Source organism: Myxine glutinosa, chromosome 1 (assembly GCF_964187855.1).
Source record: "Myxine glutinosa chromosome 1, kmMyxGlut1.1, whole genome shotgun sequence".
NCBI lineage: Eukaryota > Metazoa > Chordata > Myxini > Myxiniformes > Myxinidae > Myxine > Myxine glutinosa.
Window position 1 is genome coordinate 351,696,425 of NC_136261.1, and position 144,179 is coordinate 351,840,603.

Here is a 144,179-nt window from a genome sequence, read left to right on the forward strand (position 1 = left end):
GCCGTCCCCCTACCGGCCAAGGTGGAGGTGGTGAAGGGGTTTCCGCGCCCCCGCACGATCAAGGGGCTCCAGGAGTTCCTGGGCATGGTAAACTTTTACCACCGTTTCCTGCCCCGCATCGCCCAGCTCCTGCGCCCCCTGCACGAGGCCCTCCGGGGGAACCCGGGCAAAGGTGACGTCACCTGGACCGAGCAGATGGACGCGGCATTCGTGGGCGCGAAGCTCGCCTTGGCTAACGCCACCATGCTAGCGCACCCGGCGCCTGATGCAACGATCGCCCTCACCACCGACGCCTCGGACTACGCGGTGGGCGTGGTGCACGAGCAATGGGTGCGTGGAGCTTGGCAACCGCTGGCGTTCTTCAGCCGGTAGCTTCGCGCGCCCGAACGCCGGTACAGTACCTTCGACCGCGAGTTGCTCGGGCTCCACCTGGCGGTCAGGCACTTCCGCCATCTGCTCGAGGGCCATGCGTTCACGGCCTTCGTCGACCACAAGCCACTGGTGTTCACGATGGGCAAGGTCGCCGAGCCGTCGTCGGCCCGGCAGCAGCGTCACCTCTCGGCCGTGTCCGAATATAATACGGACATCCGGCACGTCGCGGGGAAGGACAACCCGGTGGTGGATTGCCTTTCCCGGTCCGTTGCCCATGCGGTCCACCTCGGCATCGACTATGCCCGGATGGCGGCGGACCAGACCACCGACCCCGACGTCCAGGCCTTGCGAACCGCCGTTACGGGCCTCCGCGTCACCGAGGTGCCGTTCAACGGTGCGGGCACGGCCCTCTGGTGCGACGTCTCCCTCGGGCGGCCTCGCCCCATCGTGCCTGTGGGCTGGCAGCGCCGGATTTTCGACTCCATCCACGGCCTGTCCCACCCGGGCACGAGGGCCTCCCAGAGGTTGATCGCCGAAAAGTTTGTCTGGCATGGCCTCCGGAAGGCCGTCCGCGGCTGGGCCAGGACGTGCCTCGCGTGCCAGCCCGCGAAGGTGCACCGACACACCCAGGCCCCATTGGCCCCGTTTGCGGTGCCGGAACGTCGGTTTGACCACGTTCACGTGGACCTGGTGGGAGCTCTGCCCCCCTCGCGGGGTTCCACCCATGTCCTGACCATGATGGACCGCACCACCCGGTGGCCGGAGGCCATGCCTTTGGCGTCAACGACGGCGGCAGACGTCGCGCAGGCGTTCATCGCCACCTGGGTCGCCCGGTTCGGCGCCCCCTCGGACATCTCGGCCGACCGCGGCCCCCAGTTCACCTCGGAGCTCTGGGGGGCGGTCGCGCGGGGGCTCGGGTCCAGCTGCACCGCACCACGGCCTACCACCCCCAGGCTAACGGCCTGTGCGAGCGGTTCCACCGCTCGTTGAAGGCCACGCTACGGGCCACCCTCCGCGACGGCGGCTGGGTCGACAGGCTCCCCTGGGTCCTGCTGGGCCCAAGGAGGACCTGCGCGCATCCGCGGCGGAGTTGGTCTTTGGACAACCGCTGCGGGTGCCGGGCGAGTTCCTCCCCGACCCCACGGCACCTTGGTCCGCCACGCAGGAGCGCTCCGCGCTGCAGGAGACCGCCCGGAGGTTCGCCCCGGTGCCGATGGCGCACCACGGGCACCCACCCACGCACGTCGCCCCGGAGCTTCGCACTGCGGAGTATGTCTTCGTCCGGCACGACGCCCACCGGACACCACTGCGGCCCCCGTAAGACGGGCCTTTCCGCGTGCTGGAGACCGGGGTGAAATTCTTCACCTTGGACATCGGCGGTACTCCCGACTGCGTCTCGGTGGATCGACTCAAGCCGGCCCACCTCGACGTGGACCACCCACCGCTGGTGGCTCGGCCCCCGCATCGGGGCCGCCCCCCGGCGGGCGGACCCCCAGCACCGCCGGCACGCCGCCGCCCGGTCCGGCACCCATCCCGGGTACAGCCGGGGGCATCCCAGCTGGCATCCCTGCACCCCGGACGCCGCCGATCGCCAGAGGGCGCTTCGGCCGGGTCATCCGTTTGCCCCGCAAACTTGCCCTCCAGGTGCGCGGGAATTCTGGGGGGGTGCGTGTGGCGGACACGAAAGCCCACTGGCGTGGTGACATCATTCCATGCACCAAGTGGGCGGCGGCCACGCCCGAGGGGTAGGCGTGGCCTCAGGATATACACTGGGCGCGCAGCCCGGAGCGTGTCAGTGCTACAATGACCTCTTGAGAATAAAGACTCTTTTGTTTAACCGCGTTGTCCGCTTCCTCCTTGGTAGCAAGTAAGCGCGCGTAGCACCGCGCTTTAATATCACCAATATTACAAATAAATTTGTACAAAAGAAATGTTTGTATTATGATTGGTGTAAATCAGGACAACACAGTAAGTAACTCGCGTACAGTCATTATCCTCAGTTAATACAAGCCTTTGCCTCTAGCGACGTGTGGCGAGGCGAGCGCAGTGAGGCAATCCATGCTAATAATATAATAAGAAGAATCGACAAACAATTAAAAACTGGACTTTTAATATGGACTCAAACAAGGATACTATTTAACATTCCATGTCAAACTCCTGCAATGTATTCTTGAGGTTTATGTGTTGTGCAAGTTTTAAAATAGGTTGTACACATGAAGCAAATGTAGATGTGGGTATGGCACAGTTATGGTGGGCCAAAGGGCCAATTTATCAGTCTGGCTTTACTTATATTGTCCGACCTGTTTTGACCGATACACGGACGAGTGGTTCTTTGTCAGTCGCACTGCCTGGGCCGAGGACCTGGGACAATATTAGCCAGGCTTGCCTGTAAAAGGCTCTGGGCAGATGGTTTTAAAAATAGAAGACATTTCATGCAAGCATGCAGACCAAAAACAAACCTTCAGTATAATTACAACTTACAAGTGTTTTACGATATGAAACTGACAGATTACAAAGGAACTATTGAAAGTTTTCCTTTTTGAGCTGCTTGACATTTACCCATGCACCTGTAACAGGACCAAAATGGCCACTTTCATTTGGAATAAGGTAAAGCCACATAGGGCATGTTTTTTCATTGCATAACTTTTCCAGAAAGCACTCTGCATTCTTACTGCATTGGACAAGTTGTATCAGAGTGAAGGGCCACCACTAGACCTCCTTGCGTAAAGCGACCCGAATGCCTCCGCACAACTTCCCCACAGCCTCAAAAAGTGGATCACAGAAAGTACGAATGCAAAGCGAGTACGACTGGCTCAGGCACTGGATCTCAATGAGGTATGCTTTGAGGCACGGGACGACTGCCCAGATGTGGAAACAGGACACGCAAGCGAAGCAGAATCCCCAAAGGAAGGCACACGGAATTCCGCATATGGTGGATAGGATGCGGTAACACCAGTACTTGGTGATGGTGAAAGTGGTAAAGCTGCCTTTCCACACACTGTCCAGTGTGTGCGTGCCATCTGGTTCGGCAATCACGTCTTCAAAGTCCACCTGGGCACAGAGACAACGCAAAGTAGTTCCAGCAAAGCATGACAGACGATTGGGGGCAACAGGCAGACCTCAATATTTTACCAGAATTTGATGTATACATAGTATGGAGCCAGCTATAAACTGTGCATTCATCAATGTGGGTGCCGCCCCCTGGATGGACGTCAAACTGGACGTCCCGTCTGCCGGCATTAGTTGGCGAATGTTGAAGACCCACACCATCCTTTGCGAAAAGAAGCTATCACGCGCACCCCGGCAAATTCAAAATTCCTGCCCTAACTTCTCCTGGGGAGGCAACATCAAACCACCCAGCATAACTCCTGCCAAGAAACTGCTTCAGGAGTACTGAACCTGCCTTCGGGAAGAACACCAGACTACATTGCATGTACATGCTAAATGGAGATGAGGAAGGAAGGAGAAATGGAATGTGAGAGCAAAAGGAGTGTTTGAGGAAGGCGTTCTCCTACCCCCAAAAAACACCAACAGGTGGTTGCGTAAAGCAGCTCGTACCTCCTTTTCACAATGCTTCACCTTGTATACGGACATTACTCACTTATAGGATGGTCTCAGAAGTCAGAACATTTATCGGTCCTCAAGGGAAGTATCAGTTAGGCTGACAACTGCATATTATGGCCTGGCATGGTCAGTGAGTGCTATTTCCATAACGACATCATTGCTAGTGCTATTTTACTACTGACCTCACCCCACATAAAACAACTGCGTAGCTCGACTGCTCAGCATACAGGCCTGGATGGGTTGTTGGCTGCGCGGTCGCCATACGAATCCGCAATTGGATGCGTGAGCAGACGAGGTCTTGATTCACTTTCTGACCGAAAGTAACATCTGGTTCCTTATCATATGACGGGGCTTGGTGTCTGCTGACGATGTTGATATTGAATCCTGTTGCGCTGAGGATTTTATTAATTTGGTGTTTTTCTAACAGAGATACTATACCATCACCAAAGTGGTCCATAACACGGATTTAAGTTTAGATATGACAGGTACTGTATTGCATCTTAGAACATGTGAGTCCCTACATGCCTACGTACTTCCTGCACAAATAGACCATATTTGTGTTTTGTGTAGCTTTTAGCACTTTTACACCCTTTATTAAAGAGCTGTGGATAGTGATAGGTCGTCTCATGTTTGTGCACCGCTGGGAGATGGTGTTGTAACTTTTAGTGTCTAGGAGTGTCTCGTCCTTTTCTCTCCCAGTATTTAACTGGGTATGAGCTGGGCGAGAGGGAAGCACTATGTCCACGCAGTGGTGCGCTTGCCCATTTCAACCTCCCCTCACTCTGGGGAATAGTAAGATCAGCTCCGCCCTCCCATGACTGCCCATGATTGGTGGCGAGCAAGATGATGTGCAATTGGACCATGGTGCTTAGTGTCCCGAGTACCAATTGGTTCAGGGTTGGCACCATCTGATTGGGTTGTGATGCTGTCGCTAGGTGTGGGGACGCCCTGTGATTGGTGAGGAGGGCTGACATCTACACCTCAGTGACAGGGGAAGTGGAAGGGTCGGATAGTGGGTGGGTGTAGAAGGGGCAGATGGGTGGGAGGTGGAGAAGGGGCAGATGGGTGGGAGGTGGAAAGGGGCAGATGAGTGGAAGGTGGAAAATGGGTGTGAGGTGGAAAGGGGCAGATGAATGGAAGGTGGAAAATGGGCGGATGGGTCTGAGGTGGAGAAGGGGTGGATGAATGGAAGGTGGAAAATGGGTGGAAGGGTGTGAGGTGGAGAAGGAGCGGATGAATGGAAGGTGGAAAATGGACGGATGGGTGTGAGGTGGAGAAGGGGCAGATGAGTGGAAGGTGGAAAATGAGCGGATGGGTCGGAGGTGGAGAAGGGGCGGATGGGTGTGAGGTGGAGAAGGGGCAGATGAATGGACGGTGGAAAATGGATGGATGGGTGTGAGGTGGAGAAGGGGCAGATGAGTGGAAGGTGGAAAATGAGCAGATGGGTCTGAGGTGCAGAAGGGGTGGATGGATGTGAGGTGGAGAAGGGGCAGATGGTTGGGGGGGGGAGGAGGGCGGTGGATAAGAGATGGATGGAGAGGAGGGGGTGCTCGTGGCTTTGAGAGAGAAGGGAGAAGCAGGGGTAGCCATTCAGAGAGAGAAGTAGGATCAGACAGTCAGAGAAAGACATTAGAGAGGAACACTCTCCTGTTGGCTGCCTGGCTGGAGGAGCTCCCATAAAGTTCTCCTGGAAGAACCACTGCTGCTCATACGACCTAGGACATTCTTTCCTGCCTGTGCATTCTCAATCTTACCCGCTTTTTATGTGAATGCTCGTTTTGCCTGTGGAGCCATAGTTTTGGTTTACTTTTCCTGTACTGTTAAGTGTTTTTTATCCCCATCCTTTTTGAAAAAAAAAAAACGGAAGGATATTGTAATCGGCTCCATGTGTCCGTCCGTCTGTCTGCCTGTCTGTCTGTTCGTCCGTTACGCTATCTCCTCCTAAACGGTTGGGTAGAAATTCACCAAACTTGGTCGTTATGATCACCATTTGGCACTAAGGTGTAAGAGCTGTCTCGTTTTTGGCGTCGCCCCTTGGGGCGGGGTCAAAAGGGCAAGTTCCACAAAATGCAATTCCGAGCACATTTTAAAACATTTTAAATGAAACTTTGTATATGCAATCAACATTTGGGGATGCATGAAATATATAACAATATGTTGGGATTTGACCTCTGGATCATGCCCCAGGGGGTGGGAATTTGGGGTCACAGGGATTGAAATGTAAATTTAAACTCGATCAATTGGTGGGTCATTCCTGGTGGAACTTTTTGCCATCTTTCAACTTTGTTTTTGGTGGAAATCATGGGGGATTTACGATGGTGTGCCATGGACTACGCTTGTCGTCATCCGCGATTGCCTTTATTGTTTTTTCTTGTGCTTTTATTAAATTTTGTATTTATTTCCCGAAGGCCCACATGCAGGTATGCCTGCCATGCTTCCTGAACACAAACCTTTTTGGCTTGTTTTATTAGCCCTAGTGGTTTGAATTTGGCTAATTACCATAATGAATATCTGGCATATTGTCAGATGACAATCTACAAGGTTGTACAATCCGCTCAGCACCACTTCATTAAATTTCACATGTGGATAGGGTCTCACATAAATCTCTGGTTCTGGGTCTGAGCTTACTGAAAACATTGGCTTTTACCTCCTTCATTGAAGCTCATCAAAGTTAAGAATTCCACACCAGATCTGTCTTGTTTTTCTCTTGTCATTTCATCCCTGTGTTGATTGTATTAGCCCGTCCCCTGCACAGCAGGAGACGGACAGGGTTTTGTAATCACTTCTGTGTGTGTATCTGTCTGTCTCTCTGTTTGGGTGTGTGTGTGTCTGTATGTGTGTGTGTCTGTCCTGGCCGTAACTTTTTACCATTTGAGTTTTGTCATCACATTTTCACCAAAGCTTTACAATTACGTATATACAATTACGATTTTGAATTCGTAATTGTGTTCACCCAACTGTACGAAACTTCACATCAGGATTTAAATATTTGTTTTCGTCACGAATGTTGTTAAAAGTTTATTTTTTATATTAATGTTATTTAATTTGTGATTGGAGTTATGCTGTTTGGAATGAAAAAAGAGATATTGAGTTCAAGTGAATGACGAAATGCGGTGACGGTTTCTACTTTCTAAACGTGAATTCACGGATCACCATATCCAGATTCGCCATTAACTGTGTATGGAACAAACGTACCTGTTTGTTTGCGAACAGGTACGTTTTTCATGGAAGTCCTTCACGAACTTGATGTCCATGTCTGGCGTGCGACTGAAGGTGCTGCAGGAATGTGGAATTTATTGGTTTCCCGCTTTAGCATTCGCCTTTCTGCGTTGTCTGTTTGCTTCTGGCCTCCCGCCCATGCTTAGCACGGATACCTCACTAGTTATGATAATACGGAGAAGGCAAATTCATAATTTGGCCAAAAGGTCAAAGGTCAGCATCACATGAAATCGTCAATTTTCATCCGATTGATGTGAAATTTTATGAATTTGCGTATTGTGTCACTGAATTGTTCACTAATCAAAAGGTAGGAGTAGATTGTTTTTTTAAATTTTATTAAAAGGTCAAATTCATTTTTTTCTTGATATCGATGAAACCATTTATTACATCTGAAATGTATTTGTTGAGACAGCATTATCTTCGAAATTTATATAATGAGTGTTCCTTATAATATGGGTACACTAACTCACTGAGCAGCTGAAGTAATGCTGATCAAAGGAAGTTTGTTGAAGCACAGAGATGTCTGTTACGAAGTTGAATACTGCCAAAATACTTGGTTCCAATGTAATGCACTGGCCATTCAGCAAGGTTGTTCAAAGTGCGGAGGGAAGATAGCTAGCACTCCAACCTACATCAGTACTCCCACGTACGTTTAGCAATGCTAATTGGTGAACCAACCCAAACATGGATTTTATCCATGCTACCAACGCATATACTTGGGAAGGCAATGGCAAACCACCCAGTATAACCCTTGACAAGAAACTGCTTCGGCAGCACCAATGCTCTTTAACAGTGTATGGTACATCAGAATCAGAACGAACACATAACTTGGTGTATTATTTATGATATATTTCTTGGCATCATTCATGTCCACAAGCAAAATGCAAATGTGATAGCCAGCCCTCCCACCCACTCCCAATCTCCAAATTCTGGTCAGAAACAGGTGGTAGTTGAGTAATTGTTTTTTTTTTTTTTAAGTTCAGACAACCATTTCTATCCTGCTTTCTTTGCCTCATTTGGGAATTGTTTATGCAGTCATTGCTTTTAAAGTTAATATTCTTAAGAGGAAGAAAAGGGATTTCTCAGTTTGTTGAGGACCATTGTTCCCTGACCTGGAAAAAACTGAGTTGATCCTATTTTTGAACTTACTAGGTTTTGCCTCTTCATTTAGTCCAATAAAAGAGAACAAAACTTTTCTGACTTAGTAGATTTCATTCTTTTTGGCATCTGACAAAAACTTTTAGCAAGTTGGCCAACAGTAAGTATCTGATCAGGAAAAGCCGAGTAAGTCATTATGCAACCATATACAAACAAAGGAAAAAAAAATTGTCCCATATGCACTGGAAACATTGTCCCATATGTTCAGCTAACAAACCTAAACGAATTATCTTGTTCCCATCACCCTAATCCCAAAGGTCCATTGACTTTTCTGAATATTTCAAATTCCAGTGGAGAGCACTTACTAGGTTTTTCCAGCTCAGGGGAGCATTGTAGCCAATTATCCTTTTTGTTAAGACTAGGGCATGCCCGTACTATATATATATCTAAAATTATATCCCCCCCCCCTCTATTTACATGAAATGGTTTGGTCCATTCGCAAAGCCAAAGCGAACGGCTTGCGAGTACGGTGACAATCCCCCCCTCTATTTACATGAAATGGTTTGGTCCAAAGCGAACGGCTTGCGAGTACGGTGACAATCCCCCCCCTCTATTTACATGAAATGGTTTGGTCCAAAGCGAACGGCTTGCGAGTACGGTGACAATCCCCCCCCTCTATTTACATGAAATGGTTTGGTCCAAAGCGAACGGCTTGCGGAGTTTGGTAAAGAAATCGCCATAGCGTGCACAAACGCGCAGGAAAGCGAAAGAATCGCAAATTAGTTTTAATTAGTTTTAAAACATAGTTTAACGCCAACATAGCGGCAACATAGTTTGCCAACGTGAAATAAATGAATACGCTCTCAAATGTGCCGTCCGAGGCAGAGTCTGTTCGCCACGTTCGGCACACGTGATAGCTCGCTGCTCTCTGATTGGTTGAATCGTTTTTTGGACATAGCTCGGTAACTACTTCTCCGATTAATATGAAACCTTGAAAAGGCACATCCTCGGGTCCCCAGCAATATACCTGGCAAGTTTCAAGTATATCGGACCCGTGGTTGTCGAGAAACAGCGGTCACAGACAAACATACAGACATACACACAGAGATTACTGGAATTATAGATAGATGGATTATACTGACGTTCCTCAGGTACATGATTCATGATGTCTCCAAGTAGGACAAGATCGAGCTGCAACCAGTAAATAACTACAAGCCAAGAAAATTCATTACACTGTCTATTATGTATTTGGTGTAATTCACAAATTTCCTGCTTTGGCATAAATGCGGCTCATTCTCAAAGCAACCCCAGTTTATTTGGGGTTGTTGCCATTTCAGCAAAAATTTTAAACATTTTCCACCAGTAGGGGGTGGCTTGAGGTTTTATCTCGGTTCAGCCTTGGTCATGGTACACAGTGGTAAGTGAGCATCAGTCAGAAACATGACATATGATGCTAACACACGAGTGGAGATAAATAATTTGATAATGCTTCAAACATACCTTTACCAAGTCATCATTGATCTGTCGAGGATCACGATTGGTCAGATCAATCTCTTTAATCTGCAGCTGCTTCTTGCTTGGTTTCAGCTTGTCCGTTGCCATGGGAATAACTCGAACTTTGTGAGGTTGATCTGACTCGCTGTCCGAGTCTATACTCACCTTGTGAACACAACAAGCACAGTTACTTAATAGGCATGGAATAAAAAATGGGAAACTGGGAAAAGGGACAATAGTTACTCTCGTTAGGCAGGGCTGCGTACATCCGTTGAGCTGTTTGACCTCCACATTCCTGCTTATATGTTTAGTATGCTGAATGTCTCAACAATAAGGTTCCCTGCTGATGGTATAGCGAGTAATTTCAAAATAAAACTGTCTGGTATGCTTTCCAAAAGGACCAAGGTTAAATTGAGGTATGGCATGTGATAGTCATGGTGATGGGCCACATATGTGTTATATCTGCAAACATGAATGAACTTAAGGTTTTTGTGTGAACAGGATCTGATCCTCAAATCCAAATCCAGATTTAGATTATCTTACTATAATTCACCAAATGTCCGTCCGTCTGTCTGTCTGTCTGTCTGTCCGTCTGTCCGTTCGAAGGTACCGTAAAAACTGCTGAACCGATCGCAACGATATTTTGGGTGGGTAATCCTGGGATCTCCAGGAGTAAAATAGGCTATTTAGTTTTTCCAATTTCAGCATTGGTCTCCAGCATTCTCAGGTTTGGACTCCCGCATAACATTCGCGTTCGCATGACGTTCATTGTTCTCTTTGTGACGATGTTGTTTTCACGGGTGCACGCACAAACGGCTGCACCGATCGCTGCACAGCTGCACCTGCTGCAATCAGGGCACGGGTTGAATCCCTGCTTGAGAGAATTCTAACCCATTTCAACTGAAGGAAACACGTATCGGGAGTACATACGACATAGCGATTGTGAACACGATTATCGATCACGATTCACGATCACGATCATCACGATCATAGTGTATCGATCACTGTGGGACATTTGGTGAATTATAGTAATAAAGCGCGGCATTACGCGCGCTGCTTGTGAGCAAGGACGAAGCGGACAAGCGGTAACATATAAACGTCTTTATTGTAAGACTACACTGTAACACTGTACCGCTCCGGGCTGGGCGCCCAGTGTATATCATGAGGCCACGCCTACCCCTCGGACGTGGCCACCGCCCACTTGGTGCGTGGAATGATGTCACCACGCCAGTGGGCTTTTGTGTCCGCCACACGCGCCCCCCCAGAATTCCCGCGCACCTGGAGGGCCAGTTTGCGGGGCAGACGAATGACCCGGCCGAAGCGCCCCCTGGCGATCGGCGGCGTCCGGGGTGCAGGGATGCCAGGTGGGATGCCCCTGGCTGCTCCTGGGATGGGTGCAGGACCGGGGGGCGGCGTGGCGGCGGGGCTGGGCGGTGCCGGGGGTCCGCCCGCAGGAGGGCGGCCCCGACATGGGGGTCGGGCTACTGGCGGTGGATGGTCCACATCGAGGTGGGCCGGCTTGAGGCGGTCTACCGAAACGCGGTCAGGAGTACCGCCGATGTCCAGGGTGAAGTGCTTCGCCCCGGTCTCCAGCACGCGGAAAGGCCCGTCGTACGGGGGCCGCAGTGGTGTCCGATGGGCATCGTGGCGGACGAAGACGTACTCCGCCGTGTGAAGCTCCGGGGCGACGTGCGTCGGTGGGTGCCCGTGGCATGCCGTTGGCACCGGGGCGAACCTCTGGGCGGTCTCTTGCAGAGCGGAGCGCTGCTGTGCCGCGGACCATGGTGCCGTGGAGTCGGGGAGGAACTCGCCCGGCACCCGCAGCGGTTGCCCGAAGACCAACTCCGCCGCGGATGCGCGCAGGTCCTCCTTGGGCGCCGTCCGGAGGCCCAGCAGGACCCAGGGGAGCCTGTCGACCCAGCCGCCATCGCGGAGGGTGGCCCGGAGCGCGGCCTTCAATGAGCGGTGAAATCGCTCACACAGGCCGTTAGCCTGGGGGTGGTAGGCCGTGGTTCGGTGCAGCCGGACCCCGAGCCCCTGCGCAACCGCCCCCCAGAGCTCCGAGGTGAACTGGGGGCCGCGGTCGGATGAGATGTCTGAGGGGGCGCCGAACCGGGCGACCCAGGTGGCGATGAAAGCCTGCGCGACATCGGCCGCCGTTGTCGACGCCAAGGGCACGGCCTCCGGCCACCGGGTGGTGCGGTCCACCATGGTGAGGACGTGGGTGAAACCCCGCGAGGGGGGCAGAGGTCCCACCAGGTCCACGTGGACGTGGTCAAACCGGCGTTCCGGCACCGTGAACGGGGCCAACGGGGCCTGGGTGTGCCGGTGCACCTTGGCGCGCTGGCACGCGAGGCATGTCCTGGCCCAGCCGCGGACGGCCTTCCGGAGGCCATGCCAGACGAACTTGTCGGCGATCAGCCTTCGGGAGGCCCTCGCGCCCGGGTGGGACAGGCCGTGGATGGCGTCAAACACCTGGCGCTGCCAGCCCGCGGGCACAATGGGGCGAGGACGCCCGAGGGAGACGTCGCACAAGAGGGCCGCGCCCGCGCCGTCGAACGGCACCTCGGTGACGCGGAGGCCCGTGACGGCGGTCCGCAAGGCCTGGACGTCGGGGTCAGCGGCCTGGTCCGCTGCCATCCGGGCATAGTCGATGCCGAGGTGGACTGCGTGGGCGACGGCCCGGGAAAGGCAATCCGCCACCGGGTTGTCCTTCCCCGCGACGTGCTGGATGTCCGTCGTGTACTCGGACACGGCCGAGAGGTGACGCTGCTGCCGGGCCGACCACGGCTCGGTGACCTTGCCCATCGCGAAGATCAGCGGCTTGTGGTCGACGAAGGCAGTGAACGCCCGGCCCTCGAGCAGATGGCGGAAGTGCCTGACCGCCAAGTGAAGTCCGAGCAACTCGCGGTCGAAGGTACTGTCACGGCGTTCGGGCGGGCGAAGCTGCCGGCTAAAGAACGCCAGCGGTTGCCAAGCTCCACGCACCCATTGCTCGTGCACCGCGCCCACCGCGTAGTCCGAGGCATCGGTGGTGAGGGCGATCGGTGCATCGGGCGCCGGGTGCGCGAGCATGGTGGCGTTAGCCAAGGCGAGCTTCGCGCCCGTGAACGCCGTGTCCATCTGCTCGGTCCAGGTAACGTCGCCTTTGCCCGGCTTACCTCGGAGAGCTTCGTGCAGGGGGCGCAGGAGCTGGGCGATACGGGGCAGGAACCGATGGTAAAAGTTCACCATGCCCAGGAACTCCTGCAGCCCTCTGATCGTGCGGGGGCGCGGAAACCCCTTCACCGCCTCCACCTTGGCCGGCAGGGGGACGGCTCCGTGCCTGGTGACACGGTGCCCCAGAAAATCGATTGTGGCGGCGCCGAACCGGCACTTTGCGGGGTTCACAATCAGGCCATGCTGGCCCAGGCGTTCGAAGAGCGTGCGGAGGTGGCGTAGGTGCTCTTCGCGGGACGCGCTGGCGACGAGGATATCGTCCAGGTAGACGTAGACAAAATCCAAGTCGCGCAGGACGCTGTCCATCAGTCGCTGGAACGCCTGAGCCGCATTCTTCAGACCGAAGGGCATGCGCAGGAACTCGAAGAGTCCGAATGGCATGATGACCGCCGTCTTCGGGACGTCCTCCGGCCTGACGGGGACCTGATGGTAGCCGCGTATGAGGTCCACCTTCGAGAAGAAGGACCTGCCCGCCAAACGGGCGGAAAAGTCCTGAATGTGGGGGATGGGGTAGCGGTCGGGAGTCGTGGCGTCATTGAGACGGCGATAGTCCCCGCACGGTCGCCATCCCCCGCCGGGCTTCGGCACGATGTGCAGCGGCGACGCCCAAGCGCTCTCTGAGCGCCGAACGATGCCGAGTCGCTCCAGGGTAGCGAACTCCGCTTTTGCCACCGCCAGCTTCGTCGGCTCGAGGCGGAGTGACCGGGCGTAGACCGGTGGCCCGACGGTGGGGATGTGATGGGCCACCCCGTGCTTGACGGCCCCCGCCGAGAAGGTGGGCCGCGTGAGGGCCGGGAAGCCGGCGAGGAGGCGGGTGAATGCGTCCGCTGCCGGAAGCGTACAGACCAACGTGGCCGGAACCGAATCGTTCGGCAAGCCGCTTGGCAAGCCGCTCGTTGAGCTGGGCAACGCACATGCGAGCGAGCTGAACGTCTCGGCCTGGACAAGCCGTCTGCGCTTGACGTCGACCAGGAGCCCATTAGCGCACAGGAAGTCCGCGCCAAGCAGTGCCATGGGCACGTCGGCGGTGACGAACGTCCATCGGAAAACCTGCCCTCCAAACCGCAGAGAGAGGCAGCGTTTTCCGTACGTACGGATGGGCGTCCCGTTCACGGCAAGCAGCGCGGGGCCCCCACCCGCGGCGTGCTTGTCTGACGTGCCGGCGGGAATGACACTCACCTGTGCTCCCGTGTCGCACAGGTAACGGCGCCCGGAGAAGGTGTCCGTTATGAACAGCAGGCTGCTCGAACGGCCGGCGCTCATCGCCACCATTGAGCACCGGCCCGGGCATTTCCCGACCCGTTGAAGGAGCACGGCGGATGACACCGCCGAGCTTCGTGGCCGAACTTGGCGTGGAACCAGCACCAGGTGGTGGAGCTGGAGGAGCGCGGCTGGCTCCGCCAGGCCGGTGGAGTCGACGGGTTTCCCCGCGGTGGCGGTTTTCGCCGCGGCGGTGGGCGGGGCGTGGCGGCGTTCACGAGGTGCGTATCAGCATGCTGCTGAAACTCAGCGTGCTGTAGAAGATGATGCTGTGGAACAGCAGCGTCGAAGGCCGTGACGGCCACGCCAACGCTCGCCCGCGTGTCTGAAACGGCGAAGTACTTGTCCGCCTCGGCCGCCAATGCTCGGGGTTCCGTTAGCCCGGTCCCGGCCAACGCGAGGCGAACCTGCGCTGGAAGTTGGCGACGGAAAAGCGCCCGGAATAGCGAACCGGGGGCTTCGTCGCCCAACAGTGACAGCATATGGTCCATTCGGACCGACGGGCACGTCTCACCGAGCTCGGGGAGATCCAGGAGGCGGTCGGCCCGTGCGTCGTCCGTGAGGCTGAACGTGGCTAGGAGTAGCCGCTTGAGTGCCTCGTACTTGTGGCCATCTGGTGGGTGGCGAAGGACGGACACAACTCGAGCGGCCGTGCCGGGCCCGAGGGAGGCGACGACATGGCAGTAGCGCAGGTCGTCGTTGGTGAGGCGCCGAAGCTGAAATTGGGCTTCGGCTTGAACGAACCAGACCTCGGCCTGGGCCTCCCAAAATTCGGGAAGTTTAATCGCCATTGACTTGTCGTTGGCCATTGCAATGGCGTCGTGTTCGGAAGGATCGCTACGGCAGATCCAACGTCGAGGGTCACCAGTAAAGCGCGGCGTTACGCGCGCTGCTTGTGAGCAAGGAGGAAGCGGACAAGCGGTAACATATAAACGTCTTAATTGTAAGACTACACTGTAACACTGTACCGCTCCGGGCTGGGCGCCCGGTGTATATCATGAGGCCACGCCTACCCCTCGGACGTGGCCACCGCCCACTTGGTGCGTGGAATGATGTCACCACGCCAGTGGGCTTTTGTGTCCGCCACAGTAAGATACTGTTTAGATTTTGATGATTTGCGTGTGATATGATTTAACGGATGTTTATATGAATCGTTTAAAATAAAAAAAAGCTATAAGGCAGCCAAGAAGGTTATAAGGAAAGGTTATAAGTGAAATATATATATATGAAATAATATATATGAAAAATAATACGTATATAATATATATGAAAATATATGAAATCTATATATATAAAACACAGTTTGTGTGTGTGTGTGTGTGCGTGTGTGTGTGTGTGTGTGTGTGTGTGTGTGTGTGTGTGTGTGTGTGTGTGTGTGTGTACATGTTACCGATAGACTCCGAAACGGAGTGGCTCACGTGCTTGATATTTGGCATAGACATCGCCATTGAGCCTGGGACGAACCTGGCTGAGACCATATTTGACGAGATCCATATTTTTTATTCATATTTACCTCAGCGCATTTCAGCGAAGTACCCACTAATCTCAGCCAGTGCGAGCAGCTCGCTGATTCGCTCAGAGCGATCACGTGATGTTCCATCCTGTCACACGTCACACGTCACACGTTTGCACGTGATTCAGGGCGAAAAGCCATTGCGTTTTTCACCTTTATGCGATCGTGTTTTGTGTCGATTTTGTGCGATATGAATTAAATTTTAATTCATATTTCGTGTTTACGAATTCGAATACGAAGGATTTCCCCTTTCCCCTTTTGAATACGAATCGAATACGAGCTTGAGTCGAGAGGGCGAATGTACGGGTTGGGAATGTACGGGTCTCCCCTCCCCCACCCGGCAATGCCGGGTACTTCTGCTAGGATCACGTGATGTTCCAACTTTGCCGCCATAATCTCACAGTTATGCGTTCGCACGTAATTCAGTTTTTCCACATTTCAGCGACGAACATTGCCATTCACACCACATAGGTTTTTTTTCACTTTCATCTGATATTTGTGATTTATTTCAAACAAACTGTATTTCCCATCTACACGGCCATGTATTCCTATTAACGTTATGTAAAGTACATAAATTGTGTGGATTACATCGTTTCTGGATGTGATCAATTGCCAGTAACCATCTATATCCCCCCCCTCCCCTTCCCTCCTCCCCTCCTTTTCCCCCCTCCCCCTCCCCTCCCCCTCCCTCCCGCTCCCCCTCCCTTTCCCCCCTCCCCCTACCCTCCCCCTCCATTCTCCCTCCACCCTACTCTCTCCCCTTCCCCCACCCTCCCACTCCTCCCTCCCCCCACCCTCCCACTCCTCCCTCCCCCCACCCTCCCACTCCTCCCTCCCCCCACCCTCCCACGCCTCCCTCCCCCCACCCTCCCACTCCCCCTCCCCCCACCCTCCCACTCCCCCTCCCCTCCCATCCCTTCCCCTCCCCCCCTCCTCCCTCCCCCCTCCCCTCCCCCCTCCCCCCGTTCCCCTCCCTCCGTTCCCCTCCCCCCCGTTCCCCTCCCCTCTCCTCCCCCTCCTCTCCCCCTCCCCTCCCCTCCCCCTCCCCCTCCCCCCTCCCTCTCCCCTCCCCCCCTCTCCTCCCCTCCCCCCCCTCTCCTCCCCTCCCCCCTGTTCCCCTCCCCTTCCCCCTTCCCTCCCCTCCCCCGCCCGGCAATGCCGGGTACTTCTGCTAGTATAGTATAAGGTTAAAAGTGAAAGTTATAAGGCAGCCAAGAAGGCTGCAAAGAAAGAGATAGCAAAGGCGCAGGAGGAATGTAGGAAAATGTTCGGAGAACGCTTGGATTCGGAAGAGGGTCAGAGAGGGGTATTCAGGATTGCAAAGCAGATAGCGAAAGAGAGGTGTGATGTGATTGGGGTGAGTTGCTTGAAGGATGAAGTGGGACAAATCGTTGTAGACCCAGATGGAATTAAAGGAAGATGGAAAAGATATATGGAAATGCTGTTGAATACAGAGAATGAATGGGATGGCAACATAGAGAGTAACCCAGTTTTAGGACCGGCAGAGAAGATAACTGAGAAGGAAGTTGAGGAAGCGATAAAAGCAATGAAGAGTGGAAAAGCGGGAGGGCCGACGGGAGTTGTGGGAGATATGTTGAAGGCAGCAGGAAGTTGGGGTGTGAAGAGAATGACAGAGATCTGTAATCTGGTGGCGAAAGAAGGCCGCATTCCAGTGGTTTGGGAACTGAGTACCCTCGTCCCTCTATACAAGGGGAAAGGTGACCCTCTGGTGTGTGGCTCATACCGAGCGATAAAGTTATTGGAGCATGGAATGAAGGTATTGGAAAGGGTGTTGGAGAGGAGGATAAGGAAGAAGGTGAAGATCGACGAAATGCAGTTTGGATTTATGCCAGGAAGAGGAACGACAGATGCGCGCTTTATTGTGAGGCAGTTGCAGGAGAAGTACACGGAGAAGAGGAAGAAGTTGTTTCTTGGGTTTGTTGATCTGGAGAAAGCATTCGATAGGGTTCCACGTGATGTATTGACATGGGCATTGAGGAAGTTAGGAGTGGAGGAATGGTTGATCAGAGTAGTGATGGCAATGTACAAAAGAGCGCGCACAGCTGTAAGGACGAAGGACGGGAACAGTGGTGAGTTTGAGGTGAAGGTGGGAGTGCATCAGGGGTCGGTACTAAGTCCACTAGTATTTGTAGCTGTGATGGAGGTGCTGGTTCAGAACGTAAAGGAGGCTTTACCGTGGGAGTTGTTGTATGCAGATGATCTGGTGTTGATTGCGGAAAGTATGGATGGACTGAAGGAAAAGATGAACAAGTGGAAGGAATGTATGGAGACAAAAGGTCTGAAGGTGAATATAGGAAAGACGAAGGTGATGGCCAGTGGTAAAACATGTGGTGAGGTGGAAAGAACTAGGAAGTGGCCATGTGCTGTGCGCAGGAAGGGTGTCGGAGTGAACTCCATTCAATGTACAATGTGTGCTGAGTGGGTTCATCAAAAATGTAGTGGTCTGAGAGAGTCATTAACCAGTGTGGCAGCTACATTCAAATGTAAGGTGTGCACAGAGGGAGCTGCAGATGGAGGAAATGTTGAGTTGGATCTTGGAGACGGTATGAAGCTGGAAGGTGTGAAAACATTTTGCTACCTCGGAGACATGCTGAATGGAGAAGGTGGATCAGACTCGGCAACGGTTGCAAGAGTGAGATGTGCATGGAAGAAGTTTTGGGAACTGAGTGGCGTGCTGATGAGGAGGGGAGTGTCGTTGAACCTGAAGGGAAAGGCGTATGCTGCATGTGTGAGAAATGTTATTATTTATGGGAGCGAGACATGGGTAATGAATGTAGAGCAGCAACGAAGGCTGGAAAGGGTGGAAATGCGAATGGTTCGGTGGATGTGCGGAGTATCGTTGAGAGAGAGGAAGACAAATGATGAATTGCGAAAGATGATGGGAATAGAGCCTGTGATTGATGCTGTGAAAAGGAACAGGTTGAGATGGTTTGGTCATGTGTTGAGGAAGGATGAAAGTGACTGGTTGAGAAGAGTGATGGAAATGAATGCAGAAGGAAGTAGAGGACGGGAAAGACCGAGAAAGATTTGGCTAAAGATGGTGGAAGAAGAAATGCGGGCAAGGGGGTTAACAGGGAGAGATGCAGAAAATAGGGCAAAATGGAGAAGATTGTCATGGAGACCGCAAGGCTAACCCCTGCTCTCGCAGGGAAAATGGCCTTAAAATGCATGTTTTGTTGTTGTTGTTTAAAATAAAAAAGCCTTCAATTTATGATATTTTACCTTTTCATTTGGGCTTCCCAATTGAAGCCCCGCCCTTAGGGCGGGTACCGTTGCTAGTGCAAAAAATTTCGAAGTCATACGTCACATGGTTCGGCCGCCATATTGTTTTTCGTAAAAAAGACAAAAAACCCTTTTTCTCCGCAACGGCTGAACGGATCTAGCCCAAATTTGGCATGCATAATCGCATACCCATGACAAACAAAAAAGTCAGCGAGCATGATGTCATGCATCACATGGTTTCAGAGTTATGACGTTTTTAAGCATAAACTAAAAATGCTATCTTCTCCATAATTTGTGAAGATATCGAATGGAAACTTTACACAAATGTTCCCCATGAGGGGTAGTTTCAATCATACTTGAGACGTTTTTATATGTCACATGGTTTGGCCGCAATAAATAATTGAAGGAAAATCCTAAAAAGCTTCTAACTCTTGAATCACTGCATTGATCGACTTGAATTTTTAATGCAATGTAGCTCCCATCAAGCGGTACATGTGTGTAAAATTTAAAATGATTGGTTGTGCGGTCTCGAAGTTAGAAGTCTTTATTGTTGAAAGAAGAAGAAACGCAATAATTTTCCTCCCCAGGCAGTGCGACTGCCATTTTAATGTCATTTCCTTTAAAAACAATTTTCTCTGCAATAATTGGACCGTTTGAGAGCAAATTTTCACCATAGGAGGAACTCTGTCTGCAGAATATTTTAATGGTAATTATGACGTCACAGGTCACGCGGTTCGGCCGCCATATTGTTTTTCATGAAAACACGAAAACCCCTTTTTCTCCGCAACGGCTGAACAGGTCGAGGCCAAATTTTTCAGGCACAATCGCATACCCATGACGAACCAAAAAGTCAATGAGCATTACGTCATGCATCACATGGTTTCAGAGTTATGACATTTTAAAGCCTAAACTAAAAATGCTATCTTCTCCATAATTTGTGAAGATATCGAGTGGAAACTTTACAGAAATGTTCCTTGATGAGGGGTAGTTTCAATCATACTTGAGACGTTTTGATATGTCACATGGTTTGGCCACAATAAATAATTGAAGAAAAATCCTAAAAAGCTTCTAACTCTTGAACCACTGCATTGATCGACTTGAATTTTTAATGCAATGTAGATCTCATCAAGTGGAACATGTGTGTAAAATTTCAACATGATTGCTTGTACGGTCTCGAAGGTAGAAGTCTTTATTGTTGAAAAGAAGAAACGCAATAATTTTCCTCCCCCGTCAGTGCTACTGCCATTTTAATGAGTAATTTCATTTAAAAACCATTTTCTCTGCAATAATTGGACCGATTGAGAGCAAATTTTCACCATAGGAGGAACTCAGTCTGCAGAATATTTTAATGGTAATTATGATGTCACAGGTCACGTGGTTCGGCCGCCATATTGTTTTTCGTGAAAACACAAAAACCCCTTTTTCTCCGCAACGGCTGAACAGATCGAGGCCAAACTTTGCAGGCACAATCACATACCCATGACGAACAAAGAAGTCAGCGAGCATTACGTCATGCGTCACATGGTTTCAGATTTATGACGTTTTTAAGCATAAACCTTTAAAACCAAGCTCCTCCCTCATTTTTGATCCAATCGAGGGGAAACTTCACAGATGTGTTCAGCATATCAGTCTACTAAAATGTCCTTTTGGAATTTGCTTTAGGGCACGTGGTTTGGCAGATATCGTTAATTAAACGAAAATATTTTAAAATGGATATCTCTTGAATCCCTTCATTGATCGACGTGAAACTTCATACTATAGTCAGGTTCACTATGTTAACAAATATAATTTCATTCAAAATTTTGGTAGATTAGCAAAACTATACATTTTTGGAATATTCAGAGCATGAGGAATCCAAAAATTAATGTTTACATCTGCGTAGACACCTTTGCGAAAATGACACTCAGGACAGTGATGAAGATAGTCAGGTTCAGTATGTCAACAAATATAATTTCTTTCAAAATTTTGGGATTAGCAAACCTGTACATTTTTGGAATCTTCAGAGCATGGAGAATCTGAAAATCAATGTTGGCATTTGCACAGACACCTGCATGGCCGCCATTTTGGATTTTGAAAATGGCCACCATAAAATACATATTTTGCACGATCTCGGCTTCTCGTCAACCTAGAGACTTAATTAAATATGCTAATCCTATGTTTTCTGGGTCAAGGAATCCAATAAAGGCCTCAAAATAGTGCTCAGGATTAAAGAAAAGCAACAAACAAAGGTAATTGAAAACCATTGTCTTTATATTTGTGATATAACTGTATTACATAATACATGATATTGCAAGTCCTTTGAAGTTATAGGTTGTTATAGGAAGTTATAGGTAGTATCAGATTGAACTATAAGTCCTATACACAGGATCTATGAGGTCTATACCGTTCAGGAATATGCTTTTACAGATCTTCATCACTGTCCTGAGTGTCATTTTCGCAAAGGTGTCTACGCAAATGTAAACATTAATTTTTGGATTCCTCATGCTCTGAATATTCCAAAAATGTATAGTGTTGCTAATCTACCAAAATTTTGAACGAAAAAACATAGTGAATCTGACGACTACAGTGCATATCAAAAAAAAGGTAATCCGAATTCAAGGGGTTAATATGCAAAGGTTATTTAGTTTGACAATTTACATGTGGTTTACCAATTATGAGGAGATACTCAGCTTTCCATTGATGCCTTTCATGCATCATTGCTGTCACACATGACCGAGTACATGTTCATTGAAAATGACAAGTTCAAATCGCATTTTTACAAGTTTGGCTAATCGGTGCAAGATAGTTTTAAATTGACGCATTACTTGTCGACTACCAAGTTGATTATGTAAAATTGTTAAGCTGGTCTGGTAATCGTCGGTTGCGTCATCCTTTCTTTAAGATGGGTATTTAAGATGGGCCTACAGTGTATGGGTTTAGAGACAGTCTGAGTCATTGAAAAGGTGGTTTAACTTACGACTGAACAGCGGACCTTCGTGGTTACAACCTTTCACCAAACTGGAAGTTTACAGCGAACTCGTGATGCGTTCAGGGAACGTTTCCCAGAACAGGAGCCTCCAGCAGCCAAAACCATCTGGGCGAAAGTTAAGAAATACCAAGCGCATGGCACTAGCCTCAACCGCAACAAGGGGAATTCTGGTAGGAGGCGCACTGGGCGATCGGAAATGAACATTGCAGCAGTAAGGCAGCAAGTTTTGGAGCATCCTAGGGATACCAGCGCAAGATGAAATGGGACGGGATTGCCTTCGGCAACATTCAACCGAATTACAAGACTGGACCTCCACCAACATCCATATCGGATTCACATCCGGCATCAACTTACGCCAGGGCGTTTTGCCAGGAGGCTGGTGCTTGCTGGATGGTTGATAGCACGTTGCGAAGCAGATGTCAATTTCCTGCGGTATCTCGTTATCGGCAACGAAGCTGCTTTCGCCATGTACGGCAAGGTCAATACCCATAATGTTCTTGAATATGCACCGACAGGACAACCCCCGGAATTTAATTTTGACACCAACATGAATCGACAAAAGTGGACTGTTTGGTTGGGACTTTGTGGAAGTGGTCAGGTGATCGGACTATTTTTCTTTCAAAGGAATGTCAATGGTAACAGGTATCTGCAGATGATCAATGATGAAGTTTTGATCAGCTGGAGGAGAACTTTGAGCGACAGGTTCGTGGTGTCTTCAGATATCTCTGGTGGGCCCAAGACGGCGCCCCAGCACATCATCTTATCGCTGTCCGAGATCGACTGAGGGAACTCTTTGGAGACTGAGTTATCGCCCTCAACCATGCAGTGGAATGGCCGCCAAGATCACCTGACCTCACACCATGTGATCATTTCCTTTGGGGACATTTAAAGAACAAGGTGTTCGTAACTCCTCCCCGTGATCTTGACGAATTGCAGGGCCGTATTCGACGTGAAGTGGATGCTTTGCGCAATGACCCGGCTATGGTGAGACGAGCAGTTCAGAGCATGCTCCGCCACTGTGAGCTTTGTGTTGAAAGGGGAGGTGGACATGTTGAATGTGTGGGTGCATAAAGGTCAATCATTCCTGAGAAAAGTTCACATCTGACGTTAATTTTGCACCAATTATCCTGACTTGCATCGATTAGCCAAACTTGTAAAAATGCGATTTGAACTTGTCATTTTCAATGAACATGTACTCGGTCATGTGTGACAGCAATGATGCATGAAAGGCATCAATGGAAAGCTGAGGATCTCCTCATTATTGGTAAACCACATGTAAATTGTCAAACTAAATAACCTTTGCATATTAACCCCTTGAATTCGGATTACCTTCTTTTTGATACACACTGTATAGTAGAAGTCAAGAGGATTAACAAGTGTGCACAATCTCAAGATGATTGGACGTACGGTCTGGAAGCTAGAAGTTGTTATTGCGTGAAGAAGAAGAACCGCAACACTTTTTCTTACCAGGCCATGTGACATAACCACCTCACGAGCTCAGGGTAGCTCGGAATTTAATTCTGTCTTCGGATTTGGCAGTCACTAGAGGGTGTTAACATTCCACTGCAACAAATCTGGGCAAATTCTGATGAATTTTCGTAAAACTACGCTATATTGTCATTTACATTGGAAAATAACATTGTAAAACTCTCCGCTGCCGAGGCTAAATTCTATCTCTGAAGTTCATCCTGTCTTCACTTTTAGAGAGAAAGAGAGGTATCTGCAAGCAATGGTAACCTTTATTTGGTGGAAATCCGATGAAATATGACGAAGTTATTCAAAATCTGACATCAGATTTGGAAATCAGACAAAATCTGAAACAGTCAGTCATGGCTGTTGTCTACCGCCCTCCCAAACCACACCCATCATTCCTGTCTGACTTCTCCTACATTCTGACCCAGCTATGTTCCCTCTCCCCCTCAATCCTCCTCCTTGGTGATTTCAATATCCACATGGACTCCACTGACTCCATGATAACCACTGACTTCACTGATTTACTCACCTGATTTAACCTCACTCAACATGTCAACTTTCCTACCCATAACCGTGGTCACATTTTGGACCTTGTCTGCTCTACTGGACTAATTTTGCACCATCTCTCTGGCTCCGACCTCACTCTCTCTGACCACCTAGCCATCACTCTGACCATCAACATCCCCACCCCAGCACCAAGGCATTATCGCACTATCAACTTCCGTAAGCTAAACGCTCTTTCACCTACCTCATTCTCATCCACCCTCTCTGAAAAAATGTCCACTTCTCCCTTCGTTGACCTCCACACCCCTTCTGACCTCACTGACTACTACAACCACACTCTCTCCTCCTGCCTTGACCAACTTGCGCCTATAAAAACCAAAACAGTTTCTTTCACCCATTCTGCTCCCTGGTTTACCCCTGACCTCCGCCTGATGAAAACTTGTGCTCGCCAACTTGAAAGACTCCGCAATAAAACAGGTCTCACAGTTCACTCCCAGGCCTACAAGGACCACCTACAACACTATAAAGATGCCCTCTCCTGCGCCCGCTCCGCCTACTACTCTCAAATTATCCACTCTGGCTCCGGAAACCCAAAAGCACTCTTCTCTACAATAAACAAACTCCTCAGCCCCCTGAACACCACCACCCAGTCATTCACAATAGACAACTGCATCTCCTTCCTTTCATTCTTCCAACGCAAAATTGAAAACATCTACAACAGCTTGACCACCGCCGCACCCGCTCCCCCTCAAACCACCTGCCCCCCCTTATCCTGCCATCCCCTGTCTCAATTCTCCCCAGTCTCCCCTACTGACCTCTCTGAACTCCTCATAGGAATGAAAACTGCCACCTGCACTCTTGACCCCATCCCCTCCGGCTTTGTCAAGGCCTCCCTTCCTGCTCTCTCCACTTATCATTGCAACAATAAACTCCTCCCTGTCTACAGGCATCATCCCACCGTCCCTCAAAATTGCTGCTGTTACCCCCATTCTGAAAAAACCTGGACTAAACCCTGACACCCTAAATAACTTCAGACCCGTCTCCAACCTACCCTTTCTGTCAAAAGTTTAGGAACGCGCTGTAGCCACTCAACTCAAACATCACCTCTCTGCCAATAACCTGTATGAAACATTCCAATCCGGATTCCGCTCCAACCACAGTACTGAAACTGCTCTCCTCAAAATCACCAACGACCTTCTCCTCTCCTCTGACGCTGGCAACCTCAACATTCTCATCCTCCTCGACCTCAGCGCCGCCTTTGACATCATCGATCACACCATCCTCCTCACCCGACTTGAAACCACCTTTAACATTACCGGCACTGCCCTCTCTTGGATTAAATCATACCTCTCTGACAGACACCAGTTCATCTCCATCAATAACCGCAAATCCCCCACTGCTCCACTCCCCCAAGGTGTCCCCCAAGGTTCAGTTCTTGGCCCCCTCCTCTTCATCCTTTACCTGTCCCCCCTCGGTCACTTAATCCGCCGTCATGGTCTCCAATTCCACTGCTTCGCCGATGACATCCAGCTTTTCATCTCCACCAAGTCCATCTCCACCGCCACCCACTCTATCCTGACAAACTGCATCACTGAAATAAAATCCTGGCTTCAAATCAACTTCCTCAAACTTAACTGTGATAAATCTGAAATAATCATCATTGGCCCAAAAACGCTCATAAAATCCAACCATAACTTTGCCCTCAACATCGATGGTATCCCAGTATCCACCTCCCCTCACATCCGGAATCTTGGCATCATCTTTGACCAAACCCTCTCCTTCGACAAATACACTAAACAGATCACAAAGACAGCCTTCTTTCACCTGAAAAACATCGCCCGTCTCCGCTCATCCCTCTCCTCCGTGGCTGCAGAAACCCTCATCCACGCCTTCATCACTTCCCGTCTGGACTACTGCAATAGCCTCCTTTATGGTTCACCCTCAACAATCACCAATAAACTCCAATACATTCAGAACTCCGCTGCCCGTCTACTCACCCATTCCCGGACCCGTGACCACATCACCCCCGTCCTTTACAAGCTTCACTGGCTCCCCATCCCCCAGAGAATCCAGTACAAAATCCTCCTCTTGACCTACAAAGCCCTCCATAACCTGGCCCCATCCTACCTGGCTGACCTCCTCTCCAGACACACTCCCACCCGCAACCTCCGCTCTGCTGGTACCAACCTCCTGACCCCCCCCATCCGGACCAAATTTAGATCCTGGGGGGACAGGGACTTCTCCATCGCTGCTCCCACCCTCTGGAACTCACTACCTCACACCATCAGAGACTCCTCCTCACTCACCACGTTCAAAATATCACTCAAGACCCACCTGTTCAACACTGCATTCAACATTTAACCCACAGCATCTAACCCCTGACTATCTCCTCTCCTTCTCCCTCCTTTGTGCTTTGAATATTTCCCTATTGATTCTTCTTTTTTGCAATTGTTTTCATGTTTTGCTATGCATTATGTTTTGCACTCTGTCAAAGCGTCTTTGGGCTCCCTGAAAAGTGCTATATAAAATAAATGCATTATTATTATTATTATTATTATTTTAAATGGATCGCATTTCCAAAGTGAATTCTTCCTCAGGTAAAATATCCATGCGTGCAGGCAGACCTTGCGGCGTCAATTTTGCTCCGATTTCAAATCGGATTTCGATTTTAGTCTTCCCTCGGATGAGTTAACAAAATACCACAACAAATTTGGTGACAATGGGGAAAAATTTGACCATGTTCGATCGAAGCGAACCTTCATTCTCACGATGACATACGCTCCACAGTAGACGTCATGCCCACGGCACGACGTTCTTCCACGGGTGGCAGATATCGTTAATTAAACGAAAATATTTAAAAAATGGATATCTCTTGATCGGTGTGTGTGTGTGTTTGTGTTGTGCGTGTGTGTGGATATGTGTGCGTGTGTGTGTGTGTGGGGGGGGGGGTGGTGTGTGTTTGGGGGTGTCTATGTATGTGTGTGTGTGGGGGGGGGGTGGGGGGTCGAGGGGATGTGTGTTTGTGTGTGTGTGGGGATGTGTGTGTGCGTGTGTATTTGGGGATGTGTGTGTGCATGGATATGTGTGTATGTGTGTGGAGGGGGGGGGGGGGTGTTTGTGTGTGTGTGTGTGTGTGGGGATGTGGGGATGTGTGTGTGTATGGGGATGTGTGTGTGGGGGGATGTGTGTGTGGGGATGTGTATTTGGCAGGGGGGTGCGTTTGTGTGGATATGTGTGTGCGTGTGGGGGGGGGGGTGGGGGTGTTTGTGTGTGGGTGTGTGTGTGGGTGGGGGTAGGGGGGATGTGTGTGTGTGTGTGTGTGTGTGTGTGTGTGTGTGTGTGTGTGTATCGGGGTTGTATCCAAGGGGGTTGTGTCAAAGCATGTCCAATGAAAGTGGGGTTGTATCAAAAGTGGGAAGGCGGGGTAAACCGTTCATCACTGCCAGCAGTTATAAAGTGGCAGTTCTAGTTTTTTTTTATTTAGTTTTTTTTTTTGAGTTGATTTCTTTTTTTTAATAATTGATTTGATTTTTATAATTTATTTTTATGTTATTAATTTATTATTTTATTGTTAATAATGTTTATTACAAACGTCTGAATACAAACGGATGTGGCTCGATTTTGCAATTTCAGATGCTTTCTATTTTCACCTGCACCCATACCATGAAGAGCTTTTTAGGAATGTTGCTCTCTCAGAAAGTCATTCGTGCAATGTGGAATTGAAAAGCATATCGTTTATCAAATAATTTGGTGTGAAATTTATTATTATTGATATTGATTTGTAATTCTAAATAAGAAACTGAAGTGGAAGTTTGGTTTTCCTTTTTATTCGTCCCCGGAGGCATTATGTTTTCAGGTTGTCCGTCCTGCTGTCAGTCCGTCCGTCCGTGATAGGTTTTCGTTCCAGAGATAACTTGAGAACGGCTGAATAGATCTTAGACAAACTTGTTGCAGGTATGTATAATGTGGTAAAGATGAACTGATTAGATTTTGGGGGTCACGAGGGCAAAGGCCGAAGGTCAGAAGTCATGTTAGGTAAAAATCCTGTTACTGCGATAACTTTTTAACCAGTGACGGGATTCTGACCAAATTTGGTACACTTATGTAGAATAATGTAAAGACGAACTGATTAAATTTTGAGGTCAATTGGTCAAAGGTCAAAGTTTGTAATAGGTCTATAACTTGAGAACGGCTGAAGTGATCTAATTCAAACTTGGTACAGGTATGTATAATGATGTAAAGCTAAACAGATTAGATTATGGGGTCAATAGGTCAAAGGTCAGAGTTCCCATTAGCTAACAAGTACAAAAGGTTTTAATTAAAACAAAAGCCGCGTCGATGTTACACAATGCCTAGATGCAGCTGTGCCTATAACGTCGATGTTATAGGCACAGGACATTCCTATTGATTCGATTACTTGATGTTATTTTTGTGCAAAGTGAAAATATATCTCGGCAATTTCCCGTGTGTGTGGCAACGAATTTTTAATATATCTCGGCATTTTCCTGTCTGTTATTTCAGGCGGTGTATGACTGACCATGCCGCGATTTAAAAAATATATATCTCGGCAATTTCCCGTGTGTGGCGACACGTGAACGAAGCTATGCTCCTCTCTCCACATTATTGTGACGACGTATAAATTAAATATTTCATCGTGACGATTGTCATCAAATGGACGAATTTTTAATATATCTCGGCATTTTCCCGTCTGTTATTTTGGGCGGTGTATGACTGACCATGCCGCGATTTAAACAAAATATATATATCTCGGCATTTTCCCGTCTGTTATTTCGGGCGGTGTATGACTGACCATGCCGCGATTTTAAAAATATATATCTCAATGGACTTGAAGTTACAGGCCTTTGAGAATTCATTTCGTTCTATAAAGGGCAACTTTCATCGGATTTTCTTCCCGTTTTTTTTCAACCGAGTCTAAAACTATGTTAGCGACTGTGAAAAATGAAATGATATATCGAATTTGATTTGAAATAAAACTGTGTGAGAGAGGAAGACACCACGGGCCTACAAAACAGGCCTCAAAGCTATGCGAGTTAATAAAATGGTGGATATTTGTTTATATGAAGCCTCTCCCAGAATGGGTGGAGCTATGGTTCCCAGAATGGGTGGAGCTTTGAGGTTTTGTCTTCTCTGCAAGAACAAGAAGAAGAAGAACAAGAAGAACAACAACAACAGCAGAGGGCATTCTATGACCAGCGTCTGCGACGTGGCTAAAAATGCCATAGTTGAGAACAGGTGAAGGGATTTAAATCAAACTTGGTACACTCAAACTTGGTACAAGTGGGTATAATGATGTAATAATGTGGGCGTAGGCATATTGGTTGACATGGCCACGTCGAAGAGTTTCGTTCTAGCCGAAGAGTGCGGTCTTTTTGTAATCATTGGGGCTGTTTTCGCTGCTGTTTCGGTTTCATGTGTGACATCTTCTACCTGCACCTGTCTTTGTAATTTTTTTGCTAGGTAGGTTCGGGATACCTTTTCTGGCTTAATGTATTCGTGTTTGCATACAAATTGGATTCCGTAGTCACTTGAACTTTTCAGGTACTCAGCCAATCCTACAGTTGTCATTCTGTGCCCTTGGTTGAGCTCCATCAGTCCACTGAGTCCTCATCTCAGCAGGTACATTCTTGGGATGCATTGATTTTTGGAGAACATTTTGTGGAAAGTGAAGTTTCCTTGTTTTGATATGTACTGTAGTTTATTGATTTCCATTTGTGGCCAGGTGTGGCCAATTATGATTGGTCATACAAGGAGGAGACGGCCCATGGTACACTTCATAAGTAGGGGAGGGAGCGACCGACTTGTGAGATTATGGGCTGTGAACCAACTGACTTGACTTATTCAGTTGGTGAAGAACGGATCAGGTAACCAGGAAAGGGAAGTCTCAACCTCCTGGTTAACCATGAGCGAAAATGAACCATGATGATGACGAAATGATACAACACCAGGGTTAGAGCCCCTGATTGTACAAACCTGCTATCTCATCCGATGGGCCAACAGCGCATTCGAGCAACTGACGCTCCAGCTCCAAACACAAATGGAGAACTCAACAAGGAAACCCAAATTGAAGGTGTTAAGCTGATATACCCAAGGATAGAAGAGTGCTACTAATGACCAAATCCAAGATAGGAATTGGCACATGGAATGTTGGGACATTGCATCATCAAGGAAACCTTGAAATACTACTAAACCAGAAGCAGAAATTAAAATGGGGAATACTTGGAATTGCTGAAACCCACTGGACAGATGATGGTGAATTCGTCATAGAAGCCCATAATGTTCTGTGTTCAGGAATAGTTTCATTACATAGAGCTGGAGTTGCACTGATCCTTAACAAACACGTGCAGAAAACACTCCTGGGATACAACCCTGTTTCTCCAAGATTGATATAAGGAAGATTACAAACGCAAAATGGAGAAATTACCATCATCCAGGTGTATGCTCCCAACTCTACAGACCTGGAATAAAGTGTAGATGAATTTTATGACAAGTGAAATGAACAAAGTCTCGAAAAAGGACATTCATCATTATGGGAGATCTAAATGCCAAGGTTGGCAGTGACAACTCAAATTGGAAAGACGTTATAGGGAAATATAACTTCTGTTTATCAATATACCTGTGCTTTTTCTGGTCTTCATCAATGATCTCTCCGACTCTTTGGAAAATCTTCTCCATCTCTTTACTGATGACTCCACTCTCTGCCGCTCCATATCTTAACCCTCAGATCGGCAGTCTGCAGCCTCTTCACTCTCTGCAGACCTGGACAATATCACAAACTGGTCAAACAAGTGGAACATGTCTTTCAATCCTGACAAATCTCACACTCTCACTTTGTCTCTCCGAATAGACCGTCTGGACAACCCTCCAATCTACTTTCTGAACAATCCTCTCGAAGAAGTTCTCTCACTCAAGCTTTTGGGTCTCACTTTCTGCCATGATCTTTCCTGAGAAAACCACATTTCCAAGCTGGCCTCCAAAGCGAGTCGCCGACTGAACATCCTCTGTCATGCGAAGTCCTTCCTTGGCACACCTGAGCTTCTCACCACATACAAGGCTTTCATCCGCAACTCGATGGAATACTATTCTCCCCTCTGGGCTGGTGCACCTGCGTCACACTGAGCTCGGGTTCACGCGGTTGAAACCAAAGGTAGGTGGTCTTTCTGTCTTCTACTGACTCCTCTCCGGCCTTTCTCCCCCTGCTCTGTCTGTGCTCTTTCCCCTTAATATTCCTGTAGGACGCACAAGATATGCCAGCAACCCTCTTATGGTGAAACTGCCAAAATCAAGACTCTCTGCTCACCTTCACTCTTTCATTCCTCTTTTCTCCCACCTCTGGAACAAACTCCCTCACTCTCTTCAATCCCACTCCTCCCTCAAGGTCTTTAAAACAGCTGTTCACCACAATCTCTTATCTTCCCCCATCCAAAACCTTGATCTTTTCTATCCCCGTTAAAACACCCCAAATCTACCTCTTTCAATCCTCAACTTCTTTCCTGAAATTCCTAGTAGTGTTCATTTGCTTCATACCGGGTACCCCTCCCTCCACCCCCAGCCCTCTCCCTTCCACAGATCTACCGACGTCCCTGTTCTCTTCTGTTGTGCTTCCCTCTCTCTCCCTCTTGTCTCCCGCTCCCTTTATTGTATGTTTTATGTGTCTGTGCATGTTTTCATGTTCAATGTGTTAGTTTACAGGAGCCTCGATTCTGTATAGATCAAAGCCTGATCGCCTGATCAAAGAACTCATAATAAGATTGACCACATTATTATAGGCTATGAGCCAGACCCCCCAAATTGACCGGTCGGTACCATACAGATGGAGTAAGGCTCATTGTGATTTTTAGCAAGATATATGTCCCTAGATATGAAAAGAAAGTGATAGCAGTGTATAACTCTCGGCCATCTCTGTGTTATCACCCGAAATATTATTATACGCCCGCTTCGCTTCGCCAAAAAATGTGATATTTGCTAAAATTGGAATAAATATGTTTTTAAGGACCACAGAGTGCCGAGATCGAGATCGAGATCGTATTTGTTCGAGAGATCATGATAAACCTAGAGTGTGGAGCAAGTTTGCATGCATTGTGCAATATAATGTAGCTGATGTTACAAACCTACTTTAGGATACTAGCTAATACCAAAAATTACACTGAGATACCAAAAGTAGTAGACGAATAAACCTAAAATGTTCAAAAGCTATGTTTCGTTCCAAAATATCAAAATTAGGGGGTATGGTTGAACATATTTTGAACTTTGCCAAAATATGTGCCCCAAACAACCACCATATTACAAAGTAATGATATATTCCAATGCAGTGGTTCCTTGCGAAGATTTTGAGGGGTCAAATGTTACTCTGGGAGTTTTCATTTTTGAAATATTGACAAAAATGTACAATGTGAATTCTGAACTCGAAGCGATTTCGACCACTTTTTCACTAAATTTAACATATTTTTTGTCATTATATCAATATTTTGATAAATAACCCCCACAAATGTTCTATATTTCTATTACTATATTAGTTGGCATCCAGTATGCAAATTATTGGCACTCTGTGGTCCTTAAAAACATATTTATTCCAATTTTAGCAAATATCACATTTTTTGGCGAAGCGAAGCGGGCGTATAATAATATTTCGGGTGATAACCCAGAGATGGCCGAGAGTTATACACTGCTATCACTTTTTTTATCATATCTAGGGATATATATCTTGCTAAAAATCACAATGAGCCTTACTCCATCTGTATGGTACCGACCAAGCCCCTTGGCTCATAGCCTATATGGCTTCCAGTGAGGTTCCCACTGGAAGCCCATTGTTGTAGGGTTATTATTCTCACACATTTTATGGAGACGAACCTGAGAAAACCCTTATAGCTCGCTCTACAAAACTTCAACTCATTATAGAAACCAATGTAACTAATTGCGTCATGAATTTTGTTTTTGCAATTTTGATTTACATTGGCTTCCATTGCCTATGACGTCATAAACTTTAAACATCGTCTTCTCAAGAACCGCTGAACGGATCAACACGATCAATTTGATCAATTTTACAAATATGATCGCCAAGCCATGTGGATAAAAGTTTGAGAGAAAAAAACATCATCGGTCACATGGTTTGGCGGCCATATTGGATTTAAAAATAAAACTTGGTAAAAATCTACTTCTCCAAAACCGCTTCTACGATCGATATTAAACTTGAAATATATGTTTACATACCAATGGGGGAAAATATTTGTAAACTATGACATCAGCCCTGTGGTTTGGCCGACATCTTGAATTTAAGCAAAAAATTAAATAAACTTTTCCGGAGCACCGCTTAACAGATCAATGTGAAGTGTCATGCATATGATCAACTACTGATGTGGGAAAAATATTTGTAAACTATGATGTCATCAGTCATGTGATATGGTGGCCATCTTCGATATAAGGAAAACCTTTAAACATCTTTCTCCAGAACTGCTGAACAGATAAATACAAAATTTCATATTTATGATCAACTCACCATGAAGAAAAATGTTTCGGAACTACGACATTATCAGTCACGTGGTATGGTGACCATCTTGGACTTAAGGAAAAAATATTTGAAAATCCATATCTCCAGAACCACTCAACGGATCAATCTGAAACGTCATACGTATGATTGACTAAACATGAGGACTTTGTTTTGGAAATGATGACATAATCAGTCACATGGTATGGTGGCCATCTTGGAATTAAGGAAAAAATTGAAAATCTATATCTCCAGAACAGCTTAACTGTTCCAAACCAAAACTTACAGATATGATAGACTACCAATGAGAAAAATTTATTGAAAATGATGACGTCATCAGTCACATGGTATGGCGACTTTTTTTGCCTGGAAGCCTATCATCACTGCTCACAGTTCTAGTTTTTTAAAATGTTTTTTTTTCTTTTCCAAGTGTTGGATCCATTCCGCCTCCTTATTGTGTTATTTTGGGTCTTCATAAAATCCTGTTTAGAAATGTTCAATTGTATCTTTTCAGGGGATTTGATACATTTTTCTTTTGTTTCCCTAGTTCATGGAAGAATCTTTGCAGGTTAGATTCAAACATCTGGTTTTGCTTTCTCTCATTGTTGACTTCTTCGTAGTTTTTTAAAATCTTCCTTCTATCATAATGTTCTATCATTGCTATCCTTTATTGTTGTACACTGCTCCTTTCCTATTACATCTCCAGGTGCTGCATGACGTCATTGCCGGGCCCCTTCGGTGCTTGGCGATGATGCGTACCGAAAGGGAGTGCTCAGTTTTCACTCCATTTGTTCCTTGCAAAATCGAAGATTTTAAAAGTATATTGGTTGGTCTTGTGCGTTATTATTTGCCGGAAAAGATTCCAGCAAGTATGTTGATCGGTTGGTTTGTCTGTCTGTCTGCTTGTCTGTTTGTCTGTCTGTCTGTGCGCAGCACTACGTCTACACCGTTGCACGTAGAATCACCAAGCTTTACACACATATTTGACTTGCCCTGGAATAGTTTGTGCCCAATTGACGACGTCATCGGTCACGTGGTTCGGCCGCCATCTTGGAAAAACCGAAAAGATTTGCACCTCCATATCTCCGAAAGTGCTGAACAGAAAAAATTGAGACATGGCTCATTGTAAAGAACTCTCCATGGGGAATAAAATATGTTAATGATGATGTCATAGGTGCCTCCATTATGACGTCATAATTCGACAAGTCAAAAACTTAATCCGATCAATCTGAAATTTCTTGAGCATCATCAAGGAATAAATTAGTTTAGAAAACAAATAATGATGTCATCGGTCACGTGGTTCGGCCGCCATATTTGTCCAAAATGGCCGTGTGCCATATTTGTCCAAAATACAAATACAAACAATACAAAAATTGTGCCTACAGGTCACAATTTTAAACCGATCTTCTCGCAACTTCACCAGATGGCAGAGTTGGTCATAAGGAAGCCTTTTGATTTTTAGGTCAAAGGTCATCGTGAGGTCAAATTTTTAAAATTGCCATTTTTCATCCGATTGACTTGAAAATTGAACAACATTTGCATATTGAGTCACTAAATTGGGAAAACTATTTTAAGGTCAAAGGTTTAAAGGTCAAACTACCAAAATCATCCATTTTCATATGAAAAATTGCCACTTTTTATCCCATTAACTTGGAGATTAAACAGCAATTAAAAAGTGCATCACTGAATTTGGAAATCAACTATTTTTGAGGTCAAAGGTAAACTCAAGGTCAAACTTCCAATCTCAATTGTCTTCTGAAAAATGATCAATTTTAATCCGATTGACCTGAACTTTGATTAAGATCGTCAATTATAATCTTAATGAAATGGACAATTTGATGTATCCATGGAAACCTTTTATTTTGGGGAGGGGTGGATTTTGCAAGTATTGTGCTCGACATGACATCTTCTTGGTCGTTTGTTTGTTTGTCCTGGCGATACTTCAGCCGTTCTTTGCGCTCGTAAGCTGAAATTTGGGCACAATCGTGAGTGAGGACGTACTTTGGAAAAAACAGTATTTTTTATTTTTTATTCAGAAATTAATTGATTAATTACTTAATTATTACCGATTTATTACATACTTATTTCTTTTCTCTCTCATCTGGGCAATATCTCAGGCACCTTTTGAGCTAGGAAGCTGATAATTATTTAATTAATTGATTTTCAAAAAGTTACAGATTCAGATGAAACCATGGTGGTTTAGGTATGCTTTAGCCAATTCATTAATAAATTAATTATGACGGTGACCAAATGATTTGGCTATAAATGATATTTTTGATTTATTGATTAATCAATTAGTGAATTAATTATTTAACTTTTCGATTAATTAATTATTTCATTTTTTTTCACATAGTTACAGTTTCAGTTGAAACACTGGTGGCTTAGGTATGCTATTAGCCAATTGATTATGAAATTAATTATTTTACGATTATTATTTATTTATTTTAATTACGCAATTAATCAATCAATTAATTGTACACCTCTCTCTCCCAATTCCGTCTCCATGTGCTGCATGAGTCTTATTGGTCTACTTATTGAGTCTGTCGGCAATGCCAGGTGCTGAAGGATATGTTATTTATTTATTTGGTATGGGGGTGGTCTACTTGGAATGTATCTGTACTTGTTATATTTTTATTTTTCAGCAACCATAACCTCGAGGTCTTTGTCCTCAATTTTGATTTGTTTTTTATTTTTGCATTATCTTGGTTGCATTAATTTTACCATCCATTGATGAAGTAAAAAAAACAAAAAAAAAACGAGAATAAGCACTAAACTTTAAAAGCCTTGGCCTGTATGGAATTCCAAAGCTTTGGGCTTTGGTTTCCTCTTCTGAATTGCTGCATTTGTCCCGTTTCCTTTCTCAGTCGTACCTCTGTCACCAAAGGTGGACAGAGGTAGTGTTTTCACCCATGTCTGTTTGTGAGCAGGATATCTCAAAGATTACGACCGGAGTCAGACAAATTTGGTGGACAGGTTGGGTGTGCGACAACGACGAATTCCTTAGATTTTGGTGAACATCTGGATCTGGATCAGATATTTTTTACGTGATTATTCACCATTGAGAGATCGGGCGAAAAGCGAGATATAACATGATATTTTAAAAAGTTTTGGACGAGTGATAACTAAACTAGGTGGATGAGCTGGGTAGATGACAAGAACAAGCAGATTACATTTTGGTTAAGGTCCTAATCCAGATCCGGCCTAACAGTGGGATACAAAACATAAACTGTTCAGCCTGGCACAGGTTTGCTCGCTACTGAGTCCCACTGAGTTCCAGTATTTGGTCTTTCATTTGACAAAAATGAAATGGTATTGTACTAACAAATCCAATTTATGTATCAGCTGACTGGCAATAATTTTCCATGTTGGCAGGAAGCCCTATGTCCAAGTGTTATGGATTCGTCACTTCCGATGTGGTGGTTTTCATCCACTGTAAACATTTTGGATTCTATGTACTATTATTCTTTTCAAAAGGTTTATTGTTCATGAACTGTTTTCAAAAGGTGAAAAAGTTAGTGTTAAAAAGAAACAGGAAACCGGATCGGGAACCGGACGACGAAGAGGAAGAGGAGAAAGAAAGAGGGTGGAGCGAGTGAGTCGGACAAGAGGAGCCGCGCTACTTGCAGTCTGGAGCGAATGTTGGTGAGCAAGAGTCACGAGGGAACTTTTGGGTTCCTGGGAAAGGGATTCCTGCGACAGAGTTGTCATCACTGTGACCGATCAACCTGCGTGTCAGGTTTTTTGACGGTGGATTCCAAGGAGAATTATTGCCAGGCCGTTACGTCTCAAGAACGGGTCATCGGCCATTTTGACTCATGCGCTTCGAGCAAGGTTTCTTTGCTTCGTCAGCCATTTTCACCGCTTTCAGACGTATCTGGTGTGTGTGTGTGTGCACCGTGGCTTTTGAAGATTAATTTGCGGTTCGCCGACTGTGAGCCGTGAAAGTCCATACCCGAGGGTGTGATTTCCCAGTCGCCTTGAGGGCGCCTTTGTGCAGCTGTGGGCTGTGTGACTGTACTTGCCATCCGCACGGGATTCTGGTCTCGATTGGACATCGTTCTGGCGATCGCTGGAGCGAATCGACTTCGGCTTGAACCCGGAATCAACTTGGGTTTGAGGCCGGGAAAGAGACATTGGGAATGTTCTGGTTTCACTCACTTGGAGCACAGTGAGCTATATATTATGAAACTGATGGTACCATCATAGGATATATTGATTGTTCTTGTGATTACTATTATTGTTGTACTGTTATTCTTGTGTGATCTTAATACAATATTTGTTTGTGAGTAACAATTGGTGTGGCTTCACCATTGATCTTTGACATACGGAATAACACATTTTTCTGCCGTGACTCCTCTCGGAGCTCGGAGGTACACCGTGACCAGGGGGTCGGGGAGGAGCACGTAACACAAGCCACTAACATGAGTTGAACCCCTGAGAAGTAAGCTGGTTCCAGGTCCAACTGGAGTTCAGTTCACCAATTTAATCACTCAAAGTCAGTGCAGCCTTGGTGTTAATGGCAGTTTGTCACAATACGTTTCAGGCCAATTGATCCTTGTTCAATGGGATTTTAATGGAATTCCATTTGGGAACCTGGACTTCCAAACCCTTTTTCTTACGACTTTTATCATGTTGGACAGCTTCTGTGTCGGAATAGCGACCTGTCCAGGATTGTAACTGGAGCCAAGAAACTGTTTTGGCAGCACCGGTGCTCTGTATAAGAGCATGGTACACAATGAAGGATAGCCGATTTTATTTCTCGGAAGTGTTTTTTATCATCTGTTTATCTGTTTTTATGCCCCCGCTACCGAAGACGCCAGAGGTATTATGTTTTCGGGTTGTCCGTCCTTCCGTGACGATTTTGTTGCCGCGATAAATTGTGAACCTCTTTTTTTTTTTAAATCAAAGGTGTATTATGATGCAAAGATTAACTGGATGGACTTTGGGGTCAAAGGTCATTTGACCTTGACCTGAGCTAGTAGTAGCAGAGTTTTACCCTTGCCAGAGGAGGGTATTGCATTTGGGCCCGTTTGTCTGTCTGTCTGTCTGTTTGTTCGCACAGAACGTAAGTATGCTTTTCTCTGCAACTGTTGGTCCGATTGTACCATAACACATTTTCACCATAAAAGCACCTCCTCCTGCAGAAGTTGTAATGATAATTATGACGTCATATGTCACGTGGTATGGGCACCATCTTGGGAAAACCGAAAAAAACGTTACACCTATATATCTCTGAAACCGCTCTATGAAAAAATTGAAGCATGGCTCATTGTCAAGTACTCCCCATGGGGAACAACATATATTCATGATGATGTCATCGGTGTATTCATTATGACGTCATAATTAGACAAGTAGAACGCTTGATCCAATCAGTTTTAAATTTATTGAGCATGATCGACACAAAAATTGTATGCGAGAACTAAATTGAGGACGTCATCGGTCACGTGGTTCGGCAGCCATTTTGGATTTAACATAAATCTATGTTATCAAATTCAGATCTCGTGAGATCTTGGAGACGGTGGCAGGGGTTTTCGACGGTCCACACGGTCCACGTTTTTCAAAGTTAAGTCTGTTCACAATTGTATTTTGTCGAAACTGTATTTATCGTTCGGTGTGTGAACTTATAGTGTCCCCCTTGGAAGTTTCTCGGTGTTTATCTTTCATAAATTAATCGTTTGTTTGCCGCGTCGCGAGCAAGGCCTTGCAGCCTCAGGCTTCCCCCGTCGAAGGTTGTTCCTTCCTTCGCTGTTTTGCTAGCTTTTTTGATTTCCCCTTCTCCACCAAGCTTCACCAAACATCTACAATTTGTCTAACGTTGTAACCCCCACACCCCTCCCCCCCAAAATCAACCAAAAAAACAAACAAAAAAAACTTTTATTTTCCCTTTCTCCTCGTGTGCTTTTGCCTCTGCCCAGTGCGCTGTCTCGCCCCGCCCCCATTTTCCCCTTGCCTTCCACCTTTTGCCCTGTTCAAGTGACTCGTGGTCGTCGCTCTAGGCTTCCTCTACCCATTGGTATTTTTGTGAATATAAGATTGTTCTTCACAGTTCTGTTTAAATATGTTTCAAATATCCCCTTCAGTGTTTTATTCAGTGGTTTTATTACAACACGCTGTTTTTCTTCTTATTTAAAAGGCTCCTTTCAATTTCCACAACTCATTCCATTTCAAAAAAATATTCAATCTCTTATGATTCCAAATCACTCCATGCTCTAAATTCTCATTCATTCCATCCCTCCTCCATCGTTCTTAAACGAATCGCTAACTTGAAAATCACAACAAACCCAATTTGTTATATACTAGGGCATGCCCGTACGTGGGTGCCCGTTCCTTGCCAAAAAAAAAAAAAAACGCTACCCGTACGCTCTACCCCGCCCGTACGCCCGTACGCCCGTAAACAAAAAAAACAACGCTCTTCGCTTCCGCCCTTCGCTCTGGGAGAAATAATGCGCATAAGAAATCGAGAAATTATTATTTTCTCCGGAAGAAATCGAATTACGAACCGTAATGGCGCACGCGCTCGGCTCGGCTCGCAACAACGCGTTCTGTGATTGGCTGCCGGAAGTGAAGTCTTCACTGTCCGGAAGGTCGCAAATCGCAGTTACGATGAATCGCAAATTAGTTTTAATTAGTTTTAAAACATAGTTTAACGCCAACATAGTTTGCCAACGTGAAATAAATGAATACGCTCTCAAATGTGCCGTCCGAGGCAGAGTCTGTTCGGCACGTTCGGCACACGTGATAGCTCGCTGCTCTCTGATTGGTTGAATCGTTTTTTGGACATAGCTCGGTAACTACTTGTCTGATTAATATGAAACCTTGAAAAGGCACATCCTCGGGTCCCCAGCAATATACCTGGCAAGTTTAAAGTATATCGGACCCGTGGTTGTCAAGAAACAGCGGTCACAGACAAACAAACAAACACACACACAGACACACACACACACACAGAGATTGCTGGAATTATAGATAGATGTTCATCTTTCATTAATCATCCACTTTCTAACTCCCCCCTTGCCCCTCCCCTTCAAATCTCCCCCCCAACCATCCCTCCCAAATTCTCCCTCCTCCCACTCAAAGCTGCCTCCTCCCCTCTTCGTCTCCCTTCTATGTCATACCTCCACCTCCCCCAACCTTCTACTTTCCTCTGCCCCACCTCAAACAAACTCTCACTGTGCCTCATTCCATCACCATCAAACCTTTCGTCCTCCTCATCCTTCCCTTTCTTGTAACTCTTCTGTAATCTCTGACACACTATCAATTCTGACACACACACTATTTGTTTTATGTGTCTGTTTGTCTTTCTGTGTGATTAATTTTCGCTCTTTCACGAGCCTCGATCTTGTATACAAAAAAAAAAAAAAAAAACTGCTCTTCCTACATCCCCCTCTCACCCTTCATCTGACCCTACCCCTCCCCTCCCCTGTCCTGCACCCGATGCTCCCCCTCTCTCCTCACTAACGGTATGGACCTCAAACATCCGGGGCCTTCGCTCAAACCTGATTGATCTCTCCATTCAGGTTGCTTCTGAAAATCCAGACTTGATCTGCTTAACAGAAACTTTCCTCCTTCAAGATGTCTCTGATTCCTTAATATCTCTTCCTGGTTACTCCCTCCTCCGGTACGATAGACCTGAGCCTCGTCCTGGTGGTGGGGTGGCTATCTTGATCAAAAACTCTCTTCCTCACTCTCCCTGCACTGCCCTCTCTCCACCCCACCCACAGGAGTACCTCTGGCTGCGGCTTCCTCTCCGCTCCCACCTTTTGTTCATATGTGTTCTGTACCGTCCTCCAAACAGTGATGACTCCATTTACTTTTCTCTGTCGGACAACATGGACCAACTTCTATCAACTCATCCAAACTCTCTCTTCCTCATATGTGGCGACTTCAACTGTCATCATGCCAGCTGGCTGGGTGTGGGATCATCTCTCACCAGCCATGGCACCTCAGCAAAGGACTTCTGCGACTCATTGGGACTGACACAATCTGTCAATTTCCCGACCCGGATCTCAGTCAATGGAGTATCTTCTCTTCTGGACTTGGTTATGACTAACTTCCCTGCAAATGTCTGCTGCTCTTCTTCTGCTCCAATCGGTTCTTCTGATCATGTGCTTGTTAAAGTGGACATCTCACTGGCCATTCTCAGAGAGCCTCCTCAGCGCCGACGAGTCTGGAATTTCACTCAGGCCGACTGGCACGGTCTGCAAGCAGCCATCAATCAACTGGACTGGTCTCCCATCTCTAATGCCTCCGACATCAATTCCTCCTGGGAATTCTTCCAAAGCAAACTGCTCTCTCTCATGCACAGATTTATCCCATCTCGTCTTCAGTTGTCTTACCCTTCCTCCCGTCCATGGCACACTGAATCTTGTGGTGAGGCAGTTGCCCTGAAACAACTTGCCTTTGCGTCTTGGAAGGCAAATCCAACTGAAGGCAATTTCCGTTCCTTCCACCAAGCTCGAAACAAGTGTGTTTCTACCCTCAGGAGTGCCAGGAAGCACTATCTCTCCACACTCAAGATTGAACTCTCAAACCTGTCTCCTTCCTCCAAATCCTGGTGGCGTCTGGTCAAATCTGTTTCTGGTGTTTGTTCCCCCTCCATCCCCTCCCTTACCTCAAATGGCTACACAGTTGACACCGCACGTGACAAAGCCGAATGCCTCAACTCTGTGTTTGCCTCAAAATCTTGTGTCCCAAACCCATCTCTCTCTGTTCCCACCTTTCCCAGTCGAACCCAACTGCTCCTGGACTCTGTGTCCTTCTCTCCTGACAAGGTGGAGAAGTTTTTATCAAACCTCGACTCTGATTCTGCAACTGGACCAGATGGCATCAGCCCTCGGGTCCTAAAATCCTGCTCTGCCGCTCTATCTCACCCTCTCTCTGTTCTTTTCACCCTCTGTTTTGCTCAAGGTCATCTGCCAGCATCTTGGAAATCAGCAAACATTACCGCTTTACACAAAAAAGGTGCAAAAACAGATCCTTGAAACTACAGACCAATCAGCCTGCTCCCAATTATCAGCAAAGTCATGGAATTCTATCATTGCTTCGGATATCAAATCCTTCCTCTTCTCCAATGGCTTGATCTCTGATCATCAATTTGGATTCAGACCAGGTCATTCTACTCTGGACATGTTGCTTCTGCTGTCTCAACAATGGATGGAGGTCCTCAATGCCAAACAGGAAATCAGAGCTGTCTCACTTGACATATCACGTGCCTTCGATACGGTCTGGCACCCAGCTCTGCTCACCAAACTCACCTCCTATGGTATTCAGGGAAATCTCCACTCATGGCTTGCGGATTTCCTCTCTGGTCGTAGGCAACGTGTGGCCCTGAATGGATTTCTCTCATCTCCCCCTGCCTGTTCTGGCTGGAGTTCCCCAAGGTAGTGTTCTGGGCTCTGTGCTATTTCTGGTCTTCATCAATGATCTCTCCGACTCTCTGGACAATCCTCTCTATCTCTTTGCTGATGACTCCACTATCTGCCGCTCCATTCCTCATCCCTCAGATCGGCAATCTGCAGCCTCCTCACTCTCTGCAGACCTGGACAAAATCACAGACTGGTCAAACAAGTGGAACATGTCTTTCAATCCTGACAAATCTCACACTCTTACAATGTCTCTCCGAAAGGACCGACTGGACAACCCTCCCATCTACTTTCTCAACAATCCTCTCCAAGAAGTTGTCGCTCAAGCTTTTGGGTCTCACTATCTGCCATGATCTTTCTTGGGAAAACCACATTTCCAAGCTGGCCTCCAAAGCCAGTCGCCGACTGGGCATCCTCCGTCGTGCGAAGTCCTTCCTTGGCACACCTGAGCTCCTCACCACATACAAGGCTTTCATCCGCAGCTCAATGGAATACTGTTCCCCCCTCTGGGCTGGTGCTCCTGCCTCACACCTTGCTCGGCTTCACGCTGTTGAGGCGAAAGCTTTCAGAATCATTGGAATCTCCTGCGATGTAGTCAACTCCGAGGGCCTTTCACTCACTCACCGCAGGCAGGTTGGTGGTCTTTCTGTCTTCTACCGACTCATCTCCGGCCTTGCTCCCCCAGCTCTCTCTGTGCTCCGTCCCCCCAATATTCCTTCAGGTCGCACAAGATCTGCCTGCATCCCTCTTATGGTTAAACTGCCAAAGTCTAGGCTCTCTGCTCACCTTCACTCTTTCATTCCCCTTTTCTCCCACCTCTGGAACAAACTCCCCCACTCCCTTCAATCCCACTCCTCCCTCCAGGTCTTTAAAACAGCTGTTCACCACCATCTCTTATCTTCCCCCATCGAAAACCTTGATCTTTTCTACCCCCGGTAATTCACCCCAGAGTCCTTGCAGTGTTCATATGTTTTATTCCTCTCCCACCTCCCCCCAAGTCCTCCCGATGTCCCTGCTCTCAAATGTTGTGTTTGTGTCCTTCCCCCTCTCTCCCCATCTTGTCTGCCGCTCCCCTTGTTTTTTGTGTTTTGTGTGTCGGTTTGTCTTTTTGTGTGATTAATGTTAGCTCTTTCACGAGCCTCGATCTTGTATACAAAAAAAAAAAAAAAAAAAAAAAAAACCATACAGAGCAGCTAACAAACAACCCACAAAATACACCACACAAACACGTCCCAGCGCTGGTCTGCAGTCTCTGATTGCTCTTTCCTCTTGTTACTGTGATAACATGTGAACCTCTGAAAGGAATCTGACCAAACTTGGCATAACACGAAGATGCTCGAATTACATTTTGGGTTCAAAAGGTTCAAGGCCATAGGTCGTGTCCTTTAATTGAAAATCAGTGTTACTGCAATAACAGTCAAGACATTTCAAGCATACTTGGCACATTTATGGACTGGAACTCAATTTTTAGATTGAAGAGGTCAAAGGTCATGCACCCTTTCAAAATAATTTTGCAGACCATAAGTCGAGTTAGAAGTAATAAATATGATGTTGTCTCTCTTCTATTTATCTGTTTTTTTTCTCTTTCTCTTTCTCAAGGGACCTTTAATTTTTCATGTGACCTTTAATAGAGATCAAACTTAATAGTGGATTGACATCTAATGCAAGTGGAGGTATATATATATATATATATCCATTGACAAATGAGTGCCAAATTTTACTTTCTAGTTTATTATTATCAACTCTACTGGGACCTTTGCCTTTTGTACAAAAACGATGGGATGCAAGTATAAAGTAGATTCCTTTATCCACTGCTTAACTTCCCGTCAACTGTTTGTGCAAGTGGGGAATTTCAATTTGTGGAGGAATTTTCCAAATGTGTAGCTCATATGATGACTGAGAGGAGGGTGGGCAATCTAATTCGGGGAAATGGAGTAACTATTTGAGATTATGTCCCCCCCCCCCCCCCCCCACTCTCTACCCACGTTTCTATTCTTTGTTCCATCCCCGCTTTTCCCTTCCTCTTCTTTCAACCCCCTTATTGGTCTGTGAGCATGTATCCAGCTTGTTCACTCCCTGTGTTCTCCTTCCCCCTTGCTCTCACATTTTCCTCCTCCAAGTGTCCCTCCACCCTGCTGTTTACTCACTTCTTCATTGTTCTATCTCTTCCATGAGCCTCGACTTTGTAAACACAATAATAAAATCCAGAGCCTCGTCGGGTTATTTGGCTCTGCAAACAATTTTACCCGGTGCTATATTAAAGCCGATCAGGCGGGCGGGCGCACGCACACCACAATAGTCTCTGGTCTGTCCCTTTGGTGAGGCTATTCGTAGGTTAACAGATTTGCATCCCTTTTATCCTTGCACTCCTTAAAATTAACCTGTTTCCAGTAGAGAGAAGTAGTTTGCAAAAAAGGATGTGGCTGGAGCAAATCCCACGACTTGCAGTTCCTTGCAAGTGAATCTTGATGTGAATTACACAACATCTTGATGTGATGATGTTGTTGTTGTTGTTGTTGTTGTTGTTGTTGTTGTATAGCCCCGGACAGTTCTCTCGCAACAATCCCGTGACACGGAGACAGCCAACCGATCTCCCAGGAGCAACCCTAAAGTTCTTCCACATCCAGGATGGTGTACCCCCGCCTTCACAAAGTCAGGGCCACAAGAGAGTTAGAGAGAAATAGAGAAAGAGAGGGCCGGTCCATGGGGAAGGATCGGCACTGTGACCGACTGCTCTGCCCTGACGAATCCAGGCAGCAGGGAAGAATTGGCTCCTGACGCTGGGCTTTGGGGAGGGTGGGGGGGGAGGTACAACCACCTCGGAGAGGCATCCCCGATTGCTGTCGCAATCTGTTTTTGTCTCTTCTGTCTATTACCAGACAAATGGAGCCCCCACAAAACATTTTTTGAACAAGTCATTTATAAAGCATCACTTATCAGCATTGCATTTTATATTTTGAACAATCACACGTGTCATTGTGCGATTGGTTGATTCACACCAATGGCGCATAGGGGAATTTATTTTTAATCTCTGGATCGGCCATGTTTTTCACAAGAATATTTTAAGAATCTGAATCATAGTGTTACGTTTGTGGGGGGTAGGCAATATCTTTGTCCAGGCAGAATTACATAGTCAAGGTGAAGAAGAAACCCCATGTAATAAGTAGGAAATTTGGGTAGACCGCATGTCGTGGAAGAGCGTGTCTTCATTCCCATCATGAAGGGTGGGGTATGTTAATTAGCGAGGGATTATGGGTAATTAATCCCCTGTACGGAATGGCCTCTGTTATTTTTCCTCTGTTCCTTATGACACCAGCAGCGCACACATTGTAAGAAATCGCCTATATATACAGTCATGTGAAAAAGTAAGTACACCCCATGTAAAGTTTTGACATTTTCAACATATTTCAACATACAGCTATTTGATCTTCATTTCAACAATATTGATAGATAAAGGTGATATAATATAACAAGTATCATGAAACATTTACATTTTGTAGTCCATTGTATAATTTAAATAAACATAAATGCAAATTTCGCATGTGGAAAAAGTAAGCACACCCCTACATTTATCACAACTTCAAATACCTAAAATTAGAATCAGGTGCACCAGCTCAGGTGCAAATGATTAGAACATCGTTAGAGAGGATTTTGGAGGAACCTGTCTTATTTAAACCTCAGACATTTAGTTTGGTTTGCTCTTTGTTGTTGAAGTGTGCGGCATCACCATGCCTAGATCAAAATAGCTCTCGAAGGCCTTTCTATAGATGCCTATGAGTCTGGGAAGGGATTTAAAAAGATCTCCAAACAATTTGAAATCAATCATTCAACTGTACGGAAGATCATCTACAAGTGGAGAAGATTCCAAACAACTGCCAACTTGTTCAGGCCAGACCGCCTCAGCAAGGTCAGCCCGAGAGCAGACCGCAAAATGCTGAAAGAAGTCTCCAAGAACCCCAGAATGTCATCACGTGACCCACAGGTAGCTCTTGCCACTGTTGATGTCAAAGTGCACGAGTGTACCATTAGAAAGAGGCTGCACAAATTTGATCTACATGGGAGGTGTGCCAGGAGGAAACCTTTGCTGTCCAGAAAGAACATCAGGGCAAGACTAAAGTTTGCCAATGAACACCTCGGCAAAGACCAGCACTTCTGTAACAATGTGCTCTGGACAGATGAGTCAAAGGTAGAGCTATTTGGCCACAGTACCAGAAGACATGTTTGGCGAAAACCAAAGACAGCATTAGACCACAAGAACCTGATACCAACTGTAAAGCATGGTGGTGGAAATATTATGGTTTGGGGCAGCTTTGATGCATTTTGGCCTGGGCAACTCACCATCATAGAATCCACTATGAATTCTTCATTGTACCAGAGGGTGCTTGAGGATAATGTGAGGCCATCTGTCGGAGTGTTGAAGCTCAACCGAAGGTGGACCTTGCAACATGACAATGACCCGAAACATACCAGTAAATCCACCAAGGAATGGCTGAAAAGAAAGAAATGGAGGGTTCTGGAATGGCCAAGTCAAAGCCCGGATCTAAATCCCATCGAGATGTTGTGGGGGCATTTGAAATGAGCTGTGCAGGCAAGAAACCTCTCAAATATCGCACAGCTGAAATAATTCTGCATGGAGGAGTGGGCAAAAATTCCTCCCAGTCGATGTCAGAGACTGGTAGACAGTTATAAGAAACGCCTACTTGAGGTTGTTTCTGCCAAAGCGGGCAATACCACCTATTAGAGCTGAGGGTGTACTTACCTTTTCCACATGCGAAATTTGCATTCATGTTTATTTAAGTTATACAATGGACTACAAAATGTAAATGTTCCATGATATTTGTTATATTATATCACCTTTATCTGTCAATATTGTTGAAATGAAGATCAAATAGCTGTATGTTGAAATATGTTGAAAAAGTCAAAACTTTACATGGGGTGTACTTACTTTTTCAAGTGACTGTATAGGACATTAAATAAAAACCAACTGGAAACAGGTCATTGAGCACGACCGCAGATAACATCGACATGGTGAGCACACAGGCACAAAATGTCCATGAGACCACGCCTCGAAGAGCAGTGATTGGTCCGGGATTGATTGGCGCAAAAGACTGGTAAGAAGGGACTATGTGATTTGTGGAGACGTCGTAGGATGACGTCAGAGCCTTGACTATAGAGGAGCGCTCTGGCCGACATTTTCTCTTGAGTGAAGGGCATTCCTTGAGACACCACAATTTTATCTTTCCCTTGATTTCCTCGCATGTTCTGGATTTGGTGGCGAGCGGTCATCTCCCCGACATTTTGCGCTCTTGGCTTCATTCTCTCCTCTTGATTTCCACTCCCCTCTTGTTCGTCCTCTCGAGTCCTGGCTTTGACGACGAACGGTCGTGTCCCAACATCACTCCTCTTTGTCTTCTCGTGGCTGGCTCGCATCGTCTGGCTTTGGTGAATGAAATCGTGAGGACAAGCGGCTGGAAGAGCGCTCTGCGTGTCAAGGCCTGTTCACTTCGTGCACAAAGCCAGGAATGAGCGGACCACGCGGGGAGGCCTCGTTTGCGTCCACCCGGAGTGCAGCCTGCGGTTTTCACGCGCAAGGATGCAGGGCCCGGGATGATTCCTGACGAGGTTCAATTGCCGATTAGAGCTAAGTGCCACAAATCACACATTTATTTTTCAGTTATTTTCCCCATTGTCTGTATTTGAGTCTGTTTGGGGGCGCTCCAATTAGGAATTTAGTTTTATTGTGCATTCTTTGTGACCGGCGTTTTCTTTAATAAAGCCGGTATTTTTGTACATTGTAATTCGGTGTCGGGTTTGAGTCAATTATTGCAGGGTCGAAGACATCGGGTGGACCCGTGGAGGTAAGCGCTCACGTCTTCTCCCCCACTTGCTACCCAGGCGTATAACGAAGGTCCGCCATTGAATTAAACGCCTCAGAGTTAAAGCTCGTTTGGTCATCCGTGTCGCCTTGCGGTGTTCACCGGAGGGCAGGCACATGACAATAGTTATTTTGCAATGGATTACATAACACATTGACAAACCTCTCTCCCACCCTTGAAAGTGAAAACGCCAAGGCCTTGGTCGAAGTAATCGATCACACTTGTGAGAACGTACTCACTAAATTATTGGTCATGCCGTTACATTAGGAGGGTCAAGTTCTTGGCTCCAAAGCTGATTGCTTGATGCAAGTAGAGACAGCATTTTCACAAGTATCAACTAGAATTCTCGTATGTAAATATACGTAAAATTCCAGCTAACTCGTATGTAAATATTGCCTTTGGTGATGACATTAGCTTACAGTTCTGAATATTCTAACATCCATAGTGAATGTAAGCAAGCTATGTCCTCGACTTGCAACACAAGCCCACATCAAATATAACCAAATGTTTTCGGGAGAAAAAGTGCGACTGGTCCCCCAATTTTAAGCGCGTCGCAACTACAGGTAAATGTCATTTCAGATGCAGCCTGGGACTGCCGAGTGCATCATTTTCTGGAAGTGCGGCCGTTTCCAGTAACCTGGCACTCATTTTGCCGACCTTGGAAGGATGACAGCCTGAGAACCCATCTGGTGTTGTTTCAACGACACGGCAGGGGCTCAAACTCCAACATCTTAAACGAACACCAGTCTTTTAACAACAGGTAATCTTTCAGACTCACCTCGGTTCCTATGAGCCGCTCGTTCGACATGTTGAAGTGGAGTTTCTGATTCTAGCTGTGACGTTGCTCCACCAAGTCGCTACTGTTCGCGGAGTGGGTGAGTCGAGCACGGTAAGAGCTTGCAATACGGTGAAATAAATGTGTCCCTATAGTAACAGCTCCTTCACACGACTCGGTGCTGCGAGACTAGTCTTGAGAACTTTTCCGAACACAGTGCACGTTGGCACAAGGGGAGAGCAGCACGTGCAACACGATCAGCCAGCACTCTCCTGGTCCTGCTATTTATAAATTGGGAATTCGGCTTTGATGCTCATTCGGAATGCATATTATTTAAAAAATGCCAATTGCAAGCGGGGAAGGCAAGGGAACAGTGTCGGAAAAGGCAACATATGAACTACCCCAAGACATGCGTGAAAAGTTTTCTAACTTTTGCCAAACTTTCATTATTGTCTCAAAAATTCATTTATAAATCATTTCACTACAAGATTTTAAAATACCTTTTGGCTCTCTTCAACTTCAGGATATGTCTATTCATAGGTACATGTTATTGCCTGCTGACACAGCTGTTCTTTTCCCGGATAGTGTAGCGTCGTGCTCGCAGACCTTTGGTTCTTTTGCACTTCATAGCAGTGGGCCATCTATTTATTACCTATGCGTGACGGTTGAGGGGAGGAGGGGATTCTGTAGTCACAAAATTATCTTAAGAAAATGGAACAGAAGGATGGCAGAAGGTAGGAAGGAGAGTAAGATAGAATGGTTGATACATGGAAAGGGTTGGAGGAGTTGGGAATCCAGACAGACATTTGGAAGGAGATAGGAGTAAGGGGAGACACGTTGAAGGGCATGTATGAGTGACTTCAAAAATGTTTTGTAATCCAGGTGTATATTGAAACAAGGTAACCTTTCAAAAAATTTTTTATCCATTTAATCACCCTTTATCTCAAGTTTTTTTTTTTTTTTTTTTTTTTTTGTATACAAGATCGAGGCTTGTGAAAGAGCTAACATTAATCACACAGAAAGACAAACCGACACATAAAACATATAACATGGGGAGCGGTAGACAAGATGGGGCGAGAGGGGGAGGAACACAAACACAACATCTGAGAGCAGGGACATCGAGAGATCTGTGGGAGGGAGAGGGCTTTGGAGGGGGGGGGGGGGGGAGGTATAAAACATATGGACACTGCCAGGACTTCCAGGAAAGAAGTTGGAATTTCAAACAAGGTGGAACTGGGGTGAATTAGTGGGGGTAGAAAAGATCAAAGTTTTGGATGGGGAAAGATAAGAGATGGTGGTGAACAGCTGTTTTAAAGACCGGGGAGGCCTAGTTAGCCACAACTACCAGGGATGCCTCTTCGTGGTGGTTCTACCCCCCAATGTAAGTCGGCAGCCAAATATTCCCCAATCTTCCCTGCTGCTCAGATTCGTCAGCGCAGCGGTCACGGTCAGAGTGCCGATTGGTTTCCATGGACTGGCCCTTTCCCTCTTGACTCTTTCTCTCTTTCTCTCTTTCTCTCTTTTTCTCTTTTTCTCTTTCTCTTTCTCTTTCTCTTTCTCTTTCTCTTTCTCTTTCTCTCTCTCTCTCTCTCTCTCTCTCTCTCTCTCTCTCTCTCTCTCTCTCTCTCTCTCTCTCTCTCTCTCTCTCTCTCTCTCTCTCTCTCTCTCTCTCTCTCTCTCTCTGGTGAAGGCAGGGGTACACCATCCTGGATGAGGGGATATCTGAGTCTCTCTCCTGGGAGATTGATCGGCTGTCTCTGTGCCGAGGGCTTGTTCGAGAGAACTGTCCGGGGCTAAACAACAACAACAACAACAACGCAGTTGGCCCATTTGTTCTTCAAACTAGCAATGCCCTGAGGGTAAAAAATCTTCCAACTGCTCCTTTCATCACTTGTCAACTGTGGACTTCAAGGCATCATTGGCTTACCACAGTTGACATTTCAGCTCGGAATTTAGATTGTGAAACAAATAATAGTCACCGGGAGCAAAGTCCAGGCTGCGGGGTGGTCGATTCAACTGTTCGAACCCACTCTGGCAAATCACAGCTTGTGTAACTCTGGCCTTGTGAACTGGCACATTGTTGTGCAGCAGTAAAAGTGCAAAAATTCAGAATTAATATATTTCAAATTTTTTTTATTTTTGATCAAAAGTTACTACAGTATGTGACTCAATATGCATCTTAACCTACTTTGGCAGAAAATGGCGAGCTATAATGCCAATGGGTGAGTAGAAAATTCACGATAAAAGGAAGTGAGCAAACTATAGTCATCAAAGCCATGGATAACATTTTGATGGCATCAGTACAAGCTCCACATCGGCCTCTTTAGGACACTAAAAGTTTCTTACAAGCGACAGAGCAGAAGAGCATGTCCTGGTGAGGCAAGAAACGTTCTCCGCACAACGAGCGTCGACAACCGGAGCAGCGGAAGCATGAAGGAGATGCGTGCCAGCTGAAGTTGCCAAAAGAGACGTGCTGGCCATCGGGTGCGATAGCATTTTTGCAAGCTTGACAGCACTGAAAAGATGTGCAAAGAGGATGAGGTGTTTTTGATATTACCTTGCAAACAAGAATGTACAGATGCTGATATCACATGTGTTAAACGTGATTGGATATCGTGTCACAGAGTTTACAAAGCATTGGATCGTACACCCACTAACAAGGAGAGTGAGTTGGGTTTGGACTGGCATGAGACAGGTTAGTTTTACCCTACAGATGCATTGATGTCCTGACAGCATCTCAAATAAGTACAAGAGGAACACGTGAGGTAGAAAATTAGCAAAGTACCTGTCTGAAAAGCCAAGGTGCAAAGCTACCTCTGAGGGCTAACGGCTGGTCGCATCTAAACCCGAAACCCTGCAGGACAAGGATGATAACCTGTGCGGAACGAGCGCCATTAAGGTGGTACCCTCGGGTTTTTGTCAGGCCACATAACCAAAGGCTTGTGAAATGTCTGGCACATTCAAAAAATGGGGTTACCATCCAAAAAAAGTGCTAACACATTTGTGTAGCCTTACTCGGAATAACTTGGATATGTTGTGCCAAATGCATTTTTCAATAGTCACGAAATAAATTTGCCTGGAAGTATGAAAAATCATTCATTTAATTATTAGCTCACCTGGAACGAAGTTCAGGGGAGCTTATGCGATGGCGCGTCGTCCGTCCGTCAGACCATAAATCACTTGAAACTTCTTCTCCGAAACCGCTGATGGGATTGCGACCAAATTTGGCAGAAATGATATTTGTTGTGTTGTGACTAATTTTTTTTTACGGCATTACAAAAAAAATCCGGGTCTAAGGGGGTCTACCGGGGTCAAAGTGGATCCAGGTTTGACCCCCCCAAAATAGGAATTTGCTTTTTCCTCTGAAACTACACACACTATTTCGATGAAACGACCACAACCTTCATCACCCGTGATGTACCGAAGTTTGTTCACGGCATTAAAATAATCGGCCCCTTTGGGGATTCACGGGGGAGGGGGGAGGGGGGGTCAAAGTGGATCCAGGTTTGACCCCCCAAAATAGGTATTTGCTTTCTTCCCAGAAACTACGCATGCAATTCTGATGAAACTTGACCACAACCGTAATCACCCACGTTGTACCAAAGTTTGTTCCTGGCATTTACAAAATCGGGGTCTAAGGTGGTCTATGGGGGGGGGGGGGGGGGGGGCTTGCCACCCAAAATAGGTATTTGCCTTTGTCTCTAAACCTACACATACAATTTTGATGAAACTTCACCACAATCTTCATCAACCGTGATGTACCAATGTTTGTTCAAGGCATTGGAAAAATTGGGGTCTGAGGAGGTATACGAGGTGGGCAGGGGGGGGGGGGGGTTGCCCCCCCCAAAATAAGTGTTTTTTTGTTTAAAGTCCTATCATGATGTTAGTATGATTCTACATGCTGCCCTGTCTTCGAGCAAGCATTGAAATTGGTTTAAAATACCTCGAGTCAGTGCAGTGTACTGTTTATTCTACCAGGTGAGCGCCAGGGGTATTATCCCTATGTTTATTCCAATGGGATGAGTTAGAGTGGTCCATTTTTGCATATAATTGTGTGAAGGGTTCTACAAAATTACGAGTTGGGATTTTTGGAGAATTGGACAGATCATAAATCAAGATCAAGATCAAGAATAGCGTCGTTCTTCAAGTGCAATTAAGCCCAGTAATAAATACTGACTTCATCGATTATATAAAAATGTTTTATCCAAACACGCACAAAATATTTTACGCAATGTGCCGAGTAAAACAGGAATTTCGACGAAAAGTCCAATTTCTGAGAGATGCTGCATAACGCCATTATGAGGTGGAAGTAATTGTGGAAATGATGTCACAGCGCCTGTAGTTACTGAGCCGCCACATTGGAATACGCCTCGCTGGAGCAATGGATTGTTTTGCTGGAATATAACCATATTTTTTGTTCCTGGAATACAGTGAACCAGAGCGAAATAATGTTCAAACTGCATCTACTTTGGAAGAACAAAAAGTGACAGTGTGGTGGACAACGTGGGCAGTGAAGGCTTAGACTGGTGCGGGTGCGGACATTGTGAAGAAATGCCGTCAGCATGGGAACGCGTATGTTGCCAGGACTTGGATTTACGAAACAATAACTTAAACAAAAACGACTGTACCTGTGTAACTCTGCTTTCTGGAGTCAAGAATATGGTGAATCTGGACGTTTTAGTTGCTCTTTTCATTAATTTCTTGATGTGGAAGGGGTCGGGTGAGTTTGCTCTGGATACTTTGCAGAATTGTTCAATTTATTTTCGGACATTTAAGTTGAAAAATGGTTGGATACGCATTGGATACCAAAGTTTTATTTGACACATCCTATCCTAATACAATATATCGCGTCTTTGTTGCTCCACTAAAAAACACTAAGGCTCAACGTGGTCTACCTCGGAAACTATTTTGTGACTTCCGCAAGAAAAAATGTCAATGGTATGACCAGTTCCTACATTGTGAAGTCACTTCATTGCTAACTCTCTCTTCCCTGGATATTTAGCCACATTTGGTATGTGGAAAAAACAAGTACGTCAGCTTTCTCTCTCATTGACACAGCCGTACGCCTGACACTGCGGCAGTTGGGCACCGTGCTGTGCTTTCTGTACTGGACCATAAAGAAGAGACTAGCAATAATGTCTTGTAGATTGATGGTGGTTTAAAAAATAAATTGAGTTAAAGAATGTAACCCAGCATCACTTCCCAAAAGTTAAACAAATGTTCCAAATTTGAACAGAAAGAAAATAAATTGTTGCAAATAAATGCAGACTAAGCCGTCACTTTATTGTAGTTAGACGTGAGTGCCAAATGGCGTCTTTGATATGCTTGAGAATACCGGACAAGCAAGTGGAAGTCAATATTCCATAAACGACTACGAGGTAAAATGGTAGGATCCACATTGTCTGACCACTTTTTGCATGCAACTCCTTGCCCTGGCCAGTGCATTATGGTTGGGGGGTGGGGGGGGGGGGGTGAGGGGGCATCCCTTGCAGCATAATGCTGGTGTTCTGGCCCTCACTTCAAGTGACACACTAGCCTGATCTTCTATTAGAAAGAAAAGGTAATTGAGACTTTTGCCTTTGTCGAAAATCATGTTCCTGCCACTATTAAAGCAACAATCCCACTCGTTGGAATCCTTGAGTCCACTTCGGCAAAATCTGTTGCACATTCCCAGCCAAAAAAAACCAAAACGACTACTTTGTCTTACCTGTGCATACTTCTTTGTGTAGCAAGGGACACATACTGGTTTGGAATTCTCCATGACGTACGTTGAGTCTGCCAGCACGCAGTCGCACTCAAAGCAGCAGAAATGCTTGAGGTGCCAGAACTGATCTTCAGCCTTTGTGTATTTCTTCGAGAATATCAGCTGCATGGTGGTTGGGTGAAATTGAACATGTGAGCTTGGTATTGTGAACTCATTTGTATAATGCATCTCAAAATGAGTATTAAAGTGAAGCAAAATTAATTGCACAAGATGACAATTGACAGATCAAGTCAATATTTTAATTTTGACTTCACGTCCTTGAGTAAGGACTTCTTTTTCCCTTAATCAAAAGGTATTAGGGTCATTTATTTATTTCTTATTTCTGCAAATATAGCAGAGTTTTTAACCCCTCTACCTCTTCATTGTCCCATATAGCTCCTTACATTATCCTTCTTTTCCCTCTACTTATTCCTATCCCATCTCAAACATGACCTTCTCACCCTACTCCCACATACCCCCTTTCTCTTCTTGTATTGCTCTCCCTCTCTTTTCCCAATATGTGACTTTTGATATGACGTAATCTTCCCAAGAATTATTGGTGTGCATGCGCAGAAACATCAGAAAACATGCATGTTTGGGGCGAAATAAAGTATATCATATGTCTGGGATAAGGATTGTTTCCGAAAATGGCTCATAAAGCTCTAAATCAAGTCGAAAATACCTGGAAAAGTACCTAAGAGAAAGCATAGTGAGCCAGCATAATTAAAGAGTTGGAGAACTTTCTCAGCTCACCGCAAGGGCACCTGCTCGCATTGCAACCTCCCGACCATGTGGGTCAGTGCAAGGCCCGAGTGGATGGGCATGTGCTGCACAACCCCCCCCCCCCCCTACAGATCGCTACCAGTCAATGGACTGTGTATCTGGTTTAGGTTCTTCTGAACACCAACGGGAAGGACATATCTGGGGCTTTTGAATGAACAGGGTAAGTTTAAAATGATCATATTTACTATTAATCATGTTGGGAGGTGGGAGCTACATGAGCTGTGAGCGTTGTTATAAATACAGTGAAACCCCGACATTCGCGGATTCGACAGATTGCGGACCCCGCATAATCGCGGTTCATAAAATGTGACTTGCTTCTACATTTGCAGCCCTGTGATTCATGTATTCACGGCTTTTGCGGGAATAAACCATCCCCTCACACCAAAAACTCTCCACATGTTTGGTATTTTCTGTTTAAGGGAAAAGCCTGGCTCACAGAGATGATCAGAAACCCTCAGCATGGGAAGGAGATGGAGGGGGAAGAAGATTGTAGATGGGATATGAAGTGGGGAGTGGAGTTGCTTGGTTTCTTGCACAATTATTTTATTAATATATTTTAAATCAGGAACAATTTCATTTAAATTTAATTATATATCTGTTGTTTAGTTTTAAGTCTCATGATTCCTTTTGTCCGCACACGATTAGAGTGAAATATATAGTGTAAATCTTACTCCGACCAGCGAGGCTGGTTCACGGTAAGTAAAAATGAACTTTTATTTTGGATCTAGAATGAAATGAAAATTCTAACACAAAGACTGATGCCAGGATGTTGAAAATTATACAACTTAAACTCGACCTCTTTCTTTGTAAGATAATACAAAATACCATATCTTCCTTCAAACTTAAACTCTGAGCAGTTAAAATGGCGTCTATTTCCTGGATAAACACGCACTTTGTGGATCACGCAAGACTGAAGCAAAGCAAACGGTTTGTTTTCGATAAAATAACAAGACACTCGTGGCAAAAGAGTGAGCTAACAATGTGGAATGGTTTACAGTATTGTCATTTGTAAGCATTTTGAATGAAGCTGTAATTATGTGCATTCATGTTATTAAACTTTAAAATTTTCCCTTATGAATGACAAACCGCCAGGAACCTATCCTCCTTTTTCCTATTGAAACAATGCCCCGACATTCGCGAATTCGACATTCGCAGCATTTTCTAGGTCTTTGAATGTGGGGGTCTCACTGTATATTGTTTGTTTGGTTTCAGGGTCACAAGAGAGATTGTACTAGATTTTTGCATCTATTGCAAAAAGGAGAAGCGTCCTTCCGTGTGTGTGTGTGTGTGTGTGTGTGTGTGTGTGTGTTTGTGTGTGTGCATGTGTTATATATAGGAAAGCCGATGTTAGCTTGCACTAACGGGAAATGGTATAAACCTGACACCTCTCATCCACTGATATTTCTCATATTCCTATATTTCTACAAGTCCGATTTGCATTTAGGAACAGAACGGTTATGGTTAACCGTTTCAAAATTTTCACTCTTTTGTCTTAATGCTGAAAATTCTGTTTAAAAGACTATTTGAATTACCAATTTCGTGTTAACCATGGCAAGTTAGAAACACCTGGCAAGTCGAACCGAGTGACTGTTAACGCAAACAAACACACAAACACCATATGCGCAAAAGGCCTTGTCTAGAATTCATTCGTCATTTTGAAAGTCGTGTATTCATTGACTGTCCTCTGTTGCGTACATAATAAATAGATGCCCTCTGGAATGTTCAACACCAGACAAGACAATGCACCTTAATTACAAGATACCTAATGTGTTAAACGACTTTGTTTTCAAACATTGTGCATAACCTGATGTGGGAAATAATTAAAACTAGAGCAATGCCACTGCGTCACCAATATGCCTCCGTGTAGTCCCTGCCCGTGACAACGGGTAGATGCCCTCGGTCACTGTCCTAAAAATAAACAAGTTTGGTTTGAATCCCTTCAGCTGTTTTGAAGTATCACATTTTACCACAGGACAGGTTTCACATCGATCGGCGAAGAGGTTTCGGAGAAGGGATTTTAAAAAAATATCGGATTTCAAGCTAACATGGCTGCCAAACCACATGACATATGACATAAAAATGTAAACTGCCCCGACATTTTTTTCTGCCCCGACAATGTAAACTGCCCCGACATTATGACATAAAAATGTAAACTCTGCATATGTATGGGTAGGGGATCACATTTGTGAAGTTTTGTGTTGATCGGATTAGGTTCGTTTTTCTATCCAAGATGGCTGACAAACCACATGACCTACGAATTCATCATTTTCAAACTTTCTGCAACAATGGTGTTAGATGACATTTGCAAAATTTCACATCGATAGGTTAAGCGTTTCAGAGATCTTAATATTTAATATTTTCCTTCAATTCAATATGGCTGCCAAACCATGTGACATATGATGACATAAATTTTATATTTCAATACAAATGGCTCATTGATCATGTGCATGCAATTTCAGATTTTTAGGATAAGGCATTCAATTAAAACATTTGAGGCTGGAATACCACTTCACTGATGATGTCATCATTATCAGGCTTTTGTTCCACATTGGGAGTACTTAACAATTCCCCAAGTGTAAAATTTTTCCAATAAGCGGTTTCCGAGAAATATTTTTTTAAATTATTTGAGTTTAATCAAAGATGGCTGCCATACCACGTGACCTATGGCATCACAATTATCATAGAAACATTCTACATGGGTGTCGATCCTACCCTCAAAGTTTCGTCTCAATTGGACATGTGGTTGTTGAGAAAAATGAGGTTTAGCACATACGGACGGACAACCAGAAAACATAATGCCTCCGGTCACCTTCGGGGGCGGAGGCATAAAATATACAAAATGCAGGTACTGGAAGCAACTCTTTTTACCTTAAGCACTATGTACAGCTTATTACTCCAAGTTGATGGACATCAGGCAAATTCTAACATTAACAAACAGGAAAAATGAGATGTAATTGCAATTGTATGTGTTAGTGTGCAAAGGATGATGTGAGCTGCCCCCTGCTGGTAATCGAACCTCATCACAACCAGCACAGCGGGAGAGCTCACTCTCCCCGTAATGTCGGCCGCAGTAAAGGTTTCCACCCTTCCAGAAATAAATGAGGTCGACGAGTAGTTCAGTACAATGGCTGCAGACAAAACATGCCGGATGCCAGAGGCAATCTGGCCCTGCACGTTCAGCAAAGACTGCCGGTTCTCCAGGCTGCAGTTGTCCCTTGCACTTCTCACACGACTGACAGTGGACGAAAATCAGAAATGGTGTTAAGCAATGATCCTTTGCATCCTAGTGCTGTTGTAGCAACATTTTGGCCATTTAGATTCACCAATCAAAAGGCTTGCTTTTGCTGACTTTCTCAGTTCCGAACACTCACGGACTGCCTCAGCATTATTTACGCTGCTACCTATTGCCGTTCAATTTTTCTTTTTTAAAAACATATCCTTTAATATTATGTATCAGATCATTTAGATTTGGCATAATTCCTGCTTTTTAGAAAATATCATTTCTATGATGGAATAAAATGGATTTTTGGAGTGCAGCATCACTCAAAGGTGTCGATGAAAAAAGGTTAACGTAATAGATTTTGAATGTTGAACAAGAGCACAGACATTTGGTACACACTCACATGTTCCTGGTGGGGAGCTTCAGGAGCTTTGCTAGAAGGCTGCTTGATCTCATCGATGCTCTCAAACGCGTTGCCTTTACCGACTCCAACCAAAGCCTCGGCCCTCTTACCAATTCCATCATCCCTGATATGTGTACCTACAGCTGTTTTTCCGCCATGGTCTGATCCACTGTGGACAGTTTGTGAAATTTCTGTTTGTGGCCTCTTCCCCCAGTCACCAGCAGCCACTGTGGCGTGTGTATCTTGGTTTCTTCCAGTGCTCTGGCCTTGCTCAGCTACAAAACATTCTCCAGGCATAACTGCCGATCCTGCTACTTTTCCTTGGATTTTGTCTGCACCCGGAGCCTTCATCGGGCTTTGACCAGACATTTGTCCTTTCTCTGCGTCTGTTCCCAGCAGTGACCCAGCTTCATGTTTTTTCGTATCAAAACCGTAGCTTGTTCCTGCTAGATGTCCTTTTTCTTCCTTCAAGCTCGCATTATTGTCATCTTTATATGTCCTTGAATCCTCCTCCCTTTGTAAAGTGTCTCCACTGCCCTGAGATGGAATATTGATGCCTAACGTGCCTTGACCCAATCCATCCTTGATGTTCCCAGCAAGTTTAGAACTAGTTTCAGGAACTTCCTTTGTCCCTACACCAACTGCTGCTCTTTTCACCTTCTCAGGTGTTTTTATCACATTGGGCCCCACTTCATCTCCTCTCTGTTTCTTTCCCAGCTGTACAAAGAGTGACGTTGACACCCTCTGCCCATGATTCTGATCTGCATGACCCCCAACTCCAATCTCTTGTCCCTCAGTTCCTGGAACTTTCACTTTTCCAGAGTCTGCAACTCCTCCAGTCCCAACACCAACTGAAACCTCACTCTGAGGTTCCCCTTTTGATCCATCAAGTGGCTCTCCAGCCCATTCTGGTGCCCCTACCTGCCACACACTTGCTATTCCAAGAGCTTTTGCTTTGTACTCTGTCACGAAGGACTCCATACGCTTCACTTCGGCTGGGCTCAATTCGTGGCAGTGTGAAGGGTCCTCATCGTGTGCTGGAAGTTGCCTGGCCAGCTGTCGACGGCGGTAGTGGGCACCATCAGTTCCAGGAGTTGGACGTTTGTTACTAGGTAGTAACTCCATGTAGCGTGCTGCCTGCAGAAGAAGTGCAACAGGTTAGTATTAAATAATATTTTATATTTATCTTTACCTCCACCACTGAAGGTGGATGGAGATTATGTTTTCACCCCTGTCTGTCTGTCTGTCTGTCTGTCTGTCTGTCTGTCTGTGAACAAAATATCTCAAAAAGTTGTGGATGGATTCGAACGAAATTTGGCAGAGAGGTAGTGCATGTGACAAGGACGAAATGATTAGATTTTGGTGAAGATCCGGATTTGCATGATCTTCACCATGTCAGGATTTGGGCTACTAGAATTTTTAAAGTGATTCTTCACCATTGGGAGATAGGGCCAAAAACGATAAATACCAGGATATCTCAAAAAGTTGTGGACGGATTTGGATGAAATTTGGTGGACCGGTTGGGTATGTGACAAGGACTAATCGATTCGATTTTGGTGAAGATATGAATATGCATTTGGATACGATAACTATTTAATTTACAAGTGATTCTTCACCATGGAGCGATCGGGCTAAAGCTGATACATAGCACGAAGTTGTAGACGGGTTTGGATGAACATTGGTGGACCGGTTGGGTGTGTGACAGGAACGAATCGATTTGATTTTAGTGAAGATCTGAATATGGATTCGGATACGAGAATTATTTATTACCCTGCGCTCGCTAAACCGAAAAGCGGGGTTAAGTAATCGGTTGCGTACGTGTGCAGTATGCAATCCGTGTGCCGTGTCTGCATTTAACAAAAACATTTTCTCGGCAACCGTTGGTCCGATTGACATGAAATTTTACCGGAGGAGGGCCTCTGCATGTATATTTTTTTGCTGATAATTATGACATCATATGTCACGTGGTACGGACGCCATCTTGGAAAAACGTGACACTTCTATATCTCCCAAACCGCTTAATGGAAAAAAATGAAACATGGCTCATTGTCATGTACATGCCATGGGGAATAAGATATGCTAATGATGATGTCATAGGTGCCTCCATGATGGTCATTATTCGACAAGTACAATGCTTGATCTGATCAGTATGAAAAAAAAAATTCTCTGCAACTGTTAGTCCAATGAACACGAAATTTTCAGAATATGAGCGGCTCCTCCTGTATAATTGTTCTCATGATAATTATGACGTCATAGGTCATGTGGTACAGGCGCCATCTTGGAAAAATCGAAAAAGGTTGCACCTCTACATCTCCGAAACCGCTCCATGGAAAAAATTTAAACATGGCTCATTGTCAAGTACTCCCCTTGGGGAATAAGACATTTTACTGATGATGGCATTGGTGCTGTAATTATGACGTCATAATTCGACAGGGACAACGCTTATCCTGATCAGTTTGAAATTTATGGAGCGTAATCTATGCAACAATTATATTAGAGAATATAAATTTATGATGTAATTGCTCATGTGGTCTGGTGGCCATATTGGATCAAAAAAAAAAAAAAAACGTTCAAAAACAGAAGAGTTGGCTCGCACCAAGTTCACTGCGCAGGGTAAGTATTCGATGAATACCATCTAGTTTTTCAAAGCGATTCTACACCATTGAGAGATCGGGCAAAAAGCGATAAACACCATGATATTTGAAAAAGTTGTGGACGAGTTATGACTCAACTTGGGGGATGAGTTGGTTCGGTGATAAGAACAAGCCGGGAAGATTTTGGTTCAGGTCTGAATCCAGATCCGGTCTATCAGTGGGATACAAAACATAAACGCTCTACTCTACAGAGCTCTACCGGGCGCTCTACTGAGTGCCGTTCTGGTTATCTATGAAACATCACAAACTTTACAATTTACATCCTCCATCCAAATATCAGGAACTCTTATCTTGATTCAAAATGTGCACCAGCGACGACAGCTGCAAGCGGCAATTTGTACAAACATCTGTCCCTCATGCTAGCTTGGCCTTAGCCTTTTCCTGATGGACAGCAGGAGGAAATTTACACATCATACATCATATTTTACCAAAAAATCAAAGTAAAGTGGTATTTCTACTTAACTTCACTGAAGTATGCTTATATCACCACAGATATGACCCATTGACCATGCATTTGGCATGATGTAATGCCTTTGTTTAAAAACCTGCCACCAGGTGTCACCCTACACAAATGGTGAGAGCAGTAGAACAGCACATAATAATCGAGAATATGGTTAAAGAAAGTCAACATCCAGAAATCCAATGAATTTCAAGATGACATATTTAACATTTCACAAGAACAAGGGTTCATGACAAACTTTAAACCATGACATGCCCACACTAATTTTAAAGGCTTACTGAAATTTGACAAACCATAACTACTTTGAGAAACCATAAACTTGCACCAAACCCACACAATGTCAGCTAAACTTGCACCAAACCTACACAATGTCAGTTAAACTTGCTCCAAACCTACACAATGTCAGCTAAACTTGCTCCAAACCAACACCATGTCAGTTAAACTTGATCCAAACCTACACAATGTCAGTTAAACTTGCACCAATCCTCCACCATGTCAGATAAACTTGCACCAATCCTCCATCATGTCAGATAAACTTGCACGAAACCTCCACCATGTCAGATAAACTTGCACCAATCCTCCACCATGTCAGATAAACTTGCACGAAACCTCCACCATGTCAGTTAAACTTGCTGCAAACCTACACATTGTCAGTTAAACTTGCACCAATCCTCCACCCTGTCAGTTAAACTTGCACCAATCCTCCACCCTGTCAGATAAACTTGCACCAATCCTCCACCATGTCAGTTAAACTTGCTGCAAACCTACACATTGTCAGTTAAACTTGCACCAATCCTCCACCATGTCAGATAAACTTGCACCAATCCTCCACCATGTCAGATAAACTTGCACGAAACCTCCACCATGTCAGTTAAACTTGCTGCAAAACTACACATTGTCAGTTAAACTTGCACCAATCCTCCACCATGTCAGATAAACTTGCACCAATCCTCCACCATGTCAGATAAACTTGCACGAAACCTGCACCATGTCAGTTAAACTTGCTGCAAAACTACACTTTTTTTTTTTTTTTTTCTTTTTTTTTTTCTTTTTTTTTTTATTTTTTTTTTTATTTTTTTTTTTTTTTTTTGTTTTGTTTTGTTTTGTTTTGTTTTGTTTTGTTTTGTATACAAGATCGAGGCTCGTGAAAGAGCGAACATTAATCACACAGAAAGACAAACCGACACATAAAACATAACATAGGGAGCGGTAGACAAGATGGGGAGAGAGGGGGAAGGACACAAACACAACATTTGAGAGCAGGGACCGAGAGACATGGAGACATCGAGAGATCTGAGAGAGGGTGAGGGCTTTGGGGGGGGGGGGGGGGCGTGGGAAGGGGGCAGTGGGAGAGGTATAAAACATATGGACACTGCCAGGACTTCCAGGAAAGAAGTTGGAATTTCAAACAAGGTGGATCTGGGGTGAATTAGCGGGGGTAGAAAAGATCAAGGTTTTGGATGGGGGAAGATAAGAGATGGTGGTGAACAGCTGTTTTAAAGACCTGGAGGGAGGAGTGGGATTGAAGGGAGTGAGGGAGTTTGTTCCAGAGGCGGGAGAAAAGAGGAATGAAAGAGTGAAGGTGAGCGGAGAGCCGAGATTTCGGCAGTTTAACCATCAGAGGGTTGCTGGCAGATCTTGTGCGACCTGTAGGAATATTTGGGGGACAGAGCACAGAGAGAGCTGGGGGTGCAAGGCCGGAGAGGAGTCGGTAGAAGACAGAAAGACCACCTACCTGCCTGCGGTGAGTGAGTGAAAGGCCCTCAGAGATAGCTTCATCGCGGGAGATTCCAATAATTCTGAAAGCTTTGGTTTCAACAGCGTGAAGCCGAGCTAGGTGTGAGGCAGGAGCACCGGCCCATAGGGGAGAACAGTATTCCATTGAGCTGCGGATGAAAGCCTTGTATGTGGTGAGGAGCTCAGGTGTGCCGAGGAAGGACTTCGCACGACGGAGGATGCCCAGTCGGCGACTGGCTTTGGAGGCCAGCTTGGAAATGTGGTTTTCCCAAGAAAGATCATGGCAGATAGTGAGACCCAAAATCTTGAGCGACAGAACTTCTTGGAGAGGATTGTTGAGAAAGTAGATGGGAGGGTTGTCCAGTCGATCTTTTCGGAGAGACATAGTAAGAGTGTGAGATTTGTCAGGATTGAAAGACATGTTCCACTTGTTTGACCAGTCTGTGATTTTGTCCAGGTCTTCAGAGAGCGAGGAGGCAGCAGACTGCCGATCTGAGGGAAGAGGAATGGAGCGGCAGAGAGTGGAGTCATCAGCAAAGAGATAGAGAGGATTTTAGAGAGAGTCAGAGAGATCATTGATGAAGACCAGAAAAAGCACGGGGCCCAGAACACTGCCTTGGGGAACTCCAGCCTGAACAGGAAGAGGAGATGAGAGAAACCCATTCAGGGCCACACGTTGACGACGACTAGAGAGGAAGTCCGCCAGCCATGCGTGGAGATTTCCATGGATACCAAAGGAGGAGAGTTTGGTGAGCAGAGCGGGGTGCCAGACCGTGTCGAAGGCACGTGATATGTCGAGGGAGACAGCTCTAATTTCCTGTTTGGCATTGAGGACCTCCATCCATTGTTGAGACAGCAGAAGCAGCATGTCCAGAGTAGAGTGACCTGGTCTGAAACCAAATTGATGATCAGAGATCAAGCCATTGGAGAAGAGGAAAGATTTCATATCAGAAGCAATGATGGATTCCATGACTTTGCTGATAATTGGGAGAAGGCTGATTGGTCTGTAGTTGCTGGGATCTGTTTTTGCACCTTTTTTGTGCAAAGCGGTGATGTTGGCTGATTTCCAAGCAGATGGCAGTTGACCTTGAGCAAAAGAGAGGGTGAAGAGAACAGAGAGAGGGTGAGATAGAGCAGCAGAGCAGGATTTTAGGACCCGTGGGCTGATGCCGTCGGGTCCAGTTGCAGAATCAGAGTCGAGGGTTGACAGAAACTTTTCCACCTTGTCAGGAGGAAAGGCCACGGAGTCCAGAAGCAGCAGGGTACGACTGGGTATGGTGGGTACAGAGAGGGATGGGTTTGGGACACAAGATTTAGAGGCAAACACAGAGTTGAGGCATTCAGCTTTTTCACGTGCGGAGTCAGCTGTGTAGCCGTTTGAGGTAAGGGAGGGGATGGAGGGGGAACAAACACCAGAAACGGATTTGACCAGACGCCACCAGGATTTGGAAGAGGGAGACAGATAAGAGAGTTCGGTCTTGAGAACGGAGAGATATTGTTTCCTGGCTCTCCTGAGGGTGGACACACACTTGTTTCGGGCTTTCTGAAAGGAAATGAGATTTCCTTCCGTTGGATTTGCTTTCCAGGAGACGAAGGCAAGTTGTTTCTGGGCAACAGCCTCACCACAAGATTCCGTGTACCATGGACGGGAGGAAGGGTATGACAACTGAAGACGAGATGGGATAAATCTGTGCATGAGAGAGAGCAATTTACTTTGGAAGAATTCCCAGGATGAGTTGATGTCAGAGGTGGTAGAGATGGGAGACCAGTCCAGATGATTGATGGCTGCTTGAAGACCGTGCCAGTTGGCCTGAGTGAAATGCCAGACTCGTCGACGCTGAGCAGGCTCCCTGAGGATGGTCAGAGAGATGTCCACTTTAACAAGGACATGATCAGATGATCCGATCGGAGCAGAAGAAGAGCAGCAGACATTTTCAGGGAAGTTAGTCATAACCAAGTCCAGAAGAGAAGATGTTCCGTTGACTGAGATCCGGGTCGGGAAATTGACAGATTGTGTCAGTCCCAGTGAGTCGCAGAAGTCCTTTGCTGAGGAGCCATGGCTGGTGAGAGAGGTACCCACACCCAGCCAACTGGCATGATGACAGTTGAAATCACCACATATGAGGAAGAGAGAGTTGGGATGAGTAGATAGAAGTTGGTCCATATCATCAGACAGCGAGATGTAGATGGAGTCATCACTGTTTGGTGGACGGTACAACACACATATGAACAAGAGGTGGGAGCGAAGGGGAAGCCGTAGCCAGAGGTATTCCTGGGGGTGAGGTGGAGAGAGTGCAGTGCAGGGCGAGTGAGGACGAGAGTTTTTGATAAAGATAGCAACCCCGCCTCCAGGACGAGGCTCAGGTCTATCATACCGGAGGAGGGAGTAGCCCGGGAGAGATACTATGGAATCAGAGACATCATAAAGGAGGAAAGTTTCTGTTAAGCAGATCACGTCTGGTTTGACAGAAGCAACCTGTATGGAGAGATCAGTTAAGTTTGAACGAAGGCCCCGGATGTTTGAGGTCCATACCGTTAATGAAGAGGAAGGGGGAGCATCAGATACAGAACAGGGGGGAGGAGGGGTAGGGTAAGATGTGGAAGAGGTGGAAGAGGTAGGGAGAGCTGTTGAAGGTGTGTCAGAGATTTCAGAATAGCTCGGAGAAAGGGAAGGATGGGGCGGACAAAAGGTTTGATGGTGATTGGGTGAGCCACAATGAGGTGTTATTTGAGGAGGGGGAAGAGCGAGGCAGAAGGTTGGGGGAGATGGAGGTGAGAGTTTGAAGGGGAAAGAAGCGGGGAGGACGCTTTGAGGAGGGGGAGTGAGAGGAGGGAAATTGAGAAGCAATGAGGGTGGGGAGATTTGAAGGGGAGGGGTGAGGGGGGAGTTTGGGAGGGAAGGGACAAGGGGAGGGATTTGAAAGGGATGGGATATGGGGGAGATTTGGAGGGGAGGGGTGAGGCAGGAGTCTAGGAGGGGAGGGGCGAGGGGGCGTCTTGGCGGGGAGGGGTGAGGGGGTAGTTTAGGAGGGAGGGGGCAAGGGGGGAGATTTGAAAGGGATGGGTGATGGGGAAGATTTTGAGGGGAGGGGTGATGGGGAAGATTTGGAGGGGAGGGGTTATGGGGAAGATTTGGAGGGGAGGGGTGAGATTGGATTTTTGAAAGTGTACGATTTATGGGAAACGAACATTTATTGCAAAATGAGTTTCTTGTGACCTTCGAGTTAAAAATACGTTTAAGGACGCTGGATGGAGGATGGAGTGCAGGAGAGTTTAGGGAATGTAGAAAAAAGGCACTATAGGAGATGGATATTTTTTTTGGGATGAATTGATTTGGTGAGCAAGTCGAAAGCAGCCTTTTAAAGAAGAAGAAGAAAAAGGTGTTATAAAATATGACGGAATACATAACTTCAGGGGAAAGTGTAAACATTGAAGGTTAATGAGTGAAAACTATCTGGGGAAATGGGGGAGAAACACGTGGTCGAAGAACGAACGAACGAATAAGAATGAATAAACGAATGAGAACAGAGAAGGAAATGTGTTTTTTTTTTTGTTTTTTTTTGAGTTGAGATTTACACAAGGAAGTAGGCTATGGGTGAAAAGACTGGGAATACAGAGAACGAAAGTTATTGGATCACAAACGACGGACCACTGAGAGAAAAACAAAGCCTCAAGGTTGTACAGTGCACACTGTACAAGGCCTTGCTCGCGACACGGCAAACAGACGATCAATTTATGAAAGATAAACACCGAGAAACAACCAAAGTTGCACACAATAACTTCACACACCGAAGGATAAATACAGTTTCGACAAAATACAATTGTGAACAGACTTAACTTCGAAAAACGTGGAGACCGTGTGGAGCTTCGAAAATCCCTGCCGCCGTCTCCAAGATCTCGCGAGATCTCCTAACATTGTCAGTTAAACTTGCACCAATCCTCCACCCTGTCAGTTAAACTTGCACCAATCCTCCACCATGTCAGATAAACTTGCACCAATCCTCCACCATGTCAGTTAAACTTGCACCAATCCTCCACCCTGTCAGATAAACTTGCACCAATCCTCCACCCTGTCAGTTAAACTTGCACCAATCCTCCACCCTGTCAGTTAAACTTGCACCAATCCTCCACCCTGTCAGTTAAACTTGCACCAATCCTCCACCCTGTCAGATAAACTTGCACCAATCCTCCACCCTGTCAGTTAAACTTGCACCAATCCTCCACCCTGTCAGTTAAACTTGCTCCAAACCGACACAATGTCAGTTAAACTTGCTCCAAACCTTCATATCACCACGTCAGTTTAACTTGCTTCAAATCTACAACATGTCAGTTAAACTTCAACCAATCCTCCACCATGTCAGATAAACTTGCACCAATCCTCCATCATGTCAGTTAAAGTTTCACCAATCCTCCATCATGTCAGTTAAAGTTGCAACAAACCGACACCATGTCAGTTAAACTTGCATCAATCCTCCACCATGTCAGTTAAACTTGCACCAATCCTCCACCATGTCAGATAAACTTGCACGAAACCTGCACCATGTCAGTTAAACTTGCACCAATCATCCATCATGTCAGTTAAACTTGCACGAAACCTGCACCATGTCAGTTAAACTTGCACCAATCCTCCACCATGTCAGATAAACTTGCACGAAACCTGCACCATGTCAGTTAAACTTGCACAAATCCTCCACCATGTCAGATAAACTTGCACGAAACCTGCACCATGTCAGTTAAAGTTGCACCAAACCTACACCATGTCAGATAAACTTGCACCAATCCTCCACCATGTCAGATAAACTTGCACCAATCCTCCACCATGTCAGATAAACTTGCACCAATCCTCCACCATGTCAGATAAACCTGCACCAAACCTCCACCATGTCAGATAAACTTGCACCAATCCTCCACCATGTCAGATAAACTTGCACCAATCCTCCACCATGTCAGATAAACTTGCACCAATCCTCCACCATGTCAGATAAACTTGCACCAATCCTCCACCATGTCAGATAAACTTGCACCAATCCTCCACCATGTCAGATAAACTTGCACCAATCCTCCACCATGTCAGATAAACTTGCACCAATCCTCCACCATGTCAGATAAACTTGCACCAATCCTCCACCATGTCAGATAAACTTGCACCAATCCTCCACCATGTCAGATAAACTTGCACCAATCCTCCACCATGTCAGATAAACTTGCACCAATCCTCCACCATGTCAGATAAACTTGCACCAATCCTCCACCATGTCAGATAAACTTGCACCAATCCTCCACCATGTCAGATAAACCTGCACCAAACCTACACCATGTCAGATAAACTTGCACCAATCCTCCACCATGTCAGATAAACTTGCACCAATCCTCCACCATGTCAGATAAACTTGCACCAATCCTCCACCATGTCAGATAAACTTGCACCAATCCTCCACGATGTCAGATAAACTTGCACCAATCCTCCACCATGTCAGACAAACTTGCACCAATCCTCCACCATGTCAGATAAACTTGCACCAATCCTCTATCATGTCAGATAAACTTGCACCAATCCTCCACCATGTCAGATAAACTTGCACCAATCCTCTATCATGTCAGATAAACTTGCACCAATCCTACACCATGTCAGATAAACTTGCACCAATCCTCCACCATGTCAGATAAACTTGCACCAATCCTCTATCATGTCAGATAAACTTGCACCAATCCTCCATCATGTCAGATAAACTTGCACGAAACCTCCACCATGTCAGATAAACTTGCACCAATCCTCCACCATGTCAGATAAACTTGCACGAAACCTCCACCATGTCAGTTAAACTTGCTGCAAACCTACACATTGTCAGTTAAACTTGCACCAATCCTCCACCCTGTCAGATAAACTTGCACCAATCCTCCACCATGTCTGTTAAACTTGCTGCAAACCTACACATTGTCAGTTAAACTTGCACCAATCCTCCACCATGTCAGATAAACTTGCACCAATCCTCCACCATGTCAGATAAACTTGCACGAAACCTCCACCATGTCAGTTAAACTTGCTGCAAACCTACACATTGTCAGTTAAACTTGCACCAATCCTCCACCCTGTCAGTTAAACTTGCACCAATCCTCCACCCTGTCAGATAAACTTGCACCAATCCTCCACCATGTCAGATAAACTTGCACCAATCCTCCACCATGTCAGATAAACTTGCACCAATCCTCCACCCTGTCAGTTAAACTTGCACCAATCCTCCACCCTGTCAGATAAACTTGCACCAATCCTCCACCCTGTCAGTTAAACTTGCACCAATCCTCCACCCTGTCAGTTAAACTTGCTCCAAACCGACACAATGTCAGTTAAACTTGCTCCAAACCTTCATATCACCACGTCAGTTTAACTTGCTTCAAATCTACAACATGTCAGTTAAACTTCAACCAATCCTCCACCATGTCAGATAAACTTGCACCAATCCTCCATCATGTCAGTTAAAGTTTCACCAATCCTCCATCATGTCAGTTAAAGTTGCAACAAACTGACACCATGTCAGTTAAACTTGCATCAATCCTCCACCATGTCAGTTAAAGTTGCACCAAACCTACACCTTGTCAGATAAACTTGCACGAAACCTGCACCATGTCAGTTAAACTTGCACCAATCCTCCACCATGTCAGATAAACTTGCACGAAACCTGCACCATGTCAGTTAAACTTGCACCAATCCTCCATCATGTCAGTTAAACTTGCACGAAACCTGCACCATGTCAGTTAAACTTGCACCAATCCTCCACCATGTCAGATAAACTTGCACGAAACCTGCACCATGTCAGTTAAACTTGCACAAATCCTCCACCATGTCAGATAAACTTGCACGAAACCTGCACCATGTCAGTTAAAGTTGCACCAAACCTACACCATGTCAGATAAACTTGCACCAATCCTCCACCATGTCAGATAAACTTGCACCAATCCTCCACCATGTCAGATAAACTTGCACCAATCCTCCACCATGTCAGATAAACCTGCACCAAACCTCCACCATGTCAGATAAACTTGCACCAATCCTCCACCATGTCAGATAAACTTGCACCAATCCTCAACCATGTCAGATAAACTTGCACCAATCCTCCACCATGTCACATAAACTTGCACCAATCCTCCACCATGTCAGATAAACTTGCACCAATCCTCCACCATGTCAGATAAACTTGCACCAATCCTCCACCATGTCAGATAAACTTGCACCAATCCTCCACCATGTCAGATAAACTTGCACCAATCCTCCACCATGTCAGATAAACTTGCACCAATCCTCCACCATGTCAGATAAACTTGCACCAATCCTCCACCATGTCAGATAAACTTGCACCAATCCTCCACCATGTCAGATAAACTTGCACCAATCCTCCACCATGTCAGATAAACTTGCACCAATCCTCCACCATGTCAGATAAACTTGCACCAATCCTCCACCATGTCAGATAAACTTGCACCAATCCTCCACCATGTCAGACAAACTTTTACCAATCCTCCACCATGTCAGATAAACTTGCACCAATCCTACACCATGTCAGATAAACTTGCACCAATCCTCCACCATGTCAGATAAACTTGCACCAATCCTACACCATGTCAGATAAACTTGCACCAATCCTACACCATGTCAGATAAACTTGCACCAATCCTCCACCATGTCAGATAAAGTTGCACCAAACCTGCACCATGTCAGATAAAGTTGCACCAAACCTGCACCATGTCAGATAAAGTTGCACCAATCCTCCACCATGTCAGATAAAGTTGCACCAATCCTCCACCATGTCAGATAAACTTGCACCAATCCTCCACCATGTCAGATAAAGTTGCACCAATCCTCCACCATGTCAGATAAACTTGCACCAATCCTCCACCATGTCAGATAAAGTTGCACCAAACCTGCACCATGTCAGATAAAGTTGCACCAAACCTACACCATGTCAGTTAAACTTGCACCAATCCTCCACCATGTCAGATAAAGTTGCACCAATCCTCCACCATGTCAGATAAAGTTGCACCAAACCTACACCATGTCAGTTAAACTTGCACCAATCCTACACCATGTCAGATAAACTTGCACCAATCCTCCACCATGTCAGATAAACTTGCACCAATCCTCCACCATGTCAGATAAAGTTGCACCAAACCTACACCATGTCAGTTAAACTTGCACCAATCCTCCACCATGTCAGATAAAGTTGCACCAAACCTGCACCATGTCAGATAAACTTGCACCAATCCTCCACCATGTCAGATAAACTTGCACCAATCCTCCACCATGTCAGATAAACTTGCACCAATCCTCCACCATGTCAGATAAAGTTGCACCAATCCTCCACCATGTCAGATAAACTTGCACCAATCCTCCACCATGTCAGATAAAGTTGCACCAAACCTGCACCATGTCAGATAAAGTTGCACCAAACCTACACCATGTCAGTTAAACTTGCACCAATCCTCCACCATGTCAGATAAAGTTGCACCAATCCTCCACCATGTCAGATAAAGTTGCACCAAACCTACACCATGTCAGTTAAACTTGCACCAATCCTACACCATGTCAGATAAACTTGCACCAATCCTCCACCATGTCAGATAAACTTGCACCAATCCTCCACCATGTCAGATAAAGTTGCACCAAACCTACACCATGTCAGTTAAACTTGCACCAATCCTCCACCATGTCAGATAAAGTTGCACCAAACCTGCACCATGTCAGATAAACTTGCACCAATCCTCCACCATGTCAGATAAACTTGCTGCAAACCTACACCATGTCAGATAAACTTGCACCAATCCTCCACCATGTCAGTTAAACATGTTCCAAACCTACACCATGTCAGTAATTACATGATGTCTTTTGTCATTCTCATGTCCTTGAATATGTTACAAAATCAGATTCTGAGTTGAACCTACCTCTTTGTCATTAAGATATGTCAGTTTAACCAAGTTTTATTTTGGAACAACCGTTTATTCCCATGCAGAAAACTATGAGAACGTTGAGGTAAAGCATTCTTCTCGTCTTTCCTTATTCTCATTTATAAGAACCGGTCAACAAATTAAGCCACCTACAATTATTTTGTAAAAAGAATCCTAAAAAAAAACAAAATTCTACTTTGACATTATGGGGTCAGTGACAAAAAATCTCAATTTAATTCATTTTTAATTCAGGCTGAAACAACAAAATATGAAAAAAGTCAAGGGGTGTGAATACTTTCTGAAGGCACTGATACTTTGGAACAAGTAAAGATTTGTTTCAATACCGATAAAATAAAATTAAACTTTTATTTTGTCAGCAATTAAACTTTTGTGTATGTATATATGAATGTATGTATGTGTGTATGTATGTATGTATGTATGTATGTATGTGTGGAGATGGCACCCTTGTACTTTTTTCAAATAATGCACCATTTCTTCCAGAAAACTGTTGAAATTAAAAAATATTTTGGTATCCACATATGTATTTCTTTTGTTTTCAGTGGAACAAAACGAAAAAAGCTGAAAAAAATTCACAAACCCTGTCCTTATTCCACACAGATATCCTAAAATAGCCCACAATATTATTGGCACCTTTTAGAAGTTGTTATAAATAATTCGATTTCAAGCAGGTGATTCTCCTTTACTTTGGAATTGAACTCCCTTATGGTGAGTTGCAGCTACCTGCAATATAAAAAAAAATCACTCATTCAACCAGTTTGAATAGAGAAAAGGAATCATTCTGCTGTTTTATGTCACTGTGTCAATGAGCAGGAGAAAAGAAAGAAAACCAGAGAATTGTCTGAGGAGGTCAGACACAAGATTGTAGCCAAGCATGGACAATCTCAAGGCTACAAGTCCATCTCCAGAATCCTTGATGTTCTTGTATCCACTGTACACAATGTTATCAAGAAGTTTAAAGCCCATGGCACTGTAGCCAACCTCCCTGGATGTGACCGCAAGGGAAAACTTGATCAAAGATTGCAGCGAAGGATTGTGCGAATGGTGGAGAAAGCACCTCAATCAGCTGCCAAGCAGATTCAAGCTGACCTTCAGACACAAGGTATGACAGTTTCAACTCACACCATCAGTCACAAATTCAATGAAAGGGTGTTCTATGGTAGGAGACCCAGGAGGACCCCACTGCTGAGCGAGAGACAGAAGAAAGCCTGACTGGAGTTTGCCAAAACACACCTGAACAAGCCAAAATCCTCTGGGGGAATGTCCTGTGGACAGAGGAGACCAAATTAGAGCTTTTTGGGAAAGCACATCATCTCTATGTTTATAGAAAACAAAATGAAGCCTTCAAAGAAAAGAACACCTTCTCTACAGTCAAACATGGAGGAGGTTCAGTGATGTTTTGTGGTTGCTGTGCTGCCTCTGGCACTGGGTGTCTTGAACGTGTGCATGGCATCATGAAATCAGGAGATTACCAAGGCATTTTGGAGTGCAATGTTCAACCCAGTGTCAGATAGCTGGGTCTCCGTCGAGGGTCATGGGTCTTGCAGCAGGACAACGACCGCAAACACACTTCAAAAAGCACCCAGGAATGGTTCAAGACAAAATGCTGGACTGTTCTGAAGTGGCTGCAATGAGTCCAGATCTAAATCCCATTGAACACCTGTGGGGAGATCTGAAAACAGCAGTTGGGAGAAGGCACCCTTCATATCTGGGAGAACTGGAGCAGTTTGCACAAGAAGAGTGGGACAACCTGCCAGTAGAGGTGGAGGAAGCTCATTCATGGCTATAGGAAGCGGTTGACTGCAGTTATTTTGTCCAAAAGCCGTGCTCCCAAATATTTAGTCTTGGGTGTTAATAATTTTGTCAATGCCATTTATTTTTATTTTCTGATTTAAAAGGATATATTAAGTTCTGAATAAAAAACAAAGGTTCTTTAATATTAACAGTGAAATAAAAAATTGTGGAGACCAAATCCTTTGTCAATTTCAACTTATTTTTTAGAGAAAATTGCGAATTATTTGAAAAAAGTACAAGGGTGCCAATATTTTTGGCCACGACTGCATGTAATATTAGATGTTGTTGTTGTGGCTCGAGTAGTGTAATGTTTCTTTTGAGAATGTTGACATTCTCACTTTTTCTGTGATATCTCTTTCAAATAAGACAAAAGGTTGAAAGTCCATTTGCATTTACTTTGCATTTCCTGGTTTAAAGCATGTGCAGTCATATTTGTAAGTACGACAGAAACATCCATTCCCTTCAAGAGCAGCCGAATGGAGGTTGTGGAGCACATGTGGCAAATGAACTTTGCCAGGGCTAGTAATCCCCACCTCCCTCCAGCAGAGGTCAGTAAACATCTACAGGTGTGCCACGTGTACAGGCGAAAATCCCCAGCACGTATACAAAATGTGATGGAGCTGGCCCAGTCGTTTTCAATTATATAATTATCAGATGGACAAGCAAACACACACACAGAAGATTGCCTTATTTTATGAAGCAGGATGTCGAGCTATTTCAAACTTCATCAGTTACTCCACATTGCGTATGTCTCAAAATATAGTTTTAGCTTTAGTTTTACATTAATCTCCAATGCTTCAGTTTTACATTCTCGACATCCTCCCTGAAACATTACACAATATGGATGCACACTCAACACCAGGTTTACGTTACTGGTTTTTAATACCTTTTATAAAGCGAGATAATTCTGCATTGTGTGATGTTCTTTTGCTCTGGTCTTTTCTTCACGACAAAATAAAACAACTAATCCTGCATCATGGACATTTGACGAACATTGAGTTTAGTTTACCCGTTTGGAAGAGTAAACCCAATCTAGGTTCGAATCCCATTCCCAGTGTTGGATTGTCTGTTTACCCATTCCAGGTTCGAATCCCATTTCAGGTTCGAATCCCATTTCAGGTTCGAATCCCATTACCAGTGTTGGATTGTCTGTTTGCCCATTCCAGGTTCGAATCCCATTCCCAGTGTTGTTTTGTCTGTTTACCCATTCCAGGTTCGAATCCCATTCCCAGTGTTGTTTTGTCTGTTTACCCATTCCAGGTTCGAATCCCATTTCAGGTTCGAATCCCATTACCAGTGTTGGATTGTCTGTTTACCCATTCCAGGTTCGAATCCCATTCCCAGTGTTGTTTTGTCTGTTTACCCATTCCAGGTTTGAATCCCATTCCCAGTGTTGGATTGTCTCTTTACCCATTCCAGGTTCGAATCCCATTTCAGGTTCGAATCCCATTTCAGGTTCGAATCCCATTACCAGTGTTGGATTGTCTGTTTACCCATTCCAGGTTCGAATCCCATTCCCAGTGTTGGATTGTCTGTTTACCCATTCCAGGTTCGAATCCCATTTCAGGTTCGAATCCCATTTCAGGTTCGAATCCCATTACCAGTGTTGGATTGTCTGTTTGCCCATTCCAGGTTCGAATCCCATTCCCAGTGTTGTTTTGTCTGTTTACCCATTCCAGGTTCGAATCCCATTCCCAGTGTTGTTTTGTCTGTTTACCCATTCCAGGTTCGAATCCCATTTCAGGTTCGAATCCCATTACCAGTGTTGGATTGTCTGTTTACCCATTCCAGGTTCGAATCCCATTCCCAGTGTTGTTTTGTCTGTTTACCCATTCCAGGTTTGAATCCCATTCCCAGTGTTGGATTGTCTCTTTACCCATTCCAGGTTCGAATCCCATTTCAGGTTCGAATCCCATTTCAGGTTCGAATCCCATTACCAGTGTTGGATTGTCTGTTTACCCATTCCAGGTTCGAATCCCATTCCCAGTGTTGGATTGTCTGTTTACCCATTCCAGGTTCGAATCCCATTTCAGGTTCGAATCCCATTTCAGGTTCGAATCCCATTACCAGTGTTGGATTGTCTGTTTGCCCATTCCAGGTTCGAATCCCATTCCCAGTGTTGTTTTGTCTGTTTACCCATTCCAGGTTCGAATCCCATTCCCAGTGTTGGATTGTCTGTTTACCCATTCCAGGTTCGAATCCCATTCCCAGTGTTATTTTGTCTGTTTACCCATTCCAGGTTCGAATCCCATTCCCAGTGTTGTTTTGTCTGTTTACCCATTCCAGGTTCGAATCCCATTTCAGGTTCGAATCCCATTTCAGGTTCGAATCCCATTACCAGTGTTGGATTGTCTGTTTACCCATTCCAGGTTCGAATCCCATTCCCAGTGTTGTTTTGTCTGTTTACCCATTCCAGGTTTGAATCCCATTCCCAGTGTTGGATTGTCTGTTTACCCATTCCAGGTTCGAATCCCATTTCAGGTTCGAATCCCATTTCAGGTTCGAATCCCATTACCAGTGTTGGATTGTCTGTTTACCCATTCCAGGTTCGAATCCCATTCCCAGTGTTGTTTTGTCTGTTTACCCATTCCAGGTTCGAATCCCATTCCCAGTGTTGTTTTGTCTGTTTACCCATTCCAGGTTCGAATCCCATTTCAGGTTCGAATCCCATTTCAGGTTCGAATCCCATTACCAGTGTTGGATTGTCTGTTTACCCATTCCAGGTTCGAATCCCATTCCCAGTGTTGTTTTGTCTGTTTACCCATTCCAGGTTTGAATCCCATTCCCAGTGTTGGATTGTCTGTTTACCCATTCCAGGTTCGAATCCCATTTCAGGTTCGAATCCCATTTCAGGTTCGAATCCCATTACCAGTGTTGGATTGTCTGTTTACCCATTCCAGGTTCGAATCCCATTCCCAGTGTTGGATTGTCTGTTTACCCATTCCAGGTTCGAATCCCATTCCCAGTGTTATTTTGTCTGTTTACCCATTCCAGGTTCGAATCCCATTCCCAGTGTTGTTTTGTCTGTTTACCCATTCCAGGTTCGAATCCCATTTCAGGTTCGAATCCCATTTCAGGTTCGAATCCCATTACCAGTGTTGGATTGTCTGTTTACCCATTCCAGGTTCGAATCCCATTTCCAATGTTGTTTTGTCTGTTTACCCATTCCAGGTTCGAATCCCATTACCAGTGTTGTTTTGTCTGTTTACCCATTCCAGGTTCGAATCCCATTCCCAGTGTTGGATTGTCTGTTTACCCATTCCAGGTTCGAATCCCATTCCCAGTGTTGGATTGTCTGTTTACCCATTCCAGGTTCGAATCCCATTCCCAGTGTTATTTTGTCTGTTTACCCATTCCAGGTTCGAATCCCATTCCCAGTGTTGGATTGTCTGTTTACCCATTCCAGGTTCGAATCCCATTTCAGGTTCGAATCCCATTCCCAGTGTTGGATTGTCTGTTTACCCATTCCAGGTTCGAATCCCATTTCAGGTTCGAATCCCATTTCAGGTTCGAATCCCATTACCAGTGTTGGATTGTCTGTTTACCCATTCCAGGTTCGAATCCCATTCCCAGTGTTGTTTTGTCTGTTTACCCATTCCAGGTTCGAATCCCATTCCCAGTGTTGGATTGTCTGTTTACCCATTCCAGGTTCGAATCCCATTCCCAGTGTTGGATTGTCTGTTTACCCATTCCAGGTTCGAATCCCATTCCCAGTGTTATTTTGTCTGTTTACCCATTCCAGGTTCGAATCCCATTCCCAGTGTTGTTTTGTCTGTTTACCCATTCCAGGTTCGAATCCCATTCCCAGTGTTGGATTGTCTGTTTACCCATTCCAGGTTCGAATCCCATTTCAGGTTCGAATCCCATTTCAGGTTCGAATCCCATTACCAGTGTTGGATTGTCTGTTTACCCATTCCAGGTTCGAATCCCATTACCAGTGTTATTTTGTCTGTTTACCCATTCCAGGTTCGAATCCCATTCCCAGTGTTGTTTTGTCTGTTTACCCATTCCAGGTTCGAATCCCATTACCCGTGTTGGATTGTCTGTTTACCCATTCCAGGTTCGAATCCCATTCCCAGTGTTGTTTTGTCTGTTTACCCATTCCAGGTTCGAATCCCATTCCCAGTGTTGTTTTGTCTGTTTACCCATTCCAGGTTCGAATCCCATTCCCAGTGTTGGTTTGTCTGTTTACCCATTCCAGGTTCGAATCCCATTCCCAGTGTTGGATTGTCTGTTTACCCATTCCAGGTTCGAATCCCATTCCCAGTGTTGTTTTGTCTGTTTACCCATTCCAGGTTCGAATCCCATTCCCAGTGTTGTTTTGTCTGTTTACCCATTCCAGGTTCGAATCCCATTCCCAGTGTTGGATTGTCTGTTTACCCATTCCAGGTTCGAATCCCATTTCCAGTGTTATTTTGTCTGTTTACCCATTCCAGGTTCGAATCCCATTCCCAGTGTTGGATTGTCTGTTTACCCATTCCAGGTTCGAATCCCATTCCCAGTGTTGTTTTGTCTGTTTACCCATTCCAGGTTCGAATCCCATTCCCAGTGTTGTTTTGTCTGTTTACCCATTCCAGGTTCGAATCCCATTCCCAGTGTTGGATTGTCTCTTTACCCATTCCAGGTTCGAATCCCATTTCAGGTTCGAATCCCATTTCAGGTTCGAATCCCATTACCAGTGTTGGATTGTCTGTTTACCCATTCCAGGTTCGAATCCCATTCCCAGTGTTGTTTTGTCTGTTTACCCATTCCGGGTTCGAATCCCATTACCCGTGTTGGATTGTCTGTTTACCCATTCCGGGTTCGAATCCCATTACCAGTGTTGGATTGTCTGTTTACCCATTCCAGGTTCGAATCCCATTCCCAGTGTTGTTTTGTCTGTTTACCCATTCCAGGTTCGAATCCCATTACCCGTGTTGGATTGTCTGTTTACCCATTCCACGTTCGAATCCCATTCCCAGTGTTGTTTTGTCTGTTTACCCATTCCAGGTTCGAATCCCATTCCCAGTGTTGGATTGTCTGTTTACTCATTCCAGGTTCGAATCCCATTCCCAGTGTTGGATTGTCTGTTTACCCATTCCAGGTTCGAATCCCATTCCCAGTGTTGGATTGTGTGTTTACCCATTCCAGGTTCGAATCCCATTCCCAGTGTTGGTTTGTCTGTTTACCCATTTCAGGTTCGAATCCCATTTCCAGTGTTATTTTGTCTGTTTACCCATTCCAGGTTCGAATCCCATTCCCAGTGTTGGATTGTCTGTTTACCCATTCCAGGTTCGAATCCCATTCCCAGTGTTGGATTGTCTGTTTACCCATTCCAGGTTCGAATCCCATTCCCAGTGTTGTTTTGTCTGTTTACCCATTCCAGGTTCGAATCCCATTCCCAGTGTTGGTTTGTCTGTTTACCCATTTCAGGTTCGAATCCCATTCCCAGTGTTGTTTTGTCTGTTTACCCATTCCAGGTTCGAATCCCATTCCCAGTGTTGGATTGTCTGTTTACCCATTCCAGGTTCGAATCCCATTTCCAGTGTTGTTTTGTCTGTTTACCCATTCCAGGTTCGAATCCCATTCCCAGTGTTGTTTTGTCTGTTTACCCATTCCAGGTTCGAATCCCATTTCCAGTGTTATTTTGTCTGTTTACCCATTCCAGGTTCGAATCCCATTCCCAGTGTTGGATTGTCTGTTTACCCATTCCAGGTTCGAATCCCATTCCCAGTGTTGTTTTGTCTGTTTACCCATTCCAGGTTCGAATCCCATTCCCAGTGTTGTTTTGTCTGTTTTCCCATTCCAGGTTCGAATCCCATTCCCAGTGTTGGATTGTCTGTTTACCCATTCCAGGTTTGAATCCCATTACCAGTGTTGTTTTGTCTGTTTACCCATTCCAGGTTCGAATCCCATTCCCAGTGTTGTTTTGTCTGTTTACCCATTCCAGGTTCGAATCCCATTACCAGTGTTGGATTGTCTGTTTACCCATTCAATGTTCGAATCCCATTCCCAGTGTTGTTTTGTCTGTTTACCCATTCAATGTTCGAATCCCATTCCCAGTGTTGTTTTGTCTGTTTACCCATTCCAGGTTTGAATCCCATTCCCAGTGTTGTTTTGTCTGTTTACCCATTCCAGGTTCGAATCCCATTCCCAGTGTTTGTTTTGTCTGTTTACCCATTCCAGGTTCGAATCCCATTCCCAGTGTTTGTTTTGTCTGTTTACCCATTCCAGGTTCGAATCCCATTTCCAATGTTGGTTTGTCTGTTTACCCATTCCAGGTTCGAATCCCATTCCCAGTGTTGTTTTGTCTGTTTACCCATTCCAGGTTCGAATCCCATTTCCAATGTTGGTTTGTCTGTTTACCCATTCCAGGTTCGAATCCCATTTCCAGTGTTGGTTTGTCTGTTTACCCATTCCAGGTTCGAATCCCATTCCCAGTGTTGTTTTGTCTGTTTACCCATTCCAGGTTCGAATCCCATTCCCAGTGTTGGTTTGTCTGTTTACCCATTCCAAGTTCGAATCCCATTCCCAGTGTTGTTTTGTCTGTTTACCCATTCCAGGTTCGAATCCCATTACCAGTGTTGGATTGTCTGTTTACCCATTCCAGGTTCGAATCCCATTCCCAGTGTTGGATTGTCTGTTTACCCATTCCAGGTTCGAATCCCATTTCAGGTTCGAATCCCATTTCAGGTTCGAATCCCATTACCAGTGTTGGATTGTCTGTTTGCCCATTCCAGGTTCGAATCCCATTCCCAGTGTTGTTTTGTCTGTTTACCCATTCCAGGTTCGAATCCCATTCCCAGTGTTGGATTGTCTGTTTACCCATTCCAGGTTCGAATCCCATTCCCAGTGTTATTTTGTCTGTTTACCCATTCCAGGTTCGAATCCCATTCCCAGTGTTGTTTTGTCTGTTTACCCATTCCAGGTTCGAATCCCATTTCAGGTTCGAATCCCATTTCAGGTTCGAATCCCATTACCAGTGTTGGATTGTCTGTTTACCCATTCCAGGTTCGAATCCCATTCCCAGTGTTGTTTTGTCTGTTTACCCATTCCAGGTTTGAATCCCATTCCCAGTGTTGGATTGTCTGTTTACCCATTCCAGGTTCGAATCCCATTTCAGGTTCGAATCCCATTTCAGGTTCGAATCCCATTACCAGTGTTGGATTGTCTGTTTACCCATTCCAGGTTCGAATCCCATTCCCAGTGTTGTTTTGTCTGTTTACCCATTCCAGGTTCGAATCCCATTCCCAGTGTTGTTTTGTCTGTTTACCCATTCCAGGTTCGAATCCCATTTCAGGTTCGAATCCCATTTCAGGTTCGAATCCCATTACCAGTGTTGGATTGTCTGTTTACCCATTCCAGGTTCGAATCCCATTCCCAGTGTTGTTTTGTCTGTTTACCCATTCCAGGTTTGAATCCCATTCCCAGTGTTGGATTGTCTGTTTACCCATTCCAGGTTCGAATCCCATTTCAGGTTCGAATCCCATTTCAGGTTCGAATCCCATTACCAGTGTTGGATTGTCTGTTTACCCATTCCAGGTTCGAATCCCATTCCCAGTGTTGGATTGTCTGTTTACCCATTCCAGGTTCGAATCCCATTCCCAGTGTTATTTTGTCTGTTTACCCATTCCAGGTTCGAATCCCATTCCCAGTGTTGTTTTGTCTGTTTACCCATTCCAGGTTCGAATCCCATTTCAGGTTCGAATCCCATTTCAGGTTCGAATCCCATTACCAGTGTTGGATTGTCTGTTTACCCATTCCAGGTTCGAATCCCATTTCCAATGTTGTTTTGTCTGTTTACCCATTCCAGGTTCGAATCCCATTACCAGTGTTGTTTTGTCTGTTTACCCATTCCAGGTTCGAATCCCATTCCCAGTGTTGGATTGTCTGTTTACCCATTCCAGGTTCGAATCCCATTCCCAGTGTTGGATTGTCTGTTTACCCATTCCAGGTTCGAATCCCATTCCCAGTGTTATTTTGTCTGTTTACCCATTCCAGGTTCGAATCCCATTCCCAGTGTTGGATTGTCTGTTTACCCATTCCAGGTTCGAATCCCATTTCAGGTTCGAATCCCATTACCAGTGTTGGATTGTCTGTTTACCCATTCCAGGTTCGAATCCCATTCCCAGTGTTGTTTTGTCTGTTTACCCATTCCAGGTTCGAATCCCATTCCCAGTGTTGGATTGTCTGTTTACCCATTCCAGGTTCGAATCCCATTCCCAGTGTTGGATTGTCTGTTTACCCATTCCAGGTTCGAATCCCATTCCCAGTGTTATTTTGTCTGTTTACCCATTCCAGGTTCGAATCCCATTCCCAGTGTTGTTTTGTCTGTTTACCCATTCCAGGTTCGAATCCCATTCCCAGTGTTGGATTGTCTGTTTACCCATTCCAGGTTCGAATCCCATTTCAGGTTCGAATCCCATTTCAGGTTCGAATCCCATTACCAGTGTTGGATTGTCTGTTTACCCATTCCAGGTTCGAATCCCATTACCAGTGTTATTTTGTCTGTTTACCCATTCCAGGTTCGAATCCCATTCCCAGTGTTGTTTTGTCTGTTTACCCATTCCAGGTTCGAATCCCATTACCCGTGTTGGATTGTCTGTTTACCCATTCCAGGTTCGAATCCCATTCCCAGTGTTGTTTTGTCTGTTTACCCATTCCAGGTTCGAATCCCATTCCCAGTGTTGTTTTGTCTGTTTACCCATTCCAGGTTCGAATCCCATTCCCAGTGTTGGTTTGTCTGTTTACCCATTCCAGGTTCGAATCCCATTCCCAGTGTTGGATTGTCTGTTTACCCATTCCAGGTTCGAATCCCATTCCCAGTGTTGTTTTGTCTGTTTACCCATTCCAGGTTCGAATCCCATTCCCAGTGTTGTTTTGTCTGTTTACCCATTCCAGGTTCGAATCCCATTCCCAGTGTTGGATTGTCTGTTTACCCATTCCAGGTTCGAATCCCATTTCCAGTGTTATTTTGTCTGTTTACCCATTCCAGGTTCGAATCCCATTCCCAGTGTTGTTTTGTCTGTTTACCCATTCCAGGTTCGAATCCCATTCCCAGTGTTGGATTGTCTCTTTACCCATTCCAGGTTCGAATCCCATTTCAGGTTCGAATCCCATTTCAGGTTCGAATCCCATTACCAGTGTTGGATTGTCTGTTTACCCATTCCAGGTTCGAATCCCATTCCCAGTGTTGTTTTGTCTGTTTACCCATTCCGGGTTCGAATCCCATTACCAGTGTTGGATTGTCTGTTTACCCATTCCAGGTTCGAATCCCATTCCCAGTGTTGTTTTGTCTGTTTACCCATTCCAGGTTCGAATCCCATTTCAGGTTCGAATCCCATTCCCAGTGTTGTTTTGTCTGTTTACCCATTCCAGGTTCGAATCCCATTACCCGTGTTGGATTGTCTGTTTACCCATTCCACGTTCGAATCCCATTCCCAGTGTTGTTTTGTCTGTTTACCCATTCCAGGTTCGAATCCCATTCCCAGTGTTGGATTGTCTGTTTACTCATTCCAGGTTCGAATCCCATTCCCAGTGTTGGATTGTCTGTTTACCCATTCCAGGTTCGAATCCCATTCCCAGTGTTGGATTGTGTGTTTACCCATTCCAGGTTCGAATCCCATTCCCAGTGTTGGTTTGTCTGTTTACCCATTTCAGGTTCGAATCCCATTTCCAGTGTTATTTTGTCTGTTTACCCATTCCAGGTTCGAATCCCATTCCCAGTGTTGGATTGTCTGTTTACCCATTCCAGGTTCGAATCCCATTCCCAGTGTTGTTTTGTCTGTTTACCCATTCCAGGTTCGAATCCCATTTCCAGTGTTATTTTGTCTGTTTACCCATTCCAGGTTCGAATCCCATTCCCAGTGTTGGATTGTCTGTTTACCCATTCCAGGTTCGAATCCCATTCCCAGTGTTGTTTTGTCTGTTTACCCATTCCAGGTTCGAATCCCATTCCCAGTGTTGGATTGTCTGTTTACCCATTCCAGGTTCGAATCCCATTCCCAGTGTTGTTTTGTCTGTTTACCCATTCCAGGTTCGAATCCCATTCCCAGTGTTGGTTTGTCTGTTTACCCATTTCAGGTTCGAATCCCATTCCCAGTGTTGTTTTGTCTGTTTACCCATTCCAGGTTCGAATCCCATTCCCAGTGTTGGATTGTCTGTTTACCCATTCCAGGTTCGAATCCCATTTCCAGTGTTGTTTTGTCTGTTTACCCATTCCAGGTTCGAATCCCATTCCCAGTGTTGGATTGTCTGTTTACCCATTCCAGGTTCGAATCCCATTTCCAGTGTTGTTTTGTCTGTTTACCCATTTCAGGTTCGAATCCCATTCCCAGTGTTGTTTTGTCTGTTTACCCATTCCAGGTTCGAATCCCATTCCCAGTGTTGGATTGTCTGTTTACCCATTCCAGGTTCGAATCCCATTCCCAGTGTTGGATTGTCTATTTACCCATTCCAGGTTCGAATCCCATTTCCAGTGTTATTTTGCCTGTTTACCCATTCCAGGTTCGAATCCCATTCCTAGTGTTATTTTGTCTGTTTACCCATTCCAGGTTCGAATCCCATTTCCAGTGTTGTTTTGTCTGTTTACCCATTTCAGGTTCGAATCCCATTCCCAGTGTTGTTTTGTCTGTTTACCCATTCCAGGTTCGAATCCCATTCCCAGTGTTGGATTGTCTGTTTACCCATTCCAGGTTCGAATCCCATTCCCAGTGTTGGATTGTCTATTTACCCATTCCAGGTTCGAATCCCATTTCCAGTGTTATTTTGCCTGTTTACCCATTCCAGGTTCGAATCCCATTTCCAGTGTTATTTTGTCTGTTTACCCATTCCAGGTTCGAATCCCATTTCCAGTGTTATTTTGTCTGTTTACCCATTCCAGGTTCGAATCCCATTCCCAGTGTTGTTTTGTCTGTTTACCCATTCCAGGTTCGAATCCCATTTCCAGTGTTATTTTGTCTGTTTACCCATTCCAGGTTCGAATCCCATTCCCAGTGTTGGATTGTCTGTTTACCCATTCCAGGTTCGAATCCCATTCCCAGTGTTGTTTTGTCTGTTTACCCATTCCAGGTTCGAATCCCATTCCCAGTGTTGTTTTGTCTGTTTACCCATTCCAGGTTCGAATCCCATTCCCAGTGTTGTTTTGTCTGTTTACCCATTCCAGGTTCGAATCCCATTCCTAGTGTTGTTTTGTCTGTTTACCCATTCCAGGTTCGAATCCCATTTCCAGTGTTATTTTGTCTGTTTACCCATTCCAGGTTCGAATCCCATTTCCAGTGTTGGATTGTCTGTTTACCCATTCCAGGTTCGAATCCCATTCCCAGTGTTGTTTTGTCTGTTTACCCATTCCAGGTTCGAATCCCATTCCCAGTGTTGTTTTGTCTGTTTACCCATTCCAGGTTCGAATCCCATTTCCAGTGTTATTTTGTCTGTTTACCCATTCCAGGTTCGAATCCCATTCCCAGTGTTGGATTGTCTGTTTACCCATTCCAGGTTCGAATCCCATTCCCAGTGTTGTTTTGTCTGTTTACCCATTCCAGGTTTGAATCCCATTCCCAGTGTTGTTTTGTCTGTTTACCCATTCCAGGTTCGAATCCCATTCCCAGTGTTGTTTTGTCTGTTTTCCCATTCCAGGTTCGAATCCCATTCCCAGTGTTGGATTGTCTGTTTACCCATTCCAGGTTTGAATCCCATTCCCAGTGTTGTTTTGTCTGTTTACCCATTCCAGGTTCGAATCCCATTCCCAGTGTTGTTTTGTCTGTTTACCCATTCCAGGTTCGAATCCCATTACCAGTGTTGGATTGTCTGTTTACCCATTCAATGTTCGAATCCCATTCCCAGTGTTGTTTTGTCTGTTTACCCATTCAATGTTCGAATCCCATTCCCAGTGTTGTTTTGTCTGTTTACCCATTCCAGGTTTGAATCCCATTCCCAGTGTTGTTTTGTCTGTTTACCCATTCCAGGTTCGAATCCCATTCCCAGTGTTTGTTTTGTCTGTTTACCCATTCCAGGTTCGAATCCCATTCCCAGTGTTTGTTTTGTCTGTTTACCCATTCCAGGTTCGAATCCCATTTCCAATGTTGGTTTGTCTGTTTACCCATTCCAGGTTCGAATCCCATTCCCAGTGTTGTTTTGTCTGTTTACCCATTCCAGGTTCGAATCCCATTTCCAATGTTGGTTTGTCTGTTTACCCATTCCAGGTTCGAATCCCATTTCCAGTGTTGGTTTGTCTGTTTACCCATTCCAGGTTCGAATCCCATTCCCAGTGTTGTTTTGTCTGTTTACCCATTCCAGGTTCGAATCCCATTCCCAGTGTTGGTTTGTCTGTTTACCCATTCCAAGTTCGAATCCCATTCCCAGTGTTGTTTTGTCTGTTTACCCATTCCAGGTTCGAATCCCATTCCCAGTGTTGGTTTGTCTGTTTACCTATTCCAGGTTCGAATCCCATTACCAGTGTTGTTTTGTCTGTTTACCCATTCCAGGTTCGAATCCCATTCCCAGTGTTGTTTTGTCTGTTTACCCATTCCAGGTTCGAATCCCATTCCCAGTGTTGGTTTGTCTGTTTACCCATTCCAGGTTCGAATCCCATTCCCAGTGTTGGTTTGTCTGTTTACCCATTCCAGGTTCGAATCCCATTTCCAGTGTTATTTTGTCTGTTTACCCATTCCAGGTTCGAATCCCATTACCAGTGTTGTTTTGTCTGTTTACCCATTCCAGGTTCGAATCCCATTCCCAGTGTTGTTTTGTCTGTTTACCCATTCCAGGTTCGAATCCCATTCCCAGTGTTGGTTTGTCTGTTTACCCATTCCAGGTTCGAATCCCATTTCCAGTGTTATTTTGTCTGTTCACCCATTCCAGGTTCGAATCCCATTACCAGTGTTGTTTTGTCTGTTTACCCATTCCAGGTTCGAAACCCATTCCCAGTGTTGTATTGTCTGTTTACCCATTCCAGGTTCGAAACCCATTCCCAGTGTTGTTTTGTCTGTTTACCCATTCCAGGTTCGAATCCCATTCCCAGTGTTGGTTTGTCTGTTTACCCATTCCAGGTTCGAATCCCATTCCCAGTGTTGGTTTGTCTGTTTACCCATTCCAGGTTCGAATCCCATTCCCAGTGTTGGTTTGTCTGTTTACCCATTCCAGGTTCGAATCCCATTCCCAGTGTTGGTTTGTCTGTTTACCCATTCAATGTTCGAATCCCATTCCCAGTGTTGGATTGTCTGTTTACCCATTCCAGGTTCGAATCCCATTTCCAGTGTTGGTTTGTCTGTTTACCCATTCCAGGTTCGAATCCCATTCCCAGTGTTGGTTTGTCTGTTTACCCATTCAATGTTCGAATCCCATTCCCAGTGTTGGATTGTCTGTTTACCCATTCCAGGTTCGAATCCCATTCCCAGTGTTGGTTTGTCTGTTTACCCATTCCAGGTTCGAATCCCATTCCCAGTGTTGGTTTGTCTGTTTACCCATTCAATGTTCGAATCCCATTCCCAGTGTTGGATTGTCTGTTTACCCATTCCAGGTTCGAATCCCATTCCCAGTGTTGGTTTGTCTGTTTACCCATTCAATGTTCGAATCCCATTTCCAATGTTGGTTTGTCTGTTTACCCATTCCAGGTTCGAATCCCATTTCCAATGTTGGTTTGTCTGTTTACCCATTCCAGGTTCGAATCCCATTCCCAGTGTTGGTTTATCTGTTTTCCCATTCAATGTTCGAATCCCATTCCCAGTGTTATTTTGTCTGTTTACCCATTCCAGGTTCGAATCCCATTCCCAGTGTTGGTTTATCTGTTTACCCATTCCAGGTTCGAATCCCATTCCCAGTGTTGGTTTATCTGTTTACCCATTCCAGGTTCGAATCCCATTCCCAGTGTTATTTTGTCTGTTTACCCATTCAATGTTCGAATCCCATTCCCAGTGTTGGTTTATCTGTTTACCCATTCCAGGTTCGAATCCCATTCCCAGTGTTGGTTTATCTGTTTACCCATTCCAGGTTCGAATCCCATTCCCAGTGTTGGTTTATCTGTTTACCCATTCCAGGTTCGAATCCCATTCCCAGTGTTGGTTTATCTGTTTACCCATTCCAGGTTCGAATCCCATTCCCAGTGTTATTTTGTCTGTTTACCCATTCAATGTTCGAATCCCATTCCCAGTGTTGTTTTGTCTGTTTACCCATTCCAGGTTCGAATCCCATTCCCAGTGTTGTTTTGTCTGTTTACCCATTCCAGGTTCGAATCCCATTTCCAATGTTGGTTTGTCTGTTTACCCATTCCAGGTTCGAATCCCATTCCCAGTGTTGGTTTATCTGTTTTCCCATTCAATGTTCGAATCCCATTTCCAGTGTTATTTTGTCTGTTTATCCATTTCAGGTTCGAATCCCATTTCCAGTGTTGGTTTGTCTATTTACCCATTCAATGTTCGAATCCCATTCCCAGTGTTGGTTTGTCTGTTTACCCATTCCAGGTTCGAATCCCATTCCCAGTGTTGTTTTGTCTATTTACCCATTCAATGTTCGAATCCCATTTCCAGTGTTATTTTGTCTGTTTACCCATTCCAGGTTCGAATCCCATTCCCAGTGTTGGTTTGTCTGTTTACCCATTCCAGGTTCGAATCCCATTCCCAGTGTTGGTTTATCTGTTTTCCCATTCCAGGTTCGAATCCCATTTCCAGTGTTATTTTGTCTGTTTACCCATTCCAGGTTCGATGTTCGATTCCCAATTCCAGTGTTAGTCATTTTTCGACACAAATCTTCACCAGCACGACTAGTTCTTCATTCTATCTTTAACACTGTTTGGCTACATATAATACGAGTAATACGAGTACGAGTTTCATTGTCCAGTGAACTTTCTAGAGAGGCATAAATGAGGTGATAGCAGCATTTGATGCTTATTAGCCAGCATGGGTGAACCGAAAAGCTGGGGTCAGGAATTGGTTCGTGTCTGTCTGTCTGTCTACAGATGTCAGTGTACGATCGAGGAACCACTTAATGTTCATTTAATGGTATATTTCGAGCACTGTAGAACACCAATCGGAACATGAATCAGAACACGAAACGCGAACTTGCAGTTTAGCAGTACTTTGGCTATGAAATTGGCAAAAAGTACGGAATGTTGTCCCGATCGCACATGCTAGAGAGGCGTAAGGAAATTACCCCGCACCCACGAAGTGGAAAGCAGAGTTAAGCAATTGGTTCATCTCTGTCCATGTCTTACTTCATGATCGAGGATATAAATCAAATATTATATTTTGAACACAAATCGGAACTAGAATAGGAATTAAGACCTGGACAAAATCACAGACTGGGCAAACAAGTGGTACATGTCTTTCAATCCTGACAAATCTCACACTCTTACTATGTCTCTCCAAAAAGATCGACTGGACAACCCTCCCATCTACTTTCTCAACAATCCTCTCCAAGAAGTTCTGTCGCTCAAGCTTTTGGGTCTCACTATCTGCCATGATCTTTCTTGGGAAAACCACATTTCCAGGCTGGCCTCCAAAGGCAGTCGCCGACTGGGCATCCTCCGTCGTGCGAAGTCCTTCCTCGGCACACCTGAGCTCCTCACCACATACAAAGCTTTCATCCGCAGCTCAATGGAATACTGTTCTCCCCTATGGGCCGGTGCTCCTGCCTCACACCTGGCTCGGCTTCACGCTGTTGAAACCAAAGCTTTCAGAATCATTGGAATCTCCCATGATGAAGCTATCTCCGAGGGCCTTTCACTCATTCACCGCAGACAGGTAGGTGGTCTTTCTGTCTTCTACTGACTCCTCTCCGGCCTTGCTCCCCCAGGTCTCTCTGTGCTTTGTCCCCCAAATATTCCTACAGGTCGCACAAGATCTGCCAGCAACCCTCTGATGGTTAAACTGCCGAAATCTCGGCTCTCTGCTCACCTTCCTCTTTCATTCCTCTTTTCTCCTGCCTCTGGAACAAATTCCCACACTCCCTTCAATCCCACTCCTCCCTCCAGGTTTTTAAAACAGCTGTTCACCACCATCTCTTATCTTTCCCCATCCAAAACCTTGATCTTTTCTACCCCCACTAATTCACCCCAGATCCACTTTGTTTGAAATTCCAACTTCTTTTCTGGAAGTCCTGGCAGTGGCCATATGTTTTATACCTCTCCCATCCCCCCCCCCTCCCCATGCCTCCACCCCCCAAAGCCCTCTCCCTCCCACAGATCTCTCGATGTCCCTGCTCTCAGATGTTGTGTTTGTGTTCCTCCCCCTCTCTCCCCATCTTGTCTACCGCTCCCCATGTTATATGTTTTATGTGTCGGTTTGTCTTTCTGTGTGATTAATGTTCGCTCTTTCACGAGCCTCGATCTTGTATACAAAAAAAAAAGAAAAAAAAAAGAAAAGAAAAAAAAAGACAAGTATGTCATTTTACCGTACCTTGACTCAGAATTCACCCCGTTCGCACATGCGGAGAGAGGATTGAGAGATTATTGCTACTGCCTGCCTGCCTGGCAGTCAAGCAAAATTAAAAATAATTCCTAACAGGAGATGTACTGTTCTTAAGGACATTATAAAGGACACAAACAACAGACACAAATAACTAATGTAATGTGTTAGATGGGGTGATGTAATCGACACTGCGAAAAATAGCGGCGAGAACGAAATTAATTAATTTATTCGACTTTTACAATCTTTATTTTACATATACTAGTACACCCGCTCACTACGGGAGCGGCAGGGGAGTCATGTTATTATCCTTATTATTAATGCCAATTATTATTACTTCTTATGTTACATTAAGTCATTGAAAAGATCAGCACATGCATGATATTATAACATGTTGGATCAGGTCACTTAAATCATCAGAACATGCATGACATAACATGGTAGATCACATCCTTGAAAGGATCAGACCGCACATGATATTATAACATGTTAGATCACGTCATTGAAAGGATCAGATCGTGCATGACATTATAACATGTTAGATCTGGTCAATGGAAGGATCATGCTGTGCATGACATTACAACATGTTAGATCTGGTCAATGAAAGGATCAGACCGTGCATGACATTATAACATGTTAGATCAGGTCATTGAAAGGATCAGAACATGCATGATATTATAGCATGTTAGATCACGTCAATGAAAGGATCAGACCATGCATGACATTATAACATGTTAGATCAGGTCATTGAAAGGATCAGATCGTGCATGACATTATAACATGTTCGATCAAGTCATTGAAAGGATCAGATCGTGCATGACATTATAACATGTTAGATCACGTCATTGAAAGGATCATGCTGTGCATGACATTATAACATGTTAGATCTGGTCAATGGAAGGATCATGCTGTGCATGACATTACAACATGTTAGATCTGGTCAATGAAAGGATCAGACCGTGCATGACATTATAACATGTTAGATCAGGTCATTGAAAGGATCAGAACATGCATGATATTATAGCATGTTAGATCACGTCAATGAAAGGATCAGACCGTGCATGACATTATAACATGTTAGATCAGGTCATTAAAAGGATCAGATCGTGCATGACATTATAACATGTTAGATCTGGTCAATGGAAGGATGAGACTGTGCATGACATTACAACATGTTAGATCTGGTCAATGAAAGGATCAGACCGTGCATGACATTATAACATGTTAGATCACATCATTGAAAGGATCAGATCGTGCATGACATTACAACATGTTAGATCTGGTCAATGAAAGGATCAGACCGTGCATGACATTATAACATGTTAGATCAGGTCATTGAAAGGATCACACCTTGCATGACCGTTGTGAGCTTATGTAGACTACAGTAGATCTACGATCAAGTGTGTTCGTTGAAGTGATTAGCAGACTGATGTGCAGATTCCTCCAAATCTATTTCACTTTCGTGTTTAACAGCATTATCAACTATTTAAAAAGGTAATCAAACATGTTTGTGGTTTATAATATTTTTTACTTCTGGTCGGCCGTTGCTTTCACGAAAACGGTATGATAAGCTATTTATACATGTCATCACGGCAGGAAAAACACCTTGGGGAGGTGGGATATTATTATTAGTATTAATATTGTTTTGTATAATAACATTAATAATATGCTATTACCATTAATTTTGTTATTGAAAGCGTCCTTGGAAAAACGCCATGATAAAGCTAACTTAATATGGTTATACACCTCAACACGCAACCCCATTGACGGCAATGGTGGGGAAACCCCGCTCGGGGGAGAAAACGCCTTTGGGGAGGGAGCAAATGAATGCGCTACAACCTTCATTATGTAACCCTTCGTCATCCTGTCAAGTTTGGTTGAGATTGGATAAGTAACGACGGAATGTATTGCGGTCATAAAGTCATTAGACGCCAAATTGCGTATTTTAGTACGATTGAGTTATATACTTGAAGACTGTTGAACATAAATAGTCTGTCATAATATGTCCAAAAACCTCCAATTTCAAAGTACTTCAATTTAAATTAAGGTTCAATGGAGTGGTGTATAAGGGTGGTGTTTGGGACTGCTTCTGGACTACTTCAATAGCACTAAACTTTCGGATTTAAAAAAACGGTCATTAAAATCATTATTTTATTAAAAATGAAGTAACATTGAAGTAAAATTGAAGTAACACGTGTTATCGGACTGCCACTCTGTAGTTGTTTTAGTCTACCTGTCTGACAGTCAAACAAAATTGAAAATCCTTCCAAACAGGAAACTTACTGTTTTTAGGGATGCCATAGAGGACACAAACAACAGGGACGAATAACTAATTTTATGTGTAAAATAAAGTAGTGTAAAAGACTGTGAATCAACGGCAATAAACTTCCCAAAAAAAGTTTTTTGTTTTATACAGCATTTGAACCTTTATTTTATTTAAATTGAATTATTATATGTTTGAACACTACAGAACACAAATAACCTTCTTGGAACTTTCAAAAACCTTCTATTTAGCAGTACAGCAATACCCAGTTTTATGCCATTTCGACCTACGTCAAATCCGACTTTACGCCACTCTTCTCGAGTAAATTTCAGTTCAGCGAACGTCATTATGTGCGACTTTACGTCACTCCGAAATCATAATAGGAGGACGTCCTTTCGTTGTGGATCGAACGCCAGACCCACCCATGAACGCATACCAACGAGCCAGCTGCTGATACAGGAGAAGGCGAAGTCTTTGTTCCAGGATCTTCTGAAGAAGTACCCGGAGGATAAGGACACAACCTTCGTTGCAAGCTCTGGATGGTTTGCACGCTTTAAACGGCGCTTCAGCTTGCATGACGTCAACATTCAGGGCGAAGCCGCAGCTGCCGCTAGCCGCCGAGGAATTTCCTGCCACATTGAAGAAGATCATTGAGGACGAGGGATTCTTGCCCGAGCAGATCTTCAGCGTCGATGAAACGGGCCTTTTTTGGAAGAGGATGCCCGACAGATCCTTTATCTCGAAGGAGGAGAAGACTACAAAGTCTTCTCTACAAAGAGAAGACTACAGGCTACAAAGTCGCGAAGGAGCGGCTAACGCTAATGCTTGGGGGTAATTGCACCGGCGACTTCAAGCTGAAGCCGCTCTTGGTGTATCATGCGGCGAACCCCCGGCACTTAAGTGTTTGTCTTCATTTTAAGGCATTTTTAAGGCATTACGCCTGGTTTACGTCAAAAATCGAGTTACGTCACGGCTTATGGAACCAATTAATGACGTAGGCTGGGGTATTGCTGTAATTGGAAAAATATTTTAAAAATATTTCTCATACCCTGAAGGCAGAGTAACTGAGATTTGGGTTACTTTTACATGCATTTTAGGACCATGTAGGAGGTAGTACATATTTCACTTGCAGGAAAAGAACATAAGGAGACATCAGTTTACTTTTACATTAAATACAAGGCCATTAGTAAACAGACACACCAACGCTGGAAATTGGATTTGAAACTGGAATCCCAGCATTATGAGCTGTGTGCTCAGATGGGAATACCACAAAGGTCAACCTATCTGTCCACCTCAAAAAATTAGCAAAAGGCCTAAGTTTATGTCCAGGTAAGCTTTGCGTATGGCTGGAGGACAGTTGGCTAAATAAGAGAAAAATGTATCATTTAACTGCAAAACTAGAACGGCGTTCGTTAGAGTGTATACCTCCAACAGCTTTGCGTTTTGTATCCCACTGATGGGCCATATCTGCATCCAGACCTGAACCAAAATCTAATCAGTTTGTTCTGGTCACCTACCCAACTCATCCACCAAGTTTTGTTATAATCTGTCCACAACGTTTTGAGATATCGTATACCTCCACCAAGCTTTAGGCGGAGGTATACATATACCTCCACCAAGCTTTAGTGTCCATATGTTTTATACCTTTACCACCCCCCTCCCACCTTCCCATGCCTCCTCCCCCCAAGCCCTCATCCTCCCATGGATCTTCCGTTGTCCCTGTTCTCTGCTGTTGTACTTGTGTGCTTCCCTCTCTCTCTCCCCATCTTGTCTCCCGCTCCCTTTATTGTATGTTTTGTGTGTCCGTTTTTTTTTGTGTGATTGATGTTAGCTCTTACACGAGCCTCGATCTTGTATACACCAAAAAAATAAAGAAATAAAAATAAAATAAAATCGTGTTATTTATTGTTTTTGGCCCTATCCCTTATTGGTGAAGAATCACTTTAAAACTTCTCATATCCAGATCTTCACCAAAATCCAATCAATTCATCCTTGGCACACACCTAACCTGTCCTCTAAATTTCATCCAAATTCATCCATAACCTTTTGAGATATCCTGCTCACAGGCAAAAAAAAAAAAACCAAAAAAAAAACCAGACAGGGGTGAAGCATAACCTTCCATCACCTTTGGTGGTCGAGGTAATTACAACTAAAAATGAGGAAAATAACATAAATACTGAAGTCTCACATTCCTTGTATTCATGAGGATTTCCTGGTCAAGCTTACAAATGGCTTACCATATGTTTTGTGATCCCCGATGGTACCCATTCAAAAGGCAATGGCTGTGTCTGAGTACTGGAGTCAGAAATGGATACAGTTGAAGAGGCAGTTGCAGCAACAGGAACTGTATTTGAAGTGTGATTAACAGGAGCAGAGGAAGGAGAGTCTGCTCCAGAGATAGGGCGTCTTGCATTGGAAGATGAAACTCTGTTTGATACCGAAGGTCCTGGCAACACAGCTTGCTGTTGCTGCAGACAACTTTCAATGCGGCCTGCAATGCTCAAAGTAGGCACACTGTCAAACAACCTGCCCACTTTCTGCTGCTGAAACTCCCCCAAAGGCAGGTCATGTTCCTCCGGGCCACACTTACAGTTTCTGCAAATTTTCCTGAGGAGGAGAATGGGATGGACAGAGAAGAAAAATCAGGGATGGCAGGCAGAGCCAGATCACAAGTGAGAAAAGAGTTTGCATCCTATTGTCTACTCAAGGAAGCACGTGAGGACAGAAATTCACAAGATTAAAATACAAACTAGAAAAGCATCTGAAAATGCAAAATTGACGATTTTATGCGATGCTGACCTTTGACTTTTTGACAAATTTATTAATTTGCCTTCTCCGTATTGCCATAATAAAGCTTTGGTGAAAATTTGATGACAATAGCTCAAATGGTAAAAAAAAGTTATGGCCTGGATGGACATGGACACACACAGACAGACACACACAGACAGACACAGACACACACACACAGACAGACACAGACACACACAGACAGACACACATAGACAGACACACAGACTGACAGACACAGACACACACAAACAGACAGGCAGACACACACACACACACACACACACACACACACACACACACACACACACACACACACACACACACACACACACACACACACACACACACACGATTACAAAACCCCGTATCCGACTGTGTGCGGTGGACGGGCTAATTACAAATGATAAACGATGTGACTTTATTCAACTATTCGATAATAGCAGAAACATTTCATAATACTAGTGACTGGTTGGTATGGTCATGTGCAACGAAGAACATTCTATAAAGACATGGATTGAAAATATCAAAAAAGATATGGAAAGTTTGAGTTTGTACAAAACTTATGCAATGGATAGATCCATATCGAGGAATGCCCCTAAAAAAGATGAAAATGGTCGTAAAACGTTTGTTGTTGTTGTTGTTGTTGTATTCATTAATAGTAGAGGGATATCATGGTGTGTTTATGCTGTCCATCAGTGTCCAATCCTACCAAATCAGATTGGCCTATACGTTCAATGTGGACAGCCCACATACATATCTCATTTAAGTATCTAAATGAAGTTATTCCAAGGATGTACAATGTATGTACATCCACAAAATCAGCCAATGTGGGACGCAACATGACACATGGAAGGACTATGCAGGATGATCCTTTGCAGATTTTACAAGTTTCATCATCGTGATTGACCGGGCAACTGACATTCCTCATTGCTGTGATTGCACCGAGTCAAATGTTCATCAAAACAATCTCCGCTAAAAAGTTCCCAGTATTGAATTAATTTGCAGAAAAAAAAAAAAAAAACACCTTCAGAAACCAAAACATTGCTTACAAAAACATGATCACATGATGAGTGTGCAGATGCATGCAACCTGATAAGTGATAAGGTACAGATTTGCAAGAGGGGTTCAAGTCATAAATAATGTAGACTGCGATTCAGTCTTCAAGAGCTGCACTTTAGTCTGATCATACTCTCTTTACCTTCGCAAAAGCGGAAGGTTATGTTTTGATCGCTGTGTATTTATTTGTATGTCTGTGTGTGTGTGTGTGTGTATGTTATTCGCATAACTCAAAAAGTATTCAACCGAATTGCATGAAATTTGGTGGGATGATTGGTTATTATACGGGACACATTTGATTAGATTTCTGTTTCTGGTTTTTTTCTCATTCTTTTTGGGGTTTTTTCCTCTTTCTGTCTCTGTCTCTGCCCCTGCCTCTGCTGCTGTTTCTCTTTGTTTCTCTGCTTCTCTTTCTGTTTCTGTTTTTTTTCTTTCCTTTTTACCTTCGCAAAAGCGGAAGGTTATGTTTTGATCGCTGTGTATTTATTTGTATGTCTGTGTGTGTGTGTGTATGTTATTCGCATAACTCAAAAAGTATTCAACCGAATTGCATGAAATTTGGTGGGATGATTGGTTATTATACGGGACACATTTGATTAGATTTTGGGAGCAATCGGGTCAAAGGTCAAGGTCAAGGTCACGAAAAGGTCAAAATCGTATTTTTACCTGCGGCGAAGGTATGCGCTCTACCGAGTGCCCGTTCTAGTTCTCTTTCTGTTTCTCTTTCTCTTTCTGTTTCTCTTTCTTTCTGTTTCTCCTTGTTTCAGTTTCCCTTTGTTTCTGTTTCTCTGTGTGTTACGGATTCGTCATTTCCGCCTTTGTTGTTATTATATACAGTGCATTCAGAAAGTATTCAGACCCCTTCACATTTTGTTATGTTGCAGTCTTATGCTGAAATCGTTCTAAATTCATTTTTTCCCTCATCAATCTACACTCTATACCCCATAATGACAAAGAGAAAACAGGATTTTAGAAAGTTTTGCAAATTTATTAAAAAGAAAAAACTGAAATATCATATTGACACAAGTATTCAGACCCTTAACTCAGTACTTAGTTGAAGCACCTTTGGCAGCGATTACAGCCTCGAGTCTTCTTGGGTATGACGCGACAAGCTTTACACACCTGGATTTGGGGATTTTCTGCCATTCTTCTCTGCAGATCCTCTCAAGCTCTGTCAGGTTGGATGTGGACCGTTGGTGGACAGCCATTTTCAGGTCTCTCCAGAGATGTTTGATTGGGTTCAAGTCAAGGCTCAGGCTGGGCCACTCAAGGACCTTCACAGAGTTGTCCCTAAGCCACTCCTGCGTTGTCTTGGCTGTGTGCTTAGGGTCATTGTCCTGTTGGAAGGTGAACCTTCGGCCCATTCTGAGGTCTTGAGCGCTCTGTTTCAGGTTTTCATTAAGGATATCTCTATACTTTGCTCCGTTCATTGTTCCCTCAACCCTGACCAGTCCCCCAGTCCCTGCTGTTGAAAAACACCCCCACATCATGATGCTGCCACCACCATGCTTCACCGTTGGGATGGTATTCAGCAGGTGATGAGCGGTGCCTGGATTCCTCCAGACATGACGCTTAGAATTGAGGCAGACAAAGAGAGACAGACAAAGAGAGAGAGACAGACATATAGAGAGAGACACATAGAGAGAAACACGTAGAGAGAGACACAGAGAGAGGCAGAGATACTTAACAGAAAGAGAAACAAACAGAGAAACATAAACAGGAAGAAACAAATAGAAAGAGAAAGAGAAACAAATAGCAAGAGAAACAGAAACAGAAACAGAGAAAGAGAAACAGAAACAAAGTGTTACGTGTTACCTCCCCAAACTGCGGTTACGGTGCCTCTGTCTTGAGAGGGAACGCGGCAGAAAGATTTGTTATTTTGAGTGTTCTAATAAACCATGGTAAAACCACACCAATGCAATTGTGTAGAACAAAATAAGTAATTGCATTAAGAACTCTCACATACACAATAATAACACTCTTAAAGAAAGCACCATGAAAATGAACAATTCCTATGATGGGCCACTTATGCATCATTCCCCAATGCTCTCAAAGCAATAAACTCACGATACGCCAAACGTGAGTGGAATGTAACAATCCCAAAGTCCGTGCACAAATCCCCACGCTGGGTGAAGGTCGAAGTTGCACAGAACGGCAAGAACAACAGGCAGGTATCGGCATAGCTGCAGACAAAGAGTTATGAGGTGAGATGTCGGGCAGCTGGCAGCGCGGGGTAACGATCCCCCAAAACGTGAGTTCAATCCACGCCCCACGTGCACCAACGATTAAGCCGATATGGAAACCAACGGTGATCAACACGAAGAGGTCGATATGGGAATTAGCCGATGTGGAAACCTACGGCGACCCACACGAAGAGGTCGATATGGGAATTCCAACGACGAAGCACCAGGCGGACGGCCTCCTCGAGGAAAAATGGCGTATCGGCATGTAATGGAGGCGCTTGCTTTCCCACCAACAATAGTTCACGCTCGGTACCAAAACCTGAGACGCAAGTTTAATTGCAATCGTAATATGGGATGATGTCGCGGGCAATCCCTTTCCCGGGAAGCCTCAATTCATTCGCGACCAATATTGAGAAGTCAACTCGCAGCCTCGTTGCGACTCACGGCTGTCTACTTCCACAGCCAATTTTTCCCCCTTCCTCCTCTTCCGGTTTCTTTGCCGCATTTTTCTTTTTCCTCCACAAACATTTATTTTTACCTTTTACTTTCTTTTTACTAAAGTCATCTCCATTTCACACAGAAATATTAACAACAATATTACCTGAAACTAAAAATCCTACAAGTACAGTGCATTCAGAAAGTATTCAGACCCCTTCACTTTTTTCACATTTTGTTATGTTGCAGCCTTATGCTGAAATCGTTTAAATTCATTTTTTCCCTCATCCATCTACACTCAATACCCCATAATGACAAAGAGAAAACAGGATTTTAGAAAGTTTTGCAAATTTATTAAAAAGAAAAAACTGAAATATCACATTGACATAAGTATTCAGACCCTTAACTCAGTACTTAGTTGAAGCACCTTTGGCAGCGATTACAGCCTCGAGTCTTCTTGGGTATGACGTGCCAAGCTTTGCACACCTGGATTTGGGGATTTACTGCCATTCTTCTCTGCAGATCCTCTCAAGCTCTGTCAGGTTGGATGGGGACCGTTGGTGGACAGCCATTTTCAGGTCTCTCCAGAGATGTTTGATTGGGTTCAAGTCAGGGCTCTGGCTGGGCCACTCAAGGACCTTCACAGAGTTGTCCCTAAGCCACTCCTGCGTTGTCTTGGCTGTGTGCTTAGGGTCATTGTCCTGTTGGAAGGTGAACCTTCGGCCCAGTCTGAGGTCCTGAGTACTCTGTTTCAGGTTTTCATTAAGGATATCTCTGTACTTTGCTCCGTTCATTGTTCCCTCAACCCTGACCAGTCCCACAGTCCTTGCTGCTGAAAAACACCCCCGCAGCATGATGCTGCCACCACCATGCTTCACCGTTGGGATGGTATTGGGCAGGTGATGAGCGGTGCCTGGTTTCCTCCAGACATGACACTTACAATTGAGGCCAAACAGTTCAATCTTGGTTTCATCAGACCACAGAATCTTGTTTCTCACAGTCTGAGAGTCCTTTCGGTGCTTTTTTGGAAAATCCAAGCAGGCTTTCATGTGTTTTTCACTGAGGAGAGGCTTCCATCTGGCCACTCTGCCATAAAGCCCAGATCGGTGGAGTGTTGCAGTGATGGTTGTCCTTCTGGAAGTTTCACCCATCTCCACACAGGATCTCTGGAGCTCAGCCAGTGACCATCGGGTTCTTGGTCACCTCTCTTACCAAGGCCCTTCTCCCCCGATTGCTCAGTTTGGCCGGGCGGTACATCCCTCTCCTTGTGTTTCTATCCAGTGCTGGTTACTCCGATTATTTAGCGTTTGCTAAATAATATCCTTACCTTATTTCTCATCTTTGGGCAATATTAGCCTTAGCCTTAGCCTTAGCCTCATAACTCATTTCTCCTTTGTTGATAAAAAAAAACAAAAAAAAACCTTCCGATTCGTGAAGGAAAAAACTGACGCTGCCAAAAGTATGGCAGCTGCGGTCCATCTTTCGTTTTACAGCTGTTGGAACCCTAACGCGGAAAAATGGGTTTTTCTGTGTGCCTCCCGAAAGTGAGGTCAACGTGGAGGACCTTGTACTTGCAGCTGGTCGTATCATCAAAATCAACAAGGTAGTTAGTCGCTGCATTGCAAATGAATAAGCAATTGTTATTTTCGTTTTGGATGAGGCCGATGTTCCTCGAGTTTTGGAGCAAGGTTCAATTGTTTAGCCTGATTTATTTATTGTGACTTGGTTATTGTGATGTCGTCGCTGGATAGCCCCACGATCAAAATAATCATTTCTAATTGTCCACCTTTCGTCCCTGAGATATTAACTAAATAACTTTCCCATTATGGTTCGTTAGTTTCACGCATTTCAAAGATCCCGTTTTGATCACACAATAATGAGTTAAGAACATTGCAGCTCTTTCCGGTGTCAATGTTATATGCTCCTAAAAGACCCTCGGAAGGATTTGAAACTTGTGATTAAACTCAAACACAAGGGATTTGAATATTTGAAACAAAAATTTGAAGCAGTTCGATAAAAAGGGAAAAGGCACCTAAAGGTAGCAGATGGGAGCGACCAACCAATTATGAAACCTCTAGCTGGAAACTCTCAAACTGTCGCTCCAAATCCTCATTTCAATTTCTCTCCTCCTAGACCTGAGAAATCCTTCACTACTCAAAACCGATTTTCAGTCTTAGAGGACATCACAATGGATGATGCACTGTCCCTAATCGCTGAGCCTGGAATTATCAACATAGCAGCACCACAGTTGTCAACCATTAACCCGCCCCTAAAGCTACTCCTCCGACGTCATCCGTTCCCTCCATGGGCGAAACCCTGCCTGGAGGAATGGAAGGGTGTGATGAGGCTGACAACGAGTTGAATGATGACACAGCAATGGAGCCATCCCACATATATGACTATTAGTGAGTGTGGGAGCATAAAATAAGATTTTCCCCAAGTCTCCCCCGCTGATATTAAACTCTTTTTTCAAAAGATACATTTCGTAAAATAAATGTCGTCATTCCAACCTTTTCCCCAGAATTACCACAATTCATACAAACTGCTAAGATGATCATCAAACGCCCGGATGATTCCAACTTCAGCCATTCCCAACGCCACCGGTTAAAGAAATGCGTGCAAAAAGCTAAGAGTGAATTGCTATCAAAATAATGCATTATATACTACATTATGGTCCTTTATATACATCCATTTTATGAGCTTCAAAATCTGTAGTATAAACATCAATGGAGGATGCAGCACTATCCGTAAAATTCAAGTACAAGACCTTTTATTAAATAAAAAAGTTGACATAGCCCTTCTACAGGAAACCCATGCAAATGACAGCTGTGTTGCAGAATGTTCTAAACTTTTCCCTGGTGCTTCCTTCTTTAGCCACAAGCAAATCCATGGAAAATATTCTCTGCTTATTTCAATTTCTGAAAAGCCAGCGCAGAGTGCATTTCCATGGTTTAAAATGAAATATATGCACAACCTCGATTCCCCAACCAAATTTTTATTTAACCCTCATAAGGAAACTGTGTCTCCGCAGATAACGCAGTTGCTTCATAACGGGAAACTCCTTTGTAAGGACACTCCAATTAGGTACGCTGCTCGGGATCATTTTAACCAATTGCTTGCTCGTCATAACATAAATCCAGATGCTGTATATGAACTTGTTTCCTCCCTCCCAACCTTGGCAGAGGAACGGAAACAACAGATAGAAACCCCCCTTTCCATGTGTGAACTTACTGCTGCCCTCAATACCCTGGAACATGACAAAACCCCTGGACTTGATGGGCTGAAAAGTGAATTTTTTCAGCCCTTCTGGGACTTTCTTGGACCCCACCTATTACCGGTCTTCAATGAAAGTTTAATGGATGGGCAACTACCATGGAGCTTTCGGAGAGCAGTCACTTCTGTAATTCCCAAAAAAGGAGAAAGCTCTAGGAGAGAGAGCACCAGTCTTTTTGTATTCCTGGACGTACTATTTTTGATAATATATATTTTTTATCCGTGACACTAGTTGGTTTTGTAATCATTTTAATAAGAATGTAGGCCTGGTTTTTATTGACCAAGGAAAAGCCTTTGACTGTATCGATCACACCGATCTTTTTAGAATCTTAGAAAGCTTTGGCTTTGGTCCTATTGTTCTCTCGTACATTAAACCTATATTGTTATACTGTAACTTTGTTGTTATACTATTGTTATACTATACTATAGTATACTATTGTTATTGTTATACTATACTATTATACTATACTATAGTTGTTATACTATTGTTATACTATTGTTATACTGTAACATATCTAGTGTTATCAAAGTCAACCAAGTGCTATGCTCTCCCATTGCCATACAATGCGGTGTGCGACAAGGTTTCACTTCATCTGGACTTCTGTACTCTCTCGCCATTGAAACTCTTATATTTCAATTACGTAACTCACCTTTCCGGTTTTACTAGATCTATCCTCCTGCACCACATAAAATCTCTGCTTAAGCGGCTGATATCTGTATTTTTTGAATAGCAATGCTAACGCTATTGCAATGACTATCACTGGGGACATATTATCAGGCTTGCTATGGCCAGGTGAACTGGGAAAAAAGTAATGCCCTTTGGACCGGGCCTGGAGCCTGTGCACCAATAAATCTTACCAGGAGGATTGAACTGGCACCAAAATGGGGTTAAACACCTTGGAGTTTTTCTGAGCAATCACAACTTCGAGCTGCAGAACTGGGCAAGACTATTAGACCAGGTGACACACAAAACTAACCCACTGGAAAGGACTCCTTTGTCAACTCTCCTCCTGTGGAAGAACTCTAATAATGAATAACCTGATTGCCTCCATGCTGTGGCATAAGACGATGTGTTTACATCGTCCTGACAGCCTCTTAAGCATGCTCCAGAGAAACATAATTGACTTCTTCTGGAACAGGAAGCATTTGTTACAACCTGCGTGGAAAGCATGGAGCTCGCCCCTGCATGGAGCGAGGAAACAAGTTCAGATACAGCATCTGGATTTATGTTATGACGTGCAAGCAATTGGTTACAACCATTTTCACTTTACCTGCTGCTCACTAAAGGTGGACATGGTCTCATTGACATTCGTAGCTGAATTATGCATTTGCGGCTCTGTTTCATATCCCAATCCCTGTAATGTGACAAGGCCTTATAATGGAAACCCCTGGCCCACTGTCTGTTGCAGGATGTAGGCAGCTCGATTATTGCCGAGAACTCTTTGGGGTTCTCGCCTTCAACAGTGGGACCTTCAACACATTGATTTATCCCCACCTGCCTTCTACCAAGGGGCGATTAACACATGGTGAGCATTGTCCTTCTCCCGTGACATGGCGACTTACAACATGGAAATGTTCCTCGATGAGCCTTTAGTTTACAACCCCTTCCAGAGAAACAGCCTGAACGAAAGAGCGCTCATCCAACGCTTCGCTGATGCTTGTCTATTCTGGGTAAAATACCTCAAGACCAGGACTCTGAATCAGTGGCCTAGAGCTACTACACTGGCGGAAAGAACCGGAGTATGATCTGGAAGAACTGTCTCGCGTTTCCTTCAAGGAATACTGTCTACCTACTGCAGCACTCAACAGAGTATTGAACCTTCAGCTGATACAACTACTGAGACCATAAAGGGCCTCTTTCACAACTCCTTGTGTATTATTCAACAAAGGATCCTCGCCTGGCCGAGACAAGTTTAACAACCCTTCATTTCTCTCACCTCTTTTTCAAAAAAAGATTAGTACAATGCCTGCATCAAAGTTTTACATGCAGTGGTACTATTGGAGTACCCGAGGATTCGATGACGAGAGATTCTATCTGCAATACCATCCACCAAACCCAACTGGCAAGGGTTTTATTCCTTGCCTACCCCAAAATATGTTGGAGATATTCAATGGAAATTAGTTCACTGGGCTCTACCATGTAATATTTTGCTGAACCGCTTTACTGCCTCTAACGCTAACCTTTGCCCTTTCTGTGCATCCATTGAAACGTTACCTCATGTACATATATATATATACCTCAAATCTGGACACCTGAAAATCCTCTTTAATCTCCACCGACAAATTTTTAGCAAACTTGACTTTCTGTTTAATCACAATGTTTTATCCTTTGTTTTACTGGCCTTTAACACAAACTACAAAGGCAAGTAGCCAAAATGTAATACCTCCAGTAATGTAGGTCAAATCCTTCACATTTATCCTTGCATTTCAAGCAAGGGACTCCAGCTCCATACTCGTGCGATATGGTCACCTGTGCATAGGTACAAGAAAAGAGCAAGACAAAAAATCTAGCTATCACAATTCTGCAGTAAGAGCATATGTGACTGGCTCTGGAAAAAGGAGACACTTGGGGGAATTTCTCTCTTAGCGAGAAAAAGCCGAAGAGAGTCAAAATATGACCACAGGGACCAAATTGAGATTTTTATATGGATAGAAAGAGTAACTTCTCTAGATTATTATGCACCAAAACATTTTTCCAAGAAACAACAGAAAAGTTGTGAAATTCGACGAACAATCTAAAATGTCATTCTCAAAATGTGCTCAGAAAGTCACGATTCCTCGGTCAAAAATACACGAAGATCGCGAAATTTCGATGTTTTACTAAGAGCCATACATCGTAATTCGAAGGAGATCCCTGACATACATGTTTGGTATGAATGAAAAGCTCTACGTGCACACACATTCTTTGTGCATATTGTGAACTTTGAACCTAATTATCTCCATTGTTTAAATGAAAAACGAATGAATGATCGTTTTAAGGCCATTTTCCCCGCTAGAGCGGGGCTTAGCCTTGCGGGCCCCATGACAATCATGGTTCCCTGTTTGAGGCAATGTTTTTATGGCCAGATGCCCTTCCTGACGCCAACCCTTGGTCACGCTCTTACGATGCGCAGGGATACGGTGTACCTATTCTAAACCGGGGTACACACCGGGATCATTCATCCCAGCAAGCTGGTACTCAATTTGCTGACCTCAGAAGGATGACAGGCTGAGTCAACCCCCCTTGGTGTTAATTCAGCGATCGACCGGGATTCGAACCCAGGATCCTAGGATCCCAAGTCTGCACCCTAACCGCTAAGCCAACACCAGGTGTTTAAACGAATATATAATTGTCATTAAAATACCATAACTTCGTTAATGTTCATCCAATTAACATAATGTATATCAAACGAAAGAGAAAAGCATGGGGAATCAGATGATATCTCAATTTTGATTTTTGCCCCCAAGTGTCTGCTTTTGCCAGAGCCAGTCACATATATTAGTCAGCAATGCCACCACATAGAAGGTGTAATATACATGTCTGAACAAGAGGGAGCATTGCTTTGCAATAAATGTCCCCTACCGGTAATATGTGATATTTTCTAAGACCAAAAATGGCATACCTCCGTGGAAAATTGGTGAAAAGTCCCGAAACCCAAACTTGTTCTGTAACTTGTCATAATCAAGCCATGTACCAAGTTTCTGTTAAATATGTTAAATGGTATGGGAAAATGTCTAGAAAACCACAAGTGGGATGGACGGATGGACAGATAGAAAGAGAGCAAACCCATAGGGTAGGGGACTAATAGTTAGTTGGCGTTATGTCTGGCCTTGCGATCTGCCTTGATGCAGTCCATCCACCTTTTGGTGGCCTTCCTCTTGGTCAGGTGTCATTTAGTCTTCCTGCGATGAGGATTTTTGGAAGTCTGTTCTGGGGAATCCTTTGAATGTGCCCAAAAAATAAAAGCCTTCTTTGTGTTATATTCTCTGTTATTGTGTGTTTTACTCCAAGGGTTTCCCTTATTATAGTATTCCTTATTTTGTTCAGCCCAATTACTCCCATTATTTTTCTGAGACGTACCATTTCAAAAACAAGGCGTCGATGTTCTTCTTCTTGCTTTAATGTCCAGGTTTCTGACCCATACATCAAGATTGTGCGAATCAGGACTCTATACAGTTCAACTTTGGTGTCACGTTTGATGTCTTTTTGTCGTCCAAATACGTTGCAGCCGCTAAAATGCTCCCGTCGCTTACCCAATTCTACATTTGATGTCTTTGATGCATCTTCCATCCTGTGATATGGTACCCCCCAAATAAGTAAATTCCCAAGCTTGTTTTAAAACGGTGCCGTTTATATTGATGTTAATTTGATTTGGATGGTGTCTACTGATGACGTGTGTCTATTTTTGTGACGTTGATCTTCATGCTCAGATCACTACTGCTGCTGTAAACACAATCTACGAGGATTTGCAGGTCTTCTGTCGTTTGTGTTAGCAAGATTATCTCCATCTGTGAATCGTAGGTTTGATATAACCGTTCCGTCCATAAAACAGCAATATAAATCTTTGTTAATTTCCAGGTATTTTTATATTATTTGTCAGTGTGAATAATTATTGATCAACTGTCGATCTTCTTGGGCGAAATCCAGTTTCCGCTTCGTCAATTTCTTCATCATTCTTCTTTGAATAATAGTTAAGATTTTCCCTGTGTGACTCAGAAAGCTTATGCCTCTGTAGTTCTCAGTTTAACTTGTCCTTGTTTTTGTCTATGGGGGTAATGATGGCTTTACCCCAGTCATCTGGAAATACTTCACTCTTCCAAACCAACTTGCACAAATGGTAGATTATGTCAATACCTGTTTCACCCGAAGCTTTTAGTTATTCAGCTGTGACACTATCACTATCATCGCCTAGTGCTTTTCCTTCAGTCAACCTCATTATTGCACTAGCAACCTCTCCTCGAAGAATTTCTGGTTCCTCGTTAGTAATCGGCATTGAGAGATGTTATTTATCGTCTCTTCATTTACAAAGTTTTGTTTGTTGTACAATTCTTCATAGATTTCCTTCCAGCGGTTTTTCTAACATCCTGTTGGTCTGGTCTGTCGGTACTTCCCTTTTCTTACTCTTTACATTCTGTTTTTTGACTTTCTGGTAATTTTCTTGATAGTCAAGTACACCTTTTTGGACTTGGTAGTTTGGTGTGCCTTCGTACATAGATATTTTAGCCACTTGTATTTACATCCTTTAACTTTCCATTTTATTTCTCTTTCAAGGAAGTTGTATCTCGACCGCATGTAAGAGTCTGCATTTTTTCCACCTTCTGCTCTGGAGCGCTCTTCACTTGGTGGTACGAATTATTCTTCACCTAGTCGTAGGATCGTACAACTGATCCAAGGTTTTGGTTATGCACTTTCTTCTTCCCCAGCATTTCTTTTGATTTGTCATTAAAAGCAGTCTTGATACCTTCCCATAATTTGTCAACATCAGGATTTTTCTTGTTGATCAAAGGAGCAAATCTGCTTTTAATTCCAATTTGGTAGTTTATTCTCGTTGTTTGATACTCAGCCTGTCATCCTTCATGTTAGGTAAAACTAAACATGGTAAAACTATTCCTGAGTACTAGTGGGGCAACTTAGCATAACAATTGTGCATTTTGTGAGGAAAGCACCAAATTTGGCACACTAGTAGACTATCCTATTATGAACGGATTTGGATATTGAGCCATCTCAAATTCAGCCCCTGATGGCTGTGGCAGCCATTTTCCAAAATGACACCTTCAGCTTGTTCCGACGAATTGCATCATCAATTGGCTTGGTCCTTTCCACCGGGCATTCTCTGGTGAAAGCCTGGAACTGCTCTTGGCCAATCTTCTTCACATTCCTGACAGTCTCAACTGCAGCAGGACCTGCAATTTCCTTTGTGTCAAGGACAACCAGATCCATGCTCTCTTCCTCAAAGGGGTTGCCAAGCTCTTCTATGACGCTGACAAGGGCGCGGACATCCTTGGCGAAAGAAGTCTGCACACTTGGTGTCTGGTCGTGATGACGTGTGTCCTCTCGCCTCCCCCAGTGTAGATGGCCATCTTGGAACTCTTCTATGGCCCTGGCAACTTCTGGCCCGGCAATCATCCAACGCCGCAGGGCACTTGGGTTATCAGTGAGGCCGACTGCTCCACCATCTCCTTTGATGCAGGCGTTATTCTGTTCATGCGCCTGGTCGATTGGGATCGAAGAGAACACCTTCTTCATCTTCTATACAGTGAAGTTGCCAGCCCTGAATTATGTGGCTACATCTGGGTGCTTCATTGGGAGTGCAACCATGTCCCTCAGGTGAACAGGGACCCACCTGGCATAGTGTGTGTGGTCTAAGGCATGGAACCATGGGACTAGTTCCGTCAGGGCATCAAGGTACATCGTGAATGAAGCCTGCCGCAGAGAACGCACGTAGACCAGTACCAACATCTCTAGTTCCAGCACAGTTGCCCAGTACTGAAAGTTGGGAATGTCTTCTCCTCTCTGGTGACACCCGTCTTCGAACTCAGGCAGGTCTTCTGCATCATCAGCATATGTCATACAGTGGCGTTCATACGCACGGTGTTGCAGGATGTGCAGTGCCGCTGCAGTGATTTGATGAGCTCTTCTTGTGCGGGTGACATGGGCAGCTCGCAGGAAGGAGTCGGCCGTCCCTGGCGTTGCAATCTCAGCTTGCAAATCTGCAAAATCTGCAAATCTTGCAAAAATCAAATCTCTGAATCTGAGATGGCCCAATATGCAGACCTTTTCATAATATGATAGTCTACTAGTGTGCCAAATTTGGTGCTTTCCTCACAAAATGCACAATTGTTATGCTATATTTAGCTTAGCTGCCGGACTATACCAGCTCACTGGTAATTCCTTGTGCGTCGCAACAGGCGACCAACAGGGTTGGCGGCAGGAAGAGCATCCGGCCATAAAACATTGCTTCAAAAAAAAATGGGACCACTGTGCCCAAAAAAGGCCAACCCCTGCTCTGCGGGGAAAAAATGGCCTCTCAAGGTGGTTGTTCTTGTTGTTTGATGGGCAAGTTTGAAAATGTCATACCGCTTTGGGTAGTTTGGTTTACGATAAAATTTCAGTTTGACATTTGCGGGCACTAATTGGTGCTCTAATATATCTGCACTTGGGAAACTTCTTGAATTTGTGATACAGCTCTTCCATTGGTTCTTTATCATAATGTAGTCAATCTTATTGCGAGTCCTTTGATCAGGCGATTCCCAGGTCCATTGTCTATTGAATTATTTTTTGCATAAAAATATTGTTGGATATACACTATGCAGCAAAGAAGGTAAGTAATTTCTCCCGTCTGACATTGTCATTACCACAACCATATTTCCCTGTAGTTTCTGTATAATTTGAGTTGTCACTGCCAACCATGGCATTTAGATCACCTATAATCATTAATATGTCCTTTTTCGGGACTTTGGTAATGTCACTTCACTGTGAGTCATAGAATTCATCTACACTTTCTTCCAGGACTGCAGAGTTGGGAGCATACACCTGGATGATGGTAATTTCTCCATTTTGCGTTTGTAATCTTCCTTGTATCAATCTTGGAGAAACAGGGTTGTATCCCAGGAGTGTTTTCTGCACGTGTTTGTTAAGGATCAGGGCAACTCCAGCTCTATGTAATGAAACTATTCCTGAACACAGAACATTATGGGCTTCTATGACGAATTCACCATCATCTGTCCAGTGGGTTTCAGCAATTCCCAGTATTTCCCATTTTAATTTCTGCTTCTGGTTTAGTAGTATTTCAAGGTTTCCTTGATGATGCAATGTCCCAACATTCCATGTGCCAATTCCTATCTTGGATTTGGTCATTAGTAGCACTCTTCTATCCTTGGGTATATCAGCTTAACACCTTCAATTTTGGTTTCCTTGTTGAGTTCTCCATTTGTGTTTGGAGCTGGAGCGTTAGATGCTCTATGCTCTGTAGGCCCCTCAGATGAGATGGCAGTTTTGTACAATTAGGCTCTCTAATTCTGGAGCTGTATCACTTTATCATTATGGTTCAGTTTCGCTTTGGCTGGGTCACTCAAAGGCTTTCACATTCTTGTTCTGAAGCCATTCCAGTGTTGATTTGGCTGTATGCTTCAGGTCATTATCCTGTTGGAACGTAAATATTCGCTTCAGTATAAGGTCTTTTGCACTCTGACGCAGGTTCTCCTCAAGGATTTGCCTGTATTTGGCTCCATTCATTGTTCCCTCTATCCTTACAAGTCTGCCACTGAAAAGCATCCCCATAGCATGATGCTGCCACCACCATGCTTCATGCTAGGGATGGTGTTAGATGGGTGATGAGCTGTGCTCGGTGTCCGTCAGATATGGCACTTTGCATTCAGGCCAAAGAGTTCCATTTTCGTCTCGTCAGATCACAAAATATTTTGTCTCATGTTCTCAGTCTTTCGCGTACCTTTTTGCAAACTCCAGGTGTGCTGTCATGTGTTTTTGTTTCTGGAGTGGCTTCTCAGGTGTGGCTTCCATCTAGCCACTCTCCCATAAAACCTAGATTTGTGAAGTGCTGTAGAGACTGTTGTCCTTCAGGGAGGTTCTCCCATTTCAGCCAAGGAACTCTGTAGTTCTGTCAGAGTGGTCATTGGGTTCTTGGTCACCTCCCAGACCAAAGTCCTTCTTGCCCGGTTGCTCAGTTTGGTCGGAGAGCCAACTCTAGGAAGAAATTGTACTCTAGAAATTGTTTTATACCCTTCTCCAGATCTATGCCTCTTCACAATTCTATCTTGCAGTGCTACTGACCACCTTCACCACCCGTGATGTACCAGACTTGTGAAAAAATGAAATTGGGCCCTATGGGGTCTAAGGGGGGTGGGAGTGGTGGGGGGGGGGGGGTGTAGGAAAAAGTGGGGAGTGTCCCTCCCATTCCGTTAATCACCCGTGATGGGTACATCACGTTTGTTCATGGCATAGGGAAATCAGGATTTGAGGGGGTGTGCGGGGGATTTGACCCCCTACAATAGGTATTTGCTCTCTTCTCCGAAACTACAGACAGTTCTGATAAAACCTGATCACAGCCTTCATCACCCATAACGTAAAAATGTTTGCTAACGGCATTATAAAAATTGGGGTCTCGTGGGGTCTACATCTAGAGGGTCTATTATTTTGTAAGAATTAAAAAAAAAAATTCCACTTTGACATTATGGGGTATTATGTGTAGATCAGTGACAAAAAATTTAAATTAATATATTTTAAATTCAGGCTGTAACACCAAAATGTGAAAAACGTCAAGGGGTGTAAATACTTTCTGAAGGCACTGTATGTAGACTTTCAGAAGGCATTTGATAAGGTACCACATAGGTGGTTATTAGCCAAGGTGAGAGCTTGTGGAGTGGCTGGTCAGGAAGCTAACTGGATGAGTAATAGGAAGCTAGGAGTGGCTGTGAGTGGTGTGTGGGAGATGTCTAGCTGGGAAGTTGTAAGTAGTGGGGTACGTCAGTGATCAGTACTGGGATCACTATTATTCATAACTTACATCAATGATTTGGATTGTGGCGTTAAGAGTCAGCTTTCTATATGTGGTGACGCCACAAAAGCTTGGAAGTAAGGCAGATATCAGAGAGGGTGGTGATCAGATTCAAGAAAGTTTACAAACGAAGAAGACTTACGAGAGCAATTTACCTATAATTCACTTCCTTTCAATAAAAAAAACCCACAAATATTTTTTCAATGCAAACAAAAACACGAATTGTGGTAATTGAAAATGTCAATTAATTATTTTTTTTTGTAAACATCCATAAGCAGCGGTGCAGTTCTTAGAACATTACGCATGTTGTTGGGTTGCATCATAGCATTTCAAGAGGCAGATTGACCCTGTGGTGGCCATCCTTTCTTTGTATTGGAAAAATAAGGCTTTACAGTTTTAAAACAGGGGTCTTTCAGTCAGAGAAAGATTCATGCATAGAATGGTCTCCAGGAAAGGTAGTGGTAGCAGTAGGCGTGGATAGGTTTAAATGGTGTCTGGATAGATATCTAGATGCATTGGAGATCATGTGGTATGGGGATACAGTGTTAGCTTCTGTGGCTGCGGATGGTAGGTAGATTTCCTTATGTGTGGATAGGTAATGACATTGGGGTCTGTTAGTGCAAGCATGATGGACCGAAAGGCCTACTGCGCAAAAGTTATTTGTGTGTGTGTGTGTTTGTGTGTGTTAGTGTGTGTGTGTCATTGTGTGTCAGTCTTTGTGTGTGCTAGCGTGTATGTGTGTCATTGTGTGTCAGTGTGTGTGTATGTGTCAGTGTATGTATGTGTGTGTATGTCAGTGTTTGTGTGTGTGTGTGTGTCAATGTGTGTGTGTCAGTGTGTGTGTGTGTGTCAGTGTGTGTGTGTGTGTGTCAGTGTGTGTGTGTGTGTCAGTGTGTGTGTGTGTGTCAGTGTGTGTGTGTGTGTGTCAGTGTGTTTGTGTCTGTGTGTGTGTATGTGTGTGTGTCAGTGTATGTATGTGTGTGTTTATGTCAGTGCTTGTGTATCAGTGTGTATGTGTCAGTGTGTGTATGTGTCAGTGTGTGTATGTGTCAGTGTGTGTCTGTGTTTGTGTGTCAGTGTGTGCATATGTGTCATTGTTTGTTAATGTGTGTGTGTGTGTGTGCATGTCATTGTGTGTCAGTGTTTGTGTGTGTGTTAATGTTTGTGTGTGTATGTATGTGTCAGTGTGTGTGTATGTGTCAGTGTGTGTGTATGTGTCAGTGTGTGTGTATGTGTCAGTGTGTGTGTATGTGTCAGTGTGTGTGTGTGTATGTGTCAGTGTGTGCATGTGTGTGTGTCAGTGTGTGTGTATGTGTCTGTGTGTGTATGTGTGTGTGGGTGTATGTGTGTGTGTGTCAGTGTGTGTGTGTGTGTGTGTGTCAGTGTGTGTGTGTGTGTGTGTGTGTGTGTGTGTGTGTGTGTGTGTGTGTGTGTGTGTGTGTGTCAGTGTGTGCATGTGTGTGTGTCAGTGTGTGCATGTGTGTGTGTCAGTGTGTGTGTATGTGTCTGTGTGTGTGTGTCAGTGTGTGTGTATGTGTCTGTGTGTGTGTATGTGTGTGTCAGTGTGTGTTTGTCAGTGTGTGCGTGTGTGTGTGGGGGGGAGGGGTCAGTGTGTTTGTGCTTGTCAGTGTGTGTGTATGTGTCAGTGTGTGTGTGTGTATGTGTCAGTATGTGTGTATGTGTCAGTGTGTGTGTGTATGTGTCAGTGTGTGTGTGTGTGTGTGTATATGTGTGTGTGTGTGTGTGTGTGTGTGTGTGTGTGTGTGTGTGTGTGTGTGTGTGTGTGTGTATATGTCAGTGTTTGTGTGTCAGTGTGTATGTGTCAGAGTGTGTATGCATCAGTGTGTCCATGTTTGTGTGTCAGTGTGTGTACATATGTGTGTGTGTGTGCTTGTCAGTGTGTGTGTATGTGTCGGTGTGTGTGTGTATGAGTCAGTGTGTGTGTATGTGTCAGTGTGTGTGTATGTGTCAGTGTGTGTGTATGTGTCAGTGTGCGTGTGTGCGCGTGTGTGTGTGTGTGTGTGTGTGTATGTCAGTGTGTATGTGTCAGTGTGTATGCATCAGTGTGTCCATGTTTGTGTGTCAGTGTGTGTGTGTGTGTGTGTGTGTGTGTGTGTGTGTGTGTGTGTGTGTGTGTGTGTGTGTGTGTGTGTGTGTACCACTCTGTTCATATCCCCAATCACTCACCCACAACAGTAAAGTTTATTCTATATTAATCTGATCGATTGAACTAGCGCAAGCTCGATGGGCCAAATTACGTCATCTTGTGTCAAAGTTCCTTATGGTTATATAACGTTTCATTTATTAAAACAAAATAAACAAACACTTTTTACCTCAAAATAAAAGATGAACACCATGTTGATGATCACTCCCAAGGAAACCTTTATGCGATGCTTAAAACACGTGGTTTGTCACAATAAGATTGTTATAAGAAGCCAAAGTGATGGTGTTGGTTTTGATACAATGTGCAGGTGCAGTATTTCGGCTGCACTCCCAGTGGAGGGGAAAGGTGAGGGCAATTGTGGAGGGTTGGTGATGGTCGTAGTGTTACTGTTAGTGGTGGTTTCACTGTTAGTCATAGTGTTACTGTAAGTAGTGGTGTTACTATTAGTAGTGGTGTTACTATTAGTAGTGGTGTTACTATTAGTAGTGGTGTTACTATTAGTAGTGGTGTTACTATTGGTAGTGGTGTTATGATTAGTAGTGGTGTTACGATTAGTAGTGGTGTTACTATTAGTAGTGGTGTTACTGTTATTCGTGGTGTTACTATTAGTAGTGGTGTTACTGTTATTCGTGGTGTTACTGTTAGTAGTGGTGTTACGATTAGTAGTGGTGTTACGATTAGTAGTGGTGTTACGATTAGTAGTGGTGTTACTATTAGTAGTGGTGTTACTATTAGTAGTGGTGTTACGATTAGTAGTGGTGTTACTATTAGTAGTGGTGTTACTATTAGTAGTGGTGTTACTATTAGTAGTGGTGTTACTATTAGTAGGGGTGTTACTATTAGTCGTGGTTTCACTGTTAGTAGTGCTGTTACTGTTAGTAGTGCTGTTACTGTTAGTAGTGCTGCTACTGTTAGTAGGGGTGTTACTATTAGTCGTGGTTTTACTGTTAGTAGTGCTGTTACTATTAGTAGGGGTGTTACTATTAGTCGTGGTTTTACTGTTAGTAGTGCTGTTACTATTAGTAGGGGTGTTACTATTAGTCGTGGTTTTACTGTTAGTAGTGCTGTTACTGTTAGTAGTGGTTTTACTGTTAGTAGTGGTGTTACTGTTAGTAGTGGTGTTACTGTTAGTAGTGGTGTTACTGTTAGTAGTGGTGTTACTGTTAGTAGTGGTGTTACTGTTAGTAGTGGTGTTACTGTTAGTAGTGGTGTTACTGTTAGTAGTGGTGTTACTGTTAGTAGTGGTGTTACTGTTAGTAGTGGTGTTACTGTTAGTAGTGGTGTTACTGTTAGTAGTGGTGTTACTGTTAGTAGTGGTGTTACTGTTAGTAGTGCTGTTACTTTTAAGGTGTTAGTAATGGTGTTAAGGAAAATATGCTCATAGTCATAATTGTGATTATTATTATCACAAGTTTGCCTTCTCCTTCCTCTCCAATAGTAATACTGTGAAGGCAGACATTAAATAAGTGCGTTCGTGTTGGTACTGGTAGTGAGTAGTGACGGAGAAACGACCATGATGAAGACTCCATAACATAAAATAAAGTTCTTCTTTTTGTGCTTTTTACCTTACTCATCCTGCTCTGCAGATCCATGCTCACAAAAAAGGCTCACAACGATCCCGATCAGAGGAACGATGTTATCCTTACGTACAAGTACTTCTTCCTTAAGTCCGCACACCTTCTGCTTGGCTGCGCCGCACTGTACACTGTACAGTGTACGTGTACGCCCTTCCCTTCCACTTTCATTCCGCCACGCCCACCCCTTTCTCTGCTTTACGCCACGCCCACCTACTGTCTGTGCTTTTCGCCACGCCCACCTCCGCCATGCGCTGTCTGCCACGCCCACTCGCTGTCTGCGCTTTCCGCCACGCCCACCTCCTGTCTGAACTTTTCGCCACGCCCACATATTTTTTGTGCTTGCCACCAGTCATCACCAACCCATCATGTTTTCCCTCTTTCTTTTTACGAACCACACAAAGAGCCAGCTACCTCTGGCGGCTAATTATTTGGTTACCTTATGAGGGTGGCTGCATTGCTCGACCTCAGGTATTATCAGGGCACGAATTTGGAATTTGACTCGGGTTCTGGCTGAATTGCTGGCCTTTATATTACTAGGGCATGCCCGTACGTGGGTGCAATGCCCGTACGTGGGTACGTGGGTACGTGGGTGCGAGGACGGTGACAATCCCCCCCCCCCTCTATTTACATGAAATGGTTTGGTTCATGAAATGTTTTGGTCCATTCGCAACGCCAAAGCGAACGGCGAACGCTTTACATGAAATGGTTTGGTTCATGAAATGTTTTGGTCCATTCGCAACGCCAAAGCGAACGGCGAACGGCTTGCGAGTACAGTGACAATCCCCCCCCCCCCCCCTCTATTTACATGAAATGGTTTTAATTAGTTTTAAAACATAGTTTAACGCCAACATAGCGGCAACATAGTTTGCCAACGTGAAATAAATGAATACGCTCTCAAATGTGCCAAAAAAAACAAAAAACGCTACCCGTACGCTCTACCCCGCCCGTACGCCCGTAAACAAAAAAAACAACGCTCTTCGCTTCCGCCCTTCGCTCTGACTGAATTGGGAGAAATAATGCGCATAAGAAATCGAGAAATTATTATTTTCTCCGGAAGAAATCGAATTACGTACCGTAATGGCGCACGCGCTGGGCTCAGCATCAGCTCGCTCTCACATCGGCCACGCCTACGCAATAACGCGTTCTGTGATTGGATGCCGGAAGTGCAGTCCTCACTGTCCGGAAGGTCGTATATCGCAGTTACGATGAATCGCAAATTCGTTTTTATTAGTTTTAAAACATAGTTTAACGCCAACATAGCGCCAACATAGTTTGCAAACGTGAAATAAATGAATACGCTCTCAAATGTGCCATCCGAGGCAGAGTGTGTCCGCCACGTTCGGCACACGCGATAGCTCGCTGCTCTCTGATTGGTTGAATCGTTTTTTGGACATAGCTCGGTAAGTAATTGTCCGATTAATATGAAACCTTGAAAAGGCACATCCTCGGGTCCCCAGCAATATACCTGGCAAGTTTAAAGTATATCGGACCCGTGGTTGTCGAGAAACAGCGGTCACAGACAAACAAACAAACAAACGTACAAACAAACAAACACACAGAGATTACTGGAATTATAGATAGACTAGGGCATGCCCGTACTATATATAAGCTAGGACGTGCCCGTACGTGGGTGCCCGTTCCTTGCCAAAAAAAAAAATAATAATAATTTGTGTAGGGGTGTGTGTGTGTAAACATCCTAGGGCGTGCCCGTACGTGGGTGCAAAAAAACATGCGTGCAAACAACAACAACAAAAAAAAAAACTTTGAAACCACGTGGCAGTAACGACCACAGAACCCCCCCCCCCTCTATTTACATGAATGGTTTGGTCCATTCGCAACGACCACAGAACCCCCACCCCCCTCTATTTACATGCAATGGTTTGGTCCATTCGCAACGCCAAAGCGAACGGCGAACGGCTAAATCGCCATAGCTCGGTAAGTACTTGTCCGATTAATTTCAAACCTTGAAAAGGCACATCCTCGGGTCCCCAGCAATATACCTGGCAAGTTTAAAGTATATCGGACCCGTGGTTGTCGAGAAACAGCGGTCACAGACAAACAAACAAACGTACAAACGTACAAACGTACAAACAAACACACAGAGATTACTGGAATTATAGATAGATAATTAACTAGCTGGAGCACTCAGCGTTGCTTGGTGTCAATTTGTTTATGTTTTTTTCTATTTTTTGTGGGTGCCGAAAACACTTCCCTACAACTACTAAGGAAAATTTATATTTAATATTAAAATAACACACACACAAACGAATTTGGGATAATTTAATATAACCTTTCACATCATGACAAAGGCTCAAGCACTATAGAGCAATAAATTTAAAAAATGTTGAACTCTTTTTTTTTCGAAATTAAAAAATAATTTTGCCTAAAACACTCTCCAGCACTCACTGATGAAGCTCTGAAAGTTTGACTAAGATCTATTTCTTCCTCGAAAGACAGCGTGGGATCTCAAACATCCACCAGGTAATACTCGCAGACGGGTCCCCATGTTGAACATTTTCACACTCATCGGAGGGACTGCGATGCTGCAAAACTCAGGACGCATCAACATTATGTGTAGTTTTGGAGAAGAGAGCAAATACGTATTTTGGGGGGGTCTAAAACCCCCCAGTACACCACCATAATGAGCGTAGATTTTGAATTTGTTTTGAAAGCCATTAAGTAGACGTATTGTCTGATGTATATTCCAAGTTTCAGATAGTTTCAATGTATAGCCTTTGAGATATGAGCTCCAACACATTTTGGGCGGACTGACGGATGGACAGTCACCAACGTGAATTTGAGGGTTTTCTCAATAAAACTCAAGCATGCAGATACAGACGTTGCTGAAATTTGGAACATGTATTCCAAGAGGTGACAGTCATCCAAATCGATCAGCATGAGTACATACTACCATCCCTGTCCATAACCATATGTGTGGTAACAAGAACACAAAGCAATATAGAGCAACAGTTCATGCATAACAATTTACAAATCGAGTCGCCTAGGTGCCTTGCGATTGCGTGGGCTGCGACGGAGTGGCAAGTCAAATCTCACTCGCTTCGGTGGGTGGGAAGCTGGTCTGTCCTTGCTTCCAACAGTAAATGGCTTTTGACCCTCGCCATCCATAGTGGAGCATCGAGGGACATAGTGACGAAGGAAACACCGGTTCCTCCAATAAACTCTGCCCGACGGCAGTTTCACATGATAGTCCCGGTGATGTCCAACACCGATGGCCACAATGGTCTTATCCCTACACCTCGTCTGTGGATCTTGTACCAACACCTCGGTGCCGACACGAAATGGCGTGAGAGGTTTGGACGATCAGTCGTAATGCGTGCTGGTTTTCGCCCGTATCTCGGCGGCTTTAGCATCACACTCAGCAGCAGCCATCTGCCACTCGGGTGCGAAAGTGCGCTGATGTCCAGGAACAGCAGTACGTGTTGGATGCCCGAAGAGAATTTGAGCCGGTGAACTTCCAGATGTGCGTGGCGTGTTTCGCCATTCGAGCAAGCCGCGGCAAAATGTATCATCGTCGAGATTGCCATTGTGTGTCGTCTTAGCGACCAGTGTCTTAATGGCTTTGACCGCTGCTTCTGCATATCCATTCGAGCGTGGAAAGTGTGATGTGGAGAAGCCATGGTTAACGCCCCAACGGTCCATGAATTTTCGGAATTCATAGGATGCAAATTGTGGGCCGCCATCGGTTCGAAGACGAACTGGGACACCCAGATCCACAAAGAATAACTGTAGAGTGAAAAAATAGATGCATGGCCACCCAGAGTCTGTCGATGTAGACCAGATACGATTTTCCCGCGTGGGAATACAAATCGTCAGATACCTCCTCGAACACACGCCGTGGTCGTGTATCGCTCATCGATGGATCCTTTTGAAGGATGGCCATTCGCCCCTGACACACAGGACATGAGCGAGTCACGTTGGCAATATCGTTGTTGATATTTGGCCAATACACAGTCTGTCGAGCTCGGCGTTTTGTACGTTCCATGCCCTGATGTGAGTCGTGGAGTCGATTCAATACCTCCGTACGTGCTGCACTAGGTAGGACAATGCGCTGACCGTAGAGTACGATGTCATCATCACTTGATAGCTGATCATGTATCGCAAAGTACGCCTTGAGGCGATGGTCCCACTCGCTACGATTTGCTGAAAAGCCGGTATTTACTGCCTGAGCTAGTAAGCAGTATTCCTCATCGCGTCGTGCTTCCGCACTGAACACGCCGAGTGAGTATAGGATCATGTAGATGATCTTGACTACCATCATCGGCGTTTGCTACTGCCGCCAAGATGACTTGGTGTACGTGATGTTGAACGTGTATCTCCGCCTCCTCATCATTTGGCAATGGGCTATCCACTGGGTGGCGTGATCGAGCGTCTGGGATGGCATGCTCGCATCCCTTCCTCCACTTTGCTGTAAACGTGGAAAGAGACAATTTCTCCACGAGTCATTGCACACGTGGGTTTTCGATAGCGTCCAAAGTGTAGGTGTTTAATATGGGTTCAAGCGGTTTGTGGTCGACAACAAGCTGAAATATGGGTAGGCCCAGTTGTTAATGATGGCATTTCTTCATGCCGCAAACTACAGCCAGTGCTTCGAGCTCAATCATCGCATAATGAGACTCGACATCACTGAGATCACAAGACCCACACTGAACAAGTTTCCACAGATCGCTGTGTTGCTGGAAAACCCGAGTCCATTGTGACGAGACGCATCGGTCTGTATCATTGTAGGTAACGAAGGATCGAAGTGCGCAAGGACAGGTGGTGATGTAAGAACATGCGTGGTAGCAAGAAATGCGCCGTCATGATCGGCAGTCCAATCAAAGACTGATCCCTTCTTCAGTAAACTCCGGAGAGGATCCGAAGCTGTCAAATCTCAATGGAAAAGATATCCAACTGATGAACCTAACCAAGGAACAACCGTAAGTCGGTGATGTTGGTAGGTGTAGGAAAGTCCGCAATAGTTTGCCCGGATCCGACGCGACGCCATCACGATTAATGATGTAGCCGCAAAATTTGACACTGTCCTGAGTGAAGTGAATTTTCTGTGTGTTCAATGTGATGCCATGTTCCCGACATTGGAGAAGTACATTCCGCACCTGTTGACATGCTCATTGAATCTTGGTCCATAGGTTAGCATATCATCAACGACCCTGACCATATTTCTGATTCCCTCAAGAGCGATGTTACCTCTGTAACAATATTCATCTCCACTCACGTTGAGGCCCATTGGAGCTCGCAAGTATTTGAACCGACCCCATAGTGTCATGTATACGGTATGGGATTGGCTGGCCTCGCCCAGAGGAATTTGCCAGTATCCCTTGGTCGCATCATATACAGTATAGAAGGAACCGTTCTTCACACGCGAGACTGCTTCAGCAGGTGTGATGAGAGGGTATACAGGGCGTTTGACGTGGCGGTTCAACATATGGAAATCCACGCACATGCAAATGCGACCATTAGGTTTCAGAGTAGCCACAAGTGGATGACACCAATCTGAAGACTCGCTTCCCATCGGAGAAATGACACCCTTGTTCACCATGTTAACAAGTTCTGACTTAACCTGATCCCGCCCAGCAACTGGTAGTGGACGTGCCTTCCTCAGCTGGAAAGGTACAGCAAAGTCCTTCAGGTAAATAGGCATGGTGCCACCCTCCATAGGCCAAATGTTATTGTCTGTCATGAAAACGTCTGCAAATTCGGCTATCAGATGATCACGAACCTGCGATCATTGTTGCTGATTTGGTTCATCGCCAAAATCCCATCTGCTGGAGTTCGTTGGTGACACAGAGTGTGAGTCATCATCGGATCGATTGACCATGTTATGTTGTACAGGCTGTGTTTTACTGTTCGACTGTTCGAATGGTCTGCCACAATTGCACTACGCCAAGTCGTTCAACAAATAAAATGCCAGACACGGTGTTCGGACCCCATCACACATGTATACAGTCTCACAAACAGTTTTACTTCCATGACGGATACAAACGTGAAGTGTGCCCATGCACTTCATTGAAGCACCATCAGCGTTTACCACTCAGAGATCGTCACCATCATCCAAGTTATCTGGATGCATGCCAAGTTGCTGCGGGTGTCCAGGACCGATGATAGTTGGCTCAGCTCCTGTTTCCGGGAGTGCCTCCAGGGTACCAATATAATCACCATCGAAGTCATCGATGTCGACACGAATCCGCGGTGAATGTTGCTTCCTCTGCAATGTGCAAAACACATCAGCGACCAAGACAATCCGCCGAACAGCTGGAATTTGCTAGTTGTCATTGTGCTGTCTAGCTCTCCATAAAGGCTTGCCCCCCTTCAATTTTCGACAAACACGTGCCAAGTGGCCTATGGTGCCGCACTTCTGGCACTTCCTATCATGAGCTGGGCAGCTCTTTGAGTTTTTGTGGGCCTCGCCCTCGCAATGTCCACAATTGGTGGTCTCGGGTCGGGACTGACTGCGATGATAAAATGGTCGACGAGAGTTTTTAGCAATGACAGCACTGGACTGACGTCCGACCATCATATCATCAGCCTTCCTGCTGGTTTCCTCGCTGGGGCACATGTCCAGAGTACGTTGTAGTGTGAGATCTCTCTCAGCCATAAGCTTACGACGCACCTCTGAATCAGGTATGCCAGTGATGATCCAAATAACAAACTGTTGTTCAACAGTCATGGTTGAGAGATCACAATTGGCGGCAATCTCATTTAGTGCCCAATAAAATGGGTCGAAGGTCTCTCCATCCCCTTGGTGCCGCTCATGAAAATCAACCAGATCATGGATGATGTGCCGCTGTCCTCGTAGATGTGCTTCAATTCTGGCAAGAACATCCCCGACAGAAAGTATGTCCGATGTGAAATCGATATCAATGGCATTCTTGAGGACTGATCTCATGCCCAATGTCAGACAGTTCTGGAGAGTTGCTAACTGCTCATGAGCTTGCATACGATTGAGACGTGTGACGATTGAGACGCGACAGCCGAGCCCGCGATGCCAGAGTTCATGCAATTACTCCTGGCACAATTCCAAGCATGCCTGAAAGAAAATGGGGATAGAGCCACCCGGGAAAAGAAAGAATTGGGAAACCAGATACAAAAATGTGGGGAGAGCATACAAAAATGTGGGGAGAGCATGGATCGCATGTTGAGCGGGAAAAGCACACGGGTACGCGATGACGTAACGTGGCTTGAGGAGCGCAACAAAGGCGAGTTGGAGCAAAGTGCAGGTAACTGGACCGGGGTAGAGATCGCGACCCGGGGTATGGGGAAGACGGCGACCGCTGAGGTAGAAAGGAAAATTTTGTTAGTGCCAGCGACCGTCGAGAGAAAGGAAAAATTATTAATTCAAATGGGAAAAGGATTAGTCGGAATTGAAATGGAAAAGACGACAGAGGTAGCCCAGGAATTGGAGGGAGGAATGGAAGACATGCAAAGTCTCAGCTCACACCTTGATGCTGTGCTTAACCCAAATGAAAGTTTGCAGGTGTTGGAGCGAAGAGGAAGAAGCACCCAGGTGAGTCGGCCTGTATATTGTGCGGGGAGATTTTGCAGCAGAATGTTTGGCGCAAAAAGAATTTTCGCGCGCTTGGGGTCGCGACGGCATCCGGGCGCTAGTGAAAGGTCCGTGGTGAGATGTAAGAGTGTGAATGAATGCACGACAGAGTGTGATAGTGGGAGCGATTGTGAAGATTGTGAAACAGAGTGTACGGAGTGTGACACGGAGAGTGAGATGGTGGTGGCGCGGGTGCGGGAGAGCACACCGGAGCGCGTGAGTGGGTATGTGCTGGAATGCACACCTGTGGTGAGTTGTACGGAGTATGTACCGGGAGAGTGTGCGCAAGAAGGTGCGCGAGAGGAGTGGTGTGTAACAGGGAGTGCGGTGGTGGAATGGACGGAGTGTGTGGAATGCATGAGAGGCGCTGAGACGCCGGGTTTTGTGACTGTAAAAGGGGTCTCATATGCGTGTGAGCATGCGAGTAAGGCATCGACGTTAAACGGGACAGCAGTTAGACCGACGTTTAGCCGACGCGAGCCCCCGGTCCGTGACAGGCGGTGTGGGCTGCGGGAGCCGGCGGAGATCGGTGTCACATCGCTCCTGTTCGGAGCGTTGTGCACGATTTGGGCCGGGCCCTGCTCCGCACGGTCGAGTCCGCGCTTTGCCGGGCAAGGCGACCGGCCCGGTTCGAGGGGAGGTAGGAGGGGTCGGAACGGCGCCCCTTTGTGGTGGCGGCGTTCCACCCGGGCAAGGCTGGCCCACCGCGCATGGGAGCGAAAGGCCCTGCGTAGGGATGGTGCTTTAAACCTTGGCCCAACGAAACTTCCTCCCCTGAATCGGATGCCGGATGGACTCAACCTGCAGGAGACCAAACCACCCGAATTCATTTCTCGGCTTTGCGAAGCTGAGCTTTGAAAATGTAATGATGTACCAAGAGGCTCAGAATAATGGACGATTAGGGGTAGCAGTAAAAACGATTGACAGTAATGATTGGCAAATTTGATTAGTAAAAATGATTGGCAGTAATGATTGGCAAAATTGGAAATTGATGGCAAAAGGTATATGGTGTAGAGGGATGGTAAATCCACCATTCCTCACATCACAGCCAGGGCACATGAGCATTAGTTTATGGGGTGGCTGTGCAAACTAGCCTGGGAGGGTTAGGATTAAATGATAGGGATTTAGAAAGATGACAGTAGGTAACTGTAGATTTAAGTAGCGACATGTACCTGTAGAGGGGACGTAGCAGATTAGTGGATTATAATGACGTGGGTAGTGCATAGAATAAGGGATGACTGGGGGAAGCACTAAGTTAGAGGGGAAACCAGGTAGCCAGATGATGCAGTTGTGTTTGTAGTGAGAGTGATGAAATGAGGAATTGGTATGAAAGTGCACGGTAGTGCTGGTTATGAAATGAGGCAATGCTCGTGACGATGTGTGTGTGTGTGTGTGAAAGTGACTGAGCAGAGCATTGTGGACATGTGAGTAATTGTGATTGTGCATTGAGTTGAGTGTATTGCATTGAATGAATGAGTCTGGGAGGAAAGGAGGGTGCAAGTGCCACCAGGTGTGCAGGTGACACCAGGTGTGTGGGCACAGGTGTGCAAGCGAAGCACATGTGTATGGGGAATGGTTGTGTGGAATAGCTAGTATGGAGTAGATGGTCTGGAGTGAATTGGAGCATGGAATAAATGGAGTATGGAATAGATTGAATGGAGTATGGAATGGATGGTGTGGAGTGAGTAGTGTGGAATACGTGGAGTGGAGTGGTTGGTGTGAAAGGAGTGGATGGGGAAGATGGACCCCTTCACGAATACCCGGGGAGGGTAGTTTAAAAGTAGGTAGAGGGAGTAGGTAAATTGTGGTTGGATATTGGCATCTGTGGAGCGAGTAGTTGCACAGAGTGTTGGATGGGTGCATTAGTGGAGTCAATTGGCTGGGCGTGTGGCCTGTTAGTGAGTGTGATTGGTTGAGCACTCCGCCACTGTTAGGATGTCGGCTAGGTGAGGCCGCAGGTAGGCTCTGGGAGCCAGTAGAGTTGTTCAATGGGGCCCGAGGATCCGGAGGACGGACCCGGGTAGCCCGACGCCAGAGAGGGCGGTAGGGGGGTGAGAGCGCCAGAGGGCCTTCCCCAGGTAGGTTAGGGTAATGAGCAGGTAATCTCAGGAGGCAACTGCAGTGGTGGAGGTGTGCAGGTGAGCGGACCTGCTGGGAGCGCCACACGACCCAGCCCAGAAATTGTACGAAGGCACAGGGCAAAGAATCGGGGGAGTGAGACCCCAAATTGGTGAGCACCACAGTTTGGTCAATGGGAGTTCGGTTCTTAGAACCACATAGTGTAAGATGGCCAATGGTTTGGCAGGGAAAGACCCTGGGTAGAGTAAAAGTGTTAAAGTCATTTAGAAGTACAGTTAGGATTGAAATCTCTTCGCACCATCTGCATCCACTCACCTGAGGTGACAAGACTCCACACCACCGGTTTGTGTAAATGTTTGGAATGGTGAGATGCATCATGACGTGGGGGTGACATTGTGCTTGTTGTTCCATCTCTTCCTCCTTAGGAGGAATTGATGAGAAATTGGGCTTTATGGCAAATTTGGTTAGAGGGATTGTGGACGAATTTGGTATTAGGGGAGATATGGGGAAGACAGGACAATAGTGACGAATTGGTAAATGTGTAGAATTTTGTAAATACGGGGTAAGGGCAAGGATAGCGTAGGTGACAGGGGGGAGGGGGGTGACGTACAGTAGGGACGAGCTTTCTCCGCTCACTCCCATGCGCACCTCACCCTGCATTACCTTGTATTAATGTGTACCCTTGCGACCTTGCTCCGATGCTTGCTGTGTTCTTCCTTCCCCACTCAGGGCTTGTTCTTTTGGGTCCGTGGGGAGTGCGCAGGTAGCCGCAGTTGTGTGCCCGAGCTGCCGCTGCCAGTCTGCCTGGACCGGTACACCACATTATGGACCACACGACTTGCGGCCTAGCACCACCATATGGACCACGGTTCTGTGGCTAAGCACCACACTTATGGACCCCACGTGTTGGGACCTGGCCCCTCTGCTGGGACTGGCCATGGTGGCCAGAGAAAAGCTTGCTTGTGGACCACGGTGAGGTGGCCCCTATGCCATACAGGTGGACCACCCTTAGCTGGCCCCTGTTGGCCATAAATAAAAAAATGGACGTGTTGTGTACCTTTTTATTATTACAAATAGGCAGCAAGCCACAATAACGACAACATCAAGAAACATCGGCCAGCAGAGCGGAAGGAACAAGAACAAGGTCATCAGTTTGTTTATTATTGAAATGTGATAACATGTGTGAAATGAGCACTGGATGGTGCTTTTCATGCTTTTGGTGCTTATTGGTGCTTTGGTGCTTTGGTGAATTGTAATGCTCTTGTGCTCGTGGGTGCACTGCAATATCAATTGTGCATCCCCGGGCATGTGGGTATGGTGTATCGGTGCAGTGCAGCGCATGCGCCTTCCTCTTGCAAAATATCTTTTTGTCTCCCAAAATGACAGGTCCTGGGTTCGCATTGTAAATACCAAATAGTCTTTGTAAATAACATGCTCCCCACCGTATGTGTCTAGTTTCGAAATAATTCCGTGATTCGTTTATCCTGTGGGTGTGAATCTGTTAGGTAGGATGCAACGTAGCAGGCGGGATATACTTAGTTGTTTTAAAACTGTTGCACTCAAGGGTAAGGTTAATAGTAGAGGGTTACTACACCTGAGTGTCGCATTAAGTAAAGTTATTTCGTGCCGGGACGGCCCTGGAGGAGAGATGGGTGCTGTGTTACGGTTTTTAGAACCTTCACTATGTAAATTTTAGTAAATGTTCCCTTATAAATTATCCCCTGTAAATATCCCCGTTATTTGGCTTTATTAAAGATTGCACCCTAGTTAGTCCATGTACAACACGTAGAGCACCATAGGACCTCTCTGTAGTTATTTCATTATTATGTGTTTCAGTTAAGGATCTGTTTCCAATAGATGAATCTGCATTGCATTAATCAAATAAGATAGGCCCCTTCAATTTCCCCGATCATCTCCCGCTCTTCAAAGTGCAGGAGCAGTAGGGCAGCGGTCGCTGCCCCTTGTCTTGGTTTGATTGATGGCCCCAAGCCGCCATTGAACATGCAGTCTCAGGCCAAGGAAAAAGGGGGCGGGACACAAGAACAAGGTGTGGCACGTCAACTCACCATCAGAGGTGGAGCCAGCAAGCCCTGACCGGCCAACCAGGGCCGAGGTGAGCCGACCGGTAGGCGTGTCATTGGAGCCGGCGGCTTGACACAACAACGGACAATAAAAGCGGTTGTGAGGGTCTGCTTCATGAGAGAGAGAGAGAGAGAGAGAGAGAGAGAGAGAGAGAGAGAGAGAGAGAGAGAGGAGAGGAGAGATGAGTGCGAAGGTCCGAGGTGCAAGAGGAGAACATACTGAATTGTAAGCCAGGAGAGTGGGTCCGTTGGCAACGACAATCTCACCATATATCCACATTGTCAGACCGCGTGAAACTAATACGTGCAGCTGCCGCCGGGTTTCGCCCCAAGCCCGGAGTGTGGACCGGAGCGTGGACTGGAGCCAACCTCGACGCTGTGCATTTGCCCGGACCTTCCTGCCCTGCCAATGGCTTGGACCTTCTCCTCCTTCCAGCCATTCTTTCATGCCTATTCCCTATCCGTGTAAGTCTGTTTGTTTGTCCTGGGTTGTAAGTAAGACTGTATAGTTAAGCTTGCCCTGTGTCCTTTTGCTCTTCTTCTTCTGTATATTACTTTCGTTTTCTCTTCTTTGGGTTTTTGTATATAATTAATAAACCCACTCTTTGTTCTTCTTATTTTCTGGGTTTTCTCTTATTCGATCGTTTGCGTCCTTTCCTTTGATTGAGTACCTGTGGCACGATTCGGCCAATGCTATACTCGGGTTTAGTCTCTTGTTAACGGCCCGAGTAGCAGCTCGCTTCGCTCGGCGCATCCAATCATGCTGCGGCCCGGGTGGGAGTATCTCCTCGCTTATGGCCGGTGGTGGTAATTAGGTAGTAAGACGGATTGGGCTTACAACCCTACTCACCACCGACCGGAAGTGACATCATACTTCCAGGACCGGCGGAGACGGCCAGCTTAACAGGACAAGGGGATTAGCCCCCCCATGCTAATGGGAGTGCCGTCCCCCGGATCCGTAACAATATATATATATATATATATATATATATATATATATATATATATATATATATATACATATATATATTGTTTATAGTGTGTTCTATAAACTATATAGTGTGTTCTACTATATACGTAGTGTGTTCAAAAAGTATCCGACCTTTATTTTTCGTGCGTAAAAAAAAAGAAGCTAGGGAGGCGTTGATTGGTGCACGTATGTAGGCGATCCTAATGCACATGCGTGAATTTTTTCCCACCTGCAGAAGCTGTCATTCGACGGCAGACCGCCGATGAGTGAGGACATGTAAGTGAGCGCCGTCGGATTTTCGTTTTTGACAAAATGACGGAAAAACTTGAACAACGCTACTGCATCAAATTTTGTGTTTTTTGGCCTCGGGGATGTTGGATGCTTCCATTGTGATGACTGCAACTTGGTTTCTGGGTCGTACTCATAAACCCAGGACTCATCGCCAGTGATCACTGTGTTGAGGAAGCTGGGATCGCTGTTCACAGTCTCCAGCATGTCCTGTGCGATCTCCAAACGGAGTTGCTTCTGCTCAATCGTTAGCAGCTTTGGTACGAACTTCGCTGAGATTCTCCTGAAGCCCAAATCCTCCTTCATAATGGAATGAACGGTGTTGAATCTTGCGGATCGTTTCCACTTGGGAATCGCCAAGCTTTACACAAAATTTGATGCAGTAGCGTTGTTCAAGTTTTTCCGTCATTTTGTCAAAAACGAAAATCCGATGGCGCTCACTTACATGTCCTCACTCATCGGCGGTCTGCCATCGAATGACAGCTTCTGCAGGTGGGAAAAAATTCACGCGTGTGCATTAGGATCGCCTACATACGTGCACCAATCAACGCCTCCCTAGCTTCTTTTTTTTACGCACGAAAAATAAAGGTCAGATACTTTTTGAACACAGTAGTATATATATATATATATATATATATATATATATATATATTGTTGCGGATATGAGGATTGAGTTTTTTTTGATTGTGTTGTATTGTATAGTAAATGGTTGTGAATTATTGTTTTAGTCTGACCCCTCCTTGCTCCAGTGTGTATAAAGGTCAAAGGGCGTTCCGGTAGTTAATTCCATAAAGCATACATTGAAGGACACTATAATATCCCTGCTCAGTAGTTTATTTCCTTATTCTGTGTATTAGGTTAAGGCTTTGTCTTCCATTAAAATGACACTCCATTGCACCAAGTGAAATAAGATAGATTCCCTTCATTCTTCATTCCCATTCCCAAAAACCTCCATTTCCCCTTTCGTCATGGCCAAGCCTCAATTTGCCAATTACATCCCCTCCAAAACCACCATTGAACATGTGCTCGGGTCGGGGAAGAAAGGCATGCCCGCCCGTCGTCATCAAGGGCGGAGCCAGAGGGTCGCGCGACCAATCAGGGCCGAGGTGAGCTCACCGATGGGCGTGTCCTGAAGGCCGGCGGCTTAATCGCCGGAGGCGTTATAAAAGCGCGCGCGCAAGAGTGGTCAGAAGTTGCGTAGAGAGGTCCATGACAAGAGAGGTCCATGACAAAGAGAGGTCCATGACAAGAGTGGCGGCTGCATCCACAGCAGCTTGAGCCACCGAAACTGCATCCACAGCAGCTTGAGCCACCGAAACTGCAGCCACAGCAGTTTGGAACCAGATGGACGTTTTGAGCAGGACCGAAAAGGAACGGCGGCCGCCAAACACGCCGATCGGGCTGCGGTATCCGTGGACCGGCCTCCCCCCTCCAGCCATCCACCTCCTGCCATTCCTATCATCATCCCCCGTGTAAGTGTGTTCGTAGTCTGTCTTTTGTCTTGTCCCTGGGAATAAGTTAAGCCTGTTAGATAAGCTAGTATTTTCACTGTGTCTCTAAAATCTTCTGTATATTATTTTCTTATCTTTCCTTCTTCCTTGGTTATTTTGAGCATATAAATAGTAGAAATAAATTTAGTAGTATTTCCAACCTTTTGGTTGTCTGCTTCTTCTTCACATCCGTGTTGCCTTAGTCTTTTCCCTATTGAATATCTGTGGCGCGATCCGGCCAACGCTCGGGAATCGGGTTAGTCGGGGTAACTGTACGACCGCGGGGCCATCCGCTCGGCAAACATAACAGCTTATCCGCGGGCCGTAACAATTGGTGTCTGGGAGTGAGATACGAGGTCCGAACCAAATTTTTAAAACTTCTACAAAAAATTTGGTCAAAATTTGGAGCGGCCGAAATTTGTTTTGTTTTACAAAACCCGAATTTTGAAATCGCGCCATGGCTGGTCAAGGCGACGGGATGTCGGTGGGGGAGATAGACGGGGTAGAATCGACCCAGGACCTCGGGGAAATGTATGTGGAGGAAAGAGAGGAGGAGAACATTGGCAATGTGGTTGAGGAGGTTTCAGGCACGCAAAGTGGCGCTCTCGCGCATGAGGTTACGGGCGCGCAAAATGGCGCCTCGCACATGGCTACGGCGCCCGCGACCGTAGCAGTGCCGCCGGTGGATTCGAACCTTTTGTTGCTACAAATCGGGGCCCTTATGGACAAAATGAGGGACGAAGCGAGGGCTAATAGTGAGCGATTAGAGGGCCAAATGGGGGCAATGAAGGACGAAGCGAGGGGTACCAGTGAGGGGTTAGACAAGAAATTTGAGGGGTTAGACAATCAGATAGATGGGGTGAAAATGGGTTAGAGGGGTTAGAAAACAAGATGGAAAACAAATTGCGGGAAATATGGGGAGCAGTCCGCCCGAGAAATTAAACAAATGGGAGAGCAGATAGAGGAGGTGAAAATCGGGGTAGAAACCAAATTGGATGCTCAGACGGATGAATTGGGACAGATGAGGGTGGCATCTACAAAAGAGAGGGAGGAGATGAAGGAGGAGATACGACGAGGTGTAAGTGAGGAGGTCTCGGGGGTACGCGAGGAGGTAAAGCGAGGCGAGAAGCGTATGGAAAAAGAGGTGAGAAATGGGACGGCAAAGTTACAAGGGGGCATAGAGGACCTGATGGAGGAGGTGGAACAGCTGACGGTGGGACAGACGGAGTTAGTGGAGCAGGTTCAAAGGAACACTGCGGTACTAGGAGGGTTAAAAGCGACACAAAACGACATTAAAAATGACTTAATAGCGACACAGAGGCAATGTCAGATGGTACGTGAGGGACTGACAACGAGGTTGGACGAGGTGACAGAAGTAATGGATACGAAGGACCGGGAGGTGAGGACGCACATAGAGACGGTCAAGATAGCCTTAGAGGACGAGATTGAGGAGACGCACCGGGAGATCAAAGAGGTGAAGCAAAAGTTAAAGGAGGTGGAAGAGGGGGTGAGTAAAATTAAGAAGAGACGGACAGAAACTAAGAGAGAAATACAGGAGGAGGTGATGGAATATGTACAAGGTTGGTGCTCAAATCGTGATGATGTGCTCGCTAACCAAATAAAGAGTTTGCAGGTGGTGAAGGAGGTGCGGAGACGAGGTGCCGAGGTGAGTGGCGATATACGTGGAAATGTATATGATGTGAGGGGGGCTTCAGTCGGTTTGGGGGTTGAATTGAAGGGGTTGGGGGTTGAAGAGTGACACGGAGCGTGAGTTTCGCTCTTTCACGAGCCTCGATATTGTATACAAAAAAAAAAAAAAAAAAAAAAAAAAAAATTGGATCCGGGTGTTCGTGAGAGGCTGTTGGTGAAGCGTGCGACAGGTACGGTGTGCGAAAGAGGAGGTGTGCGAGAATGTCCGACTCTGGGGTGTGTGATGAAAAAGTGCGCGCCAAGGAGTGAGTGTGCTGTCGAGAGTGAGTCGGTCGTAGCATGTGTGCGAGGGAGCACATGGAAGTGCGTAGTGGGGAGTGTTACAAAGGATGTAACGGAAGCATGCACACCTGTGGTGAGTGTTACGGAGGAAGTAATGGGAGAGTGTGCGCAAGAGGATGCGCGAAAAAGGGGTGTAACGGATGGGTGCATGAGGGAGGAGTGCGCTGTCAAAAGTAAGGGAGAATGTACACCTGTGGTGAGTGTTACGGAGGAAGTAACGGGAGAGTGTGCGCAAGAGGATGCGCGAGAAAGGTGTGTAACGGACGGGTGCATGAGAAGAGAGTGCGCTGTCGAGAGTAAGGGTGAGTGCGCTGTCAAGAGTGGTGGTGAAAGTGGTAAGAGTGACACGGAGCGTGAGTTGGTTGTGGCAGGTGAGAGAGGCTGTACACCTGGAATCGAAGGATGCACACCTGGAATGGTAGAGCGTGTGTGGGAGTGCACACTGGAATTGGTCGTGAGGCACGTGGTTGGGTGTGCAAGTGAGAGCACACCTGTGATTGTCACAGAGGTGACCGAGAAGGGGGCGCAAAGAGGTGTGTTGGTAAGGTGTGCGAACGACGAGTGTGTGCAAAGGTGTGCGGTGGTCAGGTGTGTGACCAAGTCTGTGAGCGAAAGAATGAGTGCAATGACGAAGTATGCGGGGTGTACGGGCGGCGTTGGAGCACCGAGCTCGGTGAGGGTAAAAGGGGTAGCGTATGCGTATGAGCATGTAGGTGAAGCATCGACGGTAACCGGGTTAGCGGTTAGAACGACATTTAGCCGAATCGGGCCCTCGGTGCGCGCCGAGCCGCTTCGCGTGCCGCGAGGACCAGCGGGGATCCGAACCACGGCGGTTTCGAAAGAACCGCCGTACGCGATCCACGCTGGGCCTCGCTCGGAACGGCCGCGTCCGTGCTCCACTAGGCGGAGCGGGCAGCCCGATAGGAAGGGTCGTCATGGCGACCCCTTTTTGTTGAGGCATTCTGGCAGGTCGAGATCGGGCCATTGGATGGCTCCGTGCCGAGGTGGTGCGTGGGATCTCGGCCCGGGTAAACGTCCTTCCCTGCACCGAATGCTGGACGCATCCAGCCGCCGGCACCAAAGAACCCGCATTCATTGCTCGGCTTTGCAAAGCCGAGCTTTAGAAGTGAATTGGCGCACCGAGAGGCACTAGTGAGTAGACTGTGATGCCGAGGATAGTCTTTTGGCCCCGAAATTAGAAAAACAAAATTTGATGATTGGCAAAGGATTGGCAGTGATGATTGGCAGAGGATTGGTAGATGATTGGCAAATTTTTGATTGGCTGAAATTAGGTGTGCAAAATTGGTAGTGGGAGATGCCCGATGTGGTGGGATGGCAACTCTGTCATCCCTCACAGCGGGGGCAAAGGAGCACTAGTTTTATGGGGTTTATGGCAGTGAAAACTAGCCCAGGAGGGTTAGGATATAATGATAGGGACCTAGAAGATGACCTTAGGTAACGTTAAGGTTAGGTAGTGACTGATACATGTAGTGGGGACGCAGGTAGATTAGTGTGGATGATAATGACGTGGTATCTGCTTAGTTTAAAGGGAAGACGGGGAGCACTAAGTTAGCAGGGCAACAGGTAGATTAGATGATGCCGTGTGTAAGGAACAGGTGTGATTGCACAGGTGTGCAACTGAACAGGTGTATGGAGCAGTGTTTGAGTGAGTGATAGTGATAGTGATGTATTGTGCTGACCAAATGGTCCAGGAAGGAAGGAGGGTGCAGGTGGCACCAGGTATGATTGCACAGGTGTGCAACTACAGGTGAATGGAGAATGGTTGTGTGGAATATATGGAGTGTGGAATATATGGAGTATTGGAATGGATGGTCGTGGAGTGAGTATGGTGGAAACTATGGAGTGGAGTGGATGGTGCGAAGGTGTGAATGGGGGAAGGATGGACCCCATCACGAATACCCGGGGAGGGTAGTGTAAGTGTTAGGGAGAGGGTATAGGTAAATTGTGGTTGGATATTGGCATCTGTGGTGCGGGTGAAAGAATGGTGTTTGGATGGGTGCATTAGTGTTGTGGAAATGGCTGGGCGTGTAGCCTGTTAGTGTGTGTAGTTGGTTTGGGCACTCCACCACTGTGAGGATGTCGGCCAGGTGAGGCTGCAGGTGGGCTCTGGGAGCCTGTAGAGTTGTTGTGGATGGGGCCCGAGGATCCGGAGGACAGACCCGGGTAGCCCAGTGCCAGAGGGCACCGAGGGGTGACAGAGCCAGGAGGGGCCTTCCCCAGTTAGATAGGTTAGGGTGAGGAGCTAGGTAAGCTCGGGTGGCAACTGCAGTGGTGGAGGTGTGCAGGTGGGTAGACCTGCTGGGAGAGCTGCACGCCCCAGTCCTGAAATTGTGCAAGGGCACAGGGAGTTGAATCGGGGGAGTGAGACCCCAAATTGAGAAGCACCACAGTTTGGTCAATGGGAATTTGGTTTTTAGAACCCATAGTGTAAATGGCCAATGGATTGGCAGGGAAAGACCCCGGGTAGTGTCAAGTGTGTTAAAGTCATTTAGAGGATAGTTAGGATTGAAGTCTCCTCGCACCATCTGCATCCACTCACCTGAGATGACGTACCTCCACACCATGCCAGGTTGTTTTTATTATTTTTATGATGCAAATGTTTGGAGTGTGAGACGCATCATGACGTGGGTGTGACATTGTGCTTTGTGTTCCATCTCTCCCTCCTTATGAGGATTGATGATGAATTGGTGATGGCAAATTTGGTTAGAGGGATTGTGGGAACGAATTTGGTATAGAAGAAATATGGGGAAGACGTGACCGTAGCGACGAATTTGTAAATGTGTAGATTTTGTAAATATGGGGTAAGGGCAAGGGTAGAGTAGGTGACAGGGGGGGTGACGTACGGAAGGGCCGAGCTTTTCTCACTTCGCTCTCCATATGCATTTCGCCTTGCATTGCCTTGTTTGATGTGTACCCTTGTGACCTTACCCCTCGCTCATCTGTCTCTCCCCCCTTTTTGTCTCCCACATGACCTGTGCGCCACTGGGCACCGAGTGGAGCGTGCGTGAGTCCGCCATTGTGCGCCCGGAACTCCCAGAACCAGCTGTCTGCATCGATGCACCACATTATGGACCACATGTCTGTGGCCGAGCACCACTTATGGACCCCATGGGTTGGGGCATGGCCCCTCTGCTGGAGCAGGCCATGAAGGCCCGAAATCTTGCTGGCAGACCTTGGCCACAGGGCACCGATGCCCCACAGGTGAACCATACATAGTCGGCCCTGTGGGCCATAAATAAAATAAATAAAAATGGACACGTTGGGTGCATTTTAATAGTGCAAATAGGCCGCCAGCAAGGGAAGATGACAACACCAGGAAAATAATAATAGCCAGCAGAGGGAGCCGAAGAGCAAGAGACCACCTGCAGGGTTAGGGGTTGTTGTTTTTGTTGTTTGGTTGTTGTTTGGTGCTTGAGGGTGTGTTGGTGCGTTTTGGGTGCTTTCATGGTGCGTCGATGCAGAGCAGACTGTCTCCCCCCCAGAAAGAACAATCACAGGTCCTGGGTTGCGTTTTGTAAATAAAGTAACGTCAGTGTAAATAATGCTCGCCACCGTCAATGTATAGTTTGAAGACCATTCCACAATTCGGTTAGCTGTGGGCGTGCGTCTGTTAGGTAGGGTGCAATGGAGCAGCGGGACATATTTATTTATGTTTTAAAACTGTCGCACTCAGGGTCAGGTTAAAAGTAGAGGGAACTACACCTACGTGTCACACTAAGTTAAAGTTATAGGCCCGGGATGTGCCTAAGAGGAGGAGGGTGCAGTGTTGCGGATATGAGGATTGAGTTTTTTTTGATTGTGTTGTATTGTATAGTAAATGGTTGTGAATTATTGTTTTAGTCTGAGCCCTCCTTGCTCCAGTGTGTATAAAGGTCAAAGGGCGTTCCGGTAGTTAATTCCATAAAGCATACATTGAAGGACACCATAATATCCCTGTTCAGTAGTTTATTTCCTTATTCTGTGTATTAGGTTAAGACTTTGTCTTCCATTAAAATGACACTCCATTGCACCAAGTGAAATAAGATAGATTCCCTTCATTCTTCATTCCCATTCCCAAAAACCTCCATTTCCCCTTGGGTCATGGCCAAGCCTCAATTTGCCAATTACATCCCCTCCAAAACCACCATTGAACATGTGCTCGGGTCGGGGAAGAAAGGCGTGCCCGCCCGTCGTCATCAAGGGCAGAGCCAGAGGGTCACGCGACCAACCAGGGCCGAGGTGAGCACACCGATGGGCGTGTCCTGAAGGCCGGCGGCTTAATCACCGGAGGCGTTATAAAAGCGCGCGCGCAAGAGTGGTCAGAAGTTGCGTAGAGAGGTCCATGACAAGAGAGGTCCATGACAAAGAGTGGTCCATGACGAGTGGCGGCTGCATCCACAGCAGCTTGAGCCACCGAAACTGCATCCACAGCAGCTTGAGCCACCGAAACTGCAGCCACAGCAGCTTGGAACCAGATGGACGTTTTGAGCAGGACCGAAAAGGAACGGCGGCTGCCAAACACGCCGATCGGGCTGCGGTATCCGTGGACCGGCCTCCCCCCTCCAGCCATCCACCTCCTGCCATTCCTATCATCATCCCCCGTGTAAGTGTGTTCGTAGTCTGTCTTTTGTCTTGTCCCTGGGAATAAGTTAAGCCTGTTAGATAAGCTAGTATTTTCACTGTGTCTCTAAAATCTTCTGTATATTATTTTCTTATCTTTCCTTCTTCCTTGGTTATTTTGAGCATGTAAATAGTAGAAATAAATTTAGTAGTATTTCCAACCTTTTGGTTGTCTGCTTCTTCTTCACATCCGTGTCACCTTAGTCTTTTCCCTATTGAATATCTGTGGCGCGATCCGGCCAACACTCGGGAATCGGGTTAGTCGGGGTAACTGTACGACCGCGGGGCCATCCGCTCGGCAAACATAACATCTTATCCGCGGGCCGTAACAATATATATATATATATATATATATATATATATAATTAAATATATATATATATATATATATATATATATATATATATATATATATATATATATATATATATATATATATATATATATATATATATACACAGTGAAACCTTGACTTACGAGTGCACCAACTTACGAGTTTTCCGAGATACGAGCCGTCGCTCGGGCAGTTTTTTGCTTTGAGATGCGAGCCGAGATCTGAGTTACGAGCTTACGCCACCCGCCACTAGGTGGCCCAACGAGCGTTCCGGTCACGTGGTTATCTTGCCGTGCAAGCATCTCTGCCGTATATCGCTGCTGCTTTGTTTTCGCATGTTGGTTATTTTGGAAAATTTCTTAGTTTTAACCATGGGTCCTAAGAAATTGAGTGCCAAGGGCAGTGCTGAGAAGAAGAAGAGGATGATGTGCTTGGATATAAAACACGCAATCGTCGAAAAACATGAGCGAGGTGTGCGTGTTGTAGACTTGGCGAGGCAGTACGATCGTAGCAGTACGATCGAAACATTTTGAAAGGGAGGAAGAAACAAACCTCGTTGGACAGGTTTTTATTGAAACGCCCTGCAAGTGAAAGTGAGGAAAGTGTGGCGAAAAAGGCAAAAGTCATCTCCTCCACCTCCGCCAGCATCTTCGTCTGATCTTCAAGGTAAATACACTTAATAAAACCAGTTTATTTCTTTACATTGTGGCGGACACGGAAGCTCACTGGCGTGGTGACATCATTCTGCGCACCGAGTGGGCGGCGGTCACGCCGAGGGGTAGGCGTGGCCTCAGGATATACACCGGGCGCGCAGCCCGGAGCGCGCCAGCGTTACAGTGAGCTCTTGAATAAAGACTCTTACAAATTACTGCGTTGGCCGCTTCCTCCTTGTTTACAAGCAGCGCGCGTAACGCCACTTATTATGTACAGTATATACGAGGTCGTGCTTGTTTATACATTATTTGTTATTTATAAAGTACATTTTTATTATTTAAAAACACGTAACAAAAAAAATTGGTGTGGTTTTTTGGGGGCTGGAACGGATTAATAGCATTTCAATGCATTTTAATGGGGAAATTTAATTTGAGAAACGAGCAAATTGAGTTACGAGCTCGGTCACAGAACGAATTAAACTCATAAGTCAAGGTTTCACTGTATATATATATATTGTTGCGGATCTCCACGTCGGCCTTTCCCCTTTTACCAAGAGGGGGTTAGTCCCCTTGTCTTTGACTAGCCGACGGGATCCGGAGCTATGACGTTCCTTCCGGATGGCGTTAAATAGGGTTGTAAGACGAATTCTTATTACCTAATTACTAACGCCGCACAGGAAGCAAGGAAATAACTCCCGCCAGAATCACGGATACAGATGGAAATGCCGAGCGGTAGCTATCCGAATTCCGGGCCGTTAACAGGTACTAAACCCGATCCGAGGCGGTTGTAATCGTGCCACGCTTACCCAATGGAAGAAATCACTAATACGGTCGGATTAAGAAGAAAGGAAGAACAGATTGGTTTATTAACACAATGTACAGTGAAGAAGAAGAAGCAGAATACACAGTGCAGCCTTAGTACAGTCTTACTTATCCCTGGACACGGGCCCTTTTCACACTCAGTCACACTCTCAGACACTCACACGGGATGTGGATGGTCAGGGCGATGGTCCAAGGAATGGCGTCCACAGCTCGCTCCGGTCCCCGACTCGCCCCGCGAAGAAGATGGTAGGACGGGGAGGGTTGAGCAAACGGCGGCGTTCCTCGTGGGTCGTTGACATGGACCGGACAATTACGGGGGGAAACGGTAAGCTGGGCTAGGCGGTCACTTCGCGGCTCAGCCGCGTATGTAATAGAAGTACCGGCACTATTTGTGCTCCCAATGCAGTTCAATGCCAAAGCACCTCTCCCACAAGTCCTCCGCAATGCGCCACTTTCAATAGTCCTTCAAAGCCAATTCTCAACGAGACCTTTCACAGTCAAAGTTCCCCAGCGAGTTCTTTACACAGGCAATCCTCAACGGGTCCTTTAGACAAAGCGCCTCTCCCAATAGTCCTTTGTAATGCGCGAATCGTGGCAGTCCTTTGTAATGTGCGAATATCCTCAAGTCCGCTTACAAAGCCCCTCGCTCATCAGTCCTCTGTAAGGGCTTTGTGAGCACGTTTTTATAGCGCCGCCCAGCGAATCCTCTGGAATTTGCCAGCCGCGCATTGACCACGCCCCTCACGCCATTTCACCTGAGCCCTGGTTGGTCGTTGGGTCTTACCAGCTACGCCCTTGACGTCTGCTTGACGTGGCCACACCCCAAACTCATGCCCCTCCCCCTTTTCAGGGCTACCTCGTGGCATTTGGCTGGTTTGAGCATCCTAATGCGAGGGGCAATGGGGCGCAGACTGGATGGGGCGCAATGGGGAATGGGGCGCAGACTGGATGCTGCCCAACAAGGTCGATTTGAGGATGGGCTGCATAATGAACGGGACCTACTCTTATTTATTTCTTTACACAACGCAGGTATCAATATTGGAATTGTCCTTATCTCACATATACTATGACATAACTAATGTTCTAAGGTGGCCAATGTGTTGCATGTGGACTAACTATGGGGCAAACCTTTAACCTTTCTTAATCAATATTTACACTTTCTCAGAACTGCAACACTGCACCCCGCCTTCTCCAGGCTCGTCCCTGAGCCGAACCCACACACCAGTGAGCCCGACCGGTTCTGATGCAAGGGTCAGGACTACTTTTTAATTAGTGTGACACTTAGGTGTAGTTTCCCTCTACATTTAACCTAACACCCTGTGTGCGACAGTTTTAAACACTAGATATGTCCCACCTACTGCGTTGTCTACTAACTAACAGACTCACGCCCACAATTAACCATATTACAGAAAGAATTCGCAAACTATACATGGAGCTGGTGGGGAGCGTGTTATTTACAAGACTACTCATTATTTACAATACTACAACCCAGGACCTGTTCTTTTGTGGGAGAAAACAGAAATTTTGAAAAGGAGAAAGACCGAGTGCACTGCACCAATACACCATGCACCCATATGCTCCAAAATAAATCAGAAATGCACAAAAATGCACCATCACCAAAATTCACAATCATCAAAAGGCACAATCATAAAAAAAAAATCACATTTCATAATAAATCAGTGATGTCTTGTGCTTGGCTGGCTGCTGGGCTGCGACGTCTTCTTGCTTCATCTTTGGTGTGCCATTATCAAAGCTTACAGTCTTCTTTTCCTTACACACCAAAGGAAATTAATATAAAGGCACAAACCGTGTCCGTTTTTTATTTTGGCCAGCAGGGCCAACTTAGGTGGTCCGACTGCATGGCATCGATGGCCACTTAAAAACACAGTGGTCCACAGGGCAAGATAATGTTTGCCGCGATTGTCTGCCCCAGCAAGGGTGCCAGGCCACAGGATGTGTGGTCCATATGGTGTACCGGTGCAGGCAACAGGCAGCAGGGTGCAGCGCAAAGGTGCAGCCGCACAGCTCAGGGCACATGGACACTCCCCTCAACAAAATATAATGGGTCCATGGGTGGTGAGGAAAGACAAAGCAGAGGTTAGCAGAGGAAAGGGCGCAAGGGTACACGTAATCACAAGGTAATGCGACATGAGGGGTGCGGGGGAGCGAGCGGAGAAAGCTCATCGCTAGCCGTACATGACCCCCCCATGTCAACCTACTCTACCCTTGCCCTTCCCCGTATTTACACTTTACAAATTCCGTCTCTACCATCTTGTCTCCCATATCCTCTAATTCCAAATTCATCATCAAATCCCTCCCAAGAAGGAAGGGATGGAATATCACACAATGCCTCACCCACGTCATGATGCGTCTTTTCATTCCAAATCATCCGCAAAAACTGGTGTGGAGTCCTGTCACCTCGGTGACTGGATGTGTATGGTGCGAAGAGATTCTGATCCGAGCTATCCTTCTACTTGACATTAACTCACTTTACACTACCCGGGGTCTTGCCCTGCCAATCCAATTGGCCACTTTACACTATGTGGTTCTAAAAACCAATTCCCATTGACCATCCTGTGGTGCTCTACCAAATTTTGGGTCTCACTCCCCCATTTTTTCTATCTGTGCCTTCGCACAATTTCGGGGCTGGGTCGTGTGGCTCTACCAGCAGGTCCTACTTACCTGCGCACCTCCAACACTGAAGTCGCCACCCGAGCTTGCCTAGCTCCTCACAACTACCCGACAATGGGGAAGGCCCTCCTGGCTCTCTCACCCCACTAATGCCCTCCCTGGCATTGGGCTACCCGGGTCCTTCCTTTGGATCCTTGGGCCCCACTGAACACTACACAGCTCTAACTGGCTCCCAGAGCCTACCTGTGGCCTCACCTGGCCGACAGAATACCAGTGGCGGAGTGCCCATTTAACCATACTCACTAATTAAGCCCACACGCCCAGCCATTCCACTCACTCATGCACCCCTCTAAGCACCACATTGCTACTATCTGCACCACAGATGTCAATATCCAAACAATTTACCTACTCCCTCTAACTAACTTTAAACTACCCTCCCCAGGTATTCGTGAAGGGGTCCATCTTCCCCCATCCACTCCTTTGCACCATGCACTCCACACCACTCATTCCACACACCATCTACTCCACACCATTTATTCCACACCATTTATTCACTTGCACCCCATGCAAGTCATTCACTCAACAAACTTACCCTTGTCCACAATACTCCACTCATACACTTTCTCCGGTCATCCCAGACCATTGCCTCATTTCACCAAGTTCATTGCCTCATTTCACCAAGTTCCTTCCCATCCTCACACACATAGCATCATCGAACTAACTACTTCCCTCTAATACTGGTGCTTTCCACATCTTCCCTTATACTAAGCACTTCCCTCGTCATAAACATCCACCTAATCTCTCTACGTCCCCACTACTTGTACCAAAGTCTCTACTTACATCTTGTCCCTACTGTCATCTCTCTAAATCCCTAACATTATCCTAGCCCGCCCTCGGCTAGTTTACACTGCCAAACCCCATAAATCTACTGCTCGTTTGCCCTCAACTTGAATGGTACAGCTACCATTCGCCATCATCACTGCTAATCGTCCACTACTCTCGAGCCTTGTCGTGCGGGAATACATTCTTGCAGCTCGGCTTCGCAAAGCCGAGCAATGTATGCGGGGGGTCTGTCTCCTGTTGGTTGGGTCCGTCCGGCATTTTCGATTCTGGGGAGGAGGCATACTCGGGCCGAGGTTCCAGGCGCCATCCCGGCGCGGAGCTTTCCGGTCTCCGGCACGATGACCCAACCTCCCCCAGTCGGAGCACCATGCCCGCCAGGGGGCAAAGGTCCGACTTGGCTTTCCTCCCCTGGAATTGTGCCGTTTTCCCCTTGCGCCACGGCACTTCACCAACCATACAGGGCAGGGCCCGGCCTGAATCGTGCACGCCTCTGTGGCAACGATCCCCGCCGGCTCCCGCAGCACACAAAGCACCCCACACACCAAGGGCTCGTGTCGGCTAACTGTCAGCCTAAACGCTGCCCCGGTCTGCGTCGATGCCCGAATCGCATTCTCACACCACGCGACCCTTCCCATAAGCACACAACCCAGTGCTCCAGCGCCTCTCATACATTCCATGCACTCCGTTATTGCATTCTCCCGTGCACACTCTTCCGTTCCATACTCCCTAACACCCACAGGTGTGCACTCTGTTGCACACCCAATCACATGCTCTGGTGTGCATCCCCGCACACTCTCTTCATCCATCTCACACTCTGTGTCGCACTCTTCACACATACACTCCATTGTGCACTCACTCTCACTTTCACACTCTCCTGTTACACACCCACGCTTCGGTGCACACTTTTTTTCCCACTCGCGCGCCATTCGCTTTCGTACACCTCACCACAGACCTTCCACAAGCACCCTGGTATCGCTGGGATCCCAAGCGTGCGAAAAATCTTTTCGCGCCAA

At 45.5% G+C, this 144,179-nt stretch overlaps 2 protein-coding genes across 5 annotated transcripts; both read right to left on the reverse strand.

The window, feature by feature from the left end:
• Positions 1 to 2,460: 2,460 nt before the first annotated feature.
• LOC137413529 (caveolin-3-like) lies at positions 2,461 to 49,884 on the reverse strand. 4 transcript variants are annotated; one of them, XM_078769929.1, is made up of 4 exons: positions 49,446 to 49,884; positions 30,562 to 30,704; positions 9,754 to 9,912; positions 2,468 to 3,423 (listed from the first exon to the last, which is right to left on the reverse strand). In XM_078769929.1, the coding sequence occupies exons 3-4, from the start codon at positions 9,853 to 9,855 to the stop codon at positions 3,082 to 3,084; spliced, it is 444 nt and encodes a 147-aa protein (XP_078626055.1). In that variant the 5' UTR covers positions 9,856 to 9,912; positions 30,562 to 30,704; positions 49,446 to 49,884; the 3' UTR covers positions 2,468 to 3,081. The 4 variants fall into 4 exon arrangements, with proteins under 4 accessions (XP_067955055.1, XP_078626055.1, XP_078626056.1 ...); XM_078769930.1 differs by lacking the exon at positions 49,446 to 49,884 and adding an exon at positions 45,173 to 45,542; XM_068098954.2 differs by lacking the exon at positions 30,562 to 30,704 and having other exon boundaries at positions 2,461 to 3,423; positions 49,446 to 49,881.
• A 1,670-nt stretch (positions 49,885 to 51,554) lies between these two features.
• Positions 51,555 to 116,994, reverse strand: LOC137419107 (testin). Its single transcript, XM_078769912.1, has 7 exons — positions 116,791 to 116,994; positions 105,952 to 106,037; positions 96,068 to 96,437; positions 59,592 to 60,728; positions 58,985 to 59,200; positions 55,150 to 55,308; positions 51,555 to 51,957 (listed from the first exon to the last, which is right to left on the reverse strand). Exons 1-7 carry the CDS (start codon positions 116,815 to 116,817, stop codon positions 51,766 to 51,768), a joined length of 2,187 nt encoding a protein of 728 aa, XP_078626038.1. The 5' UTR covers positions 116,818 to 116,994; the 3' UTR covers positions 51,555 to 51,765.
• Between the last annotated feature and the right edge of the window lie 27,185 nt (positions 116,995 to 144,179).

What these genes read in the sequence shown, in the direction of transcription:
- LOC137413529 (XM_078769928.1), bottom strand. Translation starts at nt 45,277, where the DNA reads ATGTTGTGTAATTCACATCAAGATTCACTTGCAAGGAACTGCAAGTCG. An exon ending in CTTCTCTCTACTGGAAACAG is followed by an intron (nt 9,913 to 45,172) that starts GTTAATTTTAAG and finishes TGTGTTCACAAG; the next exon opens with GTGAGTATAGACTCGGACAG. An exon ending in TCAATGATGACTTGGTAAAG is followed by an intron (nt 3,424 to 9,753) that starts GTATGTTTGAAG and finishes CTCTGTGCCCAG; the next exon opens with GTGGACTTTGAAGACGTGAT.
- LOC137419107 (XM_078769912.1), bottom strand. Translation starts at nt 116,817, where the DNA reads ATGGATCTGCAGAGCAGGATGAGTAAG. An exon ending in TGCAGAGCAGGATGAGTAAG is followed by an intron (nt 106,038 to 116,790) that starts GTAAAAAGCACA and finishes ACCTATGCACAG; the next exon opens with GTGACCATATCGCACGAGTA. An exon ending in AAGCTCCCCACCAGGAACAT is followed by an intron (nt 59,201 to 59,591) that starts GTGAGTGTGTAC and finishes GTCCACTGTCAG; the next exon opens with TCGTGTGAGAAGTGCAAGGG.